At 31.1% G+C, this 122507-nt stretch overlaps 4 protein-coding genes, 2 long non-coding RNA genes and 2 pseudogenes across 12 annotated transcripts; 6 read left to right on the forward strand and 2 right to left on the reverse strand.

Moving 5' to 3' along the window:
* The first annotated feature begins 12191 nt into the window (after window positions 1-12191).
* LOC114180227 (uncharacterized) lies at window positions 12192-18732 on the forward strand (annotated as a pseudogene). The gene is made up of 7 exons (XR_014994265.1): window positions 12192-12413; window positions 13830-16022; window positions 16905-16990; window positions 17357-17716; window positions 17809-18030; window positions 18114-18238; window positions 18346-18732. The product of XR_014994265.1 is annotated as an uncharacterized LOC114180227 (transcript).
* A 7711-nt stretch (window positions 18733-26443) lies between these two features.
* On the forward strand, window positions 26444-69364 carry LOC114181672 (receptor-like protein EIX2). 4 transcript variants are annotated; one of them, XM_085672173.1, is made up of 2 exons: window positions 26444-29824; window positions 69125-69364. In XM_085672173.1, exon 1 carries the CDS (start codon window positions 26450-26452, stop codon window positions 29819-29821), a length of 3372 nt encoding a protein of 1123 aa, XP_085528299.1. In that variant the 5' UTR covers window positions 26444-26449; the 3' UTR covers window positions 29822-29824; window positions 69125-69364. The 4 variants fall into 4 exon arrangements, with proteins under 4 accessions (XP_085528299.1, XP_085528301.1, XP_085528298.1 ...); XM_085672175.1 differs by having other exon boundaries at window positions 69130-69364; XM_085672172.1 differs by lacking the exon at window positions 69125-69364 and adding an exon at window positions 30384-30623.
* On the forward strand, window positions 42280-46939 carry LOC114180816 (glycerol-3-phosphate dehydrogenase [NAD(+)] 1, chloroplastic-like; annotated as a pseudogene).
* Window positions 47162-48666, forward strand: LOC114181502 (uncharacterized). Its single transcript, XR_003603825.2, has 4 exons — window positions 47162-47264; window positions 47345-48287; window positions 48360-48455; window positions 48533-48666. It is a non-coding gene; the product is annotated as an uncharacterized LOC114181502 (long non-coding RNA).
* Window positions 54577-58179, reverse strand: LOC146887210 (receptor-like protein EIX2). Its single transcript, XM_085672264.1, has 2 exons — window positions 55323-58179; window positions 54577-54799 (listed from the first exon to the last, which is right to left on the reverse strand). The coding sequence occupies exon 1, from the start codon at window positions 57685-57687 to the stop codon at window positions 55333-55335; it is 2355 nt and encodes a 784-aa protein (XP_085528390.1). The 5' UTR covers window positions 57688-58179; the 3' UTR covers window positions 54577-54799; window positions 55323-55332.
* LOC114181653 (receptor-like protein EIX2) lies at window positions 65056-68580 on the forward strand. The gene has a single exon (XM_085672388.1). The coding sequence runs from the start codon at window positions 65202-65204 to the stop codon at window positions 68562-68564; it is 3363 nt and encodes a 1120-aa protein (XP_085528514.1). The 5' UTR covers window positions 65056-65201; the 3' UTR covers window positions 68565-68580.
* A 6360-nt stretch (window positions 69365-75724) lies between the features above and the next one.
* LOC114182213 (ABC transporter C family member 10-like) lies at window positions 75725-81840 on the reverse strand. 3 transcript variants are annotated; one of them, XM_085672157.1, is made up of 11 exons: window positions 79628-81839; window positions 79095-79415; window positions 78924-79010; window positions 78198-78785; window positions 77963-78127; window positions 77499-77793; window positions 77144-77358; window positions 76751-77056; window positions 76616-76679; window positions 76199-76438; window positions 75725-76032 (listed from the first exon to the last, which is right to left on the reverse strand). In XM_085672157.1, the coding sequence occupies exons 1-11, from the start codon at window positions 81671-81673 to the stop codon at window positions 75920-75922; spliced, it is 4440 nt and encodes a 1479-aa protein (XP_085528283.1). In that variant the 5' UTR covers window positions 81674-81839; the 3' UTR covers window positions 75725-75919. The 3 variants fall into 3 exon arrangements, with proteins under 3 accessions (XP_085528283.1, XP_085528284.1, XP_085528282.1); XM_085672158.1 differs by having other exon boundaries at window positions 77144-77256; window positions 78924-79415; window positions 79628-81840; XM_085672156.1 differs by having other exon boundaries at window positions 78924-79415; window positions 79628-81840.
* A 24966-nt stretch (window positions 81841-106806) lies between these two features.
* Window positions 106807-108157, forward strand: LOC114180822 (uncharacterized). Its single transcript, XR_014994515.1, has 2 exons — window positions 106807-107416; window positions 107572-108157. It is a non-coding gene; the product is annotated as an uncharacterized LOC114180822 (long non-coding RNA).
* Window positions 108158-122507: the final 14350 nt, after the last annotated feature.

The raw sequence follows: 122507 nt of genomic DNA on the forward strand, positions 1-122507 counted from the left end.
TTTTCCGGCATTGATCACAGCTCTTTGCCAAGAACAAGGGGTGGAGGTAGATTTAACTGAAAAGATACGACCATCAATTACCAAGAGATTCATTAAACACTTTTGTACCCACCCAGAGGACTTGGAGCAGCTAGAAGAGCCCCAGCTGGACCAACCAGCTGAAGACCAACCAGCAATGGAAGAACAACAAACAGGGCCCACACAGCAACCTCAGCTCAACATGAATAATGAATTGCTTGAGCAGATGAGATATCTGAGGTTGCAGATGGAGCACACTCACCAACAAAATGCTTCCATTCATAGAGGACAACTCCACCTTCAGGAGTACCTCTATCAGAATGTCCGCGGACCATACCCAGGCATGACTCCACCAGAATTCTTCACTTATCTACAGTGGCCTGGGGACAGTCCTATTTTCCCGGGGGGAAGTGGACCTACTGCAGGTGAGGGACCATCAGGAGCTGCTGACGCAGATGGAGCAGACATTGAGGATGAGATTGATTTTAGAGGAGATTGATTCACAGCATCATTCCACCCTTCAAAACTCTATAAATACGGTTTCATTGTTCTTTTTTCTTTTAGTATTTTGCAGTATTTATGTAATTACTACTATTTTGCTTTAGTTGTTTTGGCTAGAATGCTATATTATCTAGTTAATTAACTGTTTAACTTTAGTTTTTGGCTTAGTATTCTGTGCATAATACTTAGAGACAGCTAAAATTTTTTTTGGGAATCATTTTGAAAATCTTTCTTGAGGAAATTGGTTAAAGAGAAATCTGATTTCAATAAGTATCCTGAGTCTAGAACAACTGAGTGAACTAAACACAGAGGAGAAAAAGGAAATTTGTGGTTGAATTCATAATTAAACAGGATTAGGATATTAGTGCTGCATAGTTAGTCAAGATAATCAGTTGTAACAACAAGTGAGATACGAAGAAAATAAACCAGAAAACCTAGTGAGTGTGTGAATCCTTAAACAGTTTGAGTGTTTCCACTGTTTGTTGACAAATTGATATTGCTTGAGTTTTCATTTGATAACATCACATTTGAAGCATGGAAATGATTAAGGCAATTTTGTTGAATTTATAACTCAGTGCCAAATAGCCAACCTGTAAATAATCCTCTTTTGTTGATAGCCCATTTGAGCCTTATTGTTTGAAGTATGCACCTTAACCTTAACTTGAATTATTATCCATTCCCTTTGCACACTTAGGGATAGAGAGCATAGGTGTATTTTTCAACTGTAAGGGTAATTGGTTGGTAGAATTGCACTTAAGGAAGAAAAGGGCTGAGTATCATAATTCACTCTCTAGTATTGTGTAGGAATGTATATATTTACTCAAAAAAAAAAGGAAAGAAAAGAAAACAACAAAAAGAGATAAGAGTGAATTATGAATGAAAAAGAAACTTGGTGTATTGAGGTCTGAATTGTGAGGAATGGAGAGTAGAATTGGGTTTGAATTGTAGTTATGCTCTCTTTTCTAAGTTGTGCTTTTGGTAATCTTGAAAAACCATTATTCTTGAAAGCCTAGCCTCATTACAACCTTGAAAAGACCTTAAGATCCATGCTGAATGTGTGTTTGTGGTTAAATTGAAAATGACTAGCAATTTTGATTTGTTGAAATCCAGTGGAAAATGAGAGAAACACATGCCTGTGAGATTTAAGAGAGAATTTCCTTGGTTAGAATCATTTGTTCTTACAATTGGTTTTCCTGAAAAATTGGCTGCACTCTTATCCTACTGTCGTTTGATAATTGGATTCACCATTTGCTTCTGATCTTGAATCTGTGGTTTGGGATGCAAAAGTTGTTTGGACAGGATCTATGAAAATGATTTCTCCATAACCAATTTCAGTTTTAGTTTTGAATGGCTGTTGATTTTGTTACTTTGCTTGAGGACAAGCAAGATGCTAGGTTGGGGGGAGTTGATAAGTGCCAAAATTCAGTAAAGATTCATAACAAACTCTGGCACTTATGCTTTAAATTTGTGTTCATTTCATATTAATTCTCTCTAAACCTAAGTTTCAATCACATGCTTCCAAGTTTTGATTTAAAGAAATCATTTGATCCTATTTTGTGTGTTTTTCAGGAAAGACTAAAGAGAACTCAAGAAGAGTGAAGGAGAAAGCAAGAAACAGAGAAAATAGGGAAGGAATGCTGTCAACGTCGCTCAAAACCAAAGCATTATCGCCTAAGCTAAAGCCATTGCCGCCATTCTCGCTTAAGCGACGCAGAATCTCGCTTAAGCGAGAGTTCGTGCAGTGGAGGCTCTCTCTTGCCGCCATACTCGCCCAAGCGAGTTCAGATGCTGCCAATCTCGCCTAAGCGAGATCCTTTCTTCAGCTTGAAGTACTCTTGCTCGCCTAAGCGAGATGTTGGCTTCAGCATATCTTCCCCAAGCGAGAGGCTTTCTTTAGGATGAAGAATGCTATCTCGCTCAAGCGAGACTTAGGTAGCTTGAGCGAGACTTCGTGGGTATATATTCTCAGTGCATCAGAAAGTGAGGGAGTTGGAGATTTTGGGGAGAAAAACTACAGAATTGTTGGAGCTGTGACCACGAGCTACAGAGTTCACATTTTCTTCTTCTTCTTTAGCTCTTAGGATTTTGATAGCTACCATGAGTGGCTAATCTCTTTCCTTGGGATTGAATGTAATCTACTCAAACTTGGATGTAATCTGGTGATATTTATATATAGCATTTCTGTTTTACTCAGTATTGGTATTATTGTTCTGCTCTTAATGCTTACTTCTATCTGATCAATATATGTTTTGATTTTGATTTTTAGATCTGACTGGAAAGTATTTCTGAAAATCTGATTTGAACAATGATACTTGATATACTGTGATGCTAGGAATATATCTCAATATATCAATTGCTTTTAACACTCGACCGTAATGCTGGATAGTTTGTTGAATATGTGAGGAATCAATATTCAGGAAACTAATCTTATGAATTTTATACGCGAGGGATCGGTATAAATGATTTTTGAGTGTGCCTCAATATTGGTATTTTCAGATGTTATATATATTATATTCATCCAGATTACAGACAAGGGAGATAGATGAAATTCAATCCCAGTTTCTTTTATTGATCTTTTAACTAATTTTCTGTTTTACTGTATTTTATCTGTACAATTTAGTTTAACTGCTGATAATCCATCGAATTAAAATTTCTGCATATATATGCTGATTGAGATAATTATTAATTTTCACTGAATCCGTTCCTCGTGGGTTCGACACTCTTACTTCAAATCATTATACTACAGTTGACTTTTGGTACGCTTGCCAAGAGGCCAACAATTATCACCCAACCAGACCCTAGGGTTAATCCTCTAATGTCTTAGGTCCAATACGTCCTAAGACTATAACCTCCTGCCACTCTCACCACATAAATCATCCTACTCTATATGAGTGTGAACTATTATTAGAGTTTAGGATACCGTTCTTAATCTAGACATTTCCTATATCAAGGTATACATTAACCACACCATCACCAAAAGTTTCCCATGAAACTCTTTTATGCACAACACTCCCCATGCCATCTCAAGCAGTATAATCTCATGCCAATGCACCACCAACCAACCAACTCATTCTTATTTCATTTCATACCAAGCAAGTCAATATCACATGAAACATACACAATCATAGATTCATGCCTTTAAGAGTAATTGAATCAATCCACAAGTTAAAGTAAGGAATTAAATTCTGCAGCAATTCTCACTTAAGCTAGACTGGTCTCGCTTAATCTAGGAATTCTTGCTTAAGCTAAAAGTTCTCGCTTAAGCTAAACTGATCTCGCATAAGCTAAATTGATCTCGTTTAAGCTAAATTGGTTTCGCTTAAGCTAAACTAATCTCGCTTAAGCTAAATTGGTCCCGCTTAAGCTAAATTGATCTCGCTTATGCTAAACTAGTCTCGCTTAAGCTAAATTGGTCTCGTTTAAGCTAAACTGGTCTTGCTTAAGCTAACCTGATCTCGCTTAAGCTAAACTGATCTCGCTTAAGCTAAAAATTCTCGCTTGGGCTAGATCGCAAATAGGGGGCACTACAGGTTTTTGCAATTTCTCGCTTAAGCGAGACCTTCTTGCCTAAGCGAGATAACTCGTCACTTAAAACGGAAGCTCGTCGCTTGAGCGAGAGTTCGAACAAAAACTAGTACGAGCTTCTGTTATGCTCGCCTAGGCGAGACGTGCTCGCATGGGCGAAAATACTAGTTCTCGCCATTGTTCACGCGTGCAACAACTAGACATTCGAAACCAAACAACATCTGAATATTTCCCAGGCAACCACAACGGCATACAAGCATTATAAACGCGAAACTGAACTGAAAACAGGAAGCTACTAAGAAAACATAAGAAAAACTCTAGCTTTCCTTACCTTGATAGACGCTAGCCAAACGAAACAGCGACTCAAAAGATGAGCACCACAGCTTCAGTAACGGACTCATAAAGTTGAAGGAAAAAATGAGCTCAGCTAGCTCGGAGGAGAAACTTGCTCAAACCCTAGCAGAGCTTCTATTGGAGAAAAAGAGAGAGAGCAACGTTTTAGTGAGAGATTAAAAAAGAGGGAATGACTGAGTAGGAACAGAACTAAGGGGTTTTCCTGCCTTTGGAAATAAGGGTTGGTGGGCTGACCTTAGACCCTCCCTTACTCACTAGAGCTAGGCTCATTAAGCTTAAAACAGAAAAAAATAAAGATCTTACATAGATAAGATTCACTAGGTCAAATTTATGCAAATTGTTTCCAATGGTCTTATTCACCGACCAATCGAGACACTCACTTTTGACATTTAAGCTTTCTTTCAATTTGATAGTATTGAAAAGTTTATTTAACATTCTTACTATTGTTGGATTATATCTCGTAACTTTTTCATCACTAAAGTTAAAACTTTTTCAAATACTATTTTTTTTTATCTTCTAGTTCTTTTATAGTTTATTCTTTTTTTAATTAGATGTCTATGAAGATAAGGATTGTTAGGTAGTAATAGAAGTGAGCGTGGTTGATATGAACTTGGGATTTATTTATAAGTCAATAATTCTTTATTGGTTGACTTACAAGTGAAGTGATATAAAGAAGTTTCAGACGAGGGCGCGACGGGCGGCAGCTTTCCGGCGTGTGCAGTGGTGGTCAGACGTGGTGTGGCGGCTGTGGAGTGTGACGGCTGCGGAGTGGGTTGGTGCGAAAAAGAGAGAAGAATAGATTAGGGTTAGGGTTTGTGTTGGGAAAGAGATGATGACATGGCAAATATTGATTGGTGATTTGAGTTAGTGGAGGATTGATGATGAGGCAATCTGTCATTGGTTAACTTAGTAAGTTGAGGATTGGCACGTGGCGAAATCTGGTGGACTAGAGTTTAAGTGACATGAGGGGTGTAGTTTAGTAAACAGGAGGGGTGCAGAACAGAAATTGAAAGTTAAATTCAGAAGGGGTGTAATTTCACTCATAATTAATGTCATAATTAATTCTCCTACCCGCATTTATTAATTAATTATTTATTTAATTAATTAAATTTTACGGGTCTTACACTATCTGCTAGATAAATATATACTTCGTACCTGTACTCATGTCCGTGTGGGTATCCATTATGCGGGTACCCGCATATTTTTTAATATCCACATGTACCTGCGAGTATTTACAAAAGAAAATTTTAATATTTAATAAAAAAATTTAACCATAAATTTAAATAAAAATACAATGCATAACCTTTATAAATTTCAAACAAAGTGAAAATAATTCATTTAAATGATGTTGAATGACAGTTTACAAATAAATAGAAAGTTTTTAAAATCAATTGATAAAAAATAACCCATTAAAAATCAATGTGTTAATGTTTTAATAATTTTTTTTAATTTAAATTAGAGTATAGCAGATACAGATATCCACGGGTACGGATACTATGATACCCGTACCCGCCCCATTAACATGCGGGTATAAAAAATACCGATACCCGTTACTCGCGGATATCCATTTTCAATATCTATTTCTTATCCATTACGGGTTTTATCCGCAAATATCCGCATGTACGGATTTTTTTTACGTGATTATAAGTGTATTATTGATTTAGATTGCTTGTAAACTTGAGACCGTGAATCTGATCCTATATTTTGTTGTTAACTAGAAGATCAAGCTTTACACAGGAGAGTGTTGGTTTCATATTTTCAGTTAGTTCAGTGGGGCCCTTTTAGGTGCAATCCTATATCAGTATGCTCTGCAGGAATATGCATTCAGGAACTTGTTGTTCTGGACTCATTTCCAATAAGATTAAGATGCCAAAGTTGGAGGCATATTTTTCCAATCATGACCACGTAGTTTCATAAAGAAGCTATTTTCACAGCCTCTTAGTTAATTAATAGACTTCCTACATGAATCTTGAGCCATAATACTCCTTTGCAGCTTTTCTAAATTGTTTTCCCATTCTCAGCTAACAACACATCCCATTAAAAGTTTTTTTACTACAAAGCTTTGATTCATAATCATGAGGCAAAGGGTTCAAAACTTGACCCAAAGGCAATTAAATATATTTTGTGCAGTCCTACCAACCAATGAGATTACAAATGCTATAATCCAGTTTTGGAAATATGTTTATTTCTATTGTTGTTACTTTTTATCAAGTAACCACACACTATAATATTGCAGGCTCTTTCTTTCAGCAACTGCTTAGTCTCATTCAGCTACCCTTAACTTTCCCCTCAAGTCTTCAACTTAAGACTCCATAGTGATGCATGTAGAGGATATTGTCCCTTAGACAAATACTGACATGTCACACACCATAATTCCTTCTTGGAATCATGCATACTGAGTGCCCAGTAATTTTTTCCATATAAACTAAAGATCTTTATTCCTGATCAGGGATGTCAACGGGGAGGGTAAGGTACGGGTAGTAGCTCTCCCGTACCCTACCTGCTGGATAAATATTCGTCCCGTACCCGTATCCATATCCGTCGGGTATCCGTTATGCGGGTACCCGTCTATTTTTTTCATATCCGCGGGTATCCATGAGTACCCAGCGGGTATTTACAAAAATATTTTAAAAAATAAATATTTAACCATAATTAGTGCTTAGATCAACAAGTCCCCTTTCTCCGATTGATTCTTGAAAAACAAACAAATAAAAAATCACTATCAATTTATATTGTAGTTTATTTTTGAATAAAATATTAAAGAAATTACTAACTTCATCAATGTCTACCTCTTGCAACATTGTATAAAGTTTCATGGTTGTCCAATTTTAATCTAGAAGAGTCTTAAAACATAAGAAGTTCAGTAAAAATTTCTAACAATCACTTAATGAAAATATATAAGTAAAAGTGTTAATTTCTTTACCTTCCATGTTGGTCCATAACCAGTCTTAGAGACACATCAATGCCTCCATAGTATATGGAAGTAATTTACTCATTTGTGGGGTAAGAATCTGACCACCATTATTGAATGAAGACTCATAATGTTTTTAACTGTAACGTCCCATTTAATTAATAATTCTAATTAAAGGAAACGTCACACAAGAATAATATAGTAGCATGGTCTTGGAGCTAGACTTGGCAAAATGGGCCAGGCTCGGTGGGTCGGCCCGTCAACCCGCTTCAAAAAAGTCGGGTCGGGACAGAAATTATAACCCGTCAGCCCGCTCCAACCCGGCCCGATCAACCCATCAGGCCAGCCCGTAAATTCAAACGGGCCAACCCGTAACCCGTTTACAATTTAAAAATTAGGCTGCATTAGTGGGCTGGATTTGTTTTGTTTGCCACCAGTAGCAACATTATTCTCTCAAACCCTCTCAAACACTCACACCAACATTCTCGAACACATACCAACACTCTCGTCTCCCACCACCAGTGTGAAAAAGCGAACCCGCCTCTGCCAACGACCACCCACTACGAGCAGCGACCACCACTGTGAGCAGCGACCACCACTGTGAGCAGCAACCGCCACCGCGAGCAACAACAACCATCGCGACACCATGCGACACGACGGAGGGCGAGATTGGGAAAGGAGGCGAGCATCGACAACAACCACCACCTCGACGCAAGGGAGAACGAGATCGTGATCAGAGACGTACATCGGCAACAACCACCGCACTTCCCTTCCATCACTCTTCTTCCCATTACGAAAGGTTATTGATTTCTGGTGGTTGAGTTCTGGTTGTGATGTATTGTAGGGTTAGGGTTTCTACTGATTGGGGTTTTCTGTATTGGGGATTTTATAGATTGGAAATTTTGTACATTGAGACTTATAGATTGGGGTTTTACATATTGGGATTTTGATGTATTCTCGACCTTTCTTTGTTTGCACGGTGCACTTCATCTCCATTTTCTCTTTGCGATCGAGAACAGAGAAAAAAAAATTAAAAATGGCGAGCTGGCCCATTAACCCGCCAACCCGCCCGATTGCGGGACGGGTTCTATTATTCAACCCGTTTCCAGGTATCGGGCCAACCCGGCCCGACCTGTTTTGGACGGGTTAATAACGGGTCGGGTCAAAATGGGTCGGGTTGACCCGTTTTGCCATCCCTACTTGGAGCATAAACACTACTCTTTACAATATCCAAGGCACACTATGATGCCAAAATAAGACAGGATAAAAGGTTCAACAGAAATCAAAAGACATTTTAAAAGATAAGTCAATACATGGGTTATAGCCCTAGAGAAAGCCCCAAACAGTATAATCCACCTCGGGTAAGCTACGCAACGGAACCTCCATCACCCTAATAACCATGGGTGTTTCTCCCATCTGCTCACATCAACAAGTTGATGATCATCGCAAAAAGAGAAAACCACACAACAGAACATACAACAAACAAAAGGGTAAGCTATAGTAAAAAACAGTTTATCATACAATTAGAGGCTATTTCACAGTCCAAGCAGTATATGTCAACCAAACAAGTTATGACTTTTCAAACAATACACTAAGACTCATACTCGACTCATCCGGATAGATATAATTAGTCAGATTCAGCGGATGCTTGCACTTGTGGTGGATTCCCTTACTTTACCGAGCTGCTCTCCCCCGAGCTAAGTGTTACAATGTCTCAATCCCCCACACAAGGTTAGCCCTTAATCAGCTTCAGGCCTCCTGCTACTCTCACCACAAGAGTCAATCCGCTCTATGTGAGACTAACTGACTCCTTAGAGCGTCAGGATGCAACCTTACCTTGAATCCTTACTAAATTATATAGATGGGGCACCACCATAAACTCCCACCAACAGGGGTCATGGAATTACGTCCCGGCCAACTGAGGCACCACCCTCACCAACCAAATAAGTATTCATCATGCATACCAATCTCATGTCATTCTTTATATCCAACCTTCATTCATATCCCATATCAAATCCATACCAAACTTATCATATTCAATCCATGAACCAATCCCATACATGCACATTATGCATTTCATGCCTTTAACATGTCAATTCATCCAAAAATATAGTAAACATACAAAGACAACGGAGAAAACAGAACCTGGTGCATTCTCACCCAGCTCCTCGCTCAGGCAGAAGAGTCTCGCTCAGGCGAGAGTGTTCTCTCGCTTTAGCGAGCTCTCTTCGCCTAGGCGAGAGCTCGAAGAGGGAACAATGGTGTTGTCACGTTCTCTTGCTTAGGCGAGACCTCCTCACCTGAGCGAGATGGCCTCTCACTCAAGATTGGAGCTCGTCGCTTAAGTGACAGCTCCCGCAACACCAGGGAGGGTTTCTTGATACTCTCGCTTAGGCGAGCACCACTCGCTTGGGCGAGATTATCAGGTTCACTCCATTGTTCGCTCAGACCAACATACATATTCATCCAGAACAGTTTCATGATACATATTCATTCCATTCCAAACATCATCCAATTATCACAAGTACAAAATAAAGCTGTAAGTCCAACAATATGTAATGAAACACGAAAAATAGTGAGAGTCCTAGCTTCCCTTACCTGGAAAGAGCTAGCAAACTACTTCGACACCTAAGCTCACCACCACAGCAACTCCAAGAGCATATTTAAGAGTTGGAGATAGTGGCACAGAAGGAAGATTGGGTTTACTACAGTGAGCCCCAACATAAACCACGAAAACAACTTAGAAAGGGGTTATGGTTCGAGAATTAACTTACGTGAAGGAAGAACGAACGGAGTTGAACTAGCTTGAACGGGACAGAGGGCAAACCCTAGTAGAGCCTTTGTGGAGAAAGTGAGAGTGTTAGGAACTGTTTTTGCAAGTATGACAGAATTGAGAGGGGTTTGGCTAGGCCTTTGACACCTTATGGACCAGCCCTTAGGCCCAATTAGATTTGGGACAACCCTTAAATATAAGAGCAGAAAATATTGGACCTTACATTACCGATGACATTACTTTATTTTCTTAAATTAAATATTTGAATAAAAATAATTAAAATTTCATAATTTTAGTTTTTTTATATTTTTATGGTGTTGTAGTTCAACTAGAAAATCAAATCATTATATTACTTGTGTTGATGGTAAATAATTAAGAAATATAAAAGATTTAGATACTCAAAGTTTTAATACATATAATTAAAATTAAATGTAATTGACTTTATGGTTGATTTAAAATTTAATAATATCATCTTTGTTTTTGAAATATGTAAATAATGATAATATAAAATAATGATCACGTCAATTCAACCATGACAAAATCGACTAATTGAAAATTAAACAAATTAAGAAGAGATAAATTGGTTAAACTAATTAAAATTCCATCTTCTATTGCCAGATCTAATCGAGGAATATTAAAGATATAGCCACTCAAATATATGATATATATTTAATTACAAATACTTAAATATGATATATATTAAAAATTAGTGCGTTATTTTTTTTTAATATTTCGATAATTTACAACAATATATAAAAAATAATAATATAAATAGAATTTTTTCTTTCTACATTTCATAATTTTAATTTTATCTTTTATAATATAATTATTTATTAAATTTATATCTTTTTATAATATAATTATTTATTAAAGTTTTAAAAATTGACCGTTATTTATTTATGTTTTATAAAATTATCTTCTCTTCTTTATTTTCTTATCCATTGATATTAATAGGTTATTGAGTGGGTTAAGATTAAACTTAAAAAGTAAAAATTAGTAAAACTAAGTTTTTTAATAAAAAATAATTAAAAGTAACTAACTTTAAGACTAATTTGAAATTTAATCAAATTATATCTATATTATTATATAAAAAAGACAAAGATATTCTGTAACTTTTTTGTTGTTATATTTTAATTGGACAATTTTATCTTTTAATAAATATCAAATAATTCATTTATTTACTTAATAAAATAAATAAATAAATAATTTTTTTTTATTTTACATTGACTAAATAATTTAATTTCTTTGTAATAATAATATTTTTTACAAAATTATATATATTATCATTTTTTATTTTTTAATTATTTACTCATTAAAATTATAAAACTATATATATATATATATATATATATATATATATATATATATGCATATATATAATCAAAATGTTAATATACTTATGCAATTTGATTTATCTAATCTAATAAAATTTGTTTTTCTGATTTTCAGTTAGCTCATTTATATACAATTTTAGAAAGATATTTTAAATATCTTATATATAGGTTGTTTAACATCGATCTGTATCCATGCACCTTCAGAAAATAAAGAGTTATGATACCAGTTTATCAATTTGTAAAAATAAAAAGTAAATACGAATAGTGTTATAAATTTATAAATAAAGAACATACAGTGTCATTAGTTTGGCTATTGGATCAATTGTTCTAAGTAAATGAGAAATTAGTTTAATAAAATTTTGATTTTCCTATACCTAGTCACTTTTAATAATAAAAATGTTATATTTAATTAATAAATAAAATATAAAATAAAATTATAATATATAAGACTGTTAAATGGTAGTATAATAAAAAAAAGTGTCAAAGTAACAAGTGTTTATAAAAATAGAAAATTATTTTCACTTTTATTTTACAATCTTTTTAATAATAAAATGTTATATTTAATTAATAAAAAGATATAAATAATTTTAAAATAAAATAATAATATTTAAGATTGTTAAATGAGAGTATAAATTAGATTTAATTAATAACAATATAGAAATGATTTTAAAATAAAATAATAATATTTAAGATTGCTAGAAGAGAGTATAAAAAAAATGAGAGTATAAAAAAAGTAACAAGGTTCTTTTTCTCATTTTCTAATAATCCCAATAATTTCACTGTTTTTCAAAATTCCCAGCTCTTCTAAACCACTGTGCACAAGAATGACGGCTTAACTTTTCTTTTCCTTTCACTTCCCAATTTCTTCTCTTCGAATTTTGGCGTCTTGCCAATTCGGAATACGTTGCTTCTTCTTGATACTCTCTGTTGTTGCCCTCTGATTCCGCCCTTTCTGCAATATTATCGGCATTGTCATTGTTGAAAAATTGATAACATGGTTAGTTTGCTTTTTCGTTTATTTCCTTTCGTACTTTTGTTTTCCACTTGGTTTTTCCATCTTTTTGTTTGTGGGTTCATATGTTTTTTATTACTGTGTCAGCTTTGAAAAATTGCTTGTGTGGATGTATAGTTTTGAATCCCCATGCTATATGGCTGTAAATATTTGTCTCATCCTGGGCTGGGTGGGCATAGCTGCAGCACTTGTTTTGGACAGTATGAGACTAATATTGGTGGTTGAATATATGCGAAATTGAAATTAGTCTTTATCTAGATTCTCGATATTTTGGTTCCTAAATTTTAAAGATGAACGAATATTGTTTTTTTAGTCCAACAATATTAACTTTTTTTTTTTACCTATGAGATGGTGTTTTGACATTTGAGTTGAAAAGAAATTAACATAGTTGGGTTTAAAATGATTATTTCTATTCATTTTTAAGGTTTGAAAACCAAAATATATCAAAATTTGGAACAGGAATTCCGATTTTGCGTCTAAGTAATAAAAACATATTTAACTCTTGGATATTTGAGTTGTTTTTAATAAAAAATGAGCAAGGAGGTTTGTGCTTTGGAGATTGTTGTTTTCCTTGCAAAACTGACCCTTCATAGCACTATGGTGGGTGTAGAGGAACACATTAAGAGTTTTAGTTTGGTAGCAACTGTTCTATTTGAAACATTTTTTAATTTGCCTGTTTGTGCCATGAAGCATTTTAAATTCGTTAGAATTTTCATAAATTCTGAATGCCGTTTCAGCCATGTCTTTAGTTGCATGGCAGATTAGTCAGGGAGGAGCAATTTGTTAGGAGAGTTGAAGGGTGTGTGATGTCTAGTTAGATGTTATATTTGGTTTGGCGTAGGATGAGTATATTTTCTTATTTGTGACGTGCTGAATTTTAGAACCGCTTGTTTATGATGTGTGAGCGGTTAGAAACATGTATAATGTTGGGTAATTAACATTGATAAGCCTGGACAGTGTTTTCTGTCTCGTGTGAAATAGTGAAGTGATTGTGCCACCACATGTTTTATTTTATGTAATTTATGGACCATAAATTTTTTCTAAAGTGATATATAAATAAACATGCTGGTAAATTTTACAGTGTCATTGTTGGGACCCTAATATGTCGATTGTGATAGTCTTTCAATTTTTAACTTTTTTTCTTGTTAAAACTGAATGTTTTTCAAAACTGAGTTTGGTCAAAAGTCCAATATGTTCTGTTTGATTATAGTGTGGTTGAGTTGTTGGATTGCTCAAATGGTTCAATGGCTTGATCCTGATTGCAAGCAACTCCAGATGATAGTGTAATTAGTGTGTTCAGTCTGGTTACTAAACCTGTGGTGACCTAAGAATGTTTGTGTCTCTTCTCTAACCTTCATAGTAGCAAATATCATAATTTCATACTTGAATGTTTATTTGCAGAATGGGAGGTTTCCAAATGGAAATAACTGGAATGATATATCATTTAGAGATTGCGGTCAGAGCCAGTTTAACTACTATGGTCAAGTTCCTCATCATGGTTGGGATTTCCACTATGGTGGTGGTACATACGTACCTCATAATGGTTGGGATTTGCGCTCTGCTGGTGGTACATATGTGCCTCATCATACCCCTGAACCAACTATGCCTGCTCTAGGACCATTACACCGGCCACAACCAAGGCTATATTGTAAAATTTGTGAGGTTAAGTTGTATAGTTACAAAAGTATGGAAGAACATAATCGTGGAAAGAAACATCAAGGAATGTTGAAGCGACGTGAGGAAACTGATAAACGAAGAATATCAAATGGGCAGATTCCAAATTCTCAAGTGGATTTAGCAGCTCAACCTAAGAGAATTCTGAAATCTGGGGAAAATGGATGCGCAGAAATAAAAGATATTTCTGAAGCTACTGTTGCCAAACACAAGAATCATGTGCGGAAAGATAAAGGGGTTACTCCGGAAGTTCCGGCTGAAGGGAAACCTAGGGATAACACTAGCACACAGGGTGGGGTTAAACGTGAAGTTCCAGCCCAAGGGAAACTCAGGGATAACACAAGTGCACAGAGTCATAATTTAAAGCATAAGATTGGTGGAGCCAAAACTGCTAAATACATGAAGACAAATGATGGAGAAAGAAGGCCCATGGAATCATCAAAACTTGATACCAATTCTCTGTCAGCTTCTGTAGAAGCTCCCATCCAAATACCTGCATTAGCACCACACCCACCTGTGACATCTCATGCAATGGCCCCATCACCTGTAGAAGGGACAAGTTTCAAATTTGTACATCAGCAGATCTTAGCTTTTCAAACACAAGTATTGGAAGGTAAAGAATATCATGAGATTCCAGATCCTACTGTAGAAACAAGAAATCATCCACATTCGTCTTCATATTCAAATATTAACACCCAACCTAAAGTTGTAACTTCTGATTCTGCAGCAAAAGTAATAAAACCATCAAAAATGGGATACTGTAAAATTTGTGAGGTTCAGCTATCACCCCATTTCAGAATGAAGGAATTGGAATTACATAAAAAAGGAAAGCGACATCAAAGAATGTTGAGACATCAAAGAGAGTTGAAACGACAACAGAGATTAGGGAGTCCAAAAAGTTCAAATGGGAAAATTTCAAATGTTCATAAGAATTTAGTAGTTCAATCTAAGAAAGTTCAGATAACTGAAATAAAACAGCACATGTTAAAAGATATGAGTTCTGAGGCTAGTATTTCGGAGCAGAAGAGTTACCTGCAGAAAGTTATGAGACTGACCTCAGAATTTGCTGCTAAAGGACCTGAAATGACACCTACAGATAACAGTGGTGATCAGAATCATGGTTTCATCAAAACAGGTAAACATATAATAAAGAACGATGGGGTAAGAAGACCCATGGAATCATCAAAAGTCAATATCAATTCCCAATTAAAATCTGTAGAATCTCCTGTACAAAACTCAATACCTGTTTTAGCAGCGCTGCCTGAGCCTGTGGCATCTCACATAATTGCACCAACACTTTTGTTGGAATCAAGTCTTGAGCCACAAATTCAACACATTTCATCATCGGAGGCACCTGTACTAGAGGGCAATGAGCATTATGAGATTGAAAATCGAAATGTAGAAGTGAGTGATCAACCACATGCCCCTGCAGATTCTAATATTAAAATCCTGACTGAAGATATGGGTTCTGATTTTTCCGCAATGGCAATAGTACCATCAGAAGGGTTTATGACATCTCAGGTATTTGCACCATCTCTGGATGTGACATCTAATTTTGAACCTCAAACTCAACATGTTTTACAGACATCTGTGTTAGAAAGCAAAGAACATCATGATATTCAGAATCTCGCTTTGAAAACAAATTATCAGCCAACAACATCAGCAAGATCAAGTTCTGAACTCCAAATTCAACATGTTTTACCTATTGAAACAGAATCTCAGTTATCAGAACGCACAACTGATTCTCAGAGCCAAAATTTTGTTGATGAGAAAAACAATCAGCTGGTGCCATCAGTTCTAGCAGAGTTCAGTTCTCCTTCACGTCTTCATGCTATCGGCCACTCTGCAGATGGATGTTCTAATCATGAACAAAAGATGGATATTATCACCCATCAGTCAGGGACCACTCAGCGTTCTCAGGTTTTTCTCATTTTCTATTTTATGTCAAAGGTGGTGTTAGTGAACTAAGTTTTGAGCATTACTATTACTGTAATATGCTTAACCTACCCATTATGATTAATTTAGACTTGTTGGATGATCAAATTTATAATTCGGGATAGGGGAGAGGGGGGCAGTGGTGGTGTTTCACATAAGACTAGACTAGACTGTGTAGTGCAAAACAGATCAAACAACATAGAGAATTTGTACTGCTTCACCCTAAACATTTGGGCTACTTCCAGTTCACAGTTCATTAGACTGTTGCTTCATAAAAACAATTTAAGTATAGATCTTATATCCATTGACAGAAACTTCTTCATAACTAATTGTATCTAGAAAATATTTTATCATTACAGCTTTGTTAGACACATATTAAGCAATTATAAAATCCTATAGACAAGATCCATTACACTTTCTACTGATCTTATTATACGGTGTATATAAGATTTTGTAAGGTCTAATGTAAACTTTAGCTGTCACAAAAACACATATTAGAGTGTTCAGATAGAATAAAGCACATAACACTTAGAATGTTTGTTATCATCAAAATCTATGGATGGTTTACTTGTGTTAGACCGTGTTGTTGTGTTTTAAGGATTAAACCTTTTAAGGTTTCAACTCTCATCTTCATAAATGACATAAATTACAAATCTTTTTATCATGTTCTTTATGAAGAATATTGAAGCATTAGATGTGGCAAGTTTTATGACTCTGATTATCATTTTGAGATAGTCTTTTCTGTTAACACAAAAACCTACTAGTTTCTGCTTGCATGCATTTTTGGACGAATGTGTTTCCTTTCAAATGTACATTTGCTTTTATAAAATATCATTGAAGTAAAATTCTGTACAAATTTTGTTGCAGTTGGCTGTTTGTCTTAAATGTGGCGATGTTGGCTTTCGAGAGACACTTGTCTTTTGCAAGAAGTGTCAGATTTACGCCATTCATAGGTACTTTTATGTCTATTTGCTTAAATGTACTTTTATCAATCTTTATCGTTGTGCTTGACTCAGATGCTAGGACTTCCGATCTGATGTGCCAGAGGGACATTCTTAAATTTTTTGTCAATAGTAAAGAGGGAGTATTCCCATTTTAGGTGCTGAATCCATAGAATATTCAAGTGATGCACATGCATGGTATTTGTATCTTGAACCTGTGTCAAAATGCATGTGGTATATTGTATGATACAATTGTATTAATACCATGAACTTCCTTTAAAGCCCCAAAAGCTTTTACTTTGTATGTACTGTGAAGTTATAGTTTTACGTTCTTAAAAGCATATATATTGACATTATACTCCTCAACTCCCTTTTCAGGTATTGTTTAGATGGGCCTGTGATTTTTACCGCTGATGTTAATTGGTTCTGTGATTGTGAGTCCGAGGTAGTAGATACATCTGCAAAAAATGTCTCTCTAAACACAGCAGATATTTCATCTCAAAATAGCAGAGAGAAAGTAAAGAACAAGCAAGGGCAACAAAATATTGAAGCTAAAACAATGGCGCTGTTATCTGACAATCACAGCTTGTCTCATCATAGGCCGTCTCAATGCAGTAACAACACTGAAAAGGAAGAGTTTGGGAAAGAGTGTCAACCAGCTCCAAAAGATGAAGCTAATAATACTGAGGGGTCTATGATTCTGACTGTTCCACATCCTATTGCAGATCCAGTCTGGAGGTAAGAAATTTGTTTTTTACTCTTTGAGAAGCGGATAGTTTTTCTAGCTTCTATGATGAACCGTTATCTAAAGTTAAATTTCTGGCAAATAGGGGAAGACTGTACCTCTCCTGCCCTGGTATTCATACCGTTCTTGGGCTTTTAGCCCATATGTCAACTTTAGCATGCTCCAAAGTTATGGAGGAGACAAAACTTTTTCCTGATGTGCTTTGCCCGGACTTGCTCTCAAGAACTGCGGTGTGGCCGAAGTCCTTCATGAATTGTGGTCCAAATGATGATAGCATTGCTCTTTATTTCTTTCCTGACACTGAAAGGTGATTTTAAAGATAAACTAACATGATCTCATTCTTCTCTCTTTAATTCAGTATTAACTATTAAATCTCTCATGGTTTTGCAGTGTTGAGAGGTCCTATGACAAGCTGGTTGATCACATGATGTCCGGTGACCTCGCCATAAGAGCTGTGGTTGAAAATGCAGATCTTCTAATTTTTCCTTCTGCATTACTCCCTATCCAATGCCGAAGTGAGTCATATTTATATTTCATATACCTCTTTTCAGTGGCATTGTCCAAATTTATGGTTCGTAAAACGAAATTGTATAGTGATTCTATTGAATTTCTTGTTTTACAGGATTTCAAGAAAAGTACTACTTGTGGGGGGTCTTTAGAGCAAAAAAAAACTTCACACAATACAAATGATGCAGTGTGTGGAGAGGTTACTAGTGGGCACAAGCCCTTGACTCTTCAGAAACAGAGTCAGCCAAAGACTTTGAGGACTTATCATTGATTCAGTGTCCATACCCATCGATTTATTGATGCGAATTAGTACATTTTGATAGTTAGTACCTGTTTCTTTGCTCTGTTTCATAGAACTGGTGTTTTAGATTTTAGTTATTAGCAGTTGGCCCATAACAAAATTATAAGGGCTCTGGGTATAAGTATTTTTGAATTTAGTATATAACTGTTTTTTTTTTTTTGCAATATTTTATAGTTTCAATTTTATTGCTATACGGTATAATTATCTGTTAAATTTATAAAATTTAATAGTTATTTTTAGGCTTAATTAATGTTTTAGTTTCCTAATTTATTGATTTGGTTCATTTTGGTCTCCTTATTATTTTTTGGTTCAATTTGATTATCTAATTCTTTAAAGAAGTTCAATTTGGTTATTGTCGTTCGGTTGATGTTAATATTGTCTTCGTACATGTCACGTGATGGTTGTGTCACGTGTTAATTTGAAAAATTTTAATTTTTTAAAAATTTTAAAATTTTAAATTTTTTTTAAATTAAAAAAAAGTGCCACATGGCAACTCATGATTGTGCCATGTGTCAAATTAATCATGGTTGTTTTCAATTTAGTTTCTCTATTTACAATTTTGATTCAATTTAGTTACCTAAGTTTTTAAAATGATTCAACATTGTCCTCTCTATTTACAATTTTGATTCAATTTAGTTACCTATTTTTTTAAAATGATACAACGTTGTCCTCTTTAGTTTGAGACCAAATTAGTAATTAAGTTTAATTACAATATATATATGTTAAAATAATTTTTAATATATTTATAGATCAAATTACCTCACTTAACTATTCAAATTATTATTCTTTTTACATGTGTAAAAGATTTTAAGGGTAAAAAAATTAAGTGAAAAATGTAAGAAATAAAATAACATGAGTATTTAGGGGGTGATTTGATGTATAAATGATAAAAAATTATTTTAACATAAATATATAAGTTGTAATTAAACTTAATTGTTAATTTGGTTTCAAATTGGATAGGACAAAATTGAATCATTTTAAAAATTTGGGGGATTGAATTGAATCAAAATTGTAAATAAAGGGATTAAATTGAAAACAATAAATGTTAGCTTGACCCATGGCATAATCTTGACTTACGTGAGTTTTTTTTAAATAAAAAAATAATAATAAAATCTCAAATTGACATGTGTCATAATCATAAAGTGACACGTGTTTAATTTAAAAAAATAAAAAATTTTGAAAAAAAAGTAAAAAAATAAGAAAATAAATTGAAATTTTCACAAAATAACATATGACATATACGAACACGATGTTAAAGTCAACTTAATGACAGGAATCAATTTGAACATTCTTAAAGAATTAGAAGATTAAATTGAACATTCTTAAAGAATTAGAAGATCAAATTGAACAAAAAAATAAGAAGTAACCAAAATGAACCATACCAACAAGTTAGGGACCAAAATATTAATTAAGTCTTATTTTTATCTGTTTTTTATAAAATTGTCTATCTCCTCTATTTTTTTTCCTATTCATCAATATATATTTACTTATCTTCATTCATTTTCTTTTGTTTTTAAAATATATAAATTTATTTTGTATATTAACTTAATAATATTACAATATTATTACTTACTAATATAATATTATTCATATTTAAAAAATCGTATATACATGTGCTATGCATGTTTATAAAAAGGTGTACACACAACTTATGTTTACGTTGGTATATATAATAAAAATTATAGAATCAATTTAATTTTAAATAGCAAGCATTATTATAGTTTAAAAAGGCGTCTTATAATTATTACCTCATCAATTCATATAATCTTTCATTATTAATACTCGTTAATAGCAGCAGACAAGATAAAATGCAACAAATTATGGTAAAAAAATATTACTTCCACCATTTTGAGATGCAAAATCATTTTAATAATAAAACTAACATGTGGATATTTTCTTACAATATCTTAACTTTGTGTCTGTGTTTGGATGAAGTATTTCAATAATGCTAAGAAATTGAAATGCATTGTATTTGAATTGTTTGCAATTAAATTTCCTTCATTTTTTAAATAACTTGTTTGGATGAATAAATTAAAATATCTTACATTTTAATTTCTTGTTTGGATAAACAATTGAATTTCTTATGAGATAAAATTTTATTTTAACAATATTTATTTTAAGCTTAATTATGTTTTGAATTTATGATAAAACATGGCACAATCATGAGTTGAGGACTCAGGTAGGCCGGGTCAACCCGACTACCTAGCCGAGCTGGTAAGTCTGCGTCGTCAGCTCGCCCAACATGTGTGGATTGTTGGGCTCGCCCTGTTGTTTGGGTCGTCTGGCTCGTTGGGCTTGTCTTAGTCGTCAAGCTCGTCCGGTTCGTCTTGGTCATCGTGATTGTCCAGCCCATCATGGTCGTCGTGTTCGTTCGGCCCGTCTTGGTCAACGGGCTCGTTCGGCTCTTCTTGGTCGTCGAGCTCGTTCGGCTATTCTTGGGCATCGGTCCGTTTGGCCGAGCTTGGTCATTGAGCTCATCCAACATGTTTTGGTCGTCAGGCCTGTCCAATCTGTCTTGCTTGTTAGGCTCGTCCAGCCCGTCATGATCATCGGGTACATCTTGGTCGCCGAGCCCATCTCTGTCGTCAGGACCATCATGGTTGTCGGATACGTCTTGGTCCTCGGACCCATCTTGGTTGTTGGACCCGTTTGACCCGTCTTGGTTGTTTGGCCCGTTTTGGTCTTCGGGCTTTTTCGACCTATCTTGGTCATCAGGCCCGTCCAGCTTATCTTGGTCGTCGTACCCGACTGGCCCTAGAGATGTCAAAATGAGTTTCAACCCGTGAGCCAACCCGGCTCACCACGGGTTCGAGCCGGGTTGGGTTGAGAAAAATTCAACTTTTTCAAAAGTGGATTGAACTCAACCCGGCTCACTTAACCCACGGGTTAAACGGGTTCGAGCCGAGTTGAAGGTGGGTTGGCTCACTTAACCCACCAACATTTTTTTACAAATTTTTTTAATTTTTTTTAATTTTTTTAATAATTATTTACTACTCCTATTATAGTTGTTTACAATTTCATATTTTTAAATGCTAGAATGTTGCTTAATTTTATTTGAATAGTTTGAATGTTTAATTAATTTGATTGTCAAGTTATATATGTTGATACTTTAATCTTTAACTATAATCTTTATAGTAAATTACTCAAATAACCGTCTTATAAACATTTTTTTCTAAATTAGCATGAAAAAAATGTATAGTTTTTTTATTTATATTTTGTTGAATAGCATGACAGAAAATTTGTAATACTAGTCATGCTTTCTTAGACTATATGGATACTTTCTTGGAAATAATTCTTCATATATTGGTTGTGAGCATGATCAAAATATTGGTTCTTGATTTTACTATGATTGTCATCTTATGGGTTACTTAAAAATTTATTTAAATATTTAAATACTAATAAATAAATAAATAATTTTTTTAGGTGGGTTGGTGAGCCAACCCACTTAACCCACCAACCCGTGGTGGGTTGAGCCGGGTTACAAAATTTCTGGCTCACCATAAAGTGAGCCGGGTTGGGTTCACTCATTTTCAACCCAGCTCGTGGTAAGCCAACCTGTGTGAGCCGAGTTGGCTCACTTTGACATGTCTAACTGGCCCGTCTCGGTCGTTGGATTCGTCTTGTCCTTCGTGCCTGTTCGGCCTGTCTTGGTCACTAGGCCTATTCGACCCTTCTTGGTCGTCAGGCCCGTTCTTTTGATCTTGATCGTTGGCCCCGTCCGACACGTCTTGGTTGTTCGGCCCATCCAGTTCGTCTTGGTTGTGATCCCTGTCTAGGTCTTCGGGTCCGTCTAACACGTCCTGATCATCGGGGTTGACCGTCTCGTCTTGGTCATTAACTCCATCCGGCTCTTCTTGGTCGTCGGACCCGTCCTTGTCGTCAGGTCCGTTTGGCTCGTCTTGGTTGTCGAGTCGGTCTTGGCCGTCAGGTCGGTCTTGGTCATCAAGCCCGTCTTGGTCATCGAGCCTGTCATGGTCCTCAAGCATGGTGTGATCATTAGGCCCGTCTTGGTCGTTGGTCTCGTCCGACCTGTCTTGGTTGTCAGGTCCGTCTTGGTCGTCAGGCCCGTCTTGGTCGTTGGTCCCGTCTGACCCGTCTTGGTTGTCGGGTTCGTCTTGGTCTTCAGGATCATCCGACTTGTCTTGGTCGTCAGGTTGGTCGAGCCCGTCCGACTCGTCTTAGTGGTCAGGCCTGTCTTGGTTGTCGGGTCTGTCTGGCTCGACCTTTGTGGGTCGTCGGGCCTGCCCGAGCCGTTTGTGTCATTGTGCATGTCCGACCTGTTTGGGTCGTCGGGCCCACCCTGCTCGTTTGGCTCGTCGAGTCGTCGACCCACCACTTATGGACTGGGTCAAATTGACAACTCTACCATAGATGTAGAGAGTGTGAGGTTGAGTTAGAAAATTTTCAAATTCCACCTATTTTGATGATATTTGAATTTTTATTAATTTAACCAATTAAAATACTTCAACAAAATACTTACATTTTAAATAATTTTTAATTTCTCTATCTAAACAAAGAATTTTATTATAAAAAATTTAAATACTTAAAAAAAATAATTGCTTTGTTAAATATCTCTATCCAAACATACTATAAGATATAAATTTGTTAAATAATTCAACATTCTGTGACGTTGATGACCTTACGATTTTATTAATTTCAATTTTGAAAATTTTCTTTCAGCTTATGCTCTTGTCACGTTTAACAATAATCTGTAAGGAATTAATGCATTTGGATAATAACTTACATTTTTGTCAGACTCAAGAATTTTTATGGCTGATATTAAGTTAGTACACCAAGTTGTTCGCACAGAAAATGAATCTTCTAAATCAAAATATATGAATGACTTTGACTTTGAATAAAAAAATTTAAAATTAATTTAAAATATCTTTAATTGCTCAAATATTTGTTTCATCAAATTGCTTATATTTTCATCAAATTATTATTACTTTTCCTATTAAAGTGACATTTTGTTGGAAAGACAGAGTCTACATTCATATTAAGTACGGAGGATCTTTAGCCAATATTCTAAGAGTGTTAAAATTTTATTATTATAATAATTAAATTAAATATAATTTTTTTTATAATTTAACTATAATTAATTTTCATTTAAAATGATTAAGTTTAAAACACTAATCAAATAAAAAATATTTAAATTAAACCAATAATTATTTAAAAGATAATATTAATAAAATAATTAATTTTATTTAAAAAATATTTAAAAGACAAAATAAAAAATAAATATGGACAACAACAAAAAACTTTTCCTTATATAGATATAAATGTCTAAAAATTTATTAAAATATAAAATATATTAAAAATTATATATCAAATATATAAATGTAAAAGAAAAAAATTGGAGGACCATGAGGACAATATTTATACCAAATATGAAACCTTAACTTCTACATATTTTAAAAACCAATACTACACTTTCCATTTGATTTATGTTAGTGTTAATTCAGATATACTTAAATTGTATTTATTAGGCACTGTGTTATTAGAAAATAGGATGTCATCCTAAATAAGCATATCAAACGAAAACTAAAACCTTTTCGATTACAATAACTAAATTCTTAGTCATGAATAGTAAAATTAATGAGATTCTATTATTTGTTTAGACTAATGTTCCACCTGTTATTGAATTATTTATTAATGTGTAATTTATGTTTGATATATATATATATATATATATATATATATATATATATATATATATATATATTTTGACTTGAGATAATATATTAAAAGTGATATATGAATTAGAAATAAAACTAATTCATAATATATAAATTGTGCATATTTTTATCTTAAAAACCAGTTTTATGTAGTTAAATGAAGTTTAAAATCTATTTTTTTAACACATTATGGTAAAATTTATACAAACCAATCAGGATCCTCTTAATTGAGTACTTTGAAATTTAACAACTTTAAACACTTTTAATTTTACTTTCCCAACTAGTATTAGGTTAGCAAGGATTTTATTGTTAACCTATAAACATTATAAACCATAGTTAATAGTTATCCACTTTTTCTTTGTTAACCTATTCATGGTATTGTTATATTTTCAAATTCATATTTCGCTAATATGTCTCCAATCTCTAAATCATCCGCTTACAAATTTTTTGTTAGCTTCAAATTTAAACAAATTTCAACAAACAATATATTTTGTTCACATGTTTTCAGTAATCTAGCCATTTCCTGTCACTAATTTTACCGTTTTCAACATTTTATAATATATATATATATATATATATATATATATATATATATATATATATATATATATATATGAAATTTAGATTCTAATTACTATATAATTTTAATATTTTTTTATTTTTAGGATAAATTTATTTATTTGTTTCTGATGTGATTGATTTCCATATTTTTCTACCTTGCAAAGTAAGTTAGAAAAATGAGAAAACAACAAACATCCATGTCAACGTTGATGAATACATGACATGATATTATTTTGTTTTATATATATTTGTAGTAACTTATCAACATATTATCCACGGTTCATGAATGAATTAATATATACTCCTAAAATTAAATTAAAGTAAAAGTTTAATTTAATTCTTAAATAGATTCTTTCATCCACCAATAAATAAAGAAATACGTATGGCATATATTTTTATTAAATAAATAAGTCGAGATAAAAAATACAGGCAATATACAAATAAATATGAAGAAAAACAATTTTATTTAATGATACTAAATGTGTCATGTTTACTCTTGTAATAGAATTCAAATTTTAGAAATTGAGACTCTGATTCTCATTGCTATACAACCTTAATAATATTTTCTCTTTTTTATGTCGCTTAGTGAAATTTATTTAGTTCTGATGTGCTTAATTTACATAATTTTCTGCCTTGTAATGTAAGTTAGAAACTACAATCAATACCTGTCTTCTATTTCTTTTTTCATATATTTGTTGCTGTATGAACATAATATAAGCATCGATGAATATATATATATATATATATATATATATATATATATATATATATATATATATATATTCTTAAAGTTTTATATTAAATTGAGTTTAGTTTTTTTATTTTGAGTGGATAGATATTTTATAGAAAATAAAAAATAGTCATTTCATTTTTTTTTTTGTGAAATAAATAAATTATGAATTTGTCATATTTACTCTTATATATTAATTAACATTTAGGATCCAACAATTTTGGAGACTGATGAGACTCTTATTCTCTATACCAGATACTAGACATTCTTAGAAGTAAAATTTATCAATTTATTTTTTATGGGGTTGATCTTCATAGTTTTTTTATTTAACTTTCAAAATAAGTTAGAAGACTAAGAAAACAATAAACATCAAGGTCAACATCAATCCATATATATATATATATATATATATATATATATATATATATATATATATATGATGTTCTACTTTTTGTCTTGTATATTTGTTAATTCATATAAAAAAAGATGCATTGATACGTTAATGAATATATATTGTAGAAATTAAATTAAACTCTGTTTAATTTAATTCTTTGCTTTAAATAAATTGACATCTCAAAATATTGTTTATAGGGTAATAAAACACTAAATTATATTATATTAAACTACACTTTTTTTTTCTCTTTATTTGTTCCGTTTAATCATCATCTCTTTCGATATATAAATTTAATTTTAATTTTTAAAAAATGCCAATTATTTGAAATAATTTTATATGATAATTTAGATGTTTGTTCAAAATTAATACTCATGAAAAATATTTGTTTATTGTAAATTTTAGTTACATTAAAATAAATATTTGTAAGTAATGCGTATACTATAGTTCTGAGTAATATAAACATTTATGGATATAAATGAAGGCATGGAGAATTCTAAACATCACAGGTGAAAGAGAAAAGAACTGTTGTTTACTCTGCTCTCTGTTAGAAATACTATAATGTGTGCTTATTTTTTGAAAAGATTTTATATTATTCTCTTGCTTTCTTTGCTTGCCTCAGGAAGTACTGTTACATTGAAAAACTCAAGTGAAAGTGGTGAAGCAAAGTGCATAGAGAGGGAGAGGCAAGCACTCCTCAGCTTCAAAGATAGCCTCTTAGATGACTTTGGCATGATCTCCACTTGGACCAATAATACAGATTGCTGCAAATGGAAACGCATTCTCTGCAACCATCAAACTGGTCATGTACAACTACTTGATCTTCATGGAGACAACGACTACACACAGTATTTGAGAGGTCCAATCAATGTCACTTCATTGATCCACTTGCAATATATCGAACATCTAGATCTCAGTCATAATGATTTTGAATGGATTCACATACCAGACTTCATGGGCTTCACCTACTTAAGATATCTCCGTCTCTCCAATTGTTACTTTGCGGGGACGATTCCTTCAAAACTCGGGGATCTTTCACAACTACGCTATCTGAATCTTAGGAACAATCATCTTTGGGGAGAAATTCCTATTCAGATTGGGAATCTCAAACTGTTACAGTATCTCGATCTTGGAGGATATTATCTTTTCGGAAAAATCCCATTTCAAATTGGGAATCTCAAAAAGCTACAATATCTCAGTATTGGATGTAATTATGGAGAGATTACAAGGTCCAATATTTCAAATTCTCTTTCCGGAGCAATCCCTTTTCAAATTGGGAATCTTCCATTGTTGCATACTCTTCGGCTGGGTGGCAATTTTGATGTAAAAGCTAAGGATGCACAGTGGCTGTCTTCTCTCCATTCCTTAACCGTTCTTGACCTCACTTCATTACGTAATCTTGGCTCCTCTCGCCAGTGGCTACAAACTATTAGTAAGATCATTCCTAACTTAACAGAGTTAAGGTTAGCTGAGTGTAACCTTCTAGATGTTGATATTCAATCTTTGTTTCATTCTCGTTCTTCCAACAATTCCATTCCTCTCACCATCCTTGATCTCTTTTCTAATATGTTGACCTCATCAACACTTCAACTCTTGTTTAATTTTAGCTTTCGTCTTCAAGAGCTTTATCTTTCTCATAATAATATTGCTTTGTCACCTTCTCTGTGTCCAAATTTTTCATCTCTTAAGATCCTCGACCTCTCTTATAATAATCTAACATCATCAATGTTTCTAGAGAATTTTAATATCAGCTCCAAACTGCAAGAGCTTCATCTACAAAGCTGCAATCTTATAGATAGAAATTTCCTTGTTTCATCTCCTCTCACAGTGAATTCTTTGTCCTCTCTTCACCACCTTGATCTCTCTTATAACTTGTTAAGATCATGCTCTATATTTCATTGTCTTTCTAATTTCACTACCAATCTTCGTACCCTTCAAATTGATTATAATTTCTTGGAAGGTCCCGTTCCAAATGAATTTGGGAAAGCGATGAACTCTCTTGAATATCTTATTCTCTCCGATAACAAACTACAAGGAAAAGTTCCGTCTTTCTTTGGAAGCATGTGCAGATTACATCAATTAGAGCTCTCAAATAACAAGTTCAACGGCGAATTTCCGAGCTTCATTCAAAATTCTTCATGGTGCAGCAGACACATATTTGGGGCTTTAGGTCTGGCTCATAACCAAATTACTGGCAAGATACCCGAGGGCATTGGACTGCTATCTGAGTTGCAAGTTTTAGATTTGCGATGGAATTTTTTAGAAGGTGACGTCACTGAATGTCATCTTTCTAATTTTTCCAAATTATTTTTCTTACGGTTGTCATACAATTCGTTGTCTCTAAAATTTGTCTCTAATTGGATTCCCCCTTTTCAATTAAATTACCTGGAACTAGCCTCTTGTAAGCTGGGTAAGACTTTTCCAAGCTGGCTCCAAACTCAAAGTTCGTTATTCTCTCTCGACATTTCTGATAATGGCATAACTGATTCCGTGCCAGAATGGTTTTGGAATAAGATGCAGACTATATACTACTTGAATATGTCTCACAATAATTTCATTGGTTCAATTCCTAATATGCAACTGAAGCTTCTTTCCAGACCATCTATAAATTTAAATTCAAATAAATTTGAGGGAAAAGTTCCATTCTTTTTGCTACAAGCATCCGAGTTGTTACTCTCTTCAAATAATTTTTCAGATTTATCTTCATTCTTATGTGGAAACGTCAAAGCTGCAAACTTGGCCACTTTAGATTTATCATATAACCAAATAAAGGGGCAACTTCCAGATTGTTGGAAATCTGTAGACCAATTATTGTTTCTTGATTTAAGTAGCAATAAATTGACTGGAAAGATTCCTATATCCATGGGTGCCCTTGTTAAATTGGAAGCTTTTGTTTTACGAAACAATAGTTTCATTGGTGAATTGCCTTCCTCTTTGAAGAATTGCAACAATCTAATTATGCTGGATGTGAGTGAGAATATGCTGTCTGGTCCAATACCATCATGGGTTGGAGAAAACATGCAACAATTGATAATCTTGATCATGCGAGGGAATCATTTATCTGGAAATCTTCCCCTTCGTCTATGTTATTTGAAGCGAGTTCAATTGTTTGATCTTTCAAGGAATAACTTATGGGGAGGAATTCCAACTTGCTTAAACAATTGTGCTGCATTATCTGAAAACAACATCAACAGAACTGAAACTGAAAGTCGTGTGCATTGGTACAATACTACTTACTATGAAATTTATAGTGTTTTCGTTGATAGTTTTTATAAGCTTCGCATAACATGGATGTGGAAAGGAGTGGAACGCAGCTTCACGAATCCCGAATTGACTCTTCGTAGCATTGATCTATCATGTAACAATTTAACTGGTAAAATACCAAGAGAGATTGCATATATGTTCGGGCTAGTTTCTTTAAATTTATCTGCAAACAATTTGAGTGGGGAAATTCCTTCCGAGATTGGAAATTTAAATTCACTTGAATCCCTTGACCTATCAAGAAATCAATTCAATGGGAGAATTCCTTCTTCTCTTTCTCAAATGGATTTTCTCCAAAAGTTAGACTTGTCACACAACTCTCTTTCTGGAAGAATCCCATCGGGAAGACACTTTGATACATTTGATGGCTCTTGTTTTGAAGGAAATATTGATCTTTGTGGTGAACAACTTAACAAGAGTTGTGTTGGAGATCAAACATCAGTAAAGCCTGAAGAAGCAACAATCCATGGAGAAGATTCTGTTTTCTATGAAGCATTATACATGAGTTTGGGGATAGGATTTTTCACAGGCTTTTGGGGCTTATTAGGACCATTCCTACTTTGGCAACCTTGGAGAATTGCTTACTTGAGATTCTTGAACACACTCATAGACTATCTACTAGTAATGGTTGAAGTGAACATAGCAAAGTGCCAAAGGTGGCTCGAAGAATAACAGGTAGATAATTGTAATAACTTTTTTCTTTGAATTTCATCGTATTTATTTCTCTCCAGTTAAGTAAATCGTTAACTAGTGTTAATATTGAAATGTAGAATGCCTTTCTAAAAACTAATGTACACGTTGAATTGGTATGAATGTAATTGATAGAATTTGCTTATTTTGTTCTTTATCCTTGGCAATAGTAGATTCAAAAGTACTTCCATTAATATGTCTCTTTCTCTCAGCCACACATTGGATTTCATCAATTAAATTAGACATTGATTATATCCTATTCTTCTATTCGGGGCTTTACTAATGGTAGTCCCTTCCTTTTCCATGAAAGAAATGTTTTTGGTAGTGTAAATAAATTATAGATAGTATGCTCTGTTTTTAGAATTTTTCATGTTTTCAGAAATTTTCATGTTTTTTAGATAGTATGCTCTGTTTTTAGAATTTTAAATGATATACACTTTTCTGTACTCCAATGAATTTTATATTTTCGTTTTCATTTAGCATATCACTAAGACTTCAATTTTTTTTCTTCTCATCATTACTAATTCTATCATATGAATTTTAGCACAGAATTTGCAGTTTAAATCGATTTTCTTCGAGACACCGTTCTGAGATGAAAGCATTATAGATTGCTGGAGTGCAAGATTTGAAGGTTGAAGTTTGTAATGTAAAATATGACAAGTTCTATTTTAAAGTAAAGACTTGAAAAATCACTCTTTCATGATTAAGGATTTGGTCGTTGTAATTGTATAATCTATTTGTAATTTTATTCTTAAGTCAATACTATGAATATCTAAAATGTGAAGCTTTTGCATTCCATCTTAAAAATAGGCTTGGTTGTAGGAATAATTTGTAGAAATGACAAAATGGGTTGGGCAGGTCGAGCCATATCAAGTTGAAGAGTCTTTATGGCATTTAATGCGAATTATTATGATGTGGAAAAGTACTAGCTTAAATGGTTGAGAGTACTTAATTGTTGTGAAAGGACTTGGGTTCAAGTCCTATGTTGCCAAATTGTATGTTATTTTAATTTGTGTATGTTTGAATGTGATTAGTGATAATGTAATCCTAAAATTATAGGAATTATCACGAAACATGAATTGGTTGTGCATTGACTTGGTAATTGAATGATTGTGGGTTTAAACATTGCTAAGAATGAAATTAACTTTCTATTTGCAAAAATTTCATTTGGCATGGAGATGAAAAGGCAAATGAACCCTAGCTGCCAAGAGAGGCAGAGAGAAGAGAATTAGAGGGGGAATTAGGACCTGCATTTTTGTGGTATTGAAGGGAGATGTTTCAGAGACATCAAATCGTGCTTTTGGAAGAGTGGAAGTTGAGAATTTTGGTAGAGGAGAGGAAGGTTCTTGGACCTCTTGAAAGAAAGGCTTGGGAGAACCATTTGGGAGCAATGATTCTAGGTTAGGGGAGTTCCTTCACGTATCTACATGCTTTATGATTGTTCTGTATTGTAATGTATGATCATGATGCCCTGCATAATCCCAAATCGTGGTGTTTTCGAGTTTCTGGAAAAATTCTCAGAAACCGCTTGGCGGCTTTGAATGCCCTGCCAGGCGACACATGACTGATAACCCAATTCTAGGTTTTTCTGTGATGAACCGCCTGGCGACAAGGGTGACTCCGCCAGGCGATGCTAACACGGTGCAAAAACGCTATTTTTTGTACTTTTTGCGCAGCAGAAATTGTTAGGCGCAAGTTTTATACCGTCAGGCGCCAAGCTCTTGATTTCTGGGCGCTAAGCGCCACAAATTTTTCTAGTTTGCGCAGTTGTCGTAAAACTACGTTTCTCGATTCATTAACCGATCGATTTAGGTGAAATTTTGACAGGCGATTCATAACATGTTGTTATTCACTTTGAACGGTGGAGATTTGCATAGGATGTCTGCAGGTAGAGATATACATAACTCATGATTGGTTATTTTAATTCCCTAATAGTATGATTGTTAATGGATGATTAAGTGTGCTTAAGTGCTGGTATGGCCTTGATTGGTGAGTATATATATAGATTTGTGATTGATGAGTATGTTTTGGTAGTGCTTGCTGAGCCATGTTGAATATATAAACCTATATATGTTAGCTCGAATGTATGATGTTATAAGTGTGTGAAAAAGGCCACTATTGATGATATCACTATGACCGAGTGTTGCATGATCATGACGGGTTTTAGGCAATTATGGGAACATGATAATCATAATTTAAATGTAATGGGAGCTTTTTATGTTTGTTTTATTCGTGTATGATATAATATGCTTGTTTTTTTATCAAAAGTGTATGAAATCCTTTCTTTTGTGCTATTTTTCGTGAATTTCTAGGTTTCTGTCCAGAAACCGCCTAGCAGGCTCGAATGTGCCACCAAGCGACATATCAATTCGTGCTTGTGTTCTTGGTTCGCATATGAACCGCCTGGTGGCGATGAACTACCGCCAAGCGACACAACGTTGTCTATGTCATTTTTGTGTTGTTTGGTGTCGGAGTCCTCGCGACTTCTAGAATTTTGGGATTTGTATATTGACTGGATGAGTAAATGTTTTAAATTGATGGAATTGGGTGGAATAATGAATTTTTCAAGCAAGGGTAAGTAAGCGATTTTTGAATTAAAGGAGCACCTGGAAGAGAGGTATTAGGAACCTAATTTCAATGTATCATTGGCAGTAATCATATTAATGTGTTGCGTTTTGGTACTGCTGGATGGTTTACGAGTTCAGCATAATTGGAGGGGAAGGCAATGGAGTGGACGAGTTCGGAAATTTAGCATAGAGGAGGAAATTGAAAATTTTCCCGAGGTCTGATACATCGCCTGGTGGTGTGTAATCTGCCGTCAGGCGGTGGTGCGAATGCTTCCTGTTGTGTGTGGTGGCTGAACGTGACGCGAGTATTGGATTTCTGGTGTACTCATACAAATTTAGGTGGAAGAGAATGGGACAATGAACCTCGGGGATTGAGAATGAGTGAATGAACAAGTATATGAGGGTATGTTTAAATAGAGGTGTAATTTGGGAGTGATGAGGGAAGGATAGTGTAATAGGGTATGAATTATGATAATTGAGAGTGCAAGTTATGGAAAATATAGTGCTTTGAGTCTATATTGTGGGATGTAGAAAGGATACGTAATAAGGGGTTAAGACACCAAGTTATGATGGTGTAGATTTAATTTAACTCTAATTGAGGGGAATGTGTGGGGTTGTTGTAGTGAATAAAAAGTATGTGTGATGATGAAATCAAGGGATAGAGTATCAATTTCATGAGTTGACTAAGTCATGGCATAATGATAGAGTGGTTAATAAATCACATATAGTGAAAGTGTGAATGGCGAATATAAGATGTAGGTAATTGAACTAAGTGTGATTCTGATACGCAAGTGTGCAATTAGGTTTTAGAGCAATCTAGATTGTAGAATAGACCAATTTGGGTGTCAAAAACCAGCAGATTTGTGCTACTGGTGTGGCGCCTAGCGGCCTGTTGATACCCGCCAGGCAATAAGACTAGTGTGAGAGGTCCCTGCACCATGTGGCGTCTGGCGGCAAGGTGTGATCCGCCAAGCGATAGACCCTGCAACAATGGGTCTGTGAGAGGCTGGCGCCTGACGGTGAGGAGGTTTCGCCAGGCGGTCTGCGTAGGTTTTGCCTAGCGGCGCTTAGATTACGCCAGACGATAATGCTGTGGTTAGTGGCTTGTGTGTGTTGCTTTCACGCAATGATGCGATACTTGGATCAAGGGATGTTGTGCCATGAGCGAGTAGGTTCATGGATGGTGATGAACATGTGATGATATGAAAGGGGAGGTTCATATCTTGATACTCTTGTGTGGGGATACAAGCGAGGTAGGTTCGTATGTTCCGTGCTCACACTTGAGAGATGCTGCGTGCGGGGAGGTACGTAGCTAGTGGATCACGCCTGTTGGACTACGGGCGAGCAAGTTCGTAGAGCAGGACTACGAGCGGGGAAGTTCGTAGACCAGAATTACGAGCGGGGAGGTTCATAGAGGTAGGACCACGAGCGGACAGGTTCGTGTGAGCATCATAAACCCTGAATCCAAGGCTAACTATTTGTTTGTTGGGAAGGTTGAAAAGCCTTGGGGATTAAGGTATTGGCCAAGAATTAACTAGACTAAATTAGTTGGGTAATTGATATTATTAATGTATGTGTTATTTTAATTATGAGCTCACTCTTTCTGTTTATGTTTGACGATGATTGTGTGATTCGTTACACAAGAGCAGATGATATCACAGGTGATGCTGGCGATGCATAGAGACGAAGAGAAGGATAGCTTGGGTACTTGAGCTAGGAAATAAATTATGTTTTTTTTTTTATTTTGTCGGATTTTGGAAATTGTAATAAGATTATTACTTTAACTTTAATCGAATTTTGGTGCATTGAATAATGTTTTAAATTTTCACGCGTTTGGGAATAATAAAAATCGTGACGTTTGAATTTCAACTCTTAATTGTTTTATTTAATTAAGTAATTTCCAGTAGGGATGTTACAAAATGCATCCCCATCCGCATACCCAACTACAATGGGTATCAAATTTTTGTCTCATCCTCATCCTCACCAGGTAACAGGTATGTACTCGTACTCGTATCCATACTCGCTTTCTTATTGTTTCAATATCAATTAGTTAATTTTTATAAAATAATAAAAAATTACGTAAATGAAACATAATATTATCAAATACTCAATATTAAAGGAGATAATTCTTGTTTATTATAAATGTATACATTTCAGATTAAAATACCAAATAAAATTTATAAGAGCCAAAATATATTTGATAAATGTTACCTAGTTGATAAAAATTAAAAATATTTTTAAAAAATATGAAAGAAAAACAAATATTTGAATTAAAAATATTTTAAATGTATGTTTACTTGAAATTTTTAAACTCTAATGAAATCTTTTTTTATACACTAAAAAAATATAATACATCACTTTATTAAAATCAAATAAAGAACTAAAATTAACTACCACAAAAATGACTTTTGACGTCGGCTCTTTTTGACTTTTGATGTCTGAGTAAACTCCGACGTCATATCGGGAGACGTCAATTTCACGTCAGTATCAAAACCGACATTCAAGAACGTCTGTCACCACAACAATCCTTTATTCATAATAGTGACTATTTTGAATAATTTTTTATTTTGTAAATTGGTATCTAAATTGGTATCTAACTTTTGGTCACTAAAATTGGTTGTTAATGAAACATTTTCTTGTAGTGTAATTAATTAAAGAATAATTTAGGTTTTGGTAGCCTAAACCTTGGTAGCTAATTCCTTTGGTAATCAAAACCTTGGTAGCTAAATTTGAAAAATAAATTTAGAGACAAATTATAATTTTTTATTCGTAATAGTAACTATTTAGTAATCAATAATATTTTATTTTATAAATTAGTATCTAAATTGGTCACTAAAGTAACTAACAATTTTTTATCTTTAAAATTAGTTGTTAATGAGAGATTTTCTAATAATGTGTGTTAAGTGCAGTTGTCTTAATCTAGAATGTTCGGTTGAAATCACATTTGATAAATTAGCTAGTATATCTTAATAAACTAAAAGTGAAATAAAAGTGATGATTTGATCGTCAAAGGGATGATTTCAGGTTAGTTTTTTAGTGTATTAAAATTAGTTTTAACAAGCTAAAATGTTCTTAGTTTCTAGGACATACACAATGAACATTTTAACTTATTAATATAATCGATTAATCGATTTCACTAATTAAGTGAAACCAATAGATTGTTTGGTATATCAAAATGGCTGAATATAAAATATTTTTTGAGCTATATTAGTAATAAAATATTTTTTGAGCTATATTAGTAAAAAAAAATTTGTAAGGCTTTTTTTCTTAAACATAATTCTACAATTATTTTAATAGAAAAATATTAATAATAAAAAAAATGATGCCTTCTTTTGCTCGAAGCTTAAAGCGAGTGATTTACTTGTTTTATCTTTGAACCGATTCTATTTCTAATAAGTAAGTAAACTCCCTCCGAATAGTTCATTATAAAATTAAATCAAATGAGTAAACTAAATATTTTTAAAATAAGCATAACAATATTCCAATATCATTGTTGGTCTCTTCAATGTTTATCATTTGTTTAAATAAAATGAAAGTTAATTTTAGTTTAATTTTGAAAAATTTGAAATAATGTTAAGATCACTAAAAAATTGATCTTAACTACGATAAAATTTCATGAAAGAAAACGCAGTGGCAGAGCCATGAAGGAGCGGGCGGGGACCACGACCCCAAACTTTTATAACTTTTTTAAAATTGTATGTATTTAAAATTTTTTAAATTATGTATATTTTTAATCAAGCCAACTTTAGTCCATAAGACATTTCATACATTGATTACAAGAGTCTATGAATATTTATTAGAGGAATCTCTCCAAACACGATTAGACAAGTTTACCAACATCTCTTTTCTTAGCCCACTCACAAACCTAGCTAGGTTTTCTTCTCCACTTTCAAATTGAAGTCTCACTTTTAAAAGTATGGACTCCATTAGCTTGACATATTTATAAACACACATGGACCCTTATTGAAGCCTTTAGAGCTTCAAAAGAGTTTCCCTCCTATAATAGGAAGGAACGAATCTAGCACGCATTAAAACTTTAATGTCTCTCCAAAAACCGCGAGTGGATCATGGTTAATATTGTTTGTACACATTTGATGCCACCAAGTCATGACATAGTCCTTAAATTCTAAGACTACCAAATCTACTTAGTCACTAACTAAATGAATGTTGAATATTTGGTCCACTTTTTGCTCCCACTCAATGTAGAGGTTGAGATCACTTTCTCCTTTGAACTTGGAAATCTTGATGGGAGGTGGTTGTCTTTGTGGCAATGAGGTGCGCCTCTGCCGACCATCAAATACGTGTCTTCCTCTCCATCCTTCACCATCAAAAGAGCTCTCAGATGAAGATCTCCAACTTCTCCTCTTCTCTTCTCTAAGTTCAAGCATTTGAATATGCTTTTGAAGCATAGTCTCATTTTATCTCCCATCCACCTTGTTACAAGAAAAAATGAAATTTTCCATAGTCAAAATCTGTGAGAAATAATACCTTTCCGTGGATAATTGTACTTTTTCCATAAATTTTCCACAAACTGAAATTTTTGGGTAATAAATTCATAAGAAGCATTTCCCACGTACTTTTGTTTTCAAAGGATAATTTTTGAGAGACTATTTTCGTGAAAAAAGTCGTGTCATTCGGTTGATAATTTTCCACCGATATATTTCCACAATCTTTAGAAGATATTGTTATGATACAGAATACAGGTGGGGAAACATCAAGGAAACACGTGGCAATGGATCCAAAGAAGGATGAAACGGTGCAGAGGTTTGTTAGGAGAAGCAATAAGAGTAAAAAGATTCCATTACGTTTGAGGGAATGAGTGAGGGATATTTATGTGGGAAGAGGGGACCACTAGGGGTAGGAAATATGGCATGACTTCTCTCCTTTCTGTTATGAGGAATTTTCCCTTATTCCTTGAGCATAGAGATTTTGTTCCCTTTTTCATTTTTGCTGTCATATGCCTTTTGGAATACTCTTTAGCAGACCAAAAGTGCTAATAATATAGGATCTATCTTCCCACAATATTCTATTTGCTTTATTTTTGAATTTTTCTGCAGGAACCATCACATTGGTGCTTCCATTGAGCTCTCATGGCAGAAAACACGAGGATGAAAGAGCTTACTACGGAACTTAAACGTGTTTCTGACATCATTGCCCTTCATGATCAGCAGGGAAAATCCACCCAACAGCATTTGGAACATCTTGACTCGACTATTGTAAGATCCGGAAAAAATTAGAGTAAAGGGGATACATGAGAAAAATCAATGGCTTGATTAATATTATTGATTTATTAATTTATTAATTTAATTAAGTTATTAAATTATGAAATATAAAATAACTATTATTTGAGTGATTTAAGTTATTGTTGTATTTATTTTAAATTTTAATAACATATATAAGGTTACGAATATGTGTATATATTAAGTAGTGCATATTATTACATAAGGATGTACTTAGCTTGGCGGTTGCAGAGTGAATTTGTGTGTGTGCATGGGTTTGAATCCGACGGGCCGAATAGACTAGTTTTAATTATTTAATTTTGTTATTCGATTAAAGCATGTGCAGTTATGAGTTTATATTCTCTTGGTGCGTAAAGTAATGCGTGAAAGCTTACAGCTTGGTGGTTGAATTGTTTAGTGCGTATGTCATTGTCTTCGAACCTGGTTGGCTAAAAGTGAGTTGCCTAATATGTTATTAATATGGTGGTTAAATTGCATGGAATCCCTTCTTCTTCTATTGTTTCTGACTATGACAAGACCTTCGTTAGTTCTTTTTGGCGGCATCTCTTTAAACTACAAGGAACCTCATTGCGGATGAGTTCGGCTTACCACCCTCAAACGGATGGACAATCTGAGGCTCTTAACAAGTGCTTAGAGATGTATCTACAGTACAACAGTTCCTTTCAGACGTCCATTGGAATGACACCGTTCAAAATTTTATTTGGTTGAGACCCACCAACCATTATTCCTCACTCTATTCGGGATGACACTCCATTTGATGTTCATGTTCAATTACTGCAAATGGATCGATTACTAACTCAACTTAAGCATAATTTATCCCATGCTCAGTCCCGCATGAAGCATAATGCTGACAAAAAGCGTTCTGAAGTTACATTTAATGTTGGTGATTTTGTTTTCGTGAAATTGTAGCCATACCGCTAGCATTCTTTGTGCCTGCAACGCAATAAAAAATTATCCATGCGCTATTTTGGTCCTTTCATCCTGTATTCCATATTTCGTTGCTAAAAATGTGTAAAGGTACCCCAGATTCTCAATACATGCCTCTACCACTTACTACAATTGTCCATGGCCCTCAGTTCCAGCCTTTAGCTGTTCTCGACACTCGCAGAATTCAGATTCGTGACATGTGGGTTCCTCAAATTTTGATCCAATGGGAGGGTACTGGCGACTGCACTTAGGAACTTGTTTCATATATCCAAGATATTTCCTCTATTTGACCTTGTGGACAAGGTCACTCTCGATGGAGAGGGTAATGTTATGATACAGAATACAAGTGGGGAAACATCAAGGAAACACGTGGCAATGGATCCAAAGAAGGATGAAACGGTGCAGAGGTTTGTTAGGAGAAGCACTAGGAGTAAAAGGATTCCATTAGGTTTGAGGGGACCACTAGGGGTAGGAAATATGGCATGACTTCTCTCCTTTCTGTTATGAGGAATTTTCCTTCTTCCCTGAGCATAGAGATTTTGTTCCCTTTTTCGTTTTTGCTGTCATATGCCTTTTGGAATACTCTTTAGTAGACCAAAAGTGCTAATAATACAAGATCTATCTTCCCACAATACTATCTTTGCTTTATTTCTGAATTTTTCTGCAGGAACCATCACAAATACGTTCCAATATCTATGTCTACAAAAATTATCCCTGGAATATATATATATATATATATATATATATATATATATATATATATATATATATATATATATATATATATATATATATATATATATATATATATATATATATATATAAATAAAAGACATTTCACAGTTTGATAATATAAACATAAAAATATATCAACAAATATTAATAAAAATTAAAAAAAGCAAAACAAAAAGTACAATCATCAATATAACACTACAAAAATAATAATTTTTATTAGTGGGTATTTTGTTGGGTTATATTAAACCACTAAAAAAATGTTAATTCTGTTATTTTATTCTAACCGCAACAAATTTTTATTATTTTAATATTTTTATCTTTTTATTAAGATGTAATTTGAATATGCTTTTCATTTTTTGCACCATCTCTGTTGCGTGATTTCTAGTTCCTGTGTGCTCATAAGCAATGGCCAATCGTTTCATTATTCAATTTGTTGTACAAAATTTTCAAAAAGCTTGTGAAATTTCTTAAAGCGTTCAGAGATAGGTGTGCGATTCTGGTAAATTTTTCAAAATTCAAATTATGTGAGATTTCACATCTCCCTCAAAAGGGCAACGTGACCTATTTGATGATGTCTTCGTTAAACAGTGGTAATTTTCTATTCTATTGAACTCTTTGATTTAGTTTCATGGTTTGTAATTTTTAATTCTACTGATTTCTCTCATTTTCCAACTAATAATCTAATCACGATTAAGCATGGGTTACGGTGAAAAATTTTTCCACTAAAACCCTAATGACGACTAAGTATAGGTTTATGGTTAGAAATGCAATGTGTGTCACTCATACTCTACACCTAGAGCTGAAATTTTGTCTGTGTTGTGATTGCATCCGGAGCTAGCATGGAGGAAGCCTTGACTGTTACTAAAATATCGGCTAAAGGTTGTCTGAATTGAGGAACTACATTTGCAAACTCTCAAAAACTACTGGTGACTTATTTCTGGATCCTACTCTTTACAAATCTGTAGTTGGGGCTTTACAGTATGTAACTCTTACTAGGCCTGATATCTACTTTGCGGTTAATAAAGTTTGTCAATTTATGGCCAACTCTCTTGATACTCATTGGATGGTAGTTAAAAGAATCCTCAGATATCTCAAAGGTACTCTATCTCACGGCCTGTTGGACAACCTTTCACTATCACAGCTTTGTGTGATGCTGATTGGGCTTCTGATATTAATGATCGACGCTCCACATCTAGCTCTGCCATTTTCTTAGGCTCTAATTTGATCTCATGGTGGTCTCGCAAGCAGCCGGTAATAGCTAGATCTAGTAGTAAGGCTGAATATCGTAGTTTAGCTCAAACCACCGCTGAGCTAACTTGGATTCAAGCTCTATTACAGGAACTTCAGGTCCCTTTCTCTCCTCCTCGTCTTCTCGTTGATAATCAAAGTGCTGTCGTCATTGCGCATAATCCTGTTTTCCACCGTCGCACCAAACATATGGAGATTGATGTCTTCTTTATCAGAGAAAAGGTTTTGTCCAAGAAGGTTCTCGTTTATCATATTTTAGCTTTTTGGGCAGACATTTTTACAAAGCCTCTCTCTCAAGCCAGATTTTCTTTTCTTCAAGGCAAACTCAATGTGCAGTGTTTATCTCCCAACCCTCCACCTTGAGTTTGAGGGGGATAAAAGAATAGAATATATTTCTGTTTTGATTTTTCTCCCTCTGTTATAACAGAATGGGATTCTGTCTTGCCAGCTGTAATATTTTGCTTTTTGACCAAGACAGCTAATGAACAAGGGTAGCTACTATAAATGTTCCCTTTTTGTTCCTTGCATTTGGTGCATTGAAAATAATGAAGACATATTTTAATATTTTAATCTAAGACTGGGTATGCATACCTCAATTCTCACACTACTTTATATACTTGCTCTTTGTTACTGAAGATTAAATATATGGGATTTTTGTGGGCTAGAAGTATAGAGATGTATTTGAATGGTTGTGTGTAGTGTATTTATTTTTCAACCTTATCACATTATCTTGATTGATGACATTTAGAACTAATTTTAGACTTTAATTTTGAGTCATTCAATAATCAATGAACTCTCTCGAGCCAACACGACCAACCAGAAACCGTTCATCAGGTCTGACATGTGGAACTGGCACGTGTTTGATGCAGAGGAAAACTAGGACTTCATGGAAGGCTGGGAGGTTGGTTACAAAGTGGGAGAAGATTACTGGAATTCCAAAAACTAGCTCGGTGTGTATTAAGCCAACCCCACGCACTCGGACTATACTTATGCTGGGACCTAGGCCGAGGAGCCAGTTGATGGAAACCTTGTTGTGAACATCATATTCATACTTTTTGAGTGTGCCATAGTGCTAAACATACATGAAAGTCAGAAATACTAGAGCCAACGCTACAGGCACCCATGCTCCTTGCAGGAACTTGATAAGAGAAGCAGAGAAGAAGAGAGCCTCAATGGTTCCAAATATGAAAACAAACCCGAGTGAAAGGAGGACATTCTAGTGCCAGCATAGCACAATAACCAGTGACATCAAACAGGTGGTCACCAACATCACTGTGATAACTGCCAAACCTGTTGTGCAAAGTAAAGTGTGTCATATTCTTGTTAGAAAAAACACATACTGTTAACACACCTCTCCCCCTTCCTATTTATTATTTAAACTCAAGCATAGAACTAAATGTCTGCTTGCTACCAAAGCTAACTTCTTACAATTCCATCTTAGAAATGAATGTTCTTGATGCTTCTAGTTCCATATTATATTGCTGCAAAATTAATGTATAGATAAACAGCAATCAGTGTCATACCTGAGGCATTACCCAATATAGTTACTGCCAAACAAAATATCATCAATAGCCAATTGACCTCAGGGATATATATTTGCCCATGAATTTTTGATGATGTGTGAATCACTTTAACTCTCGAGAAGCAAATTAATGGAGAGCACTGCTTGATGGTTGAGAATGTTCCAGTGATAATGGCTTGACTACCAACAACTGCAGCTAGGATGGCTATAACCAGGACAGGCCATCTCAATTTCTCTGGAAAGCAAAAGAATGAAAACGGTCAAATAGCTGAGACTTCCCCATCATCTACTTTCTCCGGCAAAAAGAATGAATTACACCACCTACCTGGAAAGAAAACTCAGATCAGAGCACAATATGCGAAAGATATCATAGTGGGAATGATTGATAGTGGTAATTTTTATCTTCCTTATATGTCTATGGTTTAATCTTGAAAATAATTAAATAAAAGATTGTTATTTACAACATTTTTCCACAATGTTTCTTTTCTTTCTATCTCTTATCATCATATTTCGAATATATCTGATTTCATAATTTTCTTTCCTTTCCTTATGAAGGTAATATAACATTACTGTAATTATCGGTGTGGCTGTTCTCATTTTACTCTATTTATCTAAATAATGTATTATGTAATTATATAACTGATCAGTAGCATCAAACCAAACCAGTGAGCAATGTGTTAATTAGTATGTGCGTGTCTGCATGATATTTATGTTTATATGTCTGTGTTGACTGTGATTCTACTTGCAAGTGTGTGGCCAGACTCACTGAGCTTCAGTGATGAAGGGATGGAGCCTGTTCCAACGAAATGGAAAGGAGAATGCCAAAATGGAACTGCTTTCGATTCATCTCGATGTAATAGGTGACATTGCTTTTCTTTATACCACCTATGAACTTCTAAATTTTTTTTTGTTAAATTAGGATGATATATGTGTTTATACATAGTTTGAATAAGACATATATAATTTAAGGTTATATTTCAAAGGAAATAAATATAATTAGTTTGATTTTATCTTGAAAGCTTCAGTGATGACAGTTTCTAAAATAGAGTCTTTGTGATGACAGTGATTCAAACACAAATCTCCTAATAATTCCTTTTTTATTCTTGCATCTCTCATTGCATGCTAATATATTCTATCGGCCGAACCAGTCTCATCACAATCGTTTTGAATAGTATTGCATTATAACTATCAAGTTTGTTTTAATTTAAATGTTAATTAATCCTTTAAGTGTATAACAGTTACAAAGCATATATACCTGGAGGTATAAACACATTATAGCCACCCGAGAATTCTATATAAAAAGTATGATTTATGAACAGAAAAATTAAGTATTGTATATTGATTAGTACCAAAATTCCAATAAAGAATTACTCTGTTGTATATTCACCCTATAATGGCCTATAACCTAAGTGTCTAACTTGACAAACAAAGATGTTTTAGACTTTTCAAAGTTTTGTCTTGGTAAGCTATATCTATTTCAAGTAGGAAAAGTAAAACTCCTAGAAAGCCCGATATATATATATATATATATATATATATATATATATATATATATATATATATATATAATGAACTCCAAATCCCAAAAGTGTAAATAGTCAAATAAATATATGATCTATAACCTCGAAAGTTAATGTCAATATGTCGTAACTGATTAATTAAGGAGACATTGGCAATCATAGGGGTAAACAAACGTAGGGGGGAAAATGTTTGTCCTATATGTTTCTTTTATCTCGAAAACTAAGTTTGAATGCTGCTTGTATGTCCAAGAAGATGTATAAATATATAAATCCTTCTGCTAAGAACTTTTTTTGGTGACGTAAATAGTTTCATCCAAGTGAATGATGATACATGAAAATCTTTGGCAGAGAGAAAGTAAAATACGTGCATGCGATTTTGAAAAGGTGAAAACTGATTTGCAGAGATATATTAAAAATATTGGGAAGAGGGTAAAAAGAGAGGGAAAGTAAAATATAGAAGATGATGCATATTTGATAATAATCCGTAGCATTGTCTCATTTATGGATTGTTTTCCTTATTGTCCAAGGATTTACTTTTGTGGAGCATCTGATAGAGAATTTAAGAGAGTTGTGATGAGATGATGAAGACTAAATATATATTAAATTGGTTGCAGAGCAGAGTGTAGGTCCCAATGAGGAATCATTTTCAAGGATTAGGTTTTGGGTAGAAGACACCCAATTTTGACTAGAGATTAGTATGAAGAGAGTTTTACGTGTGTTGGAGGACACAGAGGTGAATGAAGACAAATATTCGAAGGATTAAAGAAAGCGATTCAAAAATTTGATACGGAGGAGAGAAGAAATGAGTTCTCGTGCGGATTCAAATGGAAAAATGGGAGAATTCTCGTAGCTCTACGTAGCGGCTTATACAAAACTTTCTTCTTTGTCATTTTCTGTGCATGGGAGTTGACATGTTGCATATTTTAGGAACACTTGCAGTGATTCAAAGAATTTTTGAATCAACTTCTGCAAAACAGATTTCGGGCTCTCCAACATAATTATCTTGTGATTTCAGGTCTGCTGCTTACACATACTTGCATTTCACCTTCAGAAAGTAAACAAACATACTTGCATTTCACCGATTTCTGTGTGTTTATCAAAACCCATTTTCAATTAGCTCTGCATTCCCTCTTGCAGCTTCAACTCAGCTCTTTAAAAGTGAAATAGAAAAAACGTTGTTCTACAAGCACTACAAAAGAAACAATTTTTAATTTGAACCCAACACAACATTACATGTAAAAATGATCAATGAAAATTTTGTTAACCTTACTTTTAATTTGAACATAATTTGTTGGATGGTGGGATTATGATGATATCATTCTATAATTCCTTACGAATTTTGACATTTACAATGTGATCTACATAAATCTCTGATGCAAATATTATTATAACTGATCCAAAGCCCGGAAGCTCGGAGCTGTGGAAACTAAAATTATAATATCTCGAACCCCTGAGCAAACTCATGCAACCCAAAGTCTTATTCAGGCATTTGTCATGAGTGTGAGGGAGTCTGGTTGATCTCTCTATTTGGGTAATATACTAATAGGTATGTTTCTCTAGTCTGGAAGTTGTACTTGTGCTTTTCTGCTTAATTTTCTTCCTGTCTTAATTTTTAGTAGGCATGTAGTATAATTTGTGAAATATTATCCTATAGAAATATGACTATGCCCCCTATGTGCTTTTATGTGTATTTATTTGGTTTGATTTTTCCAATTATGAAGTTACAACTTGTGTTTAATTGATTTCATTTTGACCGAGTCCAAACCTTCTAAATCTCACAGAAAACCTAGGTCAAGTGAATGAGCACTGTTTTGAGGCTTGGCGAAGATAAGGGGTTTCAACGTCTTTGGTATATTTAGCTCAAGCAAATTGGTGTATGCTTTACTCCTAATCTTGGACATGTAAGCAAATTGGTGTAGGGTTTTGACGTCTCTTTTTTTTTTTCTTATTTTGATTATAAAAGTTGTCATTGTGACTTCTGTCTAGTACTTGTCGGTTTAATACATAATGACAATGGGAGCACCCATATATAATGTGTATTTTTCTAGTCTTAATAAAAAAGGTTCACTAATAATTCTTAATTAGTATTGTGGCGAAAAAGGTTTTTTAGCATCCTTACCTTCACAGTAAACAATATCATTTCAATTTGGATGTTACTTTTCGTATTTCGATTAATGAATTCTCGGATTTTTAATCAGATGAAGTGAGAATGTGGGTATTCGAAGAAACATTACCGATCGGAGAGAAGCTCACAGATGTTATCAACAAAACCAATGTAAGGCCACTCAAACATTTCATTCTCATTGTGCATACATTGTATTATTTTTTTTTAATCAATATTAAATAATTTACTGTTCTTTTTTGCCAGGAGAATGTTAAGTATCTCCCTGGGATTAAGCTCAGTAAAAATGTTGTTGCAGATCCAGACCTTGAATTTGCAGGTTCCAAATAAATTGTTCACTTTTTTTCCAAAAATAAAACCTTGCACCTACTACCAAAAGAGCCAAGATTTTTATTAGAGAGAACCCAAAACTCCATAACTGTGTACCTTTGTTCGATTTTGATTTTTAAACTGTGTTTTATGGATAACTTGTATTATGCTCTGAATGGTTGATTATGTAGTTAAGGATGCCAACATGCTGGTGTTTGTAACCCCACATCAATTCGTGGAAGGAATATGCAAAAGGCTTGCAGGGAAAATAAGGGCAGATGCAGAGGGAATTTCTTTATCAAAGGGATGGAGGTCAAGAAAGAAGGGCCAAGCATGATCTCAAATCTCATAACCAAACAACTAGGAATCAATTGGTCAGTGTTAATGGGGCCAACATAGCAAATGAGGTAGCAAGAGGATATACAACACTGTTTAATCTATATACTTGGGGAAACTTATAGATAACAACTTATGCTGCGATCTTCACTGTTTGAACAGATAGCAATGGAGAAATTTAGTGAAGCAACAGTTGGATATAATCAAAACAAATTAGCAGCAGATAGATAGGTTCAGTTTTTTTGCACTCCTTATTTCAATGTGACAGCTGTGAGTAAAAAAGTAGTGAAAAACCTGGAAAAATAGTTTTGAATGGGAAAAAATATGCCTAAATCCCTAGGAATCTTATGTAATCAGTAATAGCAAAAACTACCCTAATGGAAAAATCATTCAATTATAATGGTTATTCCTACTTGTTTACTAATCCTGAGTAATTTTAAACTAGTAAGTTGTGAGATACACTTCAAGCATATGGTTTTTGCATTATCATTAATAGGTCCAGGATGTTAAAGGCGTCGAACTCTGGAACTCTGAAAAATGTTGTGGCCATAGCTGGAGGTATGTTATACAGTAAATTAGTATCTGCAATTCATTCTCCCCCTTTCTAGTTTCTGTTAATGTTGACAAATTGGATGCAAATGGGACATGTTTTGTTGATGGCTTGGAAATGGGGAATAACACAAAAGTAAGTTTAAAGGATTGATTTGATGCCTCAGAAATTTTCTCCCCCAAGTTTCTTGTTGGTTTTCTTATTTTATACATACATATATATATATAGGTTGCAATAATGAGAATTGGCCTGAAAGAGATGATGACATTTTCAAAGATGTGCTTTCCATCTGTTAAGGATAGTACCTTTATGGAGAGCTGTGGTGTAGCTGATCTTATCACAACATGCAGTAAGGACACTGAATGGCTTCACCTTATTTTTCAATGTTTATTTACACGGTTTCATTAAAACCTTATTATTTTGTTCCAGTGGGAGGGAGAAATAGGAAAGTTGCCGATGCTTATGCCAGAAATGGAGGGAAGAGGTGTGTTTTTCCTTCCTAGTTCACAATTCTTGGATGAGTAAAATATAATTATCTTTTGCTGATATGAGGTCTTAGATCCCTTGGTTTTTGTACGTACCTCGCTGAGATGCACTCTATGCTTAGAAATCAGTTGCTAATCTTTTAGTAAAAATTATATAGTCTTTCATGTTATTTGAGTCTTTATACTTTGATTAGTGTTTTCCTTAGTAAAAATCCTAATCCTGAACCATAAATGTTATAAACATGCATACACAAATGAATTATTAGAGAATAAAGTCTCGCGTCTAGAAGAGGAAAATGAAATGCTAGGGAAAGTCTCGCGTCTATTTATTTACTTGATTTCATTTTAACTTAATTTTTTCACCTTATTTTAACTTGATTTCCCTTATTTTATCATTTGGTTGCAAGAAAAGTAATTTAGCTTGTGAATTTTGTCCTTCCTTATCTCATATGTCGCTTCTCTTTTGCCACTTTCTTTTCTTCTGTACCATATAACCCTCTTTAGCATCTTTAGTTTTAAGATTGAGGTTAATTTTTATCTACTATACAATTAAAACATTGTCCATAAAATTAAAACTTAATTGTATATAATGGTATTTGAATCTGTAGGGGTCACTGGCAGTTGCTGTTAATTCTTCCTCAGAAGTTTGTTGTGGTTCTTTTGTGTTCATTACACAAGAAGCCTAACACTTTGAAAATTAAAAGTACATTACAAGTGTAAGTTTTTTTATTAACTTATTTTTTGTGTTATATAATTTAATTTTACTAAGTTCCATATTAGGCACAATTTCAATATACATTAAATTTTACAGAGCGGTTGAGGCTCATTCCAGGTTGCAAGGATAACAAATCACTTCTACAAAGAAGTTGCAATTCATTGCGCCAACTGTAAGTAGTTAATCTTCAAACTATTGAAATACAATTATCAAATTTATGATATTATATGAATTTAACTTGTAGTGCTCACGTCAACCGGGAAGCTATGAGTGTGGATATTATACCATGAGGCACATGCATAGAATCATATCCGCAAACATTGTTGACTCATGGGATATGGTAATATGTACAATTTATAAATCACATCTTAAGTATTTATCACTAAAAGATTATTGACTCAACTATTCATAGTTTAGATTTTCAATGACACATCTCCAATGGATTAAGGAGTCTTGAAGGAAGCTCGTGAGCAGTGGGCTTCGTTTCTTTTAAGTGTTTATATAAGATGATGTTAGGTGTTTTATGACTTATATAGTAATTCGTTTTGGAGTAGTATTATGTTGATCTCTTGGCAAGCGTACCAAAAGTCAACTGTAGTATAATGATTTGAAGTAAGAGTGTCGAATCCACGAGGAACAGATTCAATTAAAATAATTAATTAACTCGATCAGCATATATATATATATATATATATATATATATATATATATATATATATACACACAGAAATTTTAATTTGATAGATCATTGATGTTTAAACTAATTTGCATAAACAAATACAGTAAAAGCAGAAAATTAGATAAAAGTTCTTCCTCTCCCTCACACTCATTTTTTTCTTTCTCTCTCTCTGGTTCCTCCAACACCTCCTCCTTTACAACCAGGTTGTCTTTAGTCCCTCTTCCCACAATCTTATCACTTCTGGTAGTAATTGAATTACAGTGCTCCTTCGGATTAGTCTGAGTGTTGGTTGAAAATTGACCTGCTTGCTGATCTGATAATTGCTTAGCCAACTGTCCAACCTGTACTTCAAGATTTCTGATTGAAACTTCTGTATTTTTCTGATTGGTCAAAGAAGCTTGCATAAACTTTTCTAAAGTATCCTCCAGTTTAGTTGTTCTATCATGCACAAAAGGATACTGTTGTTGCTGCTGTTGGTAAGGAGGTTGTCTGTTTGAAGGACCAACATCTTGCTTCCATCCAAAATTCTGATTTGGATTGTTTCTCCACCCTTGTGAAAAGTTGTTATTATTGGAGAAATTTCCTGGTCTTCCTTGGTTACTCACATATTGAACTTCTCCTTGTGAGCTACTCTGATAAGAACAATGACCATTTGGATGATCGCCTCCACAAAAGTCACATCTCATGGGTTGTTGATTGGGAGAAGATTGCACAACTTGCAACTGCTCTGGTAATTTAGACATCTGCTTCGTCAGTGCTTCAATCTGTTGAGTCAGAATTTTATTCTGAGCTAAGATCGCATCTGTAGTACTAAGATCAAGCACTCCTTTCCTCTGAACAGTTTGCCTATTATGCTGAGCTTGATGATTTGTGGATGCTAATGCCTCAATGATTCTTGTTGCTTGCTCCGCATCTACACTCATCATTGTTCCACCTGCTGCTGCATCTAATATCATCTTGGTGTCAGGCCTTAGACCATTACAGAATATGTTCAGCTGAGCAATATCCTCGAATCCGTGATTTGGGCATTTCCTCAATAAGGAATTGAACCGCACCCAAGCTTCACATAATGGCACATCTGGTCCTTGCCTAAACGTTGAAATATCAGCTTTGGCTTTGATGTAGCGAGATGGTGGAAAGAATCTGTTCAAGAATTTCTCCTCAACATCCTTCCAACTGTTCAAACTCTGATTTGGATGTGACTTAAGCTGGCTTCATCTCCAAAGTTTTGGTGGTGGATGGTATTGCTATGCTAGAAAAATATCTCGGCCCTTGTTGCATAGCATAGTCTCCAAGTGTCTTCCTGGCTGGAGCTAGTCTTTGATTCTCCATGTTTTCTGATTGAGGTGTGATGAAAGTACTGGAAGATTCTTCCCTTGTCTTTCCTTGCTTCTTTTTGCTTTTGCCTCTGTTCCTTCTAGCTGTCTTTTCTATCTCCGGGTCAAATGCTAATCGATCTTCAGGAACCTGACATCTTAAGAGCATAAATCAAAACAGCTCAAGCAAGGATTAGTACAAAGGGAAAATTTAATAAGCTATCTAATAAAGAAAAAATATACACAAAGCTGGATGAGATAACTAGAAATTTCAAAAGAACACCGTTCCCCGACAACGGCGCCAAAAATACTTGTTGATCTCTTACCAAAGGTCAATTGTAGTATAATGATTTGAAGTAAGAGTGTCGAACCCACGAGGAACGGATTCAGTTAAAATAATTAATTATCTCGATCAGCATATATATATATATATATATATATATATATATATATATACAGAAATTTAATTTCATAGATCATTGATGTTTAAACTAATTTGCATAAACAAATACAGTAAAAGCAGAAAATTAGATAAAAGTTCAGTAAAAGAAACTGGGATTGAATTTCATCTATCTTCCTTCTCTGTAATCTGGATGAATACAATATATAACATATGAAAATACCAATATTGATGCACACTCAACAATCATTTATACCGATCCCTCACGTATAAAATTCATAAGATTAGTTCCCTGAATATTGATTCCTCACATATTCAACAAACTATCCAGCATTAGGATCAAGTGTTAAAAGCAATTGATATATTGAGATCTATTCCTAGCATCACAGTATATCAAGTATCATTGTTCAAATCAGATTTTCAGAAATACTTTCCAGTCAGATCTAAAAATCAAAATCAAAACATCTATTGATCAGATAGAAGTAAGCATTAAGAGCAGAACAATAATACCAATATTGAGTAAAACAGAAATGCTATATATAAATATCACCAGATTACATCCAAGTTCGAGTAGATTACATTCAATCCCAAGGAAAGAGATTAGCCACTCATGGTAGCTATCAAAATCCTAAGAACTAAAGAAGAAGAAGAAGAAATACGATCTGTGTTTGCTCGTGGTCACCGCTCTGCAGCAAGGATCAGTTCTTCTCCCAAAATCTTCAGCTAATCTGCAGTTCTGAACCTCCAAAATATATATACAGCCCGAACTCTCGCTTGGGCTACTGAATCTCGTTTGGGCGAGATATAGTACTTCAACATGAAGGAAGGGTCTCGCTTGGGCCACTCATTCTCGCTTAGGTGAGATAGAGTTCTTCAGGTTGAAGAAAGGTCTCGCTTGGGCGACCATGTTCTTGCTTAGGCGAGAACTGAAAACTGCATCTTGGCTTCTTCATGAAATCTCGCTTAAGCGAGATCAAGCTCGCCTGAGCGAGAAAGGCGACAAGTGTCTCGCTTAGGCGAGAAGACTTTAACTTTTGGGCGAGCGTGTCCTAGCTTGAGCGAAACACCTTAGTTCTGAGCGACCTGTAGCAGATTTTCCTCCTTTTCTTCTCTATTTCTTGTTTTCTCCTTCACTCTTCTTGAGTTCTCTTTAATCTTTCTTGAAAAACACACAAAATAGGATCAAATGATTTCTTTAATTCAAAACTTGGAAGCATGTGATTGAAACTTATATTTAGGGAGAATGAATATGAAATGAACACCCATTAAAAGCATAAGTGCCAGATTTTGTTATGAATCTTGACTGATTTTTGGCACTTATCATATTATATTTCATATAAACATTAGATTCTATTTCATGTAAATATTAGATTGAATGAGATTTGTTTTCTGGATGTTTTGGGTAATTATATACAAGTTTGGTATATGGTAAAAAGCATAAACGAATTTTTCATAAAAAAAATAATAAATCACATTTTATACCGGTTGAGGTCATACTTGGTGTAAAATGTGTAATTTTTATACCGGTTGGAATTATAATCGGTATAATAAGTCATTTTTTCTTATGTAACTTTCCATTTCCAAGAGGACTTTCTAGAAATGGTATAAAAAATATTTTTTTATACCTGTCATGGAACCGATATAGAAAGATCAAATCTTCTATATCGCCTACATATATACCGATGCTAGAACCGGTATAAAAAGCCTTATTTAACCGGTATAAAAAGTCTATTTTACACTGGTGCCTAATTATTTTTTGAAGAATCAAATTAGTTGTATTATCAATTGATGCAGTTGCTTCATCCAACACCAGTATCCTACTCCTCCTTAAAAGTGCACGCCCCAAACAAAATAATTGCCTTTGTCCCATGCTCTAGTTTGATCCATCTTCAACAACTACATAACATTTTTCTAGTTGTTATCACCCAGGAAAAACAAAAAAACAGTTTACATCCACAAGTGTGGCTGCATCAACCTCATTTCTGCATAATTTCACACAATATTATTTATCGTTGCAAAACCCAACTGAAATTTCAAACCTTGATTACCATAACTTTGGCAATGTTACCTGGGGAGTTTAGACCCTCAAATTTCTCTCGGACAACTTCTCGTAACTGACATTTCCCAAGAACCTTCATATTGACCAAAAATTAGGCTACATTGGAAAAGTTAAACACAAAATAAAGAGAATGATTGGTTTTACCTCCATATCTCGTGATCAGAGTATTGAGATAAAGAGTCCAAATTATCTCTAAGGCTCTCTTTGCTTGAGAAGATAAATTTAAGGGAGAGTGTGAAGATGGATTTATGTGGATTTGTGTAGATGAATATGTGTGGTTTTTTGAGTGAATTTAGAGGATAAAGTGAATGGATTTGAAGATGAATTTTGTGAAAGTTAGTGAGTGATTTGAATGATGTGATAGATTAAAAAAAATTTATAATAAATAAAATTTTAAAATTACCAAACTACCCTTTTAATAAAAATAAAATTAAATAATTTTTTAATAAATAAAAATATTAAATTTTAATAATATTTTAATTTTTATTATTAATTATTATATACATATATTATTAATTATTATGTTACATATATATATATATATATATATATATTTATAATTATTATATACATATATTATTAATAATAACTATTATTAATGACAAGCAAGTACATTAGAGTAAAAGAAAATATGTGTAAGGGGATAAATTGGTAAAATGAAACTTTATTCATCCAAATCCGTTCATCAATGAGAAGATGGAGTTTTTATTAGATTTGGAAAATCCTTCCTCTCAAATCATTATATTTCACCATAATCGAACTAAAATTTAATTAAAAGTGCATAGTCTCAAATCAGCTGATTATTCAAATCACCTCGAGCGAACATAGCCTAACAGTCATATTAAAAAGATTTATTAAAATGACACTCGACGGATGCCAAAGTATACAAATTATTGCTACATTCAAGTAAGGATGTCAAAAAAATCCGTACCCGCGGATATCCACGAATAAAACCAGCAACAGATAGGAAATGAATATTGTAAATTGATACCCACGGAATAACGAGTATGTGTATTTTTAATACCTGCATGTTAACGAGGCGGGTACGAGTATCATAATATTCGTAGTTGTGGATATCCGTACTCTCTATACTATAATTTAAATTAAAAAAAATAAAAAAATATGATTAAAATAATAACATATTGATTTAGAATGAGTTATTTTTTTATCACTATTTTAATGTGTTATTTGGATTTTGTTTAAAATTTATGAATCTTATTTATTGTATTTTATTTAAATTTACGATTAAAATATGTTGTTAAATGTTTATTTTTATTTTTTTGTAAATATCCGCGGGTACTCGTGGATGTCCATGGATATTAAAAAATTATGTGGATACCCGCATAACGGATACCCGACAGATATGGATACGGGTACAAGACATATATTTATCCAGCAAGTAAAGTACGAGGGAACTACTACCTGTACCTAGGGATGGCAACGGGTCGGGTCAGATACGGATAGTGCCTACCGCAACCTGACCCGCAAAAAAAAATCTGCCTATTACCCGCCTCAGCCTGTTTACCTGTTGGGTATCCGCTTAAAAAATGTTCGCAAATTTTTTTAAAACCCGTGGATACTCGTATATCCGTGTATATTTAAAACATATATATATTTTATAAATGTTTTAATACAAAATTATAAAAATAAAATAAAGTATAATTAAATTAAATTAAATTTTAATTTTAATTAAATTTAACCTAATGAAATATAATTTTAATTAAACTTAACTTAATAAAATATAAATTAATTTTAATTTTAATGTTTTACGGGTAATTGGTACTCGCGAGTACATATAGTATGATACCCGTATCCGACCCGTTTATAAGCAGGTATTAAAATACCCGTTATCCGCGGATAATAAATACCTGCAGATACTAAGTATCCGTAGCAGATTTTATATGCAGATATTTGCGAGCGCGAATATTTTTACTATCCCTACCTGTATCTTACCCGTCCCGTACACGTCCATACATTCAAGCCGAAGATGGAACGCAAAAGCTTCACATTTTATACATTCGCAGTATTGACTAGAATAAAATTACAAATAGATTATGCAATTCCAGCTATCAAATCATTAACTATCATCAATGATTGATCCTGCAAGTCATTACTTTAAAATAGAAGTTGTCATATTTTATATTACAAACTTCAACATTCAAATCTTCCACTTCCAGGAATCTATAATGCTTTCATCTCAGAACGGAGTCTTGAAGAAAATCGATTTAAACTGCAAATTCATATGACAGAGTTAGTAATGATGGAAAAAAATTGTGAAGACCAAATTTTAATGATAAACTAAATGTAAACAAAAATATAGAAACTCTTTAGAGTACAAAAAAGTGTATAACATTTAAGCATTTTAAAATGGTCTAAGCATAACTCATCTGAAAACATGAAAAGATCTAAAAACAGGGAACACTATTTATAATTTCTTTCACCAACAAAAACATTCGTTTCTTTGAGAAGGGACTACCATTAGTAAAGCCATGAATAGGAGATTAGGATATAATCAATGTCTAATTAAATTGATGATATCCAATGTGTAGCTGAGAGAAAGAGACTAATAGAAGTACTTCTGAATCTACTATTGCCATGGATAAAGAATTAAATAAGTAAATTCTAAAAATTACTTTCATGCTATGAGAACTTGTACATTTAATTTTAGAAAGGCATTCTCGATTTAAAATCAAAACTAGTTACTCATTTACATTCAATAAAATTGAAAGAAAGAAGTTATCAGAATTATGCACCTGTTAGTCTTTAAGCCACCTTTGGCACTATGTCCAGTTCAACCATTACAAGTAGATAGTCTATGAGTCTGTTCAAGAATCTCAAGTAAGCAATTCTCCATGTTTGCCAAAGTAGTAATGGTCCTAATAAGCCCCAAAAGCCTGTGAAAAATCCTATCCCCAAACTCATGTATAATGCTTCATAGAAAACAGAATCTTCTCTATGGATTGCAGCTTCTTGAGGCTTTACTGATGTTTGATCTCCAGCACAACTCTTGTTAAGTTGTTCACCACAAAGATCAATATTTCCTTCAAAACAAGAGCCATCAAATGTATCCAAGTGTCTTCCCAATGGGATTCTTCCGGAAAGAGAGTTGTGTGACAAGTCTAATTTTTCCAGAAAATCCATTTGAGAAATAGAAGAAGGAATTCTCCCATTGAATTGATTTCTTGATAGGTCAAGGGATTCGAGTGAACTTAGATTTCCAATCTCGGAAGGAATTTCTCCACTCAAATTGTTTCTTGATAAATTCAAAGAAACTAATCCAATCATATATGTAATCTCTCTGGGCATTTCACCTGTTAAGTTGTTACATGATAGATCAATGCTACGAAGAACCAATTCTGGATGTGTGAAGCTGCGTTCCACTCCTTTCCATATCCATGTTATGTGAAGTGTATAATAACTATCATCGAAAATAGTATAAAATTCATAGTAAGTAGTGTTGTACCAATGCACACGACTTTCAGTTGTAGTTCTGTTGATGTTGTCTTCAGACAACGCAGCAAAATTGTTTAAACAAGTTGGTATTCCTCCCCACAATTTATTCCTTGAAAGATCAAACAATTGAATACTCTTCAAATAACATAGATGAAGGGGAAGATTTCCAGAGAAATGATTCCCTCGCATGATCAATATCATCAGTTGTTGCATGCTTTCTCCAATCCATGATGGTACTAGACCAGACAACATATTCTCACTCACATCCAGCATAATTAGATTGCTGCAATTCTTCAAAGAGGAAGGCAATTCACCCATTAAACTATTGTTTCGTAAAACCAAAGCTTCCAATTTAACAAGGGTGCCCATGGATATAGGAATTTTTCCTGTTAATTTATTGTTGCTTAAATCAAGAAACAATAATCGGTCTACAGATTTCCAACAATTTGGAAGCTGCCCCTTTATTTGATTATCTGATAAATCTAAAGTGGCCAAGTTTGGAGCTGTGACATTTCCACATAAGAACGAAGATAAATCTGAAAAATTATTTGAAGAGAGCAACAGCTCGGAAGCTTGTAACAAAAACAATGGAACTTTTCCCTCAAATTTATTTGAATTTAAATTTATATATGGTCTGGAAAGAAGCCTCAATTTCATATCAGGAATTGAACCAATGAGATTATTGTGAGCCATATTCAACGTGTACATATTCTGCAACTTATTCCAAAACCATTCTGGCACGGAATCATTAATGCCACTATCATATATATCCAGAAAGATTAACGAATTTTGAGACTGAAGCCAAGTAGGAAAATTCGGACCTAGTTTACAAGATGCAAGATGCAAGAAATTTAATCGAAAAGGAGGAACCCAACTAGAGACAAATTTTAGAGACAACGAGTTGTGTGACAAGTATAAGTAATATAATTTGGAAAAATTAGAAAAATGAGATTCAGAGACATCACCCTCTAGAGAATTCCCCTCCAATGATAAAGACTCTAACTCAGATAGCAGTCTGATGCTCTCAGGTATCTTGCCAGTAATTTGGTTATAAGATAAGTTCAATCCATAAATTATGTGTCTGCTACACCATGAAGAATTTTGCATGAAGCTCGAAAATTCACCATTCAACTTATTATTTGAGAGGTCTAACATCTGTAACCTGCACATGCTCCCAAAGAAAGATGGAACTTTTCCGTGTAGTTTGTTATTGGAGAGATAAAGATATTCAAGAGAGTTCATTGATTTCCCAAATTCATCTGGAATGAAACCTTCCAATAAATTATAACCAAGGTGCAGGGTACGAAGATTGGTAGTGAAATTAGAAAGCCAGTGAAATATAGAGTATGATCTTAACAAGTTGTTAGAGAGATCAATGTGGAGAAGAGAGGACAAAGAATTCGTTGTGGAAGTGGATGAAATAACGAAATTTCTATCTATCAGACTGCTGCTGCCTAGATGAAGCTCTTGGAGTTTGGAGCTGATATTAAAATTACCTAGAAACATTGATGATGATAGATTATTATAAGAGAGGTCAAGGATCTTAAGAGATGGAAAATTTGTACACAGAGAAGGTGACAAAGAGATACTATTATGAGGAAGATAAAGCTCTTGAAGATGAACGCTAAAGTTAAACAAGAGTTGAAATGTTGATGATGTTAACATATTAGAAGAGAGGTCTAGGAGGGCAAGAGAAAGGAAGTTGTTGAAAGAATGAGCGTGAAACAAAGATTGAATATCATTATCTAAAAGATTACAATCAACTAGCCTCAGCTCTGTTAAGTTTTGAAGGATCTTACTGATAGTTTGTAGCCACCGGCGAGAGGAGCCAAGATTATGCAATGAATTGAGCTCAAGAACGGTCAAGGAATGGAGAGAAGACAGCCACTGTGCATCCTTAGATTTTATATCAAAATTGCCACCCAGCCGAAGAGTATGCAACAATGGAAGATTCCCAATTTGAAAAGGGATTGTTCCGGAAAGAGAATTTGGAATATTTAACCTCGTAATCTCTCCATAATAACCTCCAATACTGAGATACTGTAGCTTTCTGAGATTCCCAATTTGAGATGGGATTTTTCCGGAAAGAAAAAGTTCTCCAAGATCAAGATACTGTAACAGTTTGAGATTCCCAAACTGAATAGGAATTTCTCCCCAGAGAATTTCAAGTCAAAAAAGTATGTAACTGTAAGAATGTTACCAGAGGTTAGTATTCCAACCATTAGAAGTATATATTCCAACCATTCCAAGATGACTATAATAATCATTTTAACAAATCATATGGTAGAAAGAAATTTTATTGCAGAAATGAAAATGGGATAATCCAATCCACACCCCTCTCGCTTGTTGTTATCCCTGTGAATACCTTAGCTCCTTAGGGGTATCATGCATGGTAAAATTTATTTATATGTTTGGTTTATAACTTTGAAAGTGATTTGCTGATGTACCAGTCAAGTGTGCCAACTAGGGGATGGGTTGAGTTGCAGATTTCAACTCGTCAACTCATTGATCCGTTTCTGTTTCACGAGCCAGCCCGACCCGACCCGTTTTTGACCGGCCACATACAGGTTCAGGCCAAAACAGTCTAGGAGATTGCAAAATTTTAGAGTGGGTCTAGAATTGATTAAGCATTCAATAAAGTTCGTTAATTGTGTTGTAAGTAGTGGTTATATTTAATGAATGTAATTGAAGGGTCATGTCCAAAGGCCTATAAAAGGACCATGTCGTGCTTCATTGCAAAACACCACAAATTTTAATATAAAAAGTGTTTATCTAGAGAGACTTATTTGTTAATGATAGGATTATGGATGAGAAACGGAGCAAAAGCATAACTGGGCAAACAGAACAAGAGGAAAAATCAATTCTTTAACAATGCAAAACTCAGTAAACAAATAGATCCAGAATCAAAACAACATAAAGAAAGAAGTGAAAAGCCAACACGGCAAGTGCACCGGTCGCACATAGCAAGTAATAAGTATTTTATCATTCTCTCTCAAGGGACTTGTGCAACGCATGACAACTCTCGCAATTCACGACTCAATTAGATACAAAATTCACACAAACACAATGGAAACTCCTTTTGTATTTTTATCAAACAGTTGATGTGCAACAAGAAATTAACATAATGCATTTACATTTCAAGATTAGACTTCAACCACTTAATTCCCATGCATCCTAAATTATCTCAATTCCATATTCATGATAAAATCAATTCACAAGAATACTCAAATCCTATTCCTAGAGCCTTTGAGCCTATGATCACTCATCAAGTTTCAATCCCTTGAATCTTCAACAAGTGAAATCATGCATTAGTTTCAATAATATAAAATTACTAATGAACCAAGTTTTTTTCCTAGATACAAGCATCCATCAGGTATTTAATTTCAAGTCTAGATTCTCAAGATGTTTCCCAACACCTCAAGAATCACAAATCAAGCATTGAGCATGGAAATCAAATACTAACTTGAATTGGAAAAGTGTGTATATATATATATATATATATATATATATATATATATATATATATATATATATATATATATATATATATATATATATATATATACATATTAACAATATAGTTTTACACAAGAATTGAATGTTTTACATCTAATCTCAACAAATAGAAATTGCTTTCCATGGTGGAGAACCTAGGGTTTTACAAAATTGAAGAATAGGGAAGAGATTAGAAACATAAAGTATAAACAATCCCTCTCCCCAGGTTCATGAATACTTCTCCATGCTCCAATTGCGCCTTCCATTCGCATCTCCGTCTTCAATTTCGTAGCCCATCATCCTCTCCAACCCAAAAGGGGTAAAACCTCCATGGATGAAAAAGGAAACCCAAAAAAGAGAAGGGAGAGTTTTCTACCAACTCTAATAGTCACCAAGAGTCTCTCCCAAGCACCCAAGGTGTTTCTATTCATGAAAAATGAGGAATCTCTAAAAACTCTCATAGAAACATGATTAAATAACCATATTCACGTATTGGGGTTGATATTCTCGCCCAACGGCTTCATTCTCGCCTAGCAAGGCCTAAAATCAACGTTCTCAGACATGTAACTCGTTGGGTGAGCCTTATTTTTGTCTAGCGAGTCAGCCTGACGCTCAATGGTCGTTTTTTTGCCTTCCCGAGGTGGTCCAAGGCAGTATATACCTCTATAGGTGAGTCCTTTTTCTATGTTTGCAGTGTTGGGTTTGATTTCGGTGTCCCCGACATGGGTATTTGTCTAAAAATCAATCTTTCTTGTCCAATCTTGCTTTCTTGAGTTTCAACTTGTTTTTCTCCATCATAATTGCTTCCTATTATTTTATTTCACACACTCATAATGAAGATTAGAAGTAAAAAAACATAAAATAACTAAAATACAAAACCATACAAAAACAACATAAATTTGAGGATTAAACAAAATAAAAGATATGAAAAAATTGATTTTATTGACAAACCTTAACACTAATATAACTAATAAAAAGTAGAAAACAAGAGTTTAAATGATAGAGCTGAAGACGGAAGTCTTAAAAGCCCTCGTGAAGGAAGACCCATATGTACATATTTTGCTATGTATATGTGATTAGCACAGTGAATACGGGTTAGACCTAAAGTTCCATTTATAGTACATTACTATTACTTCAAAAGTAATCGTTAATGAGAACGATGGGAATTACCTTTTCAGGATATTAATGAGTTTTGAGCGGAAAAAATATTGAAGTTTCATAAGAGAAAAAGAGAACAATTTTTAGATCTTTTTAGTGTTTCCGATGATTCAACTGAAAATCTAGAAAGGGTAACGTCAGAGAAGATAAAAAAATTTGTATCTATGTTTAGTAAGTGTGTTTGAAACTATGATTTTTAAAAACCCTTTGAAAAGAAACCTTCTATGCACAATGGTAGACAGAGATTGTTGGGAATTTTTTTCTTTTTTAAATCATTGACTATTCTACTTGTTTTTTCCTTAATTTTTTCTTATTAATCATCTAACTGATTTGCTGGCTTTTTCTATATTGTTTTCTTTGTTTATATGGTAGACGGTGTAAATGAGTTTGCGTTATGAATTATTCCAAATGTAGATATATCTTTTTAATAAATACATATCTAACATTTCATATCTTTTATGTATTTATTGTAACCTATCAACATATTAATTCTGTATGGATGAATGAATGAATTAATATACACTCTCAAAATTAAATTATACAGTTTAATTCAATTCTCATATGTTTTGAATAAATAGACTTTTTTTCATTCACCAATAAACAAATACGTCTTTGACATGTTTTTTTATTAAATAAATAAATTGAGATAAAAAAACTACCAAGATATATAATTTATATTAGAAAGAACTACTTTATTTAGTGGATAAAGCTCTGTCAACATACTTGCCATGTTTACTATTATTGATAAATCATAATTCAAAATTTAGAAATTGAGATTCTTATTGCTATATAAATTAATATTTTTTTCTTTGTAAGAGAAATTTATTTATTTATTTCTGATGTGATTGATTTCCTAATTTTCTACCTTGTAAAGTAAGTTAGAAAAATGAGAAAACAACAAACATCCAAGTCAACATTGATGAATACATAGACATGACATCGACGGTTTCATGAATGAATTAATATATACCCCTAAAATTAAATTAAATTAAATTTAATTTAATTCTTTTGTGTTTTAAATAAATATATATTTTTTATCCACCAATATAAATAAAGAAGGTTCCACATAATTTTTATTAAATAAGTAAATCTAGATAAAAATTAAAAACGATATATAAATATATATCATAAGAAGAACAATTATATTTAATGATGCTCCGGAGACGTGCTAAATGTGTCGAGTTCACTTAGAATTCAAAATTTAGAAATTGAAACTCTGATTCTCATTATAATTCAACTTTAACAATATTTTCTCGTTTCTTAAGTCAAATTTATTTAGTTCTGATGTGATTGATTTACATAATTTTTCACCTTGTAAATAGGAAAATTATTTTTGACAATTTCTTTTTAATAAATTTGGCAAAATTTTTATAAATAAAATTAAAATAAATAAATTTTTTATTTTTTAATTAAAATAAACTAATAAAATAATATTTTCTTTTATCTAAACAGGTAATTTGTCAAAAATTTAAAAAAAAACTTTATTAAATTATTATTTTTCTAATAAATATGTTAGAAAATTAAGAAAAGACTAAGTCAATTTTACCGGTCATAAAACGTGTTTTTTTTGGCATGGACGGATTATCATAGTGATAGAGAGAGGTTTTGACCCCTAATTTTTTAATATTTATATAATTTAATATATAATTTATTTATGTTTTATTTTAATATATTTTATATATTTCACATTCTAAAATATTTATATGTCTATATAAAAATATTGATATCTTACGATATTTGAGGAAGATATGTTACTCTCCTCTGGATAAATAGAGTTTAGAGAGAATGTGTGGATGAATTCAGAATGGTTTTGATGGATTGAGTGGATAAATTATATTTTTTTTAAGAGATTTGAATAAGAAAACGAGTAAATTTGAGATGAAATTTGGGAGAGTTGTTAAGTAATTTAATTGATATGATAAATATATTTTAATATATTAAAATATAAGATTATTATTTTGTTAGTAAAAATTGATATATTATTTTTATTATTTATTATTTTATATAATATATTATTATTTATTATGTATAAATTATATATATATATATATATATATATATATATATATATATATATTAAACTACTTGTTCTTTTTATCTTTCTCCCTATTAGCTCCGTTTCATCACAATCTCTTTCAATCTACAAATTTAAATTTAAAATTTTAAAAAAAAAGTCAACTATTAAAAATAATTTTATATGTCAATTTAGATTTTTTTTTATCAGCAAATAATAAAATAAATTAAATAGAGCACTTAAGGATACTCTAACTCTTATACAAAAAAGTAGAACTTGGACAAATAGATGCAATAGCTTAGCATCATGGCTCCATCAAAACAAAAGACCATTCAAAACTAGATGATCACAATTTGGAATAACTTTGTGATCCACAAAACAAAGGGGGCAAAAAGTATGCCTACCTAAAACACAGACCCCTACCAAATCTCTGAATAGTATAATAACAGTATACATTAATCAGACCACATTCTTCCTAATGTCAATACTTTAAACGTCTGAACACGTCCTCCACCTCATAGAAGGAGGATAAATGCATCCAAATGGCCCTCCAAGAGAACAAGAAAGATTAAGTACGCTTAATACATTTCATTCTCATTGCATTTGTCAAACTGGCACTAGTGCAGGAAGGGCTTTTGGCAGCGGTTATTTTTGTTATTTTGCCCTGGTTCTAGAACTGAGGCATATTAAGACGGGGCCAAAAAGGTTATCTTTTTGCCTCGGGTCTCAACCGAAGCAGAAGCTCCATATTCTGTCTCGGTTCTGCTGAGAACCGAGGCCATATGTGCTTCTCTGCCTATCTTCTCCACCAAAAACCCTAGGTAGTCACCATGGTTACACCACAACTCCATCAACCACCGCCAGATCTGAAACTCAAAATGAAAGATCCGTAGCCACTGCAGTCTTCTCCTTCATCGTAAGAGAAATTTTTGAATCGTGCAACCACCATGGAACCTCCATGTTCTTCATACACAAAAATGTGAACATCACACTTGCATAAATGCAAACAAAAATCAACCATCTGCAGCAAATCACAAACCCTAAATCGCGTCTCCTCCTCCAAATCGTGAAACCACCTCCTTCGCAATGACAAGTTTCTTCACGTTGCCGCCACCTACACGTCTCGCCACCATCAACGACAGATCTCCATCCACGCACAACACCAATCTACCACGCACCTGTAACACAACGAACTGATGCCCACTTCGCGAGCCCCAAATCGCACTTCGCCAAGCCAGAACACGAATGAGCCAAACGTATAGTAGTTGTGAGTGGTCGGAGTGCAACAACAGTAGTGGAGGTGGGTGGCTGAGAGAGAGAACGTGCACGCGAGGAAGAAGAGGAAAAAAAGTGATTCGCGATTTTTGAACCCTAATGAACCTTTTGGCCTCGGTTCAATTTTTAACCGAGACAGAAAACCGATTTTTGGCAGCGGTTCAATTCCACCCGAGGCAGAAAATACTTTTTGGCCTCGGTTCATTTTTAACTGAGGCAAAAAATAGTTTTTGGCAGCGGTTCAATTACAACCGAGGCCAAATGTCATTGCTATAATGGCATTTTTGAAATATTAGCAAACTTTTAGGCTTCGAGTCTTCAAAACCGAGGCATATTAGATATTTTGGCACCGGTTTTCTAATGAACCGAGGCATAAAAGTTGAAAAAAATTGTAAAATTGCCACCGCGCCATTTTATGCTTCAGTTAAGCGACAACCGAGGCCTATAACGCGAGTTAAAAGGCCAAAACTGCACTAGTGTGGGCAATTTCACTTCTGACCCGAAGGAGATTAATCAACATGTACTATTGTATTTGTGATTTGTCTTTGTCCCTTCGTCAATAATGACTTGTATAAGCTTGCCTGGCACACTTAAACACACAGCAATTAATCATATCACAAAGATTTTAAGCATACATAAGGAGAAAGAAACCAATCACTATAAGAGAACATAACATATGGACTTTTATGTTTCATCCAAACCCAAGCTGTTACCTGAGCAAGAGCAAATATCTCTTCAGGATCAACTTTCCTATGTTTAAAAATACCCCATTCCTATGTTTCTATATTTTCCCTACTATTGCTAACCACATTCCATATGACAATTTAGATTGTTTGTTCTGAATCAATTCTATGAACAATATTTGTTTATTTCAAATTTTAGTTACATAAAAATAAATACATGTTTGTAATGCGTATACTATAGATCTAATTAATATGAAAAACTATGTTAAAGTATTATGAAAGTAAGTTGAAGCGGTCAACATTCTGTGCTAAAATAATAATAATTTTCCATATCTATGAACTATTATTTCTTTTATGAGATCAATTTTGAGACTTTCTCTCTTTTACTGGTCTTTAGAAAGCCACCACCCCTCCGTACAATTAAGGATATAAATGAAGGCATGGAGCATTCTAAACATCACAGGTGAAAGAAAAAAAGAACTGAATCATTTGCATTATACTACTCTTCTTTACTCTGCTCTCTGTTAGAATTATCTGATATCAGAAAAACTATAATGTGTGCTTATTTTCTGAAAATATTTTATATTGTTCTCTTGCTTTCTTTGCTTGCCTCAGGAAGTACTGTTACATTGAAAAACTCAAGTGTAAGTGGTGAAGCACAGTGCATAGAGAGGGAGAGACAAGCACTCCTCAGCTTCAAACAAGGCATCAAAAATGACTTTGGCATGCTGTCGACTTGGACCAATAATACAGATTGCTGCAAATGGAAACGCATTCTCTGCAACCATCAAACAGGTCATGTACAACAACTTGATCTTCATGGAAACAACGACTACACACTGTATTCGAGAGGTGCGATCAATGTCTCCTCATTGATCCACTTGCAATATATTGAACATCTAGATCTCAGCCATAATTATTTTGCTGGGGCTTATATTCCAGACTTCGTGGCCTTCACAAACTTAAGATATCTCCGTCTCTCCAATTCTTACTTTGCGGGGAGGATTCCTTCCAAACTTGGAGATCTTTCACAACTACGCTATCTAAATCTTAGGGACAATTATCTTTGGGGAGAAATTCCTGTTCAGATTGGGAATCTCAAACTGTTACAGTATCTTGATCTTGGAGGATTTTATCTTTCTGGAAAAATCCCATCTCAAATTGGGAATCTCAAAAAGCTACAATATCTCAGTATTGGATGTAATTATGGAGAGATTACGAGGTTCAATACCTCCAATTCTCTTTCCGGAGCAATCCCTTCCCAAGTTGGGAATCTTTCATTGTTGCATACTCTTCGGCTGGGTGGCAATTTTGATATAAAAGCTAAGGATGCACAGTGGCTGTCTTCTCTCCATTCCTTAACCGTACTTGAACTCACTTCATTACATAATCTTGGCTCCTCTCGCCAGTGGCTACAAACTATTAGTAAGATCATTCCTAACTTAACAGAGTTGAGGCTAGCTGAGTGTAATCTTCTAGATGTTGATATTCAATCTTTGTTTCATTCTCGTTCTTCCAACAATTCCATTTCTCTTACCATCCTTGATCTCTCTTCTAATATGTTGACCTCATCAACACTTCAACTGTTGTTTAACTTTGGCCTTCATCTTCAAGAGCTTTATCTTCCTCATAATAGTATCTCTTTGTCACCTTCTCTGTGTCCAAATTTTCCATCTCTTAAGATCCTTGACCTCTCTAATAGTAATCTAGCATCATCAATGTCTCTAGGAAATTCTAATATCAGCTCCAAACTCCAAGAGCTTCATCTACGAAGCAGCAGTCTGATAGATAGAAATTTCCTTATTTCATCTACTCCCACAACGAATTCTTTGTCCTCTCTTCTCCACATTGACCTCTCAAACAACTTGTTAAGATCGTACTCTGTATTTCTCTGGCTTTCTAATGTCACTACCAATCTTCGTACCCTTCACCTTGGTTATAATTTCTTGGAAGGTTCCATTCCAGATGAATTTGGGAAATCGATGAACTCTCTTGAATATCTTTATATCTCTAATAACAAACTACAAGGAAAGGTTCCATCATTCTTTGGGAGCATGTGTAGGTTACAGGGATTAGACCTCTCAAATAACAAGTTAAATGGTGAATTTCCGAGCTTCATTCAAAATTCTTCATGGTGCAGCAGACAAATAATTTGGGAATTGAAGCTATCTTATAACCAACTTACTGGACAGATACCTGAGAGCATCAAACTGCTATCTGAGTTAGAAGTTTTATCACTGGGAGGGAATTCTTTAGAGGGTGATGTCAGTGAATCTCATCTTTCTAATTTTTCCAAATTATATGTCTTATCATTGTCATACAATTCGTTGTCTCTAAAATTTGTCTCTACTTGGATTCCCCCTTTTCAATTAACTTACTTGGCTTTAGCTTCTTGCAAGCTAGGTAAGACTTTTCCTAGCTGGCTCCAAACTCAAAATTCGTTAATGGTTCTCGATATATCTGATAGTGGCATAAGTGAATATGTGCCAGAATGGTTTTGGAATAAGTTGAAAACTATGTACGTGTTGAATATGGCTCAAAATAATCTCACTGGTTCAATCCCTAACATTCAATTGAAGCTTCCTTTCAGACCATCTATAATTTTAAATTCAAATAAATTTGAGGGAAAAGTTCCATTATTTTTATTACAAGCTTCCGAGTTGTTACTCTCTCAAAATAAATTTTCAGATTTCTTATGTGGAAACGGGGTAGCTGCAAACTTGGCCACTTTAGATTTATCATATAATCAAATAAAGGGGCAACCTCTAGATTGTTGGAAAACTGTAGACCAATTATTGTTTCTTGATTTAAGCAACAATGAATTGACTGGAAACATTCCTATATCCATGGGCACCCTTGTTAAATTGGAAGCTTTAGTTTTGCGAAACAATAGTTTAATGGGTGAATTGCCTTCCTCTTTGAAGAATTGCAACAATCTAATTATGCTGGATGTGAGCGAGAATATGTTGTCCGGTCCAATACCATCATGGGTTGGAGAAAGCATGCAGCAATTGATAATCTTGATCATGCGAGGGAATCACTTCTCTGGAAATCTTACCTGTCCTCTATGTTATTTGAAGCGTATTCGATTGTTTGATCTTTCAAGGAATAACTTATCAGGAGGAATTCCAACTTGCTTAAACAATTTTACTGCATTGTCTGGAAACAACATCAACGAAACTGAAACTGAGAATCGTGTGCATTGGTACAATAGTACTTACTATGGAATTTATGGCATTTCCAATTACAGTTATTATACGCTTCGCATAACATGGATGTGGAAAGGAATGGAACACAACTTCAGACATCCCCAATTGACTCTTCGTAGCATTGATCTCTCATGTAACAATTTAACAGGTAAAATACCAAAAGAGATTACATATATGCTCGGATTAGTTTCTTTGAATTTATCAAGAAACAATTTGAATGGAGAAATTCCTTCCGAGATTGGAAATTTAAATTCACTTGAATCGCTTGACCTATCAAGAAATCAATTCGATGGGAGAATTCCTTCTTCTATTTCTCAAATGAATTTTCTCCAAAAGTTAGACTTGTCACACAACTCTCTTTCTGGAAGAATCCCATCGGCAAGACACTTTGATACATTTGATGGCTCTTGTTTTGAAGGAAATATTGATCTTTGTGGTGAACAACTTAACAAGAGTTGTGTTGGAGATCAAACATCAGTAAAGCTCCAAGAAGCAACAATCCATGGAGAAGATTCTGTTTTCTATGAAGCATTATACATGAGTTTGGGGATAGGATTTTTCACAGGCTTTTGGGGCTTATTAGGACCATTACTACTTTGGCAACCTTGGAGAATTGCTTACTTGAGATTCTTGAACAGACTGATAGATTATCTACTTCTAATGGTTGAACTGAAGATAGCAAAGTGTCAAAGGTGGCTCACAGACTAAGAGGTACATAATTCTATAACTTCTTTCTTTGAATTTTATAGTATTTATTTCTCTCCGTGAGTTAAGTAAATGAGTAACTAGTTTTAATTTTAAATGGAGAATGATTCTAAAAATAAATTGACATGTTCGCTTACCATGAATGTAGTTGTTAGAATTTACTTATTTAGTTGTTTATCCTTGCTAATAGTATATTTAAAAGTACTTCCATTGGTTCATGTCTCTTACTTGTATGTCTCTTTCTCTCAGCCACACATTGGATTTCATCAATTAAATTAGACATTGATTATATCCTATTCTTCTATTCATGGCTTTACTAATGGTAGTCCTTTTCCATGAAAGAAATGTTTTTGGTAGTGTAAATAAATTATAGATAGTATGCTCTGTTTTTAGAATTTTTCATGTTTTCAGATGAATTATGCTTACTCCATTTTAAAATGCTAAAATGTTATACACTTTTCTGTACTCTAATGAGTTTTTATATTTTCGTTTTCCTTTAGTTTATCACTAAGACTTCAATTTTTTTTTTCTCATCATTACTAATTCTATCATATGAATTTTAGCACAGAATTTGCAGTTTAAATCGATTTTCTTGGAGACACCGTTCTGAGATGAAAGCATTATAGATTGCTGGAGTGCAAGATTTGAAGGTTGAAGTTTGTAATATAAAATATGACAAGTTCTATTTTAAAGTAAAGACTTGAAAAATCACTCTTTGATGATTAAGGATTTGGTCGTTGTAATTGTATAATCTATTTGTAATTTTATTCTTAAGTCAATAATATGAATATCTAAAATGTGAAGCTTTTCCATTCCATTTTAAAAATGAGTTGTAGCAATAATTTGTAGGCATGACAAAACAGGTCGGGCAGCCCGTTCAAAGTGGGATGGATCCTGTCGGCGTCAGTTCAGTTTGGCCCAACATGGTCTGTTGGTCCATTTTTTAATTAAAATATTAATAAAAAAGAATTTAAAAGATTAATATTTCTATATTATATTTTTTAAAGTGTAAATATATAATAGTATTTAATTTAATTCTTTATCACTTATAAATTAAGTTCCAATTATTAGCTATAATAGAGTAATTTAACATGTAAATGCAATAACTATTTTAATTTATCTAACTAAATTCGTTAACCAATCAATTAAAAGTTTAGAAAATTTTTACATGATTATATATACTTTTAATAATCATTTATATGTATATATAAAAAAAATTTGAAAATAAAATATTTAAAAAATTTATAACAAATTTAAAAAAATAAAAAGAAAAAGGGTCACGGATCGGCGTGACCCGTTAACTCTTTGTATGTCGAACAAATTGTCAATAGTGACTCATTTTTGCTTGATGGGTTAGTTCGGCCCAATCTGTTTTTGATAGACAAACGACGGATTGGACTAAAATAGGCGAAGTTGACCTAATTTTTCATATGTAATAATTTGTACTTTAACATCCATTGACTACATATATAGAAATTGAATATATACATGCATAGTGCCATTTACATTTAACCTATTGTCATAATGTTATTTTACATTAAAATTAGAATTTTGAAATAAGAAAATTTCTTCTACTATTATTACCTCATTTACACTATCACGTATAGGTCATTCCCTAATTGTCTTTGCCTTATCTTCATTAGCCATGGTAAATAAATCCATCCCATGGGTGTTATCTGAACCTATCTTCGTTTTGACGGGAGAATTCCCGTATTGACTGAATATGGGTATGGGAAATATTTGAATTTTTCAATTGGGTATGAGGATGGGGATGCGAATGTACATATCCGCCCCATCCCTATCCCTATTCCTGCAATAATACACATCCTCACCATATCTCCATCCCCGCTTAAATTATTAAAATACTCATAGTTTATTAATTAACCTTATATATATATATATATATATATATATATATATATATATATATATATATATATATATATATATATATATATATATACATACACACACACACACTAAACACTTTTTATTTTTTATCTCTTCTGATTATTTGACATGTTATGAAATTCATTCACTCCAAGATATTTTTCCTCTTATTAGTTCATTTTACAAAAATAGAAGTTAGAGAAGTCTAAGTACTTGAGAACTTTTTGTGGAAAGGCTTTGAAAGCTTTGAAAAACCTCGTGCAAGTAGAGCGATAACTTTCATCAAGTAGGTTCTTGTGTGATTGAGTATTGTTATTGTTGCTAGGAGAAGTTGTTCATCCTTTGTGTGATTCAAAGGAAGTGTTTATTCCTTGTGGATTCAAGAAAAGTGTTTCTTCATATTTTGTGTGATTCAAGAGAGGTGTCTTCATCCTTTGTGGAACTCAATAGAGGTGTCTGTGGATTTAAAGGGAGGTGTCTTTCATCTCTTGTGGCTTCAAGAGAGGTGCTTTCTATCCTAAACTGCTCTTACTCATATTTGTAATCTCAGTTTATTTTTAGTGTTTAGATAATCGATCCTTAGAAAGATTAACATTTGGACGTAGAGTCTTTTGATCTAAATCAGTATAAAATATCTTATGTCGATCTTCTTTTTCCCTACTTTCTTTGTTAATTTACAGTTACATTAAAGGAAATCATTTTTAATTGAAACAATAAAATTTGGAAAGATTTTATAACATTAAATTTTATTAATTAAACTAATTCACCCACTCTTGGTTTTTGTTCATACACGAACATTGTGCTACACAATTATAACATTTTCAACTTGTCTTAAATCTGGTGTCATTTTGAGATTTGCGATAAGTTCTAAAGGAGTAAGTGTGGATGGAGATTAGGGATGACATTGGGGCGAGATGAGGATGAGTTTCACTATCTCATCCTCATCTCCAGAGAAAAAAAATGCATCCCCATCCCCATACCAACTACAACGGGTATCAAATTTTGTCCCATCCCCATCTCCATCAGGTAACGGGTGAGTACTCGTACTCGTATCCATACCCGCTATCTTATTGTTACAATATCAATTAAATAATTTTTATAAAACAATAAAAAATTACATAAATGAAACAAAATTTTAGCAAATACTCAATATTAAAAGGAGATCATTATTGTTTCTTCAGTATCAAATATTTAGAAATAAATTATAATTGTATACATTTTAAATTAAAATACCAAATAAAATTTTATAAGAGTCAAACCATTTATTAAATTTGTAAACATCAATGCTATCTAGTTGATAAAAATTTAAGATATTTTTAAAAAATATGTCAGGAAAAAAATATTTAAATTAAAAATATTTTAAATGTATGTTTACTTGAACTTTTTAAACTCTAATGAAATCTTCTTTTTTACACTAAAAAAATTATAATGCATTACTTTATCAAAATCATACAAAGAACAAAGATTAACTACCACAAAAATGACTTTTGACGTCAGCTTTTTTTTACTTTTGAGGTTTGAGTAAACTCCGACGTCATATCAGAAGATGTCAATTTCACGTTAGTGTCGAAACCCGACATTCAAAAACATTTGTCACCATAACAATACTTTATTCATAATAATGACTATTTTAGTAATCAATAATTTTTTATTTTTTAAATTGGTATCTAAATTGGTCACTACAGTGACTAACAACTTTTTGTCACTATAGTGACTAACAACTTTTGGTCACTAGAATTTGTTATTAATGAAGCATTTTCTTGTAGTGTAATTAATTAAAAACTAATTTAGAAACTTATTCCTTTGGTAACCAAAATTTTGATAGCTAATGTTTAGTGACCAATTTATAAACTAATTCCTGTAGTAGTCAAAACCTCGGTAGCTAAATTTGAAAGATCAATTTAGAGACAAATTATAATTTTTTATTCATAATAGTGACAATTTTAGTAACCAATAATTTTGATTTTATAAATTGGTATCTAAATTGGTCACTAAAGTAACTAACAAATTTTGGTCACTAAATTGATTGTTAATTAAAAATTTTCTTGTAGTGTGTGTTTAATGTAAGTTGTCTTAATCTATGATAGAATGTTTGGTTGAAATCACATTTGATAAACTAGTCTATCTTAATAAACTAAAAGTGAAATAAAAATATGTTAAAATGTTTACTATAATATTTTAACTTGTTATTTTTTACTTTCAGCTTGTTATGATAGTTTGATTGTCAAAGTGATGATCTCAGGTTAGTTTTTTAGTGTACTAAAATTAGTTTTAACCGAAAATGTTCTTAGTTTCTAGAACATATACAATGAACATTTTAACTTATTAATATTACCGATCAACTGATTTAACTAATTAAGTGAAACCAATTGTTACATCAAATTGGTTGAATGTATCATATAATAAAGCTACATATAAACAATTTAGTTGCATGAAGAGCCGAAGTGAGTGTGATAATGAGGTGCTAGCAAGATCAAACATTCTTGAGGAGATTTTGAGTAGAATAGCATAGATGGTCTTCGTCTAAGAATTTGTGGGAGTTCTAAGTCAATCATTGCTCAAGTTGTTTTGTTCTTTAACCTTGTCTTGTAATTTTCTTGCTCTTTTGGTAGGGTTCAAGAGTTACGCAATAGGGTTTTCGCATTGTCTTATACGCTTCTTCTAGGGTTCAAGAAGTATTAACGTATTGTGTTGAGAATTTTGTATCTTGTACCGTTTTGTCGATCAGTGGAATCAAGCCTTTGTTGAATTCTTATCTATCTATATATTGATACTATGAAATAGTTAATAAAGTCTTATTTTTAATAGTTGTGTTCTTTTTATCAAAAAAAAAAATATTAAATAAAGATAATTTGGTTGTCCCAAACTATTCACAAGGTAATATATAAAAAAGAAAAATAAAAAAAATATAATATAACTCTTCTGTTTGAAAAATATTCTTGTCATAATATTGAACAACAACCTCATCCAAGACTAAATTTACATTACAATTTATACCAACATTTCCAATAACATATATCCAGAAACTATAATTGCATCTACGTATTTGAATACAGGATGATGCTTATTTTTTTCATCTCTCTAATTTGCATTGATCATTCAAAGTTTGTAACCTTCGTTTGAGTTTCTAAAAGATAATCTACGTCAATAAAAAAGAAAAACACACCCAAGGGGACAAAAAAACCACAACATATACAAAACAAAAACACCTATTGGTGACATTTATCAATTATACTTTTCAACATGAAGAACAAAAGAGTTTAAGATGTTTAATTCTTTGTAAAGATAGCTTTTATTCGAGTTTTTGTAATTTATTTTATAATATAAAATTAGATAAACAATGATTTAATTTAGGAATGATTATAATATATTCGAACTAATCTTAAATATCATATTTTGCTTAATAGTTTTAGTTAATTAATTTAATAAAAGTAGCACATTTATTTAGTATATTATGTAATACTAATAGAGTTTCATTTAAATACACTAATAAAATAATTATGGATGTTTACACTATTATTAAATCGTATCGTGTCATTTTCAATAATTAAAGATCGTAGAGCCACAAAATTAAACCAATTTTAATAAACTGTAAATTGATATTCTTATCACCGCTAAAAAAATCATATTTCTTTTTAATTTTATTTTAAATTCTTTTTAATAAAAAATATTTATAAATTTTGTTATGGAAAAAAGTTACAGAGAATTATTATCAATTTTTTTGTAAAATTTGTTAAAAGACTTTTCACTACAGAATTTTTGTAAATAATAGTTATGAATTTTATAATTTTGTAAAAAATAATTATTAACGATAAAATTATCTATTAATTAAAATTCTTAAAAAAAATATTTTCTTACAAATTATTTTAACAAATTTTAAAAAAAAATCTCATAAAATATAAATTTTTTTAATAATATATTCTTATCTATGTTATCAGAAGTCGGTGTTGCAACAAAAGACAAACAGTTGAAAAGAGAAACTTAATTTGTCATGGCTTTTTTACCCAAGGTATCTTCTACTGTCACAGAATCTAATTCTCCATTCTGAAACTTAGGAAATAATAATTTTTAACAGTTACTTAAGTATAGACAATTTTTCAGTTTTTTAATATTACTTACTTTGTCAATTACTATGAATCAATTATTTAAATATACTTATGAATGAATAAAGTATCTCTATATTAAGTTCTTCTATAATTTTTAATTTAATTTAATTTTGGTGGGTTTCAATGTCTTAATATCACTTTTAAGGCTTCTTTTTATGAGACATACGCATTAATATTTTATTTAGTTGTTGGTAAAAATATATATTTTTAAGTTAAAAAAATACCTTCTTTATTCTTATGACCTAAGTTCTTATTTAACATTTTCAGTCTTACTTTAATGTGATATCAGCATTTTAAAATGGTAATGTCAAGGTCTCTAATCACAATATTCAACTAATATTTAATTTAAGAGTAAATTTTAGACACTATTTGACAAGGGAATAGTTGCGTTCTTGAACCATTCTTTTTCATTCTCCCCTCTTTCTTTACAACTCCTAACATTTTGCTAAAGAGGGCTCCATCTCCTAATTTATGACACAAGTCATCAAAGGCCTCTTCATTCCCTTCCTGTAATATGCAGCTAATTTATTTTATTGAGATTAAACACTCCTATAATCTTCCTGAGCTTCTAAAAAGTCTCAAGTTTCTTATCAGATTTTCAATATGATTTCTAGGTTATGTAATGTACCAACTTGACTTCTCCATCTTTTATTAAAATATTCTTTTAAAAATGACTTGTAAGAGAATACTTGGTAAAATTAGAAACTAACTTATGGAAATAACAATTGAACTCGACCCTCTCAATCAAACAATATTTGTGAAAAGTGTCAAGAGGTTTTAAAAATAGATTTAACTCATCCTTCATGTGTTTTTTCCATTTATTTTAGTGTTCTTCAATTGTTGCGACATTGCACTAGCCAAAACAACCCTTTCACCAAGCTTCCCAAAACTAGTTTCAATCAAGCTCCATAAATCCTTGGCACAAAGAAAATATTTCTTCAACTCACTCCAATAATCATAATGTAGACCGTCAAAGTGGAAATTTTGTCTTAAATCTTTTTGGCACTCATCATCTTTGTATTGTATTCTCTTTTCTCTTAGCTATATATATATATATATATATATATATATATATATATATATATATATATATATATATATATATATATATATTAAAACTCTGATATCAGCTTATAAGGAAAAATAAAAATATATAAAACTTGTAAATTGATTGATATTTTATAATACCGAAATAGTTGTTATATAACCTTTATAGAACATATATAACAAATACCTCTTGATCTCCCCTAGTTTATTTATATAGTAGTAACACGTTATCATTTACTTTATTACCTCAAAAACCTCTTCAATGCAAAAGATAGACAGATAACAACATTGACATAATCGAACATTTTTGCATGATCAATGTGATTCCGCATATTGGAAATGAGACCAGTACTCCTTCACAAGTTGCTTGAACAGCGATCCTTCTTTCGTCATCAACCTCGTTGGTTCATCATACTCCACCAACCTTCCTGTAAGAAAAAAGTAAAATGATGAAAAAAACTAGCATGCATTTGCAAAACCGAAACATAAAAGATTGCAAAAATTTCAAAATTGACACCACGCATTTATATGCTTTGTTTTCTCTATAACGGAGTCATAAAGGCCAAGTTAGAAAACCAAGTATATCCAAATTACCATCACTGATCGAAAGAACCATAGTGCAATCCATCACAGTTGGTATCCTATGTGCTACTGTAATCACTGTGCAATCTGCAAACTCAGTCCTGATTGTTTTTTGAAGAATCAAATCAGTTGCATTGTCAATTGATGCGGTTGCTTCATCCAACACCAGTATCCTACTCCTCCTTAAAAGTGCACGCCCCAAACAAAATAATTGCCTTTGTCCCATGCTCCAGTTTGATCCATCTTCAACAACTACATAACATTTTTCTAGTTGTTATCAACAAGGAAAAACAAAAAAAAACAGTTTACATCCACAACTGTGGCTGCATCAACCTCATTTCTGCACAATTTCACACAATATTATTTATCATGGCAAAACCCAACTGAAATTTCAAACCTTGATTACCATAATGTTGGCAATGTTATTACCTGGGGAGTTTAGACCCTCAAATTTCTCTTGGACAACTTCTCGTAACTGACATTTCCCAAGAACCTTCATATTGACCAAAAATTAGGCTACATTGGAAAAGTTAAGCACAAAATAAAGAGAATGATTGGTTTTACCTCCCATATCTCGTGATCAGAGTATTGAGATAAAGGGTCCAAATTATATCTAACAGTCCCATTAAAAAGAGTAGGATCCTGAGGTATAACACCAAAACGTGACCTCAAATCATGAAGGCCAATAGAAGATATGTCTATGCCATCAACTACAATTTTTCCACCAGCTGCCTCCACCAGACGAAATAATGCACTGATAAGAGTGGACTTTCCACTGCCTGTTCTTCCAACGATTCCAATCTTGTGTCCTGCTTCGAATGTGCATGTGATTCCATGAAGTATAAGTGGTCCATCAGGCCTGTATCGTACCTGTTTTGGTATAAACAAGAAAATTACATAAGCATATCATTTCATGTTTGAACATTATGATTCACATTTTAAGTAAGTTCCAATTACCTGCAAGTCATTTAGGTCTACTTTACCAGCAACCGGCCAATTTGAAGGAGGTCGATTTCCTTCTATTACTTCTGGGGCCTCACTTGGTACATGCATATACTGATTTAGCCTCTCTACAGAAATTATGTAATTTGCTAGATTGCATTGAAACTGAATAGAATATACTAATTGAATATTTAGTGCCAGGCCAAAAGAGAGAGCCATGCCAATGAATCCTAGAACAAAAGATATTTAAAATTAATATACTTGCATTAAGAAAGATAATGATACTGTTTGATGATAAAAGAAAAACACCATGAAGATAATTGTAGTGCTAAAATCCATGATCTTTCACATGTAACATGAGAAGTCTCACCAGAGCTGAAAGTCCCTGGTGGAAGTGTAACCATGCATAGTGCTGTGGAGGAAAGAAGTACTGCACTAACTATTTCCAATCTCTGGACCAGCCACTCATTTGAGGCAAAACTATGGAAGAAAGGACTAGCATTGATGTCAATTAGATCAAGACTCTTCTCAAAGAAACGATCTTCTTCTTCAAAGGCTCTTATTGTCACAACTCCAGCATTAGTTTCAGCTACATGATTAGCTACAAAAGACTTTGTTGTGCCATTCATCCGCATCAGTTCTTTTGCAGTGGAAAAATAGTATTTCTAGTTTTAAAAATGAAAACTTTGTTCAGTTTCCAAACATGGATATCTGATATTATACACACTAAAAGATCAATAAAAAGTTACTAAAAGATAAAATAGCTTTCCCAATGCCAGTCAAAATAGAAGACACCATTTTAGTATCACAGTATTTTCCAAAGAATACCATTACCTGCAAGCGTATTGCAATGTAAACCATCGGTACAGTGACAAACAAGATTTGCCAAGTGATAATTGCTAAAACTATGAGGTTGCTATAGAAGAATATAGCGCTTCCCACAGTATAAGAAATCATAAAAGGGATATCAATATCCATAATGCTTAGATCTGATGAGACCTGCATAGAAAATTACTATCAAAATACTATTACAATTCATGGCATGGAAAGAAATAATTTAAATACATACCCTACTAAGTATTCTTCCCAATGGTGTAGAGTCATAAAAGGACATCGGTGCACGAAAAAGGGAGTTCATTAACTGTAGAAATAAATACTTTGATGATTGCATGCCCAAGGCAACTAGAAGTAGAGATCTGATCAGCAAGAAAACAGATGAAAGAGCCCCAATCATGAAGTAAACAACAATCAACCGCAATGTGCTAACTTGGTTACTGTCAACATTAGCAGCCATCCATGAGTTCTGCAGTATCTGGCAAATGACAAACAAGAGGAGACAAAGAGAATTCACAAAGAAGTATATATAGCCTTTCATCTGATTCAGATACTGAAAGTAAGGCTTCAACCCTGTGTCTCCTATCTCTCTCTCTTCTTCCTTTATTAACTGATTTCCATATGTCTCTTTTAATTGATTCTCCTTGGAAGCTTGTGTAATCTCTTTAGCAGATATGGAAGGCCTCTTGGAAGAAGAAACATTCATAGGCTTGTTAGAACCAGCAGTTTTCTTGTGAGCATTAACAAGATCTTGGAATTCTTGGCTTGTGGACAACAAATGATGATAAGGAGCAGATTCTAAGATTTCCCCATTTGACATCAACTGAGGAAAAGTAAAAAAAAGAAAAAGAAAAACAACTTCAGTAACTTATAGTTCATTACTAATTTACTATCACTAGTTATGTGCAGAAAACGGAGAAAAGAACTTTAGCATAACCAAGTCCTTGTTTCATTGAATTACCAAAACAGAATCAAACGCTGGTAGAAAGTCAACTTGATGAGTCACGAGTAAAACAGTTTTCTCTTTAAGACCATCCATGATGTATTCCTGCCAAGTTTCAAAGCCATTTTTGAGTAAGAAATGACTGTTAAGATATAAATGTAAAATTTGAAGTAAGGAAGATGACATTACATTAAACAAATTTGTTGCAGTATGTGCATCAACAGCACTGAATGGATCATCCAAGAGATATACATCAGCATTTTGATAAAGAGCACGCGCAAGTTGAATTCGCTGCTTTTGGCCTCCACTCAAGTTAACTCCTCTCTCACCAATTTGTGTGAGATCTCCATGGGGAAACAACTCCAAATCGTTCAGTAGTGATGATCTACGAAGTGTTTCTTGATATCTATAAGCATCCAAATCTGATCCAAACAAAATATTTTCCCGTATAGTACCTGTCTGTATCCATGCTGTTTGAGAAACATATGCAAACTTTCCTTGAACTTCAATCTGCAATTCAAAAGACAGAATTAAACACCTATTAATATTACATCTGGAAAGAAGGATAAGAAAAAAAGAAACAATAGTACGCACTTTAGTTAGTTGAATTCATGTGCTAAATATAACTATTGATTATGAAGTAGAAATGTCATCAACACAGTACCCCAAAGATTTAATAGTGTATTCTATAATATAGAAGCATACAAGGAATCAAATCTTACAGTTCCTTTTATAATTGGAACCTCTCCAAGAATTGTAGCTAAGAGGGTTGATTTGCCTGAGCCAACTTCTCCACAAATAGCAAACTTCTGCCCATGTCTAATCTCCAAGTTTATGTTCCTCAGTGTTGATTTTGATTCATTACCCTCCCATGAAAAGTCAGCAGATTTGATTGTAATTGACCCTTTACTGCCATCAAAACTTTTATTCCTGAAATTTGCACTATGCAATTCAGGTGCATTAAGGAACTGAACAATCCTGGCAAATCCTACTTTTGCTTGAATAACCACCCCAATAACTTCTGGGATGGCTGTAATTGGCTCCTGCACAAGACGTATAGTGGCCACAAATGTGAAAAGATTATTTGCATGCAGAGGAATATTCAAGAAGTAACATGTCCCAAAAGAAGCAGCAGAGACCAAAATCGGTGAGGCCCAAAAAAGAAAGAGGTTGTACGCCTTTTTCAGTTGCACTGAACGTAAAAGTTTAAGTTCCAAATTCCTTAGTCTTTCTATAGCCTTTCTGAAATGAGTTTCCCATGCGTACAGCTTCAGCACTTTCATATTTGTAAGAGCCTCAGAACTCGCCTTCAATCGCTCATCTTGTGCCACCATGAGTTCGCTCTGAAGCTTATGCTGCAACTTTGCTACCGGAATGTTGAAAAGCACAGTGAGAACTATCACTACCAATGAGGATATTGTTGCTATTCCAATAGCATGGAAAAGTATAACTATAGCAATACATATTTGGAGGCATGTTGTCCACGACTGGTGAAACCAATATGGAAATTCTCCAATTCTGTAAGCATCCACAGTCACATAATTCATTATCTCACCACCAGAGTGTGTCAATCTAGCTGCACTTGATAACCTCAATAGTTTCTTATAAATGGCTGCAGTAAGGAGTGATCTAACTTTCATTCCAACAAGCCTACTGCGGAAATACCACAGTCTTTGAGACAGGGACTCGATGATCTTTATAATGAAAAGTGATATAACCAATACATAACCCTCATATTTGAAACTTCCATTACCCTCAGAAACTAATATAAAAGCATCCAGAAATATAGGACCAGTGGACAAGGCGAGTACCTTGATCACAGCAAAGAATCCAGTCATCAAAATCTCTCTCCTGTGGCACCAAACTATGGCCCACAACACTGATGATTGTGATAATGGTTCTTTTCCTTTTTCCCAGTTCAAACGTTCTAAAAAAGACAAGTAGCAACTTTCTGTTCGATCTGATTCTCGCAATTTCAGCATATCCTCATCCTGAAGTGTTTTCTCTTGACCCCTTTTCATCAATGCATTCAACCACCAAAATGACATCTTACTTAGGAATCCAGCTTTGGCGAATGGAGTCACATGATTATCTGGATAAACTTCACTACAGTGATCATTCAAAGGGTCGTAAAGGCCTTCATCAATTTCTCCGTCAGTGTCTTCACGTTCATGTACTTTATAAGTACAAAAGAGTAGCAAAACTGACCCGGGAAAGGACAGAAAATCTAAAGCTTCCTTCAAGGTCAATTTTCTGCTACTAATTGCGTAAGACATGGATAGAACACAGAAAATAAATGAAACAAATAACGTAACAAGAGAAAACAACCACAACCATGATCTTGAAAGTTGTTTCAACTGAAGACTTACACTTAGGCCTACAACAAGCCATCTGAATCCTTGAAAAAGATCTGCCAACCACAACTTAAGAGGGAAGAGAGTGTGTCTCTTTCTTAATTCCTCCTCTAAAACCCAAATGCCTAAGAACACATAGAACAACCCCAGAAAACCATTGGTCATGGCAGACAGTAGCTGCAAGTTTGAATATCTTTCCACCTGAAACTGACCACGAAATGGTTTGAACAAAGACTTTAGGATCAAAATGAATGCTAGTATGATCAGCAGCAAAACATCAAAGCAAATGATCAAGAATTGGTTGGTGCACGTAGAAGCATCTTTCAAAAACTTGAAGTCGTAACAGAAGGGTGGTTTTCCTCCATTCCCGAGACAATCAGTTTCTCCACAAGCCATGCTCCAAAAATCCTTCATCACTGTAAGTTTTCTTTGCCGCTTAAACTCTGATATGAAAAGGACAAGAACGTTATATCTTTCTTAACAAAAGATTGTTCTGATGTTTCTTCTTTTAGAAAGTGAACCAAAAAAATGGTCATAATAAGTAGAATAATACAAACTCTACCGAAAGATGAACCCATGAAACTTATTCCACAAACCGTATCTGCACTGTTATCTAAAATAGAATCATCCTTAACAAGTTCATTTTTAAAGAAAAAATATATAAAATAACAAACTGGTAATATTACTTTAAAATGTATAACTTTGTATATTTAAAAAATTTAACCATACTTTATAATATAAAAAATATTTATCCCAAATAGCAACATGATTTATATCTTTAAACCCCCTTAAAATGTATTCTTTATACTTAATTTACAATTTTATACTAAGAAAATAATAGTCTTACACTACAAACATTACTTGACTATCCATCTTAGAGGTAAACTATTGTATATTTAGAAAGAAAAGAAAAAAATTAAATATTAGAAGAGTAAACTTTTATATTTATAAAGAAAAAATAATAATAATTGGAAAGTAGGTATAAACATTTATTCATTTTAAAGTATTATGGACCTTATACTATAGTACTATATCACTCTTTAATAACCATTCAGTTATTTATGAAGGTACTAAAATTTTGTCTCTTTTAAAAAAATTACTTTCATCTAACTTATACATCTTATTTATTAATATTACATATTTTTATATTAAAATGTAAAAGTTTCCTAAACTTTGCAAATAAAACCTATTCAACTATCCAAGGACTATGTATATCAGACTTAAAGATGTGTGTTCCTCTAAGAAAATTGATTTGAGAGAAAAAAATTTGAAACTAAAGTGAGTGAATTTGAGAGGAAAGAAGAAAATTTATGAATGATTTCATTGATATAATAGATCATTTCTTTTAATAAATTAACATATTAAAATTACTATTTTACTATTTTAATTAATTATTAATATTATTATTATTAATATCATTTAATGTTGTTATTAATATTATATTATTATTATATATATTATTTATTATTTTTATAATTGTTATTATTATTTATTTATGTGTGTGGCTGTGTATGTGACGAACCACAAAACATCTTTACTACCACTTAGTTTCATCATAGATATGATAACATGACTATTTATTTTCACAAATCTTTGCAATTTTTGAAGAGATGAAATTTTGATAGTGTTTCACACTTAGGATTTTTAATTTTAGGATTTATGATTTAAAGTCTGGAAATTATTTTCAAGATTTCTTGTAGTGTTCCTTCTCCTTGACCCATGGCTGTCAAAAAGGAATCTTATAATATTATAAGAGATTATACATATAAAAATAACACAATGTAATAAAGAATATCAAAGAGACTTGTTTAAGAAAATTCTTACTGTTTGATAAAAATAATATTATTGAAGAAGTAATTATGGTATAAAAAATAAATTATTTTTTATGTCAGCTGAGTTCTTGTTTATCATAAAAATTAAGATTGAGAACACTAAAATTATGTTTGAGTAATGATTTATTTTATGAACTTATTAAAATGATTACAAGTTAAATTAAAATATTTGAAGTGAATAACTTTGTATATTTTAGGTTGATTTGAGTGAAAAAAAAAATCTTATTACAAAATTTATTTGAAAAAATAAAGTATTTTTGAGCTATAAATGTGTAAGGACATAAACTTTGTTGATGTAATAGTTTTATTTATTTTATTTATTCAGCATAAAACATAAGAAAAAAACAACACTAAGCACTATATACGACATGATTTTGTAAATAGTTCATTTAAAGTTGAAAAATATGTTTACGTTGTCATCAGCTCTATCAACCAAGTCTTGGTCATTTTTTCACTTAAAAAACATTTAAAAGGTGATTAATGTTAAAAAAAAGTTTAAAAATCAATTTAGATATCAATTTTTTAATTAGAGACAAATTTAGATATTAAACATTTAATAACTAATTTTAGTAATTAATTTAAATATCATTTCATGATAAAAATGATTTTAATTATCAATTTAATGGTCAATTATAATTTTTTAAAATTATTTTAATTATTAATAAATTTTAATTTATAAATTATAGAACTTAAATTGATCATTATTGTTAGTAATCTGTTTTTGCTTACAATTATAATTACCAATTATTTTTTATTATTAAAATTGAAAATTATTTAAAAATATATTTATTAGCAGTCTATGTATAAATATTGCACAAATATATAGCGAGGTGTCAAAGAAAATGATATTTCGTTTTAAAATATGCGAAAGAAATTGATATTATAATGTAGATATTTACTGATTTATTTAATATTTTTTATGAAAGAAAAAAGACATAAATGTAACACACATTTATTTAATTACGATAATATATTATTATTAAAATAAGAGAAAGAAGCAAGAAAAAGGGTAAGAGAGGAAGAAGATGCAAGATGCGATGAAAGATTTTAAATATTAGTGGAGTTTAATAAAAGAGCAATTTTGAATAACTTTTAAAAAATATAAATGATTAATTTAAAAAAAAAGAAAGATAAGAGATCAAGCTAAATAAAACTAGAAAGACAAGTGATCATTAATATAATTTAACCTTTAAATATTATTAAAACAAATTTATAGCTGCAAATAAACATACAAGTGTATAAATAATTATTGTTTGTGAAGATTGGCCAAACTGTATATCATAGCTAAAAACACTCACAAAAATATAAAAGAACTTTAATGATTGTATATTCACACATGAAAAAGATATTATATTGTGTACAATATAAAAGTAAGAATATTTTATTTATAATCATAATATTTTTAAAACTCAATACTAAGTTATTCGAATATAAGTCACAACTAAAATATATCAGAAAGATAATTATATAATATTGTAATTTTAAATTAAATTTGAGTAATAAAAAGTAATTATTTGTGTAAATAAATTCTTGTACTCTTTGAGTAGGAGAATGATAGTTTGAGGATGTTTATCAAATATGCCAAATTTAATATATAGTGGTTGTCTATTTAAAACCCAATATGAAACTACAATACAACCCTTTTCACATCACCATCCTGGCATAATTATTTTGGACAGGTTAGTTGAAGAAAAATATAATGTAAAAATAGGGAATATGTAATATAAAAAAATTAGTTCAAGAAAAGAGGGACTGGAGTTAGTATCACCCAATTAATTAACCCAGCACAATTTAAGTTTGATTTGGACGAATCGGTGTTTTAAATGTTAAATTTGTATTTTAAATTGTCTCAATCAAGTTTTCAAACTTTATATTTATATCTTATGGTCCCAATATTATTTTCTTTTTATGTTAAAATTTTGAATTATAATAATTAACATCTACTTTTAATAATTCATTTTATTAATCATGTGTATCCACTCATTTTTTTTTATGATTAGAAAATATATTTTTATTATAATTATTAAAAAATTACATATAAAATAATAACTTTATAATTTTGTTGCGAGTAATTTTTTATTCAACATAATTTCTTTTATTGGAATTATTAAATAAATTTAGAAAAGTTATGAGAAAATTCAAAATAATAAAATTATTTAGATTAATAGAAAGGAAACCGGTAATAAACGTCTCTATTAGGAATGGTAACGGGACGAGACGGGAGGGGACGGATTTCGCTATCCCATACTCATCCCTATAAAAAAAATTCATCCTCACACCCAAACTCACCGGTATCAAACTTTTGTCTCATTCTCATCCCCATCCCCACTGGATAACAGGTATAATCTCGTCGTACCCATACTTTTGCATATTTTCATACTATTTTATATTAATTTCAATTAATTTTTATAAAATAATAAAAAATTATGGTAAAAGAAACATAAAATTATCAAATATTCAATATTACGAAGATAATTGTTTTTTCTACTTTGAAATAAATTATAATTGTTTACATTTTAGATTAGAATACCAAAAAAAATTTCATGAGAACCAAAACATTTATTAAATTTGCAAACATTAGTGAAACTTAGTTGATAAAATTTAAAAATATTTTTAAAAAATATAAAAGGAAAAAATATTCAAATTAAAATATATTTTAAATGTTTGTTTACTTCAATTTTTTAAATTATAATGAATCTCTTTTTTATACACTAATAAAAATTATTATACATCACTTTATCAAAACGATACAAAGAACAAATAATAAATATAATAATAAAATTTTAACACAGGTCTTGTATTTTTTGAACTCCAATATATGTTGAATGGTGATACAAAATATATTCATGGCAATTACATTAAATTTTTATATTGTAGTAAATAAAATTAAAGTATGATTATAATGAGTTGGAAAATAAAAAAAAAATAATTAGATAAAATTAATCGAAATAGTATTCTACACGATGAAAATAAACAAAAAATAAAAAAAAATTAACAAATGTGTGTCTTATAAACAATTTGGAGACTATTGAAAGGAATCACAAAAAAAAATGTATAATTAAGGGTATGATAAGATGAAAAATATCTTAATCTAAGAAAACTTTTCAAATATTAACATATATACTCAATGGTTGAGAAATAACAAAAATTGTTTTAGGGAAACAAAAAAGTTCTTCAAATGAAACAAAAATTAATAATAATAAGAAAATATTTTTTTTTATATTACTTAGTAGTAAATGAAAGGTTTATGCTATTAATCACTTATATTGAGAGTATTAAACATTCTCATGGAAAAGGAAAATATACAATAAATAAAAATATTAAAACATAATGGAAATTCTTTTAATTCACATACATCATTTTAATATAATTATATAAAAGTTATGATAAGATAAAAAATATATTAGAGATGCGAATGAGTTTTATGACAAATCAAACAATCAGAAGAAATAAAAAATAGAAAGTATCAAACTACATATAAAATAAATTAAAACTATATACAATAAAATTATAAAAATTATTTATATTGAATTTCATAAATTTAATAGTAAAAAAAATAATATAAAATTTTCTTATTTTATTTAAAAAAAATAATACATGCACGCACATGTGTTTTCTGGATAAAAAGAATTATTAATTTAATAACTTATTTTATTTATATAGTAATGAATATAAATAAATTTAAAAAATTAAATTTAAAAATTTAAATTTAGTAATGAATTATTAATCAAGTTAAATTCACGCATTTTTAAAAATGAAGGACTAGATTAAAAAAATTTCGAAGAGTGATTAATTTCAAATTACTTTAACGACAAAAAATATATTTAACCTTTTTTTTCTCTAGTATATATGAATGAGGTTTCTCATTTTGGTGTTTACATTTTTATTCTCACTTTTATCTTTTAATAAATAATATTTTTTTAAAAATTAAATAATTATTTTATCATTTTTATCTTTTAAATAACCGTTTTGTTAGATTTAATTATTATTTTTATTTTTATTTAATTTTTATTTTAAATTAATCATGTTTTAAACTAAAATAAGTATTTTTAATAAAAAAATTACATACTAAATAAATAAAAATAGATTTATAATAAAATTTAAGTTTGATTTGGACGAATAGGTGTTTTATGTTAAATTTGTATTTTAAATTGTCTCAATCAAGTTTTCAAACTTTATATTTATATCTTATGGTCCCAATATTATTTTCTTTTTATGTTAAAATTTTGAATTATAATAATTAACATCTACTTTTAATAATTCATTTTATTAATCCTGTTACGTGTGTATCCACTCATTTTTTTTATTATGATTAGAACATATATTTTTATTATAATTATTAAAAAATTACATATAAAATAATAACTTTATAATTTTACTGTGAGTATTTTTTTTATTCAACATAATTTCTTTTAGTGTAATTAGTAAATAAATTTTGAAAATTTATGAGAAAATTCAAAATAATAAAATTATTTAGATTAATAAAAATGAAACTGGTAATAAAACGTCTCTATCAGATATGGTAACGTGTGGGACGGGGACGGGTTTTGTTATCCCATATTCATCCCCGGTAAAAAATTTCATCCTCATCCTCATACCCAAAATCAACTGGTATCAAACTTTTGTCTCATCTCCATCCTTATCAGGTAACGGGTATAATCTCGTACCCATACCTATACCTAGTCAATGCAGGAATTCCTGTCAAAACGGAGACAGATTTGGACAATACCCACGAAAACGGATTTATTTGTCATCTCTAATCTCTATGCTAAAGTTAATTATGAACGATTGTAACAACTCTTTTTCTTTAATATAAAAACTAATTTTCTTATTATAATAAAAATAGATAATTATAACAAATATAAATAAATATAAAATTTTAAGAATATATATTTATAACTATAAATAAAAAGGATTATCTCTTGTGTCCATATTTCATAATTTTAATTTTATCCTTTATATTATAATTATTTGTTAAATTTTTAAAAATTAACAATTACTTTTACAATATGTCTTTTATAAAACAGTCTTTATTCTTTATTTTTTTTCCTTTTTTTTCTATTTATCAATAATTATTTTTTTTTCATATTTTCTTCATTTATCTCAATTTAATTTTAACAATACAATATTATCATTTATTATTATAATATCATACATATATAAAAATACGTACACATATGCGACATCTCATGTGTTTACACTGATTTATATTTAAAGAATATTTTTATTGTTTTCTGTCCACATTTATTTTTTAAAATTAAAATAATTATTTTATCAATTTATTATTTTTAAAATATAATCGCTTTTCTAAATTTAATAATTTTTAATTATCAAACTACATATAAAATAAATTAAAACTATATACAATAAAATTATAAAAATTATTCATTGAATTTCATAAATATCATAATAAAAAATAAAAAATAAAAAAATTTCTTATTTTATTTTTTTTAAAAATAATACATGCACGCTCATGTGTTTTCTTGATAAAAAGAATTATTAATCATTTAATAACTTATTTTATTTATATAGTAATGAATATGAATAAATTTAAAAAGTTAAACTTAAAAGTTTTATTATTTTTATTACTATAATAATAAAGCTGTTATTTACTTTTTTTAAATATCAAAATATACTTTAATATATAAACAGGTTTCTACACACACACACACACACATATATATATATATATATATATATATATATATATATATATATATATATATATATATATATATATATATATATATATATATATCAAACGCAATCTATAAAGTTATATTAACTTCTCTGGTCTTTAACTTTCATACAAGACACAACTTCTTATTTTTACATTCTTCTAATCTTAGTTAATGTTGTTAACATATTATTTGATTTTCTCTTTAGAGAAAAGAAAACTTTTTATCCTTTATATTAAATATTTGATAATATAATATGTATTTTTAATGTAATTTTTTAATAAAAAATAAATTAATATTTGAAAATATAAGTATACTTGTTTTCTGTAGAAGTAATGATATAAAATATCATATCCGTTTTGGCCTAGGATTAAGGATAAATTTTTATATTTGGATGATCAAAATATAACATATGAATCTGTTTATACTTGAACAAACTAAAAACATTAGGACAACTTTGTACTCATTCAAGGACACAACATTATATATATAATTAATATGATATTATATAATATAACATGATATAATAAGTAAAGTGTAATTTTGTATCATTGAATACTTGTCACTTTTATTCATCTGTCTCCAACCATATAGTGTCCTCTAAAATTATGGTGTGTGAACCCATCATAAATCTCTGTGTTTTTTCGGATTCCTTTCCCATCAAATGAGCATCAATACATGGACCAAGTATTAAAAGCAAATACTGTTCTTCCTGTCACTGAAAAATATTATACCAGTAGAAAGGACTGCAACTACTTATCCTTATCTGGTTTTATGGTTTAGTGCATCATAGCTTTCTCTTAAATATTACACTACTATTTAATTCAATGGTAATTTTAAATTCTTAAATTCAAAACCTGATCAAATAAATGTATATGTATCTTAAAGGCGAATGTCTCTTTGGATCAACCTATCTTGTACATAAAATAATTCCACTTATATTATAACCAATGCAAGGGTTATCACGGTAAAATAAATCTTCACAAGCTAATTTTAAAAATAAAAAGTAGTTAGTCACCGTAGTATTCTAATTTAAATACAATTTATAAAATTAAAAATTATTAATTACTAAAATAATTATTATTATAAATAAAAAATTATAATTAGTCATTAAATTGGTCATACTAATTTAGAAATTAAGTAATTTTGATAGCCAAAACTTAGATAGGTAATTTTTAGTAACCAATTTTCTTTGATAACCAAAATTATTGTAGCTAATTTTGAAAACTAATTTAGTGACTAAATATAACTTTTTATTCGTAATAGTGACTATTTTAGTAACTAATAATTTATAGTTTTGTAAATTAGTATCTAAATTGGTTGCTATAATTACTGATCATTATTGGTTACTAAAATTGATCACTATTTAAAAATTTTCTTGTAGTGGATCATTATATTATTATAAACAATTTCAATATGTAATGTGTTCACTTTTTAATATTAAAAATAAATACAAAAATTCTTTAAATTTTATTATAAATATATTTTTATTTATTTAGTAGGGTATTGTTTTATTAAAATTACTTATTTTAGTTTAAAAAATTATTAATTTACAAGAAATATTAAATAAAAATAATAATTAAATCTAAAAAAAGGGTTATTTTAAAGTAGAAATGATAAAAATAATTATTTAATTTAAAAAAATATTATTTATTAAAAGATAAAAGTGAAATTAGGAATGTAAACACTAAAATGAGAAACCTCCTTCATATATACTAGAAAAAAAAAAAAAAAACAGGTGATGTCGCACCTCACCTGTGTCTGTATTTTGTCAGTTTTATGAAAAATAAATTGGAACTAAAAGTAAGAAGTAAATAAATATTATTGTAGAAACTACAAATATTATGAAGAAAAAAGAAAAAAAAATGAACCGATGACAAATTCTTTAAAAAATATCTAGTATAGTCGTTACTAAATATCAGTACACAAATATTACAAAGTGTAAAATTGAAATTACGAGACATATAAAAGAAGAGAAAATTTCTTTATATATAAGTAATTTTTTTACTCCAGAAAACACATAACCTTGTTTTAGACACTTTAAAGAGACAACTCTTTTAAAAGTAGGATTAAGGTTTCCACTAGGGTAGTAATAAGATTTTTCCTCATTGTTTCTCCTTCTATTTGACTGATACCCGAAATATTTTGATTTATTATTTTTAATATTCTTAAAACCTTTCAAAAATTTTTAATATTTTTCTCAATTTAGATCTAAATCCATTATAAAATTATATATACTTTATTTTCTCATCTTGGTGATAGAAGAAAGTGAAATATTTTTTTAGATCTTCAAAATTAGAGATATATTCTACTATTATCATACTCTCTTGTTTAATTTCGTAAATTCTATTTATTTTCCGTTTCTCAATCATTGGAAAAATATTTTTCTAAAAATTTTATTAATAAAGGAGTCATACAGTTCTATTTAAAAGGTACAAATACTAATATAATAACTTTGTTGAGGATACACTTCATCCCATATGATAATATATATATATATATATATATATATATATATATATATATATATATATATATATATATATATATATATATTCTTTACAAATCTGTCCTTTAGATTTCTTATTCGTTTGAAGATGGTAAGATAAACTAAGTCATAACTTAGTCGATAATATCCTTGTAATAACTAAAAATAAATAAACAAAATAAATAGGAAGTTAAAAATTATTATAAAATTAAACCAAATTAGTAAACTAAATATTTTTAAAATAAGCATAACAATATTCCAATATTATTGATGGTCTCTTCGATGTTTATCGTTGTTTAAATAAAATGAAAGTTAATTTTAGTCTGATTTTGAATAATAAGAAATAATGTTAAGATCGCTAAAATAAATTGATTAACTACGATAAAAATTCATGGATTTAACAGTTATCATTATGTTATTATAATGTTGTGAACAACATAAACAGTGAATATATATATAGTGATAAACTAAAAATAAATAAAAAATTGTAGCTCTCATGGTGGGTGTTGGAAAGGGAAAAAAAGAAAAGAAAAAGAGATTGTGTAGTTAATGTCCTTCTGTTATCTTGTCGTTGAAAATAGGGGTTTGAGGACAACGTGATTGAAAATGATAGTTTTGAGTAGAAATATAATAAAGAGATGTAGAAGTGGCAGATACTTCCCAAAAGGTGACTATGACTCCTCTCTGGACCTTCAAGTACTACAAGTTTTTCCACTTTATTATAACATTAAATAAAAAGTTAAGATCTTCTATGAAGCTTTTCAACAAGCAGAAAGAAAAGATTTGAAAAAATTATTTTCTTCAAGCTTTTATATAGAATATTTCAAGATGAGGGAAGGATAAGAATACTAATGATAGCACGTGAATTCGAAAGCTCTAAGAAAAAACATTGTTTGTATTCATCAACAATTCTTGTTTCTATATTAGGATGAAATACCTTTGCTTAGCAACCTTATCACACTCTTTTATAATTAAAAGTATTTTAATTAAGAGTGGTTGTTGTTCTCAAGTTTTAGTCGAAAGTGATAATTATCAATAATCCTTGTGATTTTATTTAGAAGCGGTTAAAATGTAAATAATACATAAATTTTTAGTGGATAGTTATTATTATTATTATTATTATTATTATAAACAATCCAAAGTGAGAAAAATCAATGTAAAAGAAAGAAAGTGAAAATTGAGAAGTTTGATGAATTAAACTTCAAATTTTGGAACATGCAAATTGAAAAATAATATATATTAGAAGGACATATTCAATGGCGGATTTTTACGAAATGAGGTAGCCAAAATAATATATTCAAAATTTATTATTTAATATTATTGTGACTAATTCAATAAAAATGAATACATAATCTATTATATTTATAATTATCAAAGAAATTAAACATATATAAAAGAATGTCTATTTTTTTCATATTTTTGAACTTATGGTAATTGAATTATAATTAAATTTTTCAATTAACTTTTTTCAATGTAAATAACCATATTATCTGCAAAATATTCATCTCCCATTTTATTAACGTGCATTTGATTCAAAAAAATATTCACAAGCTTTCATTTCATTGTTATGCCATAAACAACCATATTATCATGTTTTCATCTCCACCAGTAGTTTTCAATGAATTTTAAAGAATAAATTTATTCTTTTGTTATCATTAATATACCTATTTAAAAAATAAGTTTAAGACTAAAAAATAATTTATCATAATCTAATCAAAAGTTGAGAGACATAATTACTAAAAAAACTATGATAATCAAGTTACAATTAAAAATCGATTATGAAAAATCACATAGTACATTGTTTCTTCTTCTATATTAATAAAAAATGAATATACAAAAAGGTCATGAGATAAAAAATAATGTTAAATTTTAAACAAATAGTTTACCTTATTTATTTATTTAATAATGAAAGAGAAAATATGTAAAAATGATGATAGAAATACTGAGTTTAAGTTTAACATTTTTTTAGTAACAAAAGAAAATAGATAGGCATGAGAGAAGAATACAACATATGAACAACTCAAAAGACAATGAAAAAGAAAATAAAAAATATCTTAATAATTTTATTTTTTTATATATTTTATTTTATATTTTATTATTTATTATTGTATTTTTATAAAATAAATAAAAAATATTTAATTTATTTTTTATTAATTTTGAATATAATATTATTTATTTTAAAAAATTTAAAAAATTTAAAAAAATTTAAAAATTTATATAATTTAAAAAATATATATAAAATGCCACTAGACACATTGCATCAATATGTTCTTCGGAGAGTAAGGAAGAATCTTGGCTCTAATATTTGTTATCATATTTTCATACTACTTTGTAGAGAGAATTATTTAAGTATCATGTCTGTAACAATATCATAGACTTTACGAGAAATCTTCTATTATTGTTGACAAAGGTATGGAGAAGACTAAGTTGAATGAGTATTTGTTGGGTTATGTTTCATATGTTATGGTTATGGTCATGGTTATAGGCATAGTCATTGAGAGATTGTGGGTTCTCTATATATATGGCATAAGTCATACACATATAAGACCTTAGACACCACTTTTACACCAAAACCTTAAGGCAATGTTGTTGTGGGACTTTGTTCTTATATAGTGTTTAACTTTGTCTTTTGTATCCAATGTGGGACTTTTTGACTCACACTTGGACTATTCCCAACAGTATTTTGGAATTAAAAAATGTTAGACACGTACTTTATTTGATAAAACAATAAAAATTTTGGTAGTCTAGTTGGCCAGTGATAACTACTCAACTGTCTTCCATGATACTTATTGGAAGATTTTAAATGGTTTAATGATAAGAGTGATATTCTTTACATAACTATGAAATTAAAAACTTGGTCTTAACATTGAATTAGGGAAGCAAATTGTAAATACAAATGGAAATTACAAGGACTTCTAACACTTGAACCTACACACATGTGTAGATTATATATTTGGAAAGAATAAAACAATTAACTTTCAAAAACAAAGAACTCCAAAGATCTATGTAATCCATTAGTGGACAATACTTCGTGGCTTTTGTGTGGCTTTTATATATATGATCATTTTAGTAAGGTATGTGTTTATTTTCTAAAACACAAGTCCAAGTATTTGATATTTTTAAGATATGGAAAGTTATGGTTGAAAATGAGATATGATTAAAGATCATTAACACAAAAAGGCTTTCGATGTCACAAATTTGATGATAGTTGTAGCAAAATCGAATGCTTAAAATGTGTAGTGATATTTGTAATGATTTTGTCCAAATTGATGTTGGACGTGTTCTTAACAATGCGAATTCACAATTTAACATTGGTCTTAGGACCAACCAATGTTAAATAACATTAGACTACCCTAGGTCAGACCTGATATTCCTACACCATGTCTTATTCTCTATTGTATGTCTCTTTTAAAAGCAAAGAGATGAAATCTACATGTTTAAGCCACGCACAAAGTGCTATGTGACAAAAAAATAAGATGAAACAACAATAATATATACAACATTAAAGAAATGGGGGAGATGTTCGGCTAAAGCAACAATGGGGAACAACTGATCAAGGATTGAGTTGGTTCATTTTAGATTTTTAAATATAGTGATGAGTTATTTAAGAAAGCCTAGTGAAGATTCCTAATAGACATTAAGATAACAAGTTATTTAGATGTGAATGTGCACTTCAAAATGCTCTAGAGGAGGAAAGAAACTAATTAAACAAGAAAATAACACAAGATAACCTAAGGAACTATAAAACCAAATTTGAAATAAGGAAGAAACAAGTAGAAAATGGAAGCAATGAAGATGGAAATGGTGAAGAGGAAGCATGCCACTCATAGGGGGGCCATAAGGCTAACCAACCCTAGAGATGAGTGATGAAGCTGCCACTTTCTATGCAAGATAAGGCAAAGGAGAGGGTCTCGATATATATAAAAGGAGAACCTGAATTTTGCTTTTGAACTGTCGACAAACACCAAGTGAATGCCTAACGTTTTTGAGACTTAAAGAAAAAATATCGTTTCTGACTTTTTTTTTTTAAATGATTTTCAATGATTTTGTGGAGTTTGATGAATGATTTGATGATGCATGAAATGCTATGATTTTCTTTTTGAAATTATATGATATGCTTGCATGGATGCGTGAATGCATGAGTGGAATTTGCTCTATTTTTTATTTTTTCATTTCTTCATAAATCTAAGAAATGTTGGAGGAGTTATGCATATGCACACGTTATGAATCATTGATGATGTATGACATGCTATGATTTTCTTTTTAAACTTAGACGATGATGCATGCATGGATGCGTGGATGCATGGATGCATGTGTGAATTTTGCTTTATTAAAAAAGATGAATTACTCATGTATGCATGACTTGGTATGATGTATGAATTTTTCTTTTGCATTTTTTTTGAAAACAATATTCGAATTGATTCCCATTTCATTGTTATTTCTAATTCATGGAGTCATTCTACTTTGATTTTTTTTTTTACTTTTCTAAATCATTTCCTTGGTCTAATCAATTTACTAACAAACACTTTTTTAATCATTTCTTTGAAACACTATTTGAATGACATGCATGAAATTGCCAAGGGCTTGAAAAGGTTTGGATGAGGTGATGAAGATTAACTAGGGAGTTGCCCCAATTTGAATTGGTCTCGCGGCACAAAATGTGTTTGGGCTTTCCCTAGTTATTGATGGTATGAAGAAAATGATGGGGATTTCAAAAAAAAAATTGCCCTTGGTGTGAGAGCCTAGGATGGTCTTAGGGTGCAAAAATGTGTTTGACTTTTCCCAAACGAGGAGATTAAAAAATGACGGGGTCTTCACAAGTTGCCTCTGATTTGATCACAAAATTCAATGTAAATAAATGCCCCAATTCAAAATGAATGATGGGAATATATGAATCACAAACAAAGTGACTGCCCCAGTTTGGGTTTGGGATTGATAAAGATGGACTATGTTAAGGTTGGTCAAGGTTTAGGCTTAGAGCGGAGGATACTGTATGAGCAAAAATGGAATTTCATGAAGAATGAATTGAAAGGAGACAACCGAAGTTTAGCTTAATTGCCTGATTGCCCATGCTAATTTTGGAGTTTTGAAAACATGTCAACCAAACATAATCTGCTCCGGTGTTTAAAAGAAAATCTCTGAACACACTTTTTCAATTTTTTTTTTACCTTTTTTATAGAACAAACCTGTTAGCAAATCAAATTTTTCTTCTAAATTAAAACCTTCAAAAGATAACAACCAATCTTTGATCTGTGTGGACTTTATTAGGCTTGTATCGTGGCCAAGGCTAGGGGTATGGAAGTGAATGATATTAAAGGCCCAAACAAGTGATGTGAGGGTTGTTTCAAACAAGGATCTTTGAATAATGTTTCATTCAATATTTATTTGACTTCATTTCGTTCACCTTTTTTTTTGCTTTCTATATTTTGACATTTTATTCTTATTCTTTAAACTTTTGTTTTCTTTTTCTATATAACCATGTCATTTCTTTCTTTCTTTTTTTTTTGATATTTTTGTATTGGTGAACTACAAGTCGGATGAAACAAATGCAAACATTATGTCAACCCTCAGTGGGAGGGTGATCCTTGTCTAAGGTAATTTGAAAGAAATTTTTTTGGAAGGCTCAAATTGGGTAGCAAAGGATAATTATTTTTGTTTTTTTGGATAAAGAAACATGGCCACACATCATTTCAAAACATGATTGTTTTTTCTAAAAAAAAATTAATTCACAAGAAAATAATTGATTTCATCTTACAGGATGTCCCTTGTTTGGTTCTCTTTTTTAACTTTTTTTTTGTCTTATTTTTTGCCTAGACTGTCCTTCAAAGTTGTTAGTCTAGTGAACTTTTCTTCCTTTTGTTTTTCTGTGTGTTTAGAGAATTTATGGTAATCCTTTTTAAGATATGTGTCCCCTTTATGATAATTCTCCATGGAAAAGAAAACAAGGTTTATAGTGGAAGAGAGATGGTAAGGAAGATAGATTTGAGTAATTTCATGTATGCAAGACTATATGATGCTTCAAAAGACATGATAACAAACAAAATTTTATTTCTTTATTCAATCCACTGATTTGACCAAAGAATGTTTTATTATTTTTCATCATTTTTCATAAGAAAGATTCCAAGAATTTGGTGATAAGAGAAGTGGAAAACAATTTCAACTTATTGTAGTGTAAATGTTTTTATTTTTTTTTTTAAATTATGCATATGCATGTTGAAACTATGAACATGGTACCATGGATGGCCACATAATGGAATGCAATGCATGTTTGTGCCTCGCAGGGCACTTATTCACATGATATGCAAGATTGTAATAAATTTATTATTATATACAAGGAAAAGTAAGGGTAAATGACGCAAATAGTCTCCCTTTAGTGCCTTTATTTAACATGGGTTTGATGCTTAAAGTTCTAAGGGAAAGTATATGTGCTCAAGAGGATAGTTCCCTAATACCTAAGTATCAAGGTCACTAGAGCTATGGCCCACTTCATGGCAGTTCCCACGACGGTTGGTAAACAACAAGAAGTGGGAGTACCAATGAAGCAAACAAACTGTAGTTGGGGTTCTCACAATGACCACTTGGGAAGTACATCCACTGTGACATTGCTACACATTCCCCTCTAATTCTAAGCAACTCAGACCCGGGTATAGGGCCCCACTCATGTAATGAATAAAATGTGTATGTGAAGGGAAAACACAATGTATACCTAAACCCACACCTGGCAATTATTCAAAATACCAAAGAATATACACATACAATTATTATTAAATATAAAAATAGATAAAAATACAAATATCCAAAAAGAAAAAAAAATGAGAAAGAAAAAATATGAAGAAAAACCACATCAATCTTGCACATCTAAATAAATGGTCTAACTCTCTAGCATCCCAGTGGAGTCGCCATTTGTCGTAACCGAAATCGTGATGGGACGATGAACCAAAAAAATAAAATTTGTAAAAAAGGAGTTTGGAGTCACCACCATAGTTATTATAGGAAACTATGGAAAACCATAAAAAAAGAGCAAGGTCTGAGAAAAACCAGATTTTGGGTCCGGGAGTCGGTTACACGTGGGAAAGGTATTAGCACCCCACAACGCCCGTCCTAAGACGGTACCTTTAATTAAATGTGCAAAAGTTATGTGGTTTTTCTAAATATTTATTTTTCCCAAAAAATGTTAACAAAAAAAAGAATGTACAAAAAAAACAATAAAACTATTTTTTTGATTTTTTGGGCCCGACGAGGATTAATCCTCGCTCCTACGTATCTCCATGTGAATGGAGAATCAGGGTTACGTAGTTCTTTATGAAAAACTATTTGGAAAACTATTTGAAAAATGATTTAATTTGTTTTATAATTTTGAAAACTGTTTTATTTTAATTTTAGTATTATTTTAAAATTGGTGTCACGCGACGCGAGCGGCCGGATAGACATTTGAAATAAATTCTTTTTTTCTAATCTTTTATTTTTTATTTTTTAGAACATTTATAATTTTTTATTATTTTTTAAAGTTATTTTAAAGTAGTTGTGGATGTCATTGCGACGTGAGCAACCAAATAGATATAAAAGAGTAAACAAAAAAGCTATTTTTTATTTTTAGATCATTTGTATATATTTGTAAAAAAAACAAAAGTCTAAATTGGATGTCATGCGACGCGAGCGGCCAGGTAGACAATAAAGAAAGAGAAAAAATATTTTTTATGATTAAAAAAAAAAGAATGAAAATTGAAATAAAACTAAATCAAAAGATGAAAGAATTGAGAGTGACCTACCTTAAAAAGTTTCAATATCTCCTCACCTTTTCTCTTTTCTTTTTTTTCTTCTTCCTTTTCTAATATTTTTGTGTTTGTTTTTCCAATAGAGATAAAGATGAGAGGTGTCTATGTGGGTGGTAATGAGAGAAAGAGAGAGTGTAGAGAATGTTTTCTTCTTTTTTTTCTACCCCCTTCAATATGTTTTTTTTAAGAGAGATAAAGAAGGAGGTGTGTATGTGAGAGTGGTGATGGGAAAGAATTAGAGAAGTGTAGAGAATCTTTTTTTTTCTTTTTTTCGGTCCCAAAGTGCGTATTTATACTCACACCTTGCAATATCAATGCAATCTCAACCTTAATTGTAATGAACAATATAAGGAAGAAATGATAGCAGCAAATTATGGGGATCAAATCATAGCAAATCAAAGCACAAAATCAATCAAGATCAGTAATATTGATTCTAACCATTAACAAATCAAAGCACAAAATCAAATCCCAATTAGTAATATTTATTCTTACCATTTGAAAGAGATATTCCTTCTAATTATTAAAATTAATCATTAATTTCTCTATCAGAACAAAGGTAGAAGATATGATGAGTTGTTGGGCTCATGAAGAGGGGTGTGATAACAAATTAGGCTCTTCCTTCTTTTTTTCCTTTTTTTTTCATCTCTCTTTTTTTCCTTTTTTTTTTTCTAAAATTAAAGTTTGAAAATCTTTGAAGAAAATTTAGTTTCACATTTTTTTATTTTTTATTAACTAAAAACGTTTTTTTATTTTTTATTTTTGAAAATAAATTTATTCCGCTGGACGAAATTGGGTGTTGACAACGAGTCTGATAGTCTTGGGACAAATACAGATTGCGGTTCGTATTGGAGAACTTCACTTGGTGTTGTGGATTGTAGCCGTGACAAGATTATTCCCATGTGTGGACTATAGGTGGTGGCCTGCAATCAAAGGGGCGAGTAGACACTCGTGGCAGCAAGGATCAATCAATGTAATCATCAAAGGGTGTAGAATCAAGAGGTGTTTAGGGGAATATGTGAATGTTGGGTTTGACGGGTGCACTGTCATTAAAGTTATGCGTTTTAATTTATAAAGTTATCGTGTATGGTATTTTTTTTTATTTGAGCTCTCACTATCTGTGTGTGTTTGGCGATGATCATGTAACTCGTTACATGAGATTAGATGTTGATGCAGGTGAGCACGTGGATACTTAGAGCTAGAGTGGGGCCAGCATGAGAGTTTTTACATGGAAATATTTTTATGGATTATTTTTGTAATCAGTATTATGAATCGTTTTATATTTGTAAGAGTTGAACGTATTTCTGAATTTTATCTTTTGGCACTTATATACTAAAGTTTTAATTTTTCCCATGTTTTTGGAAAAGTACTTCATTATAAATGCAGTTTATTAATATTTTTATTATTTTAATTATAAATAAGTAATATTTGACCGGGATGTTACACTGAATCTAAAATTGGCAACTAACGCTATTGGTGTGAGCTGTAACATCCCCGATAGGATATTACTTTATATAAATAAAATAATCAATTTATCGAAATAAATTCCTCATTTATTATCAAAGCATTCCCCAAATCGCGGGAATTTAAAACTTTAAAACGTAAGAATCAAGATATAAGGTCAAACCTTCATAAGCAGTCTTTACAATTCAAAAGCCAAAAGCAGTAAAAACCGATAATTAGATTACATGAAAATTTTATATATAAAACAAAGAAATCTTTATAAATCCCCATGTAATCAGCTCCCGCTCTCCGCCACTAAACATCTCCTGACTCACTTTTGACATCATCTACTCCCGGATAACAAGTTACCCGATCATCGCCACACACAAAGAGATAGAGTGAGCTATGCACATAGATAAAAAAAATAATAGAAAAGAAAACCCATCCATTTATCTCATAATTATTTATCTTTTGAAACAAAGGAAACACCTACTTTCCCACACTCATAACCCTTATGAGCTTATGCATGTATTCTTGATCATGAGACTTCTATGTGCTTCCACGAACCTCCTCGCTCGTAGTCCTACCTACGAGCCTATCCTGCTCGTAGTCCTACTTTACGGACTCCCTCGCCTGTCATCCGAACTCCTCGCTTGGACCCAGACACATATACCCGCCTTTTCTACTATGAACTCCCTCGCTCAGAGCATTCTCAAGTTGTGCATGAAATGAACTCCCTCACTCACTCATCCCAACAAGAGTACCTCCGGTGAACTAACTCGTTCACGTTCCGCATGTGGTCCACCTAACACGAACTCCTCGCTCGTGACTCAAACCAAGCACATCCCAGATCACCTATGGACTTAGTCCGTCAAGCCCAACATCACAAACCAAATTTCCAACCACAACCGTATCCGCCTGGCGCTGCCAAAGCGCCGCTTGGCAGCTCGTCCCGCGCCGCCAAGTGTCATACCAGTAGTGCAGTGTTACTTGTTTTTGGCACATTAAACAGGCCTTAACGGACCCCCAAGCCACTCATACACAGATTATCATACAATCATACTTAAACAGACCCCAATCAACTCCTATAACAAAATTTCAAAGCATCACCATTCATAATTTCACAATCAAAGTCATGCTTTTACTTAAATATAATGCAAGTACTCATGAATTCATTCGTTTGCCCATTGATACTTGTTAACTCCCTTTGTAATTCAACATCCCAATGAATACATAATTACATTACAAATATACAATTTACCTCATTCAAATAAAGAACCCTCTAATTCTTTCATGCATTTGAATTCATATGACTTATCCTTATACATGCTAACATTTAACTCCAACAAATGTTCAAATTAATACATCCTTTAACAAATACCCCAATTCACGAACAAAAGATTCTCTAGCCAGAACTCCAAAGAACGCAAGTCATAGAGCCACTCAAGATGCCACTATTCTGACGTGTCGTCTAACGGCAGTCCAAGTGCCGCCAGGCGGTGCATGACAATCTGGGTTCTGCCCAACTTCATACATACATACTTTCACATGCACACAACATCCAAGTTCATAATTTAATCATATTATCATCATTTCCACAAAACACCACACCAACCATAGACATCCATGCTTATTCATTCCCCACCCCAACATGCACGCTAAATCCCAATTCATTCATATGTTCATGGAATTTTCCACCAAATTAAGCAAATGCAGATGAGAACACATCATATCAATCATATGCACATTAAAGAAAACCAACTTCAAGCCTCACATCATCAAGAAATACCAAAAACCAAGAGAACTGGGATAGCCAATTCGTGTCGCCTGGCGGACAGCACCTAGCCACTAGGTGGTGCATAGAAAAAAAACCCAGAAAATGGGTTCTGAAGGCATGAGTCGCCTGGCAGGCCTTCAACGCCGCTAGGCGATTTCTGAAATTTTCCAAAAATGCGACAAGATTCAAACGAAAATGCTAAAAAACACAGAAATAGAACTCCCCTAACCTGAATTCCTTGCAAAAATAGGCAATGCTAGAGTTCACTTATGATGGTAGCACTTGACTCCACTTTTTGGTCTCCAAGAAGCCTCCAATCTCCTGCTCACACACAACTTTCAGCCCACTCTGTTGTTCTACCCCATAAGGCTTCTCTCTCCCTAAAATGAGCAAAAAGAAAGTTTAATTCATGTCTATCAAGATTTGAACCCATAACCATGCCAATGTCAAACCAATGCATAACCACCCAACCACTTCATGTTTCGTGATAATTCATATAATCCTAAGATTATATTATCACCCAACCGAATCAAGCATACTAAAATAATAACAATAATTAAATAACACACAAATGGGATACATAAGACTTGAACCCAAGTCCCTCTCACACAATTAAGTACTCTCAACCACCTAAGCTAGTACTTTTCCATGTCACCTCAATCGATAATTAATGTAATAAGGACTCCCACTACCCGCATTTATTAGTTAATTATTTATTTAACTAATTAAATTTTATGGGTCTTACATGAGCTGCACCATTTAGTAGTCAAAACCTAAGTAGCTAATGTTAGTGACTGTCACAACTGAAATCGCGATAGAACAACAAACCAAAAATAAAATTTGAAAAAAATAGAGTTTGTATTCGTTACCATAGTTTATTCTGGAAAAGTACAGAAAAAAAATAAAAAAATAAGACAAGGTCTACAAGAAACCAAATTTTGGGTCTAGGAGTCGGTTACGTGTGGGGAAAGTATTAGTAGTCCATAATGTTCGTCCTAAGACGGTACCTTCAATTAAACATGCAAAGGGATGTGGTTTTCAAAATATTTATTTTCCCTAAAAATAGTAATAAAAGAATGTAGAAAAGACAAAAATATTTTTTTAGTTTTTTGGACCCGACAAGGATAAATCCTCGCTCCTATGTATCTCCATTTACAATGGAGAATCATGGTTACGTAGTTCTTTTAGAACCTTTTAGAAATTATTGATTTGACATTTTTTTTATATTTTATAATTTGGAAGACCTTTTTGTGTTTTTGGGTATTTTTAATTATTTGAAAATTAATGTCACGCGACGCGAGCGGTCGAACAAATACTAAAATTGAACAAAGAAAACTATTTTTTATCTTTATTTCTTTATATTAATTTTTATATATTTTCTAGAAAAAAAATTAAAAAAATGGTGTCACGCAATGCGAATGGTCGAATATACACTACAAGAAATGAAGAAAACTAGATTTTATGATTTATAGAATAAGATATTTATGAATATTAAAAAATAGTATCCTTAAGCAAAATGCCGACGTTGGGTATAAAAAAAAATGCGAACAACATTTAAAGAAAATATAAGAATAATAGAATGCATAAATCAAAAGGAAAATAAAGATAATGACATACCATCTAAAACTTTTCAATTCCTCAACTTCTCCATTAATCTCACTCTTTTGTTAACTACCATTTCTCCTCCTTTCTTTTTTTTCTTTTTTTAATTCTGCCTTTTTCCCTAAGATTGTTGTTTTTTTTCAACAAAAGTAAAAATTAGGTGTCTGTGTGAGTGGTAATGAGGAAGAAATAAAGAGAGATGTAGAAAATATTTTCTTTTTCTTTTTTGTGATCACTTTCTCATATGATAGAATGTGTATTTATATCCGTACATTGCAATATCAATGTAATCCTAACCTTAATTGTAACAAACAATATAAGGAAGAAATTGATCATCATACCAAGTTGGGTGGTTGTACTCATGAGAAGAAGTGTGATAATTAAAATAAATTGGTTTCCTCCTTCTTTTTTTTCCTTTTTTACTTTTTTTTCTCATCTCTCTTTTTTTTCTTTTTTTGCTAAAATTAAGGTTTGAAAATCTTTAAAGAAAATTTTATTTCACCTTTTTTTATTTACCATTAATTAAAAACATTTTTTTTTCAAAAATAAAATTATTCATCCGGACAAAATTGGGTATTGATAGTGACCAATTTATAAATCAATTCATAATAGAAACTATTTTAGTTACCAATTTAGAGACGAATTATAATTTTTTGAAACTAATTTAGTTACCAATGATTTTTAGTTTATAAATTAGTATTTAAATTAGTCATTATAGTGAATAATTAATTTTGGTCACTAAATTTGGTCATTATTTAAGATTTTTCTTATAATGATTGTACAATTAAGTTCAATGTAGTTCAGTTCAGTTTGTTAGAAAAAAAAAATAATTGAGTTCAATTTGTCTGACTATTTTTGAATTTCATAATTGAAATAAACTATTTTTTTAATTCAATGCAACTTTTTAACGGTGAAATAAGTTTAGTATATTTTATCTGACCCTTACAACGAGGCTTCCTAATACTACTTTTTGTTAACACACATTTATCTTTTCCTACATACAAAAATGTTGAGTAATTCAGTGTCATCACATATTAGTTGCTTCTGCTTTCAAGCTCTATTGTTATTTCACAATTTATGACGTCAATAATATACGACTTTAAGACAACATAATGCACTAACAAAAGGACATTTTGAACATTGTAATGCAAATGGTAGAATGATTAAGCATATGCTAAAACATAAAGAGATTGTTTGTTGTAAATCAATCATAAAGAGAAATATTCATTTATTGCAAATTTTAGTTGTACATATACAAATAAATTGTATGTAATCAGTGGCGGAAGAAAGAAGGGACAGGGGAGCCACGACTCCCTCAACCATTTTTTTTTACTTTTTTTTCTATATATTTAAAAAATAATATTTATAAATTATTACTTTATTTATATTAATTAATTTTTATTTTATTTTATTTTCTATATATTTTAAAAAAATATATTTATATATTACTACTTTATTTATATATTATTACTTTATTTATATATTATTACTTTATTTATATATTATTATTTTATTTATATATTATTAACTTATTTATATTAATTTAGTTTGAATTTTTTTTAAAATTTAAAAATCACATTTTTTTCTCTATTATAATTTTTTATACTTTTTTATTTGGTTTCTCTTTTCCGTGCCTCCATCTCTTTCTTCCGTTTTATTTTCATCTCAATTTTCATCATCAATTCCTTATTATTTTCAAAATCAAATTGCACTACGACAAAATTGAAGAGTTAAGGAACATTTTGGACCGAACAATTTCTTCTTTTGAGTAAGTTCATCTTTTCCTTTTTATTTTTGAAGCAATATGTTTCCCTCTTGTATGTTGTTATTTTACACTCTAGGCATATCTCTATCTGTTAGAGATCATAATATCATGCTTTAATTGTTGATCAAACTCTTCTTTGTGTAGATAGAGCTATTTTAGGCTTTGAAGTTGTGTAAGAGAAGAACAAGATTAGGAATCTACTCTAAGGTAAGGGAAGCTAATCATTTAGAAGTTATTAGTTTTCTTAAAATATTGAGTCTTGCTTTTAAGATTTAATTTGGTGTATTCATAATTTTATCTTTTTGTAAATAGATGAGAGGTGAAAAATTTATATTAGAAAAATTATGATAAAGAGTAAAAGAATTGATTCTTTTTTCAAGAGGAAGGCATCTAGAAAATTATTCATTGTCTAGTAAAGATGATCATCCAAGAAGGTTTCAGTACACATGATTTAGCTTATTTCCTTCATGGTTAGAGTATTCGCCATTAAAAGATGTTGCATATTACTTACCATGCTATCTTTTTAGTAGAAACCAAGCGGAATAAACTTTATGTTTAGCTATCCTTCATTGTTGATGATAAACTTTATCTTACTCTTTCATATATATTATTGTTATATTGTTTAAATTCTATTGTCATGAGTGCTTATTTTGAATAAAAAAAATGATGTAAAGAAATTATTATTTTTTAATTAAAAGAAATTATTATTTTTTAATTAAAAAAAAATTATATATAACAAATATAATTTGATCCCTAAAATTTTTGGTCAAGTTCCGCCACTGTATGTAATGCTTATACTATAGTTCTAATTTAAATTTAAAAGAACTATGTTAAAGTATTATAAAAGTAAGTTGAAACAGTTAATATTCTAGGCTAAAATATCAATTGATGGTTTTGTTTTTAGATAAATTTATTAAATGGAGATTATGTAAGTGTGGCCTAAGTTTAGTTTATATAAGAAATTTATACTACTTCTAACCAAATTTTTTAAAGCATGGATTTATGATTTTTTTTTTCTTATTTATAATCGTTATGAGATTTAGATTAACATGGATTTTCAACGGGTTTTGTTTACCAGCCTAGTGCAATTTCATTTGCGATAATTACTTTACTTTTTTGTGAATTCTGTTTTTTTATTACTTTTTTAATTTTATGAAATCAACATTTTAGACTTTCACTCTGTTGCTAGTCTTTAGAAAGTCACCGCCCGTCCCTACAATTATGAATATAAATGATGCCATGGAGCTTTGTTAACATTCGCAATATACTACTCTTGTTTACTCCCCCTTGTTAAGATTATTTGATTCAGAAAAACTTCAATGAGTGGTTATTTTCTCAAATCATTTTATCTACTTCTCCTGCTTTCATTGCTTGCTTCGGGAATTAGTGTGACATTGAAGAACTCAAGTGAAAGTGGTGAAGCAAAGTGCATAGAGAGGGAGAGACAAGCACTCCTCAACTTCAGAGTGGGCCTTAAAGACCCTGGCATGCTGTCGACTTGGACCAGCCATCACAATAATGCAGATCGCTGCAAATGTAAACGCATTCATTGCAACCATCAAACTGGTCATGTACAACTACTTGATCTTCGTGGAACAACGCACTACACACAATTGAGAGGTGCAGTCAATGTCACTTCAGCAGCCATAATGATTTTGCTGGGGCTTACATCCCAGACTTCATGGACTTTCTTGCGTCTGGTATCTGGGAGGAAAACCTCCTGCCATGGTTGACCCAGAGGAGCGGGTGGAGAGAAAAGAGGAAGAAGGCTTGCGAGAAGAACAAGGGCACTCAAAACAGGTAAAACGCTTATTCTGTATTATGATTCTTCTTCTTACATCTAAAACACAAAAGACCCTTCCTTTAAGTAAAAGGGGAAAACCCTAACATATTAGGGGAAAAATAGAAAACAGAAAACTCTAACTAACAACCGACTTCGATACACCCCTCTCAAGCCGGACCGTGTATGTCCAGTAGTCCAACCTCTCGAGCTTACAAATCATGTCTCTATGGATGTTGCGATGAAGAGGTTTGGTGAAGATGTCGACAAGTTGGTCATTGGAGCAAATCGGGAGCAGTTGAAAGAGATGATTCTAAAGCTTTTCACGATTCACATGACGAGAGAAGCAGGAGTGTTGATAGGAATATTCAAATCATTTAATAAGTAGTTGAGCTACTGCATTTCACAGGTTGTGGTTGTTAAAGCCTTGTATTCACTTCGGATGAAGATCTATATATAGTTTGTTGCTTCTTGGATTTCCATGAAATCAAGGAAAAACCTAAAAATATACAAAACCCTGTTGTAGATCGTTGAGTGTTTGGGAAATTTGTCCAGTCAGGGTTGCTGAATCGCTTAAGTTGGATTTTAGAGTTAGAGGAACAGAAAATCCCTTGAGCAGGAATGGCTTTGATGTATCTCAAGATATGTTTTACAACTTGTAAGTGATGAACATTTGGATCCTGCACAAACTGACTAAGTGAGCTGAAGTGGTGATATCGGGTCCAAAATATGTAAGGTATACCCAATCAAAATTTGTGACATGTGTCTGTGTATATATATACACTAGCGTATACACAGGCGCAAGCGTATGTGTATATGCATTTTTTTAAAATATGAATGATAGTATCTTAGCAAAATAATGTAATGTTATTAAGTTAATATATAAAATAAATTTATATTTATTAAAAATGAAGTGAAATGTTAAAAATAAAGTGAAATAAATAGAAAAGTTGAATAAAAAAAATAAGATAAACAATTTTATAGAAAATATGTAAAAATAACCATTAATTTAAAAAAATAATAAATAATTATATTATAAAGGGTAAAATTGGTATTATGAAATGTGAACACAAAAGAGGGAATCCTCTTTATTATTGTTATAGATATATATATATATATATATATATATATATATATATATATATATATATATATATATATATATATATATATATATAAAAGATTATTTTTGTGAATTAAAGTTTAGCGGGTACGGATATCCATGGGTACAGATACTATGATACTCGTACCCGCTCCGTTAACATGCGGGTATAAAAATATTCGTACCCGCGGGTAGCGGGTATCCATTTTTAATATCCGTTTCCTACCCATTGCGGGTTTTATCCACGGATACCCGCGAGTACGGATATTTTTGACATCCCTATATGTGTCTGCGTTTTCAAGAGCTTCTCCCTTCTCAAAAAGAGCTTTAGTGTCTCTCATAGTTGGTGTTTGGCAGGGTTTGTTGTGCATCTTACCAGTTTCGTTCAGGATGTCCAAAATGTATTTCCTTTGACAAAGATGAATACCCTTTTTTGATCAGTTATTTCTAAACCAAGAAAATATTTTAGATTCTCCAAGTCCTTTATTTTGAAAGCATTGTGGAGCTGAGCTTTTATATCATTGATAGCTTCTAAAGAATCCCTTGCAAGTATTATGTCATCCACATATACAAGTAGGACAATAAAGGCTTTGCTAGCCCTTTGAGTAAATAATGAGTGATCAAATTTAAATTGACAGAAACCAATAAGGAAGAAAAACACATTGGCAAACCATTGCCTACTAGCCTGTTTAAGGCCATATAAGGACTTCTGAAGAATTGTTTGGTGATACATGAATTGTTGATTTGCTAGATTGGTTATCATAAATCTTTGTATAATTAGTGTATACGTGTATCTAAGTTATCATTAACTTACCCTCCTTGTTTTTGTGGTTGTTTGTATCTCCTTTGTAATGATAGCTTTTATGGAGTGAGGAGCTGAGGTTATAGAGGATGATTATACTAGCCAATAGGTTGAGGGTTGTCTTTGGACTTCTTTAGGAGTGATGTACACAGATATACATGATATGGTTTGACTAGTCTTACAAACAATATATTTTGAAATTAAAATAATAATAATAATAATAATAATAATAAACCACGAGATGACATGTGGTAGTCACTGTTTACCATCCGTTAATTATTTAAATGACATTAGCAAAAATGGTCAAATTGAACAAAATTGACAAATATTAGGACCAAATTGAAAAAAAGAATTAGGGCCAAATTGAAAAAACTAAATAAAAATTAGAATCAAATCACTATTTAAGCCTTTATTTATATTTTCCTTTAGTTACATATTGGTCCAATGTATTTATTTGTATTTGCCTTTAGTTGCACACTATTCCTATTTATTTATTTATTTATATTTACATTGAGTTGTGTACCGGTCATCTTTATTCATTATTTATTTCCACCGTGTCTCTAGTTATACACGAGTCTTATTTATTTTATTTTTTTTGTTTGAAATATTTACTGGCTTAGGACAAATCATTATAAGAAAAACATCAAATAACCAATTTTAGAGACCAAACTAATTAATTACTATAGTGACTAATTTAGATACCAATTTATAAACTAAAATTTATTAGTATTTAAAATAATCTTTATTATGAACAAAAAATTATAATTAGAATCTAATTCACAAATTAGTTAAAAAAAATTATTCATAATGGAAATTATATTAGAAACTACCAATTTTTAGTTTATAAATTGTTATCTAAATTAGTCAAAATGACTAATTATTTTTTGTCTCTAAAATTGGTTACTATTTAAGGATTTGCTTGTAGTGAATAAATATAATAATAATAAGTATTTTAAGAAGATCAAATTTATGGAAAATAAATGTTTTATTGGTGTAGTTTGAGGTGTGACCTTGGAGATTTAAATGAGTGAATATTACTTGAGATTAGATGTTCTTGAGTTAAGAATGTCATCATTCACTAGTGCTAAAAAGGGATATTAGATCACTTCTGGAGCGTGTATTAAATAGGTTCACGAACCGATCTAATATAAGGCAATGTAGTATGTCTGTAACTTATTAGATCGGTTATATGCAACCGATCTAATGTATCAATATTAGATCGGTTTCTGATACTCGATCTTACATTATTCAGCACGAATGCATCACGATCAAGTAGTTTAGATCGATTGTGATCTAATCCGATCTAACAGGTTGCACACTTCTTAAAAAATAAACAACAAATATTAGATCAGTTATGTCCTTAACCAATCTAATATATGATATTTTGCTACAAAAATAGGAACCAAAGACATAATTTAACCAAATGATTTCATATTAATTTTATCATAAGGGGCAATTTGGTAATCTTTATTTAATTTCTATTAAATTTTTTTTATCTATCACATCAGTCAAAACTCTCACCAACTTCACGCTTAAATCCACTCACTTTCACCTTCAAATTCTTTCAAAAAGAACAACACAAAGTTTACCTTCAAATTTATCCTCACAAAAGAACACATCCTTAATGTTTTTGGTTAAAAGTAGTGTCAAGTCTTTTATATGTTAGTAATTAAAATTTAGAATATATTTATAATTTAAAAAAAATTAATTTAATTATTTAATGAATTTTAAAATGATAAAAATATTTTTTACCACCTTTTACTTACTCACTATTAATTAATAATTTCGTAACTAAATCACTAATATCATATTCAATAGAAAATTAATTTAAAATTTAACTTCAGTATTTTATTGTTAACACTTTTAATTATTGAAATTTAAAAAATCTATCAATCTTCTTTGAATTGTAACAATCTTTAACAAGAATAAGAAGTACATTTTACTTAAAGAAAAAGATTTTCTTTTTTGTTAAACAAGAATGTGAAATAAAATAGAAGATAATTTTTTTGTACATAATATAATTATTTACATTGAAAAAAAAATAAAACCGAAAATTTATCACTACTAGAATTATTCATATTTCATGAGATTTTTCCTACTATCCTTTTATAAAATTTTGCAAGAAAATTTTTTTTTTTTTGTCATTTATAAAATTTGCAAGTATTTCCTTCAAGTTTTTCTGTGAAACCCTGAATATTTTACTACAAAATTGGTAGCAGTTTCTTACAAATTATTTTTCATAACAAAATTTGTAAGTATTTCTTATGAAAAAAAATTCAAAACAAAACTGGCAGGAAATATATGTTTTTGTAGTAATGTATGTTTTGGCTTAATTATTGATGGATTGAATCATTTAAAATTACAAAGAAGAATTTATTAGATATATGTGATTTCTTTTATAGTTATAATTAAATTATATATTATATGTTTATATTTTTTTGTACCAGTGATAGTGATAAAACATATAAATTTTAAAATATTATTTTGGCTCCCCCAAAGTTAATGGTCAATCTCCATCAATGTTACTCATCAATGTGGAATCTTTTCCGTAAATACTCTTGAAAGACTCAACATATTTTTAATTGGTTTTCAGCAATTCCATGGTCTTTAGAGACAATCCATAATAACAATGTCCATTGCAAAGCTAGGTATATAGTTGTTGTCTCTTGCACTTGTAATGTACTTGCATTCAAAACGTGTTGGAGTATGTTAGGGGTGGCAAAACAGGCCAGTTGCCCGTTTTGGCACGCCCCGCCCTTGGTCTGCCAAAAATGGACCGGGTTGGGCTAGCCCTCCACTAGGAAACCAATTGGACAATTCAATATGCCCGTCTTAGGGCGGGCCGATGGGCTAGCGGGCTAGTCTGCCACTTTTTTTTATAATTTTCTTTTAACTTTTTTAAAAAATTTGTATATAAATTATATATATATATATATATATATATATAATTCTTTTATATATATAATATAAAATATTATTCATTTTAATCATTTTTAATTTTTAAACATAAAAAATAAAAATAAAAACGGGTTGGCGGACCAAGACAGACTAACTCATCAGTTTGGTGGACTAAGCAAGTTAGGTCACAATGGATTGAAAATTTCAAACTGGTCCATCCTTTTGTTGACGGGTTGGTCCGATCGTGACTATTTTGACATGCCTAATCTGAATTTTAAATAACATAACAGTTCAACTATATATTTATTTGGCAATTCATTATTTCATAAAAGTAAAAAATATATTGACATTAAATTTTAGTTTTTAACTAGAGAAAGATTATTAAGTTGTATGACTTACAAGTTGATGATTATTAATTCATAAAATTAGAGTAATTCTTAAAATTGCATTATATGCTCGATATATTTAAAGCTTTAGAATTAAATTAAATGCTTTTACATCTGGAAGGAATCATTAGTTGTTTTTTTGAATTTAATCAAATAAGTATAGTACATTTTCTCCGTCAATAAAGTGGTGAGTTATTGACCTATTCTTTTGGAATATGGAGTTAAAATTTAACTAATGTTTTTAAATAACCACCACTATGTTTCGTGCACCAAAATTAGTGAATGCAGATTTTTTGTTTTTCGTTGTATATCATAAGACTAAAATATGCATTTTGAATTCAATAACACTTCAATAAAAAAAAAACAGAGAAAATATTACTATTGTGTTCACAGCCAAAAATATCGGAACCTCGGCATTGCACACTCGGTCTAACCACGAGAATCACGAATGCACTGACATGACAACTGATATAGAGACTAACACGTTATGAACGGAGACTAATGAAATCGTACGAATCCGAATGACAGAGATTAGTGAAGATATTTCATTGTATATTAATAAATGTTACGAAAATTGTAAGAAAATATATTATTCTAACATTTAGTAAAAGATAGAAAGATTGCAATCTTCTCATGACTTCTAAAAGTACTAATAAATGTCGCAACATAACAGTATATTTGTCCTTTTCTCTTGTTTATTTTATATATATTTGCAATGCCACTAGGATGTGAAATGCTGTTGGATGCTGTGGAAAGTTTTTTTTTTTTTTTTTACTTGGATTTGAACTTGTCTGCGTATCCTATGCGAAGGAACAGGCACGTTAGCGTCTTTGGATTTTTAGATTATTTGAAAGTGATTTTGAGAATACTTTCTTGCATGGTATTATGCTTAAACATATCAATCAATGAAAACAAAGTTAACATTTTTTAAAGTAAAGCAAAACACTATTATTCTGACTAAAGTTCTAAACTATACTGGCTGCTTAGCTTGTACTCTAATGTTTTTCACTTTTGAATTTAGACATGGTATTGTATGAGTAATATAGCACATAAAATTAATTATTTTGCATAATATTATAAGCGTATATGCATTTTTTTTAAAAGTGTATACATTGTTACACTAAAGGCCACATAAAGTTGACATAAATGATTATAAAATTCCATGTAGTGTTATATTTTGATTACGTTTTCCAAATCCAACGGATGTCACTTGTTATCTTATACTACAAAAAAAATTACTTTATTCACAATCAATTAATTTAGTTATAAACAAATTTTAGTTACTATAATTACCAATTTAAATATTAGTTTACAAAATAAAAAATTTATTGATTATTAAAATAATTACTATTATGAATAAAAAATTATAATTCGTCTTGAAATTGATTTCTAAAATTTAGTTATCAAAAAATTGAACATTAAACATTAGCTACCAAAAAAATTAGTTTCTAAATTAGTATTTAATTAACTACTGACAAATTTAATGGCCAATTATATTTTTTTATTCTTAATAGTGACTATTTTAATAATCAATAATTTTTTTATTTTGTAAATCAACATCTAAATTAATCAATATAGTGACTAACAACTTTTAATCACTAAAATTGGTTGTTAATGAAACATTTTATTGTAGTACTATATTAAATATCATAAAAACATTAGTATAAAAATTCTGTCATTAATTTTTATAAGGTCTTATAAAAGCGGAGATGGAATATAAGTGTTCCTACAGAAACAATATTAGATCATTACGGAACTAAAACTTTATCTTACCAAGATCTCTAAACTTCTCAGATGGATACTCCCCGGTCTTATTCATCATGTCTTCGTCATTTGACACTTGATGAAACATTGAGGGGTTACCTGCAAAAAAGACTCCAATGATCAAGTTAACAAAAGCTCTCAAAGTCAAATATCAAATTATGCACTAATAAGAAATGCATACCTTTAATTGTTGGAGTCCACTCTTATTTATAAAAGACTAATATTATTTTCCTTGTTTAGACCATGGGTTGGGCCTTGATTATCTCTTTAGTGGCCCAATCATTTATTGGGCTTATGTGGACTTTAGTTAGGCCTAGGTTTTATTGTTCCAATATTTTTTCGTAATGGTTTGCCTTATTTATTTCAAGTTGAAGTATACGGCATTACTAGTTATAACAGGTGTTTGAGGAGGCCATGTAGTTAACCAAGTTGGTTGTCATGTAGGTTTAGTTGCAGACCTAATGATATTTCTTTAGGTTTAGCGAATAATGTAGTTAACCAAGTTGGTCGTCATGTAGGTTTAGTTGCAGACCTAATGATATTTCTTTAGGTTTAGCGAATATTAGCAAGCTAGCGGCCTTTATGGTTGACGAATTTCTTAAGATGGTAGACAATCCGAGTATTATGATATAACAGCTGACTTTGACCATTGTGATACATAATGGCCAATCTGGCCACTATGGTGAAACAAGAAATTATGTTTCTCAAGTAAAAAAAAATAAAAGAAGCTATTATTATTATAATAATAATAATAATAATAATAATAATAATAATAATAATAATAATAATAATAATAATAATAATAATAATAATAATCCAAATGTTTTGTACAAATTTTAGCGGAAAAATTAACTTAAAAGAAAATATTTTATAACATTCCATAATTTTCTCAAAAATTGCAAGAGAATTGATGATGTACCTACCAATAATATTATTATTAGTAGAAGTTTTGGATTTTTCCATGCTATAGAGGTTTTTTCTTTAAAAATATTGGTGTCGACCAGTTTTATTTACTTATTTTCTGTGTATACATCTTATTGTTTACCTATATATTATCATTTTAGATTACTTGATGATTTATTTTCAGATTCAACTATTATTTACACAAAACAATAATTGATATAGATTTTTTTTTTCACTTATTATTTTTATTACCTTTCCATCACTAATAATAAAAAGGATGATACAATTATTGAGAGATTAAAAACAAAAAGGGATTTGGTAAGAAGGATAGGCAAAAGTTAAAACAATAGTAGGCTATCTTTTATTAAAATAAAAACCCAATAGTAGGTTTTATTATTCTAATCAAGGCAACGTGTTGAAGAACCACGAGTCACACATTATTATTATTATATTATTTTCTAAAATAAGACTCAACTGAATGTGTTACAATTGGTTTAAATAGGAAGGAAGATATAGTAAGTTTATTAATTAATTAAAGTTTACTTTACTTATTTATATTCACCAAATCTTACGATGATGTACATAAACACTTCGATGCAAAATCTCAGCTGAAGGAGGTTCACAACGCAAAGCTTCTTCGCTTTGGATAACTTATGTAAGGTGAATTTGTTTTGATTTTGTTCCATTATTGCGTAGTTTTAATTTACGACAAAACCAACTCTTAAATGCTAACACTGTTCATCTTTATCATTGTGTTTTGTTGTTATTTATCATCTTTCAATCACACTCTTGTTTTATGTCTGAGTTATCTCTTTCACCAGCTTCTCTGCTTTACAAGATCCAAATGATTTGTGGGGTATCCCTAAGTTCGAGTGACCCTTAATCCAACTATTGATTTGAGGAATAATTTTTATTTATTAAATAAATTTATTAAAATTATTACATTGTCGTCTACTAAAATGGTATCATATAATATTAAAAGTTTTACTCTTAAATATATGACAAAATTATTACATTGTCATCTACTTAGTTGTCATATAATATTAAAAACTTTTAATAATTAAAATCTCCTTCAAAAGTCGACTGTATTTAATATAAATTATTTTTAGAACAAATTAAAATTATAAAATTTATAAAACAAAAAATTATCTAATTCTTAAATATAAAATAAAAAATATGATTTCATAATTTTTAAATTATCTAATTTTAAATTCATATTTTTATATTTTATAATTTTATAATATCATAATATTACAATTTCAAAATTCAAAATTTAAAATTTTTTAATCTTATAATTTCGTAATTCTATTACTTTTATAATTTTATAATTAAATAATTATATATTTTTATATTTTTATAAAATTATAATGGCTTAATTATAGAATATAAAAATATTAACGCAAAAATAGATAACTAAAAAAGTTAAAAATTTTGAAATCATATTTTTTATTTTATATTTAATAATTTTATAACTTTATTATTGTCTAATTATCTAATTTTATATTTTATAAATTAATAAATTTTTATTTTATAATTTTATATTTTATAATTTTATAATTTTAATTTATTTAGAAATAATTTTCTTAAACACAATAAACTATGGAAGGAGATTATCGTTATTAAAATATCTTGTAATAAAATATCATGTAATGATATTTAAGTAGGATGATAGTGTAACATAATTACCTTGTCATACATTTAAATGTTTAAATAATGGTTTGGTCCAACTTTTCGTTCGGTTTTTTTGTTTTTTCTATCTGGTCCTACTTTTGCTTTCTTTTTCAATTTGGTCCTAATACTCGTCAATTTTATTCAATTTGATCATTTTTGCTAATACTGTTAAAATAGTTAACGGAATGTGAACAGTAACTGCCACATGTCATTTTGTGATTTTTTTTTTAATTTTTTTAATTTTTTTAATTTTTTAATTTTTTTAATTTTTTTAATTTTTTTAATTAAAAAAGTACACATCTCAGGCTCATATCACGTCATGTGTCATTTTGTGATTTTTTATTTTTTTAAATTTTTTTTTTAATTTTAAAAAAAATCCATGTGTCAAGCCAATATTATATCACTTGTTAGAATCAGATTTTTATATTCAATTTGGTCCTAATATTCGTTATTTGTTTTCAATTTGGTCGTAATTTTTTTTTAAAATGTGTATTTTCATTAAATATTTTTAATTTAAATTTAGAATTGGTTTAAAATTAAATATTTTTAACCTCTTAAATTTTTAAATTAATGGTGTTATTGTTTTTTTTTCATTTTAATTTTAAACTAACTCTAATTCTAAATTAAAAATATTTAATAAAAATATGCATTTTAATAATAATATCCATATAACATTTATATATAAATTAAATTTTGTCTCAATTTGGAGAAAGACAAAAATGCTAAATTTTTAAAAAAATTAGGACCAAATTAAAAACAAATAACAAAAATTGGGACTTAATTGAATATAAAAAACTGACTCTGTGGTGTGATATCGGCTTAACACGTGAATTTTTTAAATTAAAAAATATATATTTAAAAAAAATAAAAAAAAATAAAAAATTTTAAAAATCACAAAATAACACATGACATAATATGAGCTTGACACGTGTACATTTTTTTAAATAAAAAAATTTAAAAAAATCAAAAAAATCACAAAATGACATGTGACGGTTACTGTTCACATCCGTTAACTATTTTAACGGTGTTAGTAAAAAGAACCAAATTGAATAAAATTGATGAATATTATAACCAAATTGAAAAAAAAAAACAAAAGTAGAACCACGTTGAAAAAAACTAACGAAAACTAGAATCAAACCATTATTTAAGCATACAATGAAGTTCTATTAGATTTGGTGATTATAATTTTTTAATTAAAGTTCTGCAGTTATATTTTACTGTTAAATTATTTTTAATATTATTTTAGTTTTTTATAGTAAGATGTTAAATTAAATAAATATAAATATTAAAAATAAATAAAGTTAGAATATGATAAATTGATGCTAATCTTATCTACTATTAATATTTATTTGATTTAATTTTTGTTAAATTGTTGGTAATATAAATATTTATTTAATAAAAATTTTAAAAATAACTTTACATTTTTAACTTTTTTTTTATTAAAAAATCAACTTAACATTGGTTAAGCCAATGGTAACCCGACATTAACACAAATAGTATAGTGAAAAATCATTTTACTTGTTTTAGTTTTCTTTTAATAATAATCTGCTTGATTAAAGTTGGTTAAACTGACATTAATAATTTCGTAATTTGGTTGGCAGTAATATTTGGAAGTTAAATTTATATTTTTTTGAGTGTACTTGGATTTCATGTCAAATAACTTTCATTGTTTTTTTGTGTTGTTGCACCAACTTATAATGTTAAGTGACATTTGTAACTTTTATTAGTTTAAATAATGTTTAAACTTTAATTATGAGAGAACTTTTGTCATTGCATATACTGGATGATTAGAACTATCAATCTTCTCCACCAACACATCACTTTCTCTTGTGACATCATGAATGAAATGTATCTTGTTACTAATATGTTTTATCTTTTATGATACATTTGGTTCCTACTCTTCTATATACTAAATCTATGTTTTTGTTATTTAGTATCTAAGAATCCACTTCATAGTCTGCATAGTCCTATAGGTTCTCTTTGGAGGAAGGAGTGAATTTGAGTGAATTTACAGTGGAAGTAATATTGTTTGGATTAAAAGAAAGATGGCGTAATTTGAGTGAATTTGAGAAAGAATTTGTGAAAATTAGTAAAATGTGATAGATTTAATAAATTAAAAAATATAAATTAAAGTTAAAATACATTTTAAATTAGAAAATTAAATTTATATTTCAAAATAAAAATAGATTAAAATTAATATATATATATATATATATATATATATATATATATATATATCACAACTTAAATAAATTTAAAATAGAAAATAATTAAAATTTTTTAATTATAAATAAAATTATCTATAAAATTTTGATATAAACACGTATTAAAAGTAATTAAATTATTTATTTATTATTTTATTTTCATTGTGTTGTTGCCCTCTTAATTATACTATACATTATGAATCTTTTTATATTAAGAAACATTGATATGGTAACAACTAAGAAAACATTGCCTGAAATAGAAATAAGGCATAGTTTTTTATTATTGGTTATATAGTGTGTTTTACTTGTCTTAAACATAGAGAGCATACAAAAAAAACGTTGCCTATTTGTTTGAAGCAATAAAGTAGAAAATGTTGATAGCAATAGGTAACAATTGTTAAAATGTGGATAATTTAGACCACACTTTTAAAATTGTGGTAACACTAATGCAGTTTTGGCCTTTTAACTCACGTTATAGGCATCGCTTGTCGCTTAACCAAAGCATAAAATGGTGCGGTGACATTTTTGCAATTTTTGCCAAGTTTTATGTCTCGGTTCAGAATATACCCGAAGCAGAAAACACCTTTCTACTACGATTCTAAGAAAATCGATGCCAAAAAGTTGGCCAGTATTTCAAAATGCCACGAGGGTGATATTTGGCCTCGGGTGAAATTGAACTGGTGCCAAAAAAGGTTTTCTGCCTAAGATAAAAATTGAATCGAGGCAAAAAAGTTGATCAGTATTTCAAAAATGCCACTAGGGTGATGTTTGGCCTCGGGTGAAATTGAAATGGTGCCAAAAAGGGTTTTCTGCCTTGGTTAAAAAGTAAACCAAGGCCATAAGTTATGTTAGGGTTAAAAAACCTTCTTCTTCCTCGCGCTTGAGAGACTACGCCTCGCACCTTGCGCTTGTTGCTGCTATTATTGTGCTCCAGCCACTCACACCACCACATGTTTGTTGCTCCATCTACCTTGCACCGCCACGTAGCATCGTTGAGTCTCCTTCCCCGCGAACGTTGCTACAATCCACAGTGTTGTTGTTCATGGTGCAGATATATGGTGAACGGTGGTGGTTTTGTCTTCGGTGATTGTTGTGAGACGATAGTCGACTCGTTGATGCGTGAATGTGAGAGTGACAGAGGTTCCTAGGTGGCGTGGTGGTTTTCGGTGAATCGAAGATGGAAGGTTGCTTCCATGGTGGTTCGAAGGTGGCGAAAGAACCTAGGGTTGATTTTCTATCGCACCATAAGACTTATGTTCTCATAAGAACTGAGACAGAATGTGGGGTTTCTGCTTCGGTTCACACCCGAGGCCAAAAGCTGACCCCATTTGGCCTCGTCCTAATATGCCTCGGTTCTGGAACTAAGGTAGAATGACAAAAATAACCACCGCTAAATCTCCTTCCTGCACTAGTGTAATTTAAAATATTTTTAAATTATCATCATGTGACCTAAGTTACAATCAATTGTCTCATGGTGCATCACTTTAAGATGTATCAATTGTCTTATGATGAAGGGTATATAAGTTAGTTAAGTTACAATCAAATCATGATATTTTGATTGTTAATAAAATAAAAAAGTTATACTCTAACTAATAACTATATATTTTGACTTAGTGGTAACCCTTCAATATAACAAGTGGTACCAAAATTAAGATTACGAGACGGAACAATTAAGCATAAACCGTTGTCTTCGTAAACAATGACCCTCAATAATTATATTCAAAACATATACATAATAATTAAATAATCGTTACCTGCATACTACAAAAACTGGAAAGCCGTCGCCAAATAAAGACTACACATAAACACGGGGAATAATACTACGTATAATTTGCATATAAGTGCAGATAATAACATCAAATTTTGTTACTTAATTTTATTGATATCAATTATTTTATTTTCAATGTATTATATTTTTGTATGTTATTACTGTTTTAAATTTATTAATTCAGTGTGTTAAATGAAAAGAAAAGAAAAATAAGAAACTACAAATATTTTATTAAAATGGAGATAAATTATTATATATTTTCTTCATAATAAAATCAAATAAGACAAATAAGCAGCAACAAAAGTAGTTTAGTTAAACGACAATTATCATCAACTGTATTATAATAATATTCACACACTACACCACATTACACTACCCAATACTCTTTATTCTTCTAGTACATTTATACATTTAAATTAATGCGGGATATCACGTGAATATCAATAACATTCTTCTACGTGTCTGATTATCAGCAATTTTTTTTTTCTCCATCTTGTCTACAAAGCTTTCGTTTTCTACTCATCCAATAATGTCGTTTTCCATGGACAACAATATATAAGTTAATTGACAGCCATGTTGATTTGTTTTCAGAAAAACAACCAACTAACCTTGTACTATTTACTGTAAGAGATATCTGTGTCTTAGGTAAAAGACAAATACTTAGTGAGTCAGCACTCCACTGTTCCTACCCATTCATTTACGTCTCTTGTTATTTATCATTTTTCATGTCTGTTTCATCCCCAAAGTTGCGAATTATAGATCTTTGGAAGTTCTAACGTGATAAGTTGAACTTATAATATATAACCGGATGAAAACCTTACTTTACGGTTTAATTTTATAAGGTTAAATTAAATTTAAAGTTCACTTCTTAACATAACATAATATTAAAGTAATGGGTTAGAGTTATCCTAACGAGATTTAGTATTGTTCAACTTATTGTGTCATCCATATCGAGATATTTGTTATTTGTTGGATTTATTGTTCCACATGCTATTGGCTTGTTATCGGACTACTCATTAATGTCTAGTTCCAAACTTGAAATGTATATATTTCAACGTGAAATGGTGTATTGAAAGTCTCTCATTAACTAAGTGATATATATATATATATATATATATATATATATATATATATATATATATATATATATATATATATATATATATATATATATATAAAAAAGTGAGTATCAATATCACCTTACAGATCAGTTCGGCCTGATTTGGCCCACCTCCACCTTTGGTCCACAAGAACCGGGTCAGATCAGGCTGACCCGTCAGAATAAGAAGGGTTGAATTCTGTAACCTAACCCGTCTCATGACGGACCGGCGGGCTGGCCCACCACCCTTTTTTTTAAGAAAAGAAATTAATATTTTTTTAATTTTCTTTTAACTTTTTTAAAATTTTTGTTTAAAATTTTTTATATATAAATTTGTTTATATAATATAAAAAAATTATTTATTTTAATTATTTTTAATTTTTAAATATAAAAAAATTAAAAAAAAAATGGGTTAACAGACCTGGATAGACTGGCTCACCTTTGGTCTGCCTCTTTGACGGATTAGACGAACTAGACTATGACGGATTGGCGGGTTAGAAAATCTAACCCGGCT

Source organism: Vigna unguiculata, chromosome 4, assembly GCF_037176805.1.
Source record: "Vigna unguiculata cultivar grain cowpea cultivar isolate G323 ecotype 2 chromosome 4, ASM3717680v1, whole genome shotgun sequence".
Taxonomy (NCBI): domain Eukaryota; kingdom Viridiplantae; phylum Streptophyta; class Magnoliopsida; order Fabales; family Fabaceae; genus Vigna; species Vigna unguiculata.

Coding starts and splice junctions, on each gene's coding strand:
- LOC146887210 (XM_085672264.1), bottom strand. CDS start 57,687: ATGTTAACATCATCAACATTTCAACTCTTGTTTAACTTTAGCGTTCAT.
- LOC114182213 (XM_085672156.1), bottom strand. CDS start 81,673: ATGAAGGATTTTTGGAGCATGGCTTGTGGAGAAACTGATTGTCTCGGG. Junction 78,128..78,197: donor TGGGAAGAATACTTAGTAGG/GTATGTATTTAA, acceptor TTTTCTATGCAG/GTCTCATCAGATCTAAGCAT. Junction 77,794..77,962: donor ACATTGCAATACGCTTGCAG/GTAATGGTATTC, acceptor TTTTAAAACTAG/AAATACTATTTTTCCACTGC.
- LOC114181672 (XM_085672173.1), top strand. CDS start 26,450: ATGTGTGCTTATTTTTTGAAAAGATTTTATATTATTCTCTTGCTTTCT.
- LOC114181653 (XM_085672388.1), top strand. CDS start 65,202: ATGTGTGCTTATTTTCTGAAAATATTTTATATTGTTCTCTTGCTTTCT.